Source organism: Myotis nattereri (assembly GCF_964212035.1).
Source record: "Myotis nattereri genome assembly, chromosome: 14".
NCBI lineage: Eukaryota > Metazoa > Chordata > Mammalia > Chiroptera > Vespertilionidae > Myotis > Myotis nattereri.
Genome location: NC_138089.1, coordinates 57,071,355 through 57,215,533, shown reverse-complemented (window position 1 = coordinate 57,215,533; position 144,179 = coordinate 57,071,355). Strand labels below are relative to the sequence as shown.

Below are 144,179 nucleotides of genomic sequence, written 5' to 3'. Positions count from 1 at the left end.
ACCAGGAAAGTGTCAGCACCAGTTCCCAGCTGCCATTGTCTTCCACTCTGAGCTCTGGGCTCGGGTGTTTTACTCTTTCTTTTCTCTTCTTACAGCAAGATATGGCTGGGCTTCCGGGGGCCAGGCACAGGGAGGGCAGGAAAGGTAAAGTAGCCACCATCACGGCTCAGCGTAACCAACACTCACTCCATCAGAGCGTGGCCCATGTGGCTTCCAGGGATCCGTGCCTCCCAGTCAGGAATGCGTTCCAAGCAGGTGGCGGGGAGCGGTGAGTGGGCCTCAAGTCTAACAGTCTGAACTGTGCAAAGCGGTGGCGACGTCTCATAAACATAAAGCTTCAGACCAAGTGTCACTTCATCATGCCATCATGAAAAATCAGTAGCCCTTGTGTTATTTAATAACAACAAGAAGGGCCGCAGGGAGCGTCTGAGCAGCCCCGGGCAGGAGTGTCGGGTCCTCTGACACCAGGAGGGCCCTGCCACCCTCCCCCGGCAGGGACGGTCTGTCCATGACTCCCCACCTCAGACACTGGCCATCCCATCACGCTGCCTGCAGCCTCAGCCCAGTGAGGAGCCGCAGGGCTCCTGGCCTCTGCTGTCCCCTCCCAGGCTGTGCCCCCAGGCTCCCCTTTCTCCGCACACTGGGGACGCCAACGGTTCACCATTCTCCTTCAGTTTTCCTGTTTTCCACGATTTAAAAATAGTTTCCTACAACCTCACTACCTCTGGCTTTAACCCCTTGTACGCCGTAAGTGTCCATAGACACAAGCGGGGCCCTTCCCCACATGCCACACGCCTCTATATTAAAAAAAAAAGAAAGGTTTTCCCTAAGTGGCAGCCCTGACCAACTTTAAAATCGTTTCCATGAGAAGTTTCCGCTGAAGATATTCAAGAACACCCGAACTGTGAGTAATATGTGTATTTTTATAACATTCACTGCAAATTGGTTTTTTAAACTGGAGTCAAAATATCGTGGGGAGCGGGGATGGTTTCCGTTTTGGACGCGTGGTCGTTACCGGGTTAAAAGAAGCCTCTGACATGTTAGGTTCCCACATTCTCACTCTGTCTTAAGAAAGAAAAACAGGGGGAGAGAAACCAAGATGGCAGCGTAGGTAAACGCCCGTACTCGCCGCCTCCCACAGCCACAGCAAAATTACACCCAAAACACAGAACTACCATCACCCAGAACCACCGCAATCTCCACACGGAAGCCCTCCAGCTGGAGAGGTAAAGAAGGATGGCACTGAGACCCGCAGGAGGCGCAGAACGGGCTGGCCCAGCACCCATGGGCTGGCCCAGCACCCACGTGGGCCGCTTTTTTAATCAGGAGGGAGATGGCCACTGCGGAGGCCGCCTGGAGGAGCAGGGGGTCCCAGCCCCCCCCCCCCCGCCCCCCCTCCAGGGTCCCAGAGCTGAGAAAAGAAGCCCCCATAACTACGGGCTGTAAAAACCAGTGCGATTGGGGCTCAGTGACAGAGGCTGCTGGAGACCCAGCTGTTCCTCCTAAAAGGTCGGCACCACGAACTGAACTTACAAGGTCCTGCTTCCTCTGGGCTCCAGCACCAGGGCGAGGCTGGGGGGACACATTTGTCCGGCATCAGGGCAGGAACGTGGGGGCAGCTTTCTCCCAGACGGAGGTGCTGGCAGGGCGCCTGGCTCCTGTGACTGGCAGCCATTTCTGTTCGCTCCACCCTGCCCTGGTGATTCCCTAAGGCCGGCCTCATCCAATTTACAACCCCACCCACCCATGCTGCCTGGGGCAGCTTTTGCATATGAATGGCCTGTCTTGAAAATCTCAAACAAGATGCAGCTGGGTCAAAACCTATCCACAAAGGGCCCAAGACCCAGCACCAGCCTGCCTTGCTTCATAGCTGGGCCCTCACCTGGGCACTTCCAAACCCTGTACCGGTGATGGCGAACCTTTTGAGCTCGGCGTGTCAGCATTTTGAAAAACCCTAACCTAACTCTGGTGCCATGTCATATATAGAAATTTTTTGATATTTGCAGCCATAGTAAAACAAAGACTTATATTTTTGATATTTATTTTATATATTTAAATGCCATTTAACAAAGAAAAATCAACCAAAAAAATGAGTTCGCGTGTCACCTCTGACACGCGTGTCATAGGTTCGCCATCACTGCCCAATACAGGCAGTCGCCTGGGCGGCCCCAGGCAGTGGCTGACTTTGCACCTCCTTGGAGACACAAGAGCCAGTGTACCCAGTGGTCAGTGTCAGACCACACCAGGTTACAACTCTACACATCCATAAGCGACACACTCAAGGGGCAGACTCAGTGAGCACCAAAGCCCCACTGAAGCAAGTCCTGCTCCATAGGGGTGTCTCCTGCACAGCAGCTGTGGACGAAAGGGGCCACACGCTGACCTGACAAGCTCAGGGGAGGCCTGCGTGGCGGCCTAGCAGACTCAGAGACCTAAAGTAACCACAAAGGATGGTCTGAAATTAAACTTCAACTAAAAGCAGTTATGGTGGGCAGTTATGTCCTAGGCCAGTATCTTCACTGACAAGATCAACTTTGATCCTTACTGAGCCCATTTGCCTTTTTGCCTCTAAGATAACATACCCTTGAAATGTCTGGGTAACTTGTAACTTCCCTTTTTCTGGAACCCCTGGGGCATAACCAAATGTTCTGGGCGCCAGGACAGATACTACAAATTCCTTCATTATCATGTTGATTGATCCTGCACCCACCTAAGTACGTGTCCATCATTTTACTTTTTATCCTATCACAGAGGTTTCCCTGCTTCGCTTAATCCCATTTCATGTATAAATACAAATGTAACCCTGCCATTCTCGGGAGCACTATCTCAATTCATTGAGGTTCTGCTTCCCGGCATATGTCGACAGTTTGGCTCAAATAAACTCACAAAAATTCTTTACAGGTTTCAGTGGTTTTCTACGTTAACACAGCCCTCTCACTGTAGTCCCAGCTGGTCCTCACAGCCAATCGGCCTGGAGGTCAATTCCTCCCAGTGACACCAACAGCAATCAAATCTCAACTACAACAAGACTATGCGCACAGCCCACAAGACAGGGGCAAGAAATATTCAAAGTGATGAATAGCAAGGACCTACAACCAAAATTACTCTACCCAGCAAAGCTATCATTTAGAATTGAAGGTCAGATAAAGAGTTTTACAGACAAGAAAAAGCTAAAGGAGTTTATCACCACCAAATCAGTATTATATGAAATGTTGAAGGGTATTTTTTAAGAAAAGGAAGAAGAAAGAGATAAAAATATAAACATCAAAATGTCAACAAATACATACCTATCAACAATTGAATCTAAAAATAAATGAATAAGAAATCTAATGAACAGAATAAACTGGTGAATAAAATAGAATCAGAGGCATGGAAATGGAACAGACTGTGATTCTCAGAGAGAAGGGGGGCTGTGGGGGGAGGGGGCGTGGAAGAGATTAACCAAAGATCTTATCCGCATATATGCATTACCTGTGGACACAGACAATAGGGTGGCTAAGGCCTGGGGCATGAACCCGGTGGAGGGAGGCAAGGGGGGCGGGGCGGGGGGGGGAGGGGAGAGGAACATCTGTAATAACCTCAACATTAAAGATTTTTAAAAAAATACACATATCCATATATATCTGTATAAAACTAATACCCAATTATTTTTTATCATCATCATCATCCTTAATGTAAATCAAACTAAACCCATCATGGCACATTTCTCAGGTCATAAATCATCCATTCTAAACACATCAAAAACTGAATGCGAAGCAATTAACATATTCATCACATTGAACGTTTTTTAAACAATGATTGTGATAAAGTGTTAAAACTCTCAGCTCTTTCCTTCAAAAATACTTTAGAAAAATCCTAGGAATTCTAAATAAAGTAAAAGTGCTTTTAAATAGAAAGGAAACCATTAAAAATTAGTTGATAGTGTGAAAGAAAGGAGCCACATGCTGACCTGACAAGCTCAGGAGAGGCCTGCACGGCAGTTCTGCAGACCTAAAGTCACCACACAGGATGGTCTGAAATTAAACCTTAACTAAAGCAGTGATGGTGGGCAGTTACGTCCTAGGCCGATATCTTCACTGACAAGGTCAACCTTTACCGTAACTGAGCCTATCTGTCTTTTTGCATCTGTGATAACATGTCCCTGGGATGTCTGGGTAACTTGTGACTTCCCTTTTTCTGGAGCCCCTGGGGCACAACCAGGTGTGCTGGGCCCAGGACAGATACCACAGATTCCTTCATTTTCATGTTAATTGTTCCTGCATCCACCTAAGTATGTGTCCATCATTTTACTTTTTATCCTATCACAGAGGTTTCCCCGCTTCGCTTAATCCCACCTCCTTAAATCTGTCACCAATGAATTTCATGCATAAATACGGATGTAGCCCTGCCATTCTCCGGAGCACTATCTCGATTCCTTGAGGTTCTGCTTCCCGGCAAATAAACTCACAAAAATTCTTTACAGGTTTCAATGGTTTTTACGTTAACAATAGAGTTAAAAATCCTCTTCCCTAGCCTCCTGGATTATTATTATTACTTTTACAAAGAAGAGGTGAGGGGTATGATGAGCAGCTGCCATTTTTGTTTGACGGTGAAATTACTGTTTATGTGCGTGTTCATTGAAAAGTGATTTTCAGGCCTAAACTAATGTTAATATGTGAACTTATTCAGAATGATTGTTGAGTGTTTATATCCGTTTCTGGTTCCCAGCACACCTTCCCCACATCAGCCCCTCCCCACCAACCCCCCCGCCACACACACACAACACACACACACACACACACCAGGGCAGCGGGGTGTCCTGGGACACAATGACCTGCTCTCTAATTAGAACAGCGGTTGCAGTCAAAATTTGAAAACAATTATGGTGACTCTCTAGATCTGAAAGACGGTCTAAATTGTGCGCTCCAACTCTCCCCTATGGTGTGCGGAAAAGAGAGAACAGAGAATAAATGAAACCCTTTGTCTCGCTATTTCTCTGTGGCTGTTGTCTTCCCCAGTGTCAGGAAGGGGCGCGGCCTCCATGACCCACAGGTCACCTTTCTCCTGAGGTGGCTGAACCGGGAAAAGACCCCCTGCTTCCAAATTCAGGCCCCACTCTGAGCCTGGTGCGGGCTGAGGACCCGCCTGCGTTGCCCGAAAGAGGTGGCTCTTCCTCGGGGCTCCTGCGAGGTCTGGGTGTGGTTGGTTTCTCTTCCATTTTGTACGGGCTGCTTCCTCTGGAAACCTGTTATTGAGGTTCCCCCTGATCATGAGGACACTGGGCTCCGGGAGAACTTAAAAGCAGGCGGGTCTAGGAGCGGAGTTTGGTGATAAAGGTACGTCGAGGGGGTCTGAGATTCCACACGTTGGAAGACACCTTGTTTAAAATGTCAGATGATGCACACATGCGGGGGAACAGATTTTGAAATATCAGGATTAAAGTTCATGTTCGAATACATTATCACCCTTAAAACAACAGTGTGAAGGCACCCAGAAATAAGGATGCGTCAAGTAATAAGAGGCCTCGTCTAGCCCATGGACAAAACCCTAATGCCAGGGGTTTTGTATGAAAACTCACTCTCTTGAAACTCGCACCCAAATCGCTTTTGCACCTGCTCTCCCGGACAGAGAGGTGGGAAGCCACCAGGGTTGCCATGGTGCCTGATTCCACATCAACATCTTGCACAAAACCCCGCCCATGGAGGCGTGGCCCAAAGTCTGCAGTCACCCCTCCCCCAGCATCTGCCAAAAGTCCTGTTTCCAAGGGCTCAGAGGTGCTCAGGCCTTTTGATCTAAGGGTCACCTTTCCCTCCAGGTAAATGGAAAATGTGTATTTTCACGGCCTGAGACGGACTCCCCCAGCCGAGCTGCCAGCTCCCTGTCACGGGTTCCTGACACCGAACCGGTATCCCGGGTCATTCATCATCGGACCCCGCACACCTGGGCGGGCTCCCAGGATCCGGTGAAGCTTCCTGTCTCTATGTCATCCTGGCCACACCACACGGGACGCATTGGGCGCACCGAGCTAAAGGAATGCTGTTCACCCAGCAAACCCTGGCCGTCTCAGGGGAGTGCGCATTCCCCCTGTAGCTGGAGGGGAGCTGTGAGGGTCCTTGGGGGCTGAGAGGGGGTGGGAGAGACAAATTAACCTAGGCTATTTTATTAGGAAGTCGGCTCATTTACAAGTTCCCAACCACGGTCTCCGTCTGTGGATACAAAGGCCACATCCGGGGGCACTGACTGTGGTCAGCCAGAGCTCTCCAGCCCCCGCTGGACTCTGGTTGCTGGCATTGTAGCCTCAGGCCACCCAGTCAGCCTCTGGATGCTACTCACTCACAGATGGGACCGGTATTTCTCAAACCAGGGTGCCAGGGGCCTCATTAACATTGCGGGTTGCCAACCCCACCTCAGATCTGCTGCATCCGACGATTTGCATTTTGTAACAAGCCTCCTGGTGACTGTTGGAGGCTCTGAAGAGTGAAGCCGGGTTTACCTCTGAGACTTTCTCAGTGTTTCCTGGGAGAGTTGATGAAAACATGGCGACAACAATAAAAACGCACATGAGGCTTGCAGGCCTCCCTCTAACCCAGGAGCCTGATGAGAGGGAATCATTGACCGGCTGCCTCCTGCACGCCCCCTACTGGGGATCAAGGAGCCCACAACCCGGGCATGTGCCCTGACCGTGAATCGAACCATGCCCTCCTGCTTCATAGGTCGACACTCAACCACTGAGCCACGCTGGCCGAGCCCACCTGATTTATTCTTTATGCTGCAGTCAGAGTGGGTTCCTGAATGCGCTCACCTCATTCATCTCATTTGGTTCCTCCATGACCAGGCCCCTGCAGCTGCTCTTCCTGCTCCTCCTACAGCAGTGGTTCTCAACCTGTGGGTCGCGACCCCTTTGGGGGTCAAACGACCCTTTCACAGGGGGCGCCTAAGACCATCGGGAAACACATATATAATTACATATTGTTTTTGTGATTAATCACTATGCTTTAATTATGTTCAATTTGTAACAATGAAATTGGGGGTCACCACACCATGAGGAACTGTATTAAAGGGTCGGGGCATTAGGAAGGTTGATAACCACTGTCCTATAGGATCCTGACCCGCCTGGTCCCACCGCCTTCTCTCGCCCGCTGGGTCATGTGCTACCTGGCTTTTCACACTCAGGGATCCGGATGCCTGAACTCCCCTCACTTCCTTCATGATTCAGTCCCTCCGTGGGCCTTAAAGCAGCAAATTCATACCAAACAAGGGGCATCTAGGTGACCTGGGCCAGGCCCAGCCTGTGCGGGTCAGTAGGACTGCGGCTGGTGCTTTGAAACCCGTTCTTTCCATGGGTCTTGTTCTCAGTTCATCACGATAAACGTAACCGGTGAAATCTCAGCGGCGCGTTTCCTGGGAGGGAAATGGCTGTCTTGCCTGCTGGGGAAGGAAACTAGGACCCTGCTGTTTTGTTATCAGGCTTAATTGTTTTTCTTTGTTTCTATTTTTCCTGGAAGCAAAATGGCTTCTTTCAAGATGCCACTATTTCCACCAGAAATAGAGCGCCTGCTCTGTGGCCCCTTTTCCCTGATTTCTGGGGAGAGTAACACAGCAGGAGCCAGCCATCTGCCCCACAGCGGTCACAAAACCAGGAGCGGCTGTGACCCCAGAATCTAAGTTGTTTGGTAAGAAATCGTGGGCAGGCAGACAGGGGTCAGGCAAGGCCCAGTGACCTCGGGGTGCTCCAGCGTGAGCGCGTATTTCCACTTTACGGGCCAGTTTCTCACGGTTGCAAACACGAGTGAGTCCTCAGCGCCTCGCCCCGGAGGGAGAGCGGGCAGGCCCGTCCCCGTGGGGTTTCCTCTCGGCGGTTAAAGCACCTCCCTGGGCACCTCGCGCCCATTCCACCCACCACAACTGTGTCGCGTGGCCAACCCCAGCTCCACGCGGGGAACCGTGGGTCCCGCCGAGGAAAGCAGAGCAGACACCTGGGCTGGAATCTGCGGCCCGTTTCTCCTGGGGGCTGGCACGTGGCCACCCCGAAGGCAGCCCCGCACCTGCGTGAGGAAGACTGGGGGGGGGGGGGCAGGGGGGGAGATGCTTGGGAGAGGGCGCCCTTCCCCACACGCCCGCCCCGCGTGCACCTGCTGGTGCTTGTCAAGGACTCGAGACGCCTCCATTGCCTTTGGGGTAATCTCCTCCCATCAGAACAACTTTCTGTCCATGAAAAGCAAACGTCTGTGCCCCACATTAAACTTCGTAATCTTTTAAATGATAAAATGCAGGTTATTAACTTTTAAAAAGACCAGTGGGTACAGGAAAGGAGGCTTAAATACTCCTCTTCAGGGACTGTTCATGAAAGCCGGGAAAGTAACCTCAGGCCGGCAGGTGGCTGCCATCAACGGGACAAGAGGTAACAAGTATCTGTGAGGCTGGGGGGCAGGAGTACCCTTAGGCATGGTAGGCAGGGATGTCAGCTCATTCAGTCGCAGTGGAAAACAGTATGGCCCGGCCGGGTTTGCTCAGTGGATAGAGCAGTGATGGCGAACCTTTTGAGCTCGGCGTGTCAGCATTTTGGAAAACCCTAACTTAACTCTGGTGCCGTGTCACATATAGAAATTTTTTGATATTTGCAACCATAGTGAAACAAAGATATATATTTTTGATATTTATTTTATACATTTAAATGCCATTTAACAAAGAAAAATTAACCAAAAAAAATGAGTTCACGTGTCACCTCTGACACGCATGTCATAGGTTCGCCATCACTGGGATAGAGCGTCGGCTCGCGGAGGGAAGGGTCCTGGGTTTGATTCTGGTCGAGGGCACGTACCTCCGTTGCAGGATCCCAGCCCTGGTTGCCTGTGTGCAGGAGGCAGCCACTTGGTGTCTCTCTCTCATTGATGTTTCTGTCTCTCCTCCTTTCCTTCTCTCTAAAAATCAATGGAAAAATATCCTTGGGTAAGGATTAACCAAAACCAAAACAACAAAACAAAAAGCAGTATGGATTTTTCTCAAAAGCATTAAAACTAGAACTACCACTTCTGGGTATCCAGTCAAGTGTCTCCCAACCACAGGGACATGTTGTGAGAGATGCAACTGGCTTGGTCATTCTGTGCACATCCCAGAGCCCTCAGGCACACCTGGTTGGTACAGCCTCCTGCACACCCAGGCACTGCACACCTGGGCACTGCATACCCGGGCACTGCACACCTGGGCACTGCACACCCAGGCACTGCATACCTAGGCACTGCATACCGGGACACTGCGCATATGGGCACTGCACACCCGGGCACTGCACACCCGGACACTGCACACCCGGGCACTGCACACCCGGGCACTGCACACCTGGGCTACATGGTACAGCAGTCGCTCTTGGGCTGCGGGCCTGTGCAGCACGTTACTGTACAAAACAACATGAGATTGAATCAAACACGAGAGAGAAGGAGGCGGCCAGGGGACCGGGAAGCAGGAGACGCACGAGGCTGCTGCCAGCAAGTTGGAAACTTCATTCCAGACCCGTGGGCAGCGGGAGCCAGCTCCATGCTGCTGCTGATGACAGAGTAGCAACGGCACGCGCAGCGCCCCAGCCTCTGCCTTCCATCAGCCCCACCTGCATGCGCTGTAGGCTCTGAAAGATGTTTTTCAACTGCATTCTAGAAAAATGACGCCTCAGCAACATGGAGAGGACGCCAGGAAGGACGCGAGGCCCGTGCTCCGCCGGCCTCCCGCAGTGTGCGGCTGCGAGCGTTGTCCAGAGTTGTGTGCAAGGTTAGAGATGACTCAGAATGTGAATTCCAGATGAGTGTGTTCACTGTAAAGGTTAGGAGATGAGATTAGAAAGATCTTAAATTAGCCTTTTTTTCTCCCAGCAGGTTACAGGTTGAAAGGACTGAATGTAACACATTTCCAGGTATAATGTAAGCCCTCTAAGGTTACGGAAAATAGATCCTATAAAACTACACCCAAGGGCACATTATTTCTTCCAGGACAATTGCACCAAGCCCTTCCTGTTTGCAGAAATCGAGCCACAGCGGGGGGGGGAGCTCAGCCGGTGGGCGGTGGGTGAGGTGCCGGGAAGCCACCGCCTCCGTCACCACAGGGCCTGCAGCTGGTGTCGGTTATTTGGGTGAGAGAAGAAACAGAGAGAAGAAACGGAAACCATCAGGGCACTGCCGGCGTCTTCCACATAGAGCAGGGGTTCCCAACCTTGGCTGCACATTAGAATCACCTGGGAACCTTTTTAAAATCCTGATTTCTGGGCCTCATCCTCAGGAAATTCTGTTTCTCTGTTACTCATGTTGTGGCCCCACCCCATCACAAAGAAACAGAATTTCCGGAGGAGGAGGCCCAGAAATCAGGATTTTAAAAAGATTCCCAGGTGATTCTAATGTGCAGACAAGGTTGAGAACCACTGACATAGATCATTGCATTTTCCCCAAGAAATGGGCCAGAGAGAGAAAATACCTTTTCACACGATCAGACAAGACGTGTGCACTGGTGGTTGGAACCCTAATCTACACAGCGCCGTGACGTCACACAGACAGACACCTGCTGAGCCTCGGAGTCCTCCATAACACAGGGCACATTCCTTGCTCAGGCTGGTGTGTGCTCAGTAGTTGACCATCAACCTATGAACCAGAAGGTCATGGTTCAATTCCAGGTCAGGGCACAGGCCCAGGTTTCGGGCTCGATCCCCAGTAGGGGGCGTGCTGAAGGCAGCCAATCCATGATTCTCTCTCATCACTGATGTTTCTCTCTCTCTCCCTGTCCCATCCTCTCTGAAATCCATAAAAACATATTTTAAAAAAACAAAAATCAGAGAGAATTGCTGTGCTGCTCTCGCCACATGAGTCGAGGTTGAGTGGAATGGTGCAGACCCGTCCGATCTGCACTCAGTGGACGCAAGCTACTGGGAGCGCTGGGCCTCGCCGGCCTGAGGTCTTGGCGCCAGTTCCCTCTCCTGGCCCATCACCATGTGACCAGCTCCCGTGACCAGCTCCATGTGACCAGCTCATGTGACCAGTTCCATGTGACCAGCTCCATGTGACCAGCTCCATGTGACCAGCTCCATGTGACCAGCTCATGTGACCAGCTCATGTGACCAGCTCCGTGTGACCAGCTCCATGTGACCAGCTCCATGTGCTCCAGGTGCTGGTGCATTGCAAGCCCAGAAAAACCCAAAGACCCCTGAACACACCTCAGAGGCACCTCCGGGGGTCCCCCCAGGGGCAGTGTGGTGACCACGGGGAGCGGGCTGGGCTCTTCCAGGACTCCCTGTGGGCAGGACTGCCTGCAGTCCGGAGTCTGGAACAGGCCTCCTCCCTGAGGTGCTTTCCCGCCTGGCTGGGCTTCCTCATGAGGCCCGTGTGCTTATGTCCGGAGCAGCTCTGTGGATGCGGAAACCCGCCCAGAAGGGGCGAGAACAGGACACCTGCGTCTTGTTAAGATAACAGGAGAGACTGCTTTCCCCCTCTCTCTCTCTCTCTCTCTCTCTCTCTCTCTCTCTCTCCTCTCCTCTCCTTGGTGAGAATTCAAGGAGATATTTACGAAAAAGCCCCTGGTGTGAAGTAGGGGTTTGGTGAATATTTTTGTTCAAAGTGAAGCTGTGGTTCCAAAGCCTCAGCATTTACCCCCAAACCCTTTCTTTTTTCAGTCAAATAGCCCTTTCCTGTATGTTGCCACCCACGGCTGGGGTCAGAGAACTGCTCTGGGGTCAGATCTCCCCCCCTCCGTCCCCCCATTCCCCCCCATGACAGGGCTCCAAGGTCACCTTGGGCTTTTTAAAGGGCTGCAGGTGACTCCCATCATGCACTGCACCACGTGGACTCACCTGGGAAGACGGGGAACCTGGCGAGACACAAAAATGCAGACGGGCCCCAAACCAGGCGGGAGACTGGGCAGCACGCCCTCCCTAGCGCCCCCCGGTGGAAACAATTTTTAATTTTCCCGCAGCCACATACAAAAGCGAGAACAGCTAGCGTTCATGCCGATGGGCTTCACTGACCTCAGTACATCCAACGTGTTATTTCAAAACAAACCTCAGGGAGGGATTGTACCCCCTTTCCCTGGGGCTGCGGCCCCCGGCCCCTGTGTGTGCTGTGCGCGGACAGCGCCTGGCAGCTCGCGGTCCCGGCGGCCGCTGGGCGCACAGCCCGGGTGCAGCCGGCTTGGCCGCGGCGCTGAGAAGGGTGATTTTAAATTGAAACCGTCGGCCTTTCGCCGAGGCCTGCGCGCTCCTCCTCTTCAGACGTTCGCTGTTTCGCTGGGAAAACGGCTGGAAGAGAAAAGCCAGCTAAGCGGGAATCGGCTGCTCGGCTCCGGCTTCTGGTGAAGCAGCGTGTGCGGCCGGCGCCCCCTGCCGGCCGTGTGCGGACTGACAGGGGGAAAGGCAGGTTCTGCCCACGTGGCCTTTTCCTTTATTTTCCAGGTGCTGGTCCACGCGGACGTGGGCATCCGTCCACCCGCCCTGGCCGGCAGCCCATGTCAGCGTCCACGGGAGCGTCCCCTCTCACCCGATGAAACAGTCTTTCATCTCGAGCCAGTGGCAGACAGACACGGAAAGAAAAGCAAATAAAGACACGACCGTTTCCCACTCAGCAAATCCCCACGGGCCTCCTCTCGTCCAGGTCACAGTATGAGGTTTAAACAGGACAAAGGGCTTTGTAAATCATTATTATTGATTTCAGAGAGGAAGGGAGAGGGAGAGAGAGATAGAAACATCAGCGATGAGCCGCACCGGCCGGGCAGGACAAGGGACTTCTAGACCAAGCACGACTGTGTCTGGGGAAGCTCGCAGGACCGCGGTCCATGAGTTGGGGTTTTCAGTGACCAGCTGCCCCTGCACCACTGAGTGGCGCTGTGCAATGTCTGCACCCCCAGGGTCCCCGTCTCCAAGATGAAATAGGGGGACACACAGTCAGTGTGCAAACAGGTCAGAACTTGGTTCCAGAAGCGGCCGGTGACCGCCCAGCGTCCTCATCAGGTTGCAGAAGGCGCCACGACGCCCACAGAAGCGCCCACGTGCCGGCAGACGAGAACTTCGCTCTCAAGGACAGCGAGCTCTTGTCCCTAGTGCTAGCCCCAGCCCCCCTGACACCCGTGATGAGAGCCTGTCTCGTGTGTCTGAGCTGTCACAGGCCTGGGGGGCCTTCTCACGCGTCAGGGCTGATGCAGGGACTCCCAGAAAAGCTGTGCCCTGGAGCCCAGGTGGGAACAGACTTCCAATGCCCACATCAGCCCTGGCTGGGTTAGCTCAGTGGACGGAGCATCAGCCTGTGGACTGAAGGGTCCCAGGTTCGATTCCAGTCAAGGGCACATGCCTGGGTTGAAGACTCGGTCCCCAGTAGGGGGACTTGCAGGAGGCAGCCAATCAATGATTCTCTCTCATCATTGATGTTTCTATCTCTCTCTCTCTTTTCCTTCCTCTCTGACATCAATAAAAATATTTTTTTAAAAAATTAAATACCCACATCAGTCTAATTACAGAAAGCAGAGAAGGCCGGCTGGGGTTGCTCAACGGTTGAACCAGGATGTCACCAGTTTGATTCCCGGTCAGGGCACATGCCCGGGTTGCAGGCTCGATCCCCACAACGGGGCCTGCAGGAGGCAGCTGATCAATGATTCTCTCAGCATTGATGTTTCTCTCTCTCTCCCTCTCCCCTCCTCTCTCTCTAAAATCAGTAAAAACATATATTTTTAGAGAGCAGGGAACTGCTCATGTCCTGGCATATGCTATAGCTTCAGTGATCTTTCCACTATATTATGAATCTCCAGGTTGCAAAGCATTGTTATTTTTAATCATAAGATCATGATTCATCTTGAGAAAGTATTTTTAAGTCTCTGAGGACTTCTCTCTCTCTCAAAACAGAAGGAGAGTCCTGGCCCTCCGCCCTGGGCCCACAGAGCGGGAACGGTGATTAGGCAGGAAATGGAAAACCTGAGCGCAGATTTGAAGGGATATTAAAATATGTGCACTTATTGCAATCGTGTGAGAGCCTATTTTTCTTAGTCAGACCTGGCCTTGGACGGAGTTTAATTTCCATCGCTTGCGGGAGGTCACATGGCTAATGAAATCGCTCAAGCCTGTGCAAAACAAGTAGGTTTTGTCTTCATTTACGTGACCCCGGAGCCAAAGGGCCCACCACACAGCGGGAGGGGAGGAGGGGGGAGGGGGGGCACAGCAGCCCTAGCAGCCACCGGCCAAGCACAGGGTTCGTCTGACCTCAAATCAGGTAACGGCCAGCTAACTGCCTTCAGTGCACGTGCACTCAGCCTGTAGAAATGTGGCCTGAATCAGGGAGGGAGACGTGGCTGCTGGGCACAACTTGCACACACTCTTCTTGGGCATAAACTCACGCTGTGGAAGCAGAGGGCTCACATTCCCGGTTATTGTCTCACGCAGGGTATTCGCCGTGATTGGCTGCTTTACGAAGCCAGGACCGGCCCTCAGGCAGAGCTAATGGGCACGGCCGGCCCCTGTTTGAAAACAGAACGGGCCCGCCAGGTGGCCATGGGTTTTCCTGTTAACCGGTGTTAACTACGTTAATAACTACAATGGAGTCTCTTTTGTTGTAGAGAGGGGCTTAAAAACATAGGGAGACTCCCACCCCCCTCCATGTGCCCCTGGGGAGAAGGCCACCCCCTCATCACCTAACCCCAGGGGCGGGTAAGTCAGAAAGGAAACAGCCGTTTAGGGAGCCCCTTCAGAGGGAGACCAGCTCTGTCGGAACCAGGGGCTGACCCGGCCTCTGACCTGCCTTAGGACCAAAGCCCTCCCTGCCTGGATTTGCAACACCAGGTTAAGTACAGAGAGCCTTCCTCAATATGTCATTTAAATAGATGCTTATTGATTTCAGGGAGGAAGGGAGAGAGAGAGAGAAACATCCATGATGAGAGAGAACCATCGATGGGCTGCCTCCTGCACGCCCCACACTGGGCATCAAGCCTGCAACCCAGGCCTGTGCCCTTGACCGGGAATAGAACTGTGACCTCCTGGTTCATAGGTTGACGCTCGACCACGGAGCCACCGTGGCTGGCAAGAGGCTTTTCTATTTCCCGTGTCCACGTGGAAAGTTGTCGGCTGGTGCGGTGCCAGCTGCCTTCAGAAGTGATGGCTGGGAGTTAGAATCGAGGCGAAGACAGGCGGCAGAGGGATGGTGATGGAAGGGCTCTGGGTCCGGAGCCCAGACAAGGCAGTGATCGGAGTAGGAAAACGAGGCCCCGCAGCCTCACCGGCGACGCCCGTGTCCGTGAAGCAGGACGACAACAGGAGCCGCTTCCAGGAACGGCGCTCCAGCTATTTAGCAGCCGGTGGGCACACGCCGAGAGGAATCAGAGCAAACACCCATTTGTTCCCACCGAATGCCAGTCAGCACGGGCGCCGCTGCGGACCAACGGGAGGAGCAGCTGCCCGCGCATCGACTGCGGGCACGGTGACCACGCCCCTGCCTCACCTGCGGCTCAGCTCCCCTCCGAGGCGACCGTGACCTCGCTCGGTAGCAGTTTGCTCGGTGTGACCAACAGAGACCCCGGCACAGGGAATGGAATTACATTATTGAGGCTCCTCAAGGAGTCAGGGCCGCTCCCAGGGTGGCCACTCTTTCTTCTCCTTAGTCACTCACCCTAAAAGTAACCCTAACCCTAACCTAACAGTAACCCCCCCCCAGCCTAACACTAAATCTAACGATAACCCCAGTCCCTAACCCTGACTCTAAGCCTCATCCTAACCCGAATGCGAATACTAACCCTAAACCTAACCATAAATCCCCTAACCCTAACTCTAATCCTAACCTAAACCTGAACACAAACTCTAGCCCTAATGCTACCCCAAACCTAACCCTAACCCTAACCCTAACCCCTAATCCTAACCCTAACCCTAACCCTAACCCCTAATCTAACCCTAACCCTAACTGAGAACCCATGGCCAGTGCCTGAACCCTGACAACAGCCTGTGACTGGGCTGAGCGGCTGTTCCCACCAACCTGGCTAAAACTTCCGATGACTCGCCCCTGACAGCTGATCCCCTTGTGAGCATCACCAAGCAGGACCCCGCTGAGCGGCCCGATCCTGACCCTCAGCCTCTGTGAGGGAGGCAGGTGCTCCTCATTTTAGGCGGCTACGTTTGGGGTGATTTTTATGCAGCAAAAGACCACTCTTTCACTATTTTTTTATTTTTTAAATCTTTATTGTTGAAAGTATTACATAGGTCCCCCCCCCTCCCCCCACTGACCTCTCTAGCCCTCCCCACCCCACCCCAGCCTTCACCACCCTGTGGTCTGTGTCCTGGGTGATGCATCTATGCACACACGTTCTTCGGTTGATTTCTTACACCCACCCCCCCTCTGAGGTTCCGCACTCTGTCCCATGCTCCCCTGTCTCCGTGAGGAGAAAAACAAACATTTAAGACAGAACGCGGGGCGGTTCTTAGTGGCTGAGCTCTGAACGAGGCGACATCCTAGGCCAGCCGTGGGCAAACTACGGCCCGCGGGCCGGATCTGGCCCGTTTGAAATGAATAAAACTAAAAAAAAAAAAAGACCGTACCCTTTTATGTAATGATGTTTACTTTGAATTTATATTAGTTCACACAAACACTCCATCCATGCTTTTGTTCCGGCCTCCGGTCCAGTTTAAGAACCCATTGTGGCCCTCGAGTCAAAAAGTTTGCCCACCCCTGTGACCTAGACAGAAGCTCTGTGGGCAGAGGGGCCTCGAGGGCGGTCACATCCGGCTGTGCGGGTCGTGCCCACGCACGGCGACCCCGCTGCCCCTGCGGACGGGAAGAGGCAAAAATGACGCTCGCGCCTGTTCCCCAAGCCGTGTGACCTGCTCGGAGTGGCTGCTGCTCAAATTCACACAAACGTTTCACTCTTTTGCCGACACCTGTGTCCGTGAGGCTTGTTCCCGGGGGGAGGCTCCTTCCTGAGAAGCACACAGATGCGGAGGGCTCCCTGCCCGGCGGGCACCCGGGGAGGCCAGCCTTGGGGGGGGGCAGCCTTTAAGGAGACCTCTAGCCTCGAACCCGGCCACCTCATTCAGCTCAGCTGCTGCGCCTCTCCTGCCGCCGTGGCCCTGCCTGAGCGCAGAGGAGGACCAGGCTGGTTACGGGAGACACGGGAAGCCCACGGAGCCAACATTCTCGTGATGCCGCCGTAACGGGAATCACCAGGGGCCCCCTACGGGGTGCGTCCTGAGCTGAATGTGTGTGAGCGTCCTGCTCCCAAACCCACCTGCGGACGCCTAATCCTGCTGCGAAGGCGCCTGCAGGTGAGGCTGTTGGGAGGCAACCAGGTCACGGGGTGGAGCCCCGGCGAATGGGATGAGTGCCCTGTTAGGAAGGGGCTGGGAGGTCCCTGGCTCTCCGGCTGCCAGGAGATGACTCAGTAAAAAGATGCTGCCTGCAACTTGGAATGGGGTCCTCCCTAAAGCCACCCCCCCCCCCCGCCCTGCCAGCACCCTCATCTCAGACTTTCAGGCTCCAGAGCAGGAGAGAGGAGTGTCTGCTGTGTATAAGCCACTGAGTCCGGGGTAATTTGGGGTAAACAGCAGCCCAAGCGGACTAAGAATGCTCCCGGAAGGCCCTGAGCGGCTCAGCTGACAGCATCGCGGAAGGGAGAGCTATAGACAGCTGGGCAGGTAGGTAGATCGATGACAGAACATGTGGAGAACACGCAAAGCCACATACATGAGTCAGAGACTGTGGCGTCCCTTCCCTGTAGTGGAATAATTGTGATACGTTTCCCGTAAGTAAGTGTAGGCAATTTCTCTCTCGGTGTCTAATTACTGGACCTGCTCTGCGAAAATGAATAGGGAAGAAACCGATTCACATGGCTTACCGTGGAATGAATGGTCTTCATTAACGGTTCCCGTAGCCATTTCTACACACACCGAGACTTCACATAGGAGCGGGCAGCATTCTCAGAGGAGAACAGTCTTCTTGCAACGGATCTGTCTGCACCAGCAACAACGAGTCTCCTATTTGGGGGAAAATGGGAATGGAAGACCGAAATCATGCTCTCGTGTTTCATTTGGCTTTTAAATATATATATATATATATATATATATATATATATATATATATATATATATTTTATTGCTTTCAGAGAGGAAGGGAGAGGGAGAGAGAGAGACATCAATGATGAGAGAGAATCATGGATCCATTCCCTCCTGCACGCCCCACATTGGGGATCGAGCCCAGAACCTGGACAAGTGGCCTGACTCAGAATCGAACCGTGGCCTCCTGGTTCCTAGGTCTGACGCTCAGCCACGGAGCCACGTGGCCACGCTTCGTGGTAAGCCATGTGAATCGGCATTTTTTAAGGAAAGCCGTGAGCACGGGGAGGACTGGCCCAGCAGAGTGGGGCTGTTCGCAGGTTTTCTCCAGGAGGGACTGGCCCAGCCGTGGCCGCCGACGCCACCAGAAGCAGAAGCCAGGGCGCACTGAGTGGAGGGGAGGACGGAGAGCGGGCGGGGCCTTGGCTGGCACAGCTGGCACTGCAGGGCGTGGCCTGCCACCGCTCCCTCTCGTCTCCTCACTCGCGATCAGACTCCTGCATCAGGGCTCTGTTCCACGTCGGACCAGCATTCCATGACCGGAGCCTTCGTGTTTTCAACTGCTTTTAGGCCAAATGGCTTCTATCTAAGAAAACTTCCTAAAAGGGACGGTAGAGTAACATTTGTGCATCGCCTGCTCTGAGCGGGGGTATGTTATCTCCCCACTTTAAAACCGTTTCCTAACACGAATGACACTGTTCTGTCATTTTACGGAAGCCGAGCGGCTGCAGGTTAAGTGAGAACGTGTATCCACCCCAAACACTCCCTACCGGTCCTGGGGACACCTGGCCAGCATCCCAAACTGCCGGACATCTCCGCGTGGAGGCGTTCGGTGGCCTCCCTGCCCTTCCCTTGAAAATACTATTGAGGACGGACGTTAAGGCAGAGTATGGAAGAGGGTTCGCGGTGCATTGGAAGTATCTCATGAATAAAACAGGAGTTCACATGTCAATGGGGAAAGGCTAACACGAGCCTGTTGGGAAGGAAACCCGATTCTTTCCCTGGTTTTTGTGGGGGACAGGAACGGGTTGGAACTGACGAACCTGCCAGGGCAGACACGTGAGAAGGTACCTGTGGCATGGCCCGCACACGGCCCCACATCATCTCCACCTTCACACCAGCCGTCCCCGTGTCCCTCGAATGGTCCCCGCCTTGTGTGACTCCATTTTTCTGATTTCCTCCAAATCAAGTTCTTCCCACCTTCCTTTTTTTAAAAAAAAAAATTAATTCTAACCCAAGAATATTTTTTTCCATCGAATTTCAGAGAGAGTTGAAGGGAGGGAGGGAGGGAGGGAGGGAAGGGAGAGGAGAGAGAGACACATCAATGTGAGAGACATATTGGCTGGTTGCCTTCTGCATACACTCTGACCAGGTCCTAGGGTCAAGCCTGCAACCCAGGTATGTGCCCTTGACTGGGACTTGAACCCGAGACCCTTTGGTGTTCAGGCTGACACGCTAACCACTAAGCCACGCTGGCCAGGGCTGTTCGGTGTTTTGTTCCCAATCATGGAAGTGGCTGCACCCATGTCCTGATCCAGTGGGAGGTGGGAATCGTCCACAAAGGGACACCCTGGAATCATGACGATGAAGGAAGAACCACAACAGGCGACCGATGTCAACACAAACCCATGGCATCTGGAAGGTGAGCCATATGCAGCCAGGTGGGTGCTGTCTGGGAGCCTCCTCTGTCTCCCGAGGGTCCCGGGCCGGCAGTCTGTGCCCTCCCTTCACCCTCCACCCCCCCGTGCACCTGCCTGGTGTCCCCAGCCAGCCCTGTGCTCATGGCTTTCCTATGAAGCCTCGGCCATGTAGTCCCCAAAATATCGATTCCAGTTCAACTTCAAGTTTTATTTCAATATTTTAAAATATATTTTTATTGATTTCAGAGAGGAAGGGAGAGGGAGAGAGAGAGAGAAACATCAATGATGAGAGAGAATCATTGATCAGCTGCCTCCTGCATGCCCCCTATTGGGGATCAAGCCCGAAACCCGGGCATGTGCCCTGACCAGGAATCAAACCCTGACCCCCTGGTTCATAGGTCGACACGGAGCCACACCGGCCTGGCTTATTTAAATATTTAGAAACTAAAGTAACATATATGTTCTGTGAAATGTCAGAAAGGGCATCTCGCCCCAAAATTATTGTAGAATTAGGCAATAATAGTTTCAAATGCTAGTAATGGGGGGAAACGTCGTAGACACATAGCCGACCTCACCGTGTGAGGAAACTGCAGCTGAGACCTGAGGCGGTGACCGGAGGGGGGCTTTAGCGACAGAAAGGGGTGGGGGTGTCGGTCTGTGACCTGTGCTCCACGCATGAGAAGCCTGCACTCTGCACCGGACGCTGGAAGAACAAACGCATTTATGTGTTACATTGAGATGCTTGTGTGTGCTCCTACCGCCCAACCACAGGTCACATGCCTGTTCACCACGGAGTGGATATCGCGGTGTCCACTTATGTCACCCCGGGCTTCTAAGATGTCCTCTTTTTACCAACCAGAGTCTAAAAAGACAGAAAAGCCACTCTTGGAATTGTGTTTAATTAAGGAAACAGTCGCACTGCTGCCTTTGGTCCATTTAACACCTGCAATCCCTGCCTTTCCAATTCTTCGCTTGGTGCCCCGGACCGCGGCTTGGTCAGCTGTGAAATAGACAGGATCACGCGTCCGAGCCCAGAAATGCGCGGCCGGGATTAAGTGAGTTGATTTCCTGAAGCACTTGGCGCCGTGTCTGGGCCGTGGAGCCCGTGTCTCCAGATCCATTTATTTCCTCCGCACTTCCCAGGACTCACCCACCAGCCCCCACATTCACAGCCCCCGGGTCACCCCTGGGAACAGTAGCACTTGGCCCAGAAAGGGGCGGAGAACGCGGGCAGCTGGGCCGGCCATCTGGCGGCGGGCCTGCCCGGACCTGCCTCTACCAGCTGGCGGGGCGCCGGGAGTCGGGGCTCAGCAGCGGCCGGCTCCGCGATCGGCCGTCCCGGGAGCCGATGGGGGCCGTGCACGGCGGGGCCGCTCTGGGCCAGCCGGCCCTCCTGGGCGAGGGAAGACGGCCGCGCTGCTGACCGCCTGGGCCACACTCGGCCTTGGTGTCCATTTACAGAAGCAAACGCTCCTCTTTGCACCTGGCCTCGCCTCCTGCAGGAAGGCTTGCTCTCCGTCTGACACGTGGGGAGTGTTCACGCTAACGGGTGGTCACGTGACCCCGCTACATCGACGGTCCAGAACCCTTTGGCGCAGAAAAGGAATTCTACCCACAAAAGTAGTTAATTCTCTGGCAGCTGCAGAACCTCAAAACCACGTGTCCCCGATGGAACGGAGTCGTAAGTAATGGGGACACAGTGATTAGAAGCATTGATGGGGTGTGCACTGTGCCAGGAAGCCAGACCGTGCCATGGACACGATGACCGACGATGGGCGCACCTACCGTTTTGTAATTTTAAGTTGTTATTCATTTGCCTTATTGTTCACGGCTGATGGGACACATGGAGACATTCAGAATGGCATGGCAATTTGGTTGTTGTTTTTATAAAAAAATATTTTTATTGATTTCAGAGAGGAAGGGAAAAGGAGAGATAGAAACATCAATGATGAGAGAGAATCATTGATTGGCTGCCTCCTGCACATCTCTACTGGGCATCCAGCCCACAACCTGAACGGAAATCAAACCGGGACCTGTTCGATACTCTACGGAGCCATGCTGGCCAGGCCAGCTTTGCACGTTTTAACTAGGGTGTCATGCTGCAGTGCACGCTGGGAATATAGTGGAGTCCCCAAACCTGAGGGCAGCTGGTGCTCACCGTATACGTGGGGACTACCCCGTGCGTGTCACTCCTCGTGGCCACCGCTTGCACGCCGGAGCGAACAGCCCCGGTGACCCCACAGAACCGTGTGGCCGCCATGCTCATCGCCACGGCACCTGTGACCACACTGTGCCCGTGAAGGCGGAGTGACCTGCCCAGCGGCAGGGTGAGGGCGGAGCCCACGTGTCCTGCCTTCCCTGTGGCGAGTCTCCCACAGATCCCTGTTCCCAGAGGAGAGGTCCTCACGGGTCTGAAAGTGCGCGGCCGTCAGCTCTTCAGCAGAAGTTCCAGGAAGGATGCTGGATCTGGGAACTGAGGGAGGGAGGTGTGGGAGTCAGCCATGGTGACCAGCATCTGGCGGTGCTGACAGTGCCCAGGGTGGGGTTGGGAGGATGTCTTAGAGCAGTGTCTGAGTTTTTGGTGGTTCCTGGCCGGAGGCTGCGCTCCCAGCATCTGTCGGGCAGCTGCCCGGGACGTGCACAAACATCCCCGTCTGCTCCTTAGGCATCGCCTGCCTGCTGACCACCCGAGTCAGGGATGCCCGTGTGGCCTGAGTCACTCCTTACAAGGCTGACTACGTGGCTTGTGCGCTCGGATCGTCCACCCACACCATGGCCACCGCCTGCCAAGCACGCCCCTCCCATCCGCTTCCTGTGAGCCTCGGACAGAACGCTCCACACAGACTCTCCGATGCCATCTGGGTTCTCACGGCAGTGGACACCTGTGTGCCCCTGACCTCCTGGCCCCTGGGATCCGGGCCTGGGACAGGGGTCGGTTCCGGCACCGGTCCCAGCCTGGCACAGGGGTCACGAGTTTCGACAGCCATGGACTCCGGTCTGAGAGGTGTTTCCACCAGAAAGAGAAAGGTTCAGCTGAGACACTGTTACTTTCATGCCCTGAGTATTATAACCGATGATTTTATCACACTGTCAGCGTTCGGAAACTACGGCTCCCTTCACGTTCAGAAAAGGCCTGTATCATTCACAAAACTGGAATCAGCGAACGCCAGGAAGGGCTATGAGGAGGCCACAACGAGAAGCCGCATTTGTGTAAAATGACTAACATGTGCAGGATGCCTGCTTCAGCCTTTAAACCGGCCGGGAGGGGCAAGGCCGGGGCCCTGGGCGCTGTCCCCACGGAGACTTTCTTTGAAACACTCCCACCTAGCGGATGAGCCTTTTAATTACACCTTTTAAGAAAATGGTACAACAATGCGATGCCTCCAAGGTTTAAGTCCATCAAGGAGGCGTGTTCTGGGTGCTTCTAAATCCATTTTAACACACAGTCGATTCTTACTCTCTACACAGGGACTTAATGTTACAATGTGAACGTGTCTCCCCCAGAACTACGCTTCCGCTCCCGAACCGTGGACTCTGAGACAGAGAAGAGAGGCCTGTAGGAAGTCAAATATAGAAGCCTCAGATCGGAGAGGGATCCGGGCTCAGATCTCTCGAGACGCCCTGAGTGCGAGTGACAATCGGGCCTCGGATGGGTGGGACAGCGAGGGAGACAGACGGTTACGACAGGACTTAGGCCGAGTCTGCAAGGAGCTGCAGGCCCAGCGAGACTGCCTACTGTGGGTGCCTCCGGGAGAAGTTTATTGCAATGCAACACGTTTGCCAGTTTATTGCAATGCAACATGTTTGCCAGTTTATTGCAATGCAACACGTTTGCCAGTTTATTGCAATGCAACACGTTTACCAGTTTATTGCAATGCAACACGTTTGCCAGTTTATTGCAATGCAACACGTTTACCAGTTTATTGCAATGCAGCACGTTTGCCAGTTTATTGCAATGCAGCACGTTTACCAGTTTATTGCAATGCAACACGTTTACCAGTTTATTGCAATGCAACACGTTTGCCAGTTTATTGCAATGCAACACGTTTACCAGTTTATTGCAATGCAGCACGTTTGCCAGTTTATTGCAATGCAGCACGTTTACCAGTTTATTGCAATGCAACACGTTTACCAGTTTATTGCAATGCAACACGTTTGCCAGTTTATTGCAATGCAACACGTTTGCCAGTTTATTGCAATGCAACACGTTTGCCAGTTTATTGCAATGATTGCTTTTCAGGTTGTCCCTTCCCACGGCTGAGATGCATATACCACACTGTTTCCCCTGTGTCTGTTTTGACCATGTATCTAAAAGCCAAGTTCTCCTAAACATGATCAGTTAGTCAGCTTTGACCCCAAGCTCACCTTCCTTCAGCATTTCTGAGAGAATGTGAGGGGGGTGGAGAGGAAATGTACCAGTGTGGCTCGAGCCCGGGTTCTGCTCGATTCTGCCTCCGACCACTGGCCACACTCATCAGGGAGCGTCTCTGGGCCTCCATTCTACAAAGAGAAGGCTGTCCCAGACGTCGACCGGTAACGTATGCAACGTGCTTAGTACACACACACCACTTTCAAAATTCACAGTTTCCAGTAGATTGCCTGCTGAGACCCACTGGGAGTCCCAGTTACCACCAGCCTTATCTGAAAGGACAGCCATTGGCCATTTTCTTCAAAAGTGACATTTCTGTGTTGTTTTATGAACAACCCGGTGAGCGTGCATTCGCTTCAGTTTTGCATTAACCTTCAGTATAGAACTTACGGCACAGGATATGTTGGAGATAGTGATGGTAAACCGTCTACTGTAAACAGGCATTCAAATAAAAACACTGCATTTATACCTCATTTATACCTTACAAATATACACTTCGCTGGTAATAGTCCAGGATCCGAGGCCACCGAAGGTAAGGTTGATATGCACATTCTGATTCTCGTCTGGACAGAAAAGAATACACACGTGTGTAGAGTTCATGAAGTCAAACTTTTATTTGGAAAGCTGAATCTCATGTATAATGAAAATAGTTTTAAACCGTACGTTTTCACAGGCATAGTACAAACACCACCTACAGCACAAACACATTTCAATAAAGTTCAGCTATGAATATCAATCTAAGTTTAAAAAAAAAGCAATCTGGTAAGCCAGTGTACATACCTTTCACCTCTACTGATGACATTATCACAGAGTGTACGACACACAGCGAGGTCAGCTTCGCCTCCACATGCCCGCTGCCCCGCGGGAGCCCTCGGCGTCTAGCTACCACAGAGTACACACCAGGCCCTTAGGACCCACTCCACCTTGTGCCAGGAGCCCTATCTCAGTGGCAGGTAAGCAGAGCTAGGGTTTCGACGGGCAGCCGTGTTTTCAATGCTTAGAAAAGCCGAACAACATTTCTCACGATCGGTCTCTCTCTTTAGCTCATCTCCTCCATGAGTATAAAATAGGAAAAAATATTATGTGAGGCTTCCCGCACAATTCCATTGTGCTTCTTCATTTTTACAAACATGGGGACATCCAAAATAGCAGACGCCTTTACACAAGTAGAACAAACCCACCCAATTCACATCGGCTCATGAACATACGTGCAGAGCTCATGAGTCACTCCTGCGTAGCAAAGACCCTGCTTCATTCTCGTCTGACCGGTCATTTTTTTGATGGCGTGTGCGCATCGCGCTGCTCATGGAACAGCGGATCTACTTTCTTTCCTGTAGGTTTGTTTTCCTATAAAAATATATTTATGTGCTCACAGGAAAGCGTTACGTGGGTGTGCGTGGGGTGACTTTTCGATACGTCATCAGAGTATGGGTTTGCTGATCAAGTTCAAAGGCATCTTAGCTTTTATTATTTTCAAATTTTTCTTCATAAAGAAGAACACCCTGTGACAAAGAGAAGGTAACTGAGATCATCGTTAGCACTTGAGAGTTGAGACTGTTTGAAGCAGAGGGGTCCAGCGTGTGCCTGTGTTGGGGTTTCTGTACAAAGTCGGTGCTGGGACCGGGAGACAACTGCGGTCTCCCCAAGCCTGGGTCATTCCACCAAGAGTCCTCGCAAGAACACACAGCCTGTGACATCGAAGGAACATCGACCGTGGGTGCGAGAAAGCCAGCCTCGGATCTGGTCCTTCTGTGCGGAGGTTCCCAGGAGAAGAGGCCAGATGCGCGGAGAAGAGGTCACGGGAGATCGAGAAAGGCCGCCGAGGGCAGTTGCATGGCCCATGCCCCTTGGTTTGGGCCACTCAGAAGGGACCCCCTTGTTCCCCAGCTAAGGGAGCGCTAAGATTTCGGACAAGGAAACATGTGGCCACTGTGTGGGCTTCTAACAGGAGGTTATTGAATTCATCATAAACGTGCTCCCGGTGCCTTCTGGAGGCCTGATGACAAAGAACAGGAGCTGAAGCCGCTGAGGAACGAAACCCCCGAGTCACCACCTTGGCCTCATCAGGAGCCGGGGACCAGAATCCCCCCGGAGAAGTCAGCACGTGAGGATCCCGCCTCCAGAAAGCGGGTCCTTAGAAACCAGATGCGGATGGAGTTCGGGGTGCCCCCCACGGGTGTGCGGGTCCCCACCCCCACACAGGGCAAGGACCAAGGCTCCCCACTGGAAACTTGTGCTGAGGGATGGGGGTGGGGGGGGGGCGCTCGGATCCTGACCCCTAAGTCGCTGTTTTAACTAAGACATTCTTTCCTGCCCATGCATTTTGGACTACACACGAGGTTTAAAACAACAGATAGATATAGGCAACAAACACCAAAGTCAAGGGATTCGCTAGAAGGGATGCCCACAGCCACAGCTCCGAAAAGGCAGAATCTGGGAGACAATTTGGCTTAAACACAATCAGGGGTTTTGTGGGGAGGGTAAGAGCTGTTTCCGCACATGGAGAGCTGAGCACTGGAGGTCGCTGACGCGCATGCACGAGCCTTCACACGCTTTCTTCACGTTTTCATGGACAATTTTGGGCGGATGGGCAGCCCACATGCCAGGCAATGAATTCCCTCACCTCACGCTGATGTCGCCAGGAGAACACGGAACACGCCCCCAAGCATGGTCAGCCCGTGATGGAGGGTCGTGTGTGAACGGCTTCCCTCGGGGCTGGGGTCGGAGCACACGCCCCCCCAACAAAACTTATGTTGAAAAATATGAAGACGTTCCCTCCGTGTCTACAGGACGTGTTACTGTAAGACCCTGGGTGGAAGCCATGAAGAACAGAATCCGGGGCCTTTGTACAGAGCCGTGCGTGGGAGCTGCACAGCCCGGCGTGGCCCTGGGATGGTGGGCACGGCGTCCTTCATGTCCTCCCTCTCCTTCCAACCCCGGCTCCTACGGTGTGGATATCAACACGGCACACACCACGCACTCGCGAGCAGATGCGGCGGGCCATCAGGGAAGCAGCAGAGGGGGGAGCCGTCGCGTGGGAGTGCGGATGTCACGGAGCCACGCCTCGCCATCTTTCCTAAGACGGCCTGGGACGCGGCCTCTCCTGCAGCCGAATTTAGTCCAAGAAAAAAACACCAACAGGACGTGTGCCGGGATCAGAGCCGATAGGAATGAGCAGTTCCCGCTGAGGCAGTTCGGCTGCTGTTGAAACAGGGCTGTCTCCGGGCAAATGGACAGCGCTCAGCGAGTGCTAGCGGACCGCGCACTAAGACTTCTCCTAAACTTAAATAATAAACTCTGACTGCATACAGACAACCAACGGTTTTAATAAGACATTCATTTTCCTCTTTACACTTAAATAACCTGTGTGCTCCCCCATCTACCTTCTAACCTGTAGGGGAGCATCACCCAGACTCCCCTGCGAGAGCACACTCATGCAAGCAGAGACCCCGTGGGGCCGCCACGTCTGTGCCAACGCGGCCGGGGGGGACGGAACACACTGACGGACACTTTGGATTCCTGGAGGTGGACCACACACGGCTGTTCCGTGTTCTGCATGTTCAGCACCTGTAAAGAAAACGAACCAACAACAAGAGGCCCGCGGCACTCAGGGCGTTGCTATTTTTCACGGCAGTGCTGTTTGTTCCGCGTGGTCGCAGGGCGTGGGAGTCTGGCTGGAGCCTCTGGCAGTGCTGGGTCCCAGGTGCACGCTCTGGACCCGCGAGCCGACGGACAGGAGGTCGGTGGGAACCGCTGATGCCCACACGAGGCAGCCACGCTTGCAGGGGGAACACGGCCCACACACTTGGAGGCGACACGGGCAGGGGGAACGTGGCTCCCATGTGTGCCTCCCACACGTGGCGGTCATGCGTACAGGGGGACCGTGGCTCCCACACGTGGTGGCCACACGGGCAGGGGGAAGACGGCTCCCACAGGCAGTGGACATGCTCGCAGGGGGAGCGTGGCTCCCACGGGAATGGTCAGGCTCGCAGGGGGACGTGGCTCCCACGTGTGGCGCCCACGCATGGCACTCACGCGCGCAGAGGGAAGGTGGCTGTGGAGCTGCCGTTGCTCTCCACTGAGCCCTTCTCCTTGGACCCTGCGTAGGCACCGATGAAGGACCCATCTTCGCTGAACAGGCCGTGGTCACCGTCCCCATAGGGGACCAGGCTGTCGGCGCTCTCCGTGGCCGCCAGGTCCCGCGTGAGGGATCGAAGGCTTCCCTTCAGGGGCTTCTCGTCGCTGTCGCTGGGGGAGAAGAGAGAGCAGGTCAGCAGCCTCGAACCGGATCTGCTCCCGCAGAGCAAGGGTGGAGCAGAGCTCTGTGCTCAGGGTATCGTCACCATGGGAGACGGACACACAAACCCTAAAGGACACTTTCACAGACACGTTTCAAAAGTCACCACCCATCTGTGCCGTTCTGAGCAACTGAGAAACTATTTTCCTTTTTAAAAAAATATATTTTTATTGATTTCAGAGAAGAAGGGAGAGGGAGAGAGAGATAGAAACATCAGTGATGAGAGAGAATCATTGACCGGCTGCCTCCTGCACACCCCACACTGGGGATCGAGCCCACACCCCGGGCCTGTGCCCTGACTGGGAATCGAATCATGACCTCCTGTTTATAGGTCGACACTCAACCACTGAGCCACACTGGCCAGGCCTATTTTCCATTTTCCACAGCAGCTCTGCTCCCCTTACAGCCGGGAGCTCCCTGGGAAGCCGGGTGCCCCTGCAGACACAGGACAGACGCTGCCTCCTTGGCTGTTCGAACATTGGAACTCAGGATCCCCAAGTCTCCACCTTCTATCTTACCTTTGATCTGATATGTTCCCCCAAATCCTCCCCAAAATCACTCTTTGTTTAGGTGACTCAATGAAATTCTGTTTCTTATAATCAAAGAAGTTAATTTAATAGAGTGTATAAACTCAGGTTTGTTAAATGTTTTTTAAATGGCTGGCATTTTTAGAACATTAGCATCCTATACTTATGGTTTGGATTCTTCAAAAAAAAAAAAAAAAAAAAAAGCAACTCTGGCCCTGGCCTTGGTTGAGCATCACCCTGTGCACCAAAAAATTGCCCTGCAATTCCTGGTCAGGACACATGCCTGGGCTGTGGGTTCCATCCCTGGTCAGGGTGGAAGGAAGGCAACCAGTCAATGTTTCTCTCTCTCTCTCTCCATCTCTCCAAGAATGTCCTTGGATAAGGATTAAAAAATAGTAATACTAATAAAAATATATCTTTAAAAGCAACTCTGAGTTAGTGAAATGTCTATAACGCAATACAGTCTTCTAAATTCCTGATCGGGGCTTACTTTAAGTACTAACGACGATCACACCGTAAAAAGTCGTCTACCACCCTACACAGCTTTATGAAAGTGGAAAAGGAGGAACTGGAGAGGTGTAGGTAGATGTGGGCGCACTTGGCAACGCGTGGCCGTCGGGCTGTGGGCCGGGGCACCGCCCTTCCCCACCTCATGGGACGCACAGTCGCCGAGGGAGCAGGAGTGATGTGTCGCGTGAGCCAGCGCTCAGGGCCCACGCTCGGCTCCTGGTCTGTGGGGACTTCGGGGGCCCCCTCCCGGCCAGGCACCTCCGTCACCCACACCCCAGAGCAGTGAGCTGGACACACAACTCGGCGGAAGCGCCGTCAGCTGCCCTGATGATGCGGCCACCGGCTCGGGGCTGGGATTCTGCAGTTACCACGACAGAAGCCCTCGGGGCGGCCCCTGCTTGGGGCACAGGTGAGTGCCAGTCTCCATGCCCGGGACACGGTCTCCTGGGAGAAGGTGGGGACAGAGGGGTCTCCTGAGGAGCACCGTTCGGGGGAGGGGATGAGAGTGTGGTACCTGCTCCGAGGGCGCAGGGGAGGCGTGGGGGTGACGCCGCTGGGCCTGCCCCTGCGACCTGAGGACCTGAGGAGCGCCTGCCCCTGGGCCGTGCGGGGCGGGCGTCATGCTCACCTGTAGTCACCAAAGGTCTCATCTTTCCCCGACTGAACGTCCGGGTCCGGGTGCAGGTCCTCCTTGTCCTTCACTGAAGAAAAGAGAGAGAAGCGAACAATGCAAACGTGTTTAGAGGCGCGTCAGCCGCGAGGCTGGGCGGGGGCGGCCCGTAACCTCCCCGGAGCTCACACCGCCCAAGGCGGCCGCGTGGGTGTGTCTGTGGTTGACTCTCCCACCGCCCGTGACCTCGTAAAGGAAAACAGGGGTTTTCGGGGTTCTCCCTCTTTGCCATCGAGCCCTGGCACGTTGCCGGGTTCCATGTATTCACTCTTCACTCTGTGGATCCGAGGCTCGGCCGTGGCCTCTGAGGAACCAGTGACGACGCCCACCCCGAGCTCTCCTAGCCTTCTGGAAGATGCCACAGGCTCACCTCAGGGCCCTGTCACTACGCTACAGAGAACAAACGTCAATTATTGACCCGGCTGCCGTGGCTGAGTGTCAGCCTATGACCGGGAGGTCATGGTTCGATTCCCGGTCAGGGCACATGCCCAGGTTGAGGGCTTGATCCCAGTGTGGGGTGTGCAGAAGGCAGCCGATCCATGATTCTCTCTCATCATGGATGTTTCTATCTTTCCCTCTCCCTTCCTCTCTGAAATCAATAAAAATATATATATTTTTTTAAGGAGAGAAGCTGGGAAGCACTGTAAGTCTCCTTAGGGCCCATGTTAAGTACTAGAAACTGGAAAGTGTGTAGCCACCTGGAGACAGCGCCCCCTTGGCCAGTTAACAGGAATGGTTTCTCCGCACAGCGCACTGTACCTCTAATGTACTCAGTGAATTTAACCTGTCTGTGCAATTAGAAGGATAAGAGACATCTCTGAAGCGTGCCCCCTAGAGAGGAATATTTAATCAATTGGAAGCTCTATTAAAAACAAACTTATTTGTTCGTTTGTTGCTTTTTAATTTATATTTCGCATAGGAGTGAAATCAGTCACATGGCTCTTGTCCTGTTCCGTCTGAACGATTCCACTTGGCATGACTCCCGAGACTCACCCATGTTGTCACAAATGGCGGCGGCCCACCTTTTTCAGGGCTGCGTAGTACTCCACTGTGTATAGGTACCATGTCTACGTCGGCCACTCGTCCCTCAAAGGAGGCTCGGGCTGTTTCTATGAGTGTATTCTTGCCCCAGTAAACATAAGAGAAAGAGGAACCTCCTACCTGAGTACTTCCCGCCTCGGTTCCTCTTCACGAAGCAGATGGTCAGCAGCACGAGGGTGAGGACGGCGATAGCGCCCATCAGCCCGATGAACCAGCCCTGCGTGGCGATGTCGTCGTACAAGCCCGCGTACTCTGCACACGGAAGTCACACACTGAGGGCCCGAGAGCCAGCGGCACTGCGCCCCTTTGGGGGAAGTGACCCCTCATTCACAAACACACAAAACAGCATCCGTTTTGTGTCTCCTTCCGGGGACCCTGGCGGGAAGGGGACCGGGAGGACACTTCCCGGGGAGAACACGGACACAGGGCGTGTTCTGACTGGGAACGGCCCCTCTGGCCGGGTCTGAGTGTGAGGACAGAAGGCGGGGGACAGGCAGGCGGGCAAGGTGAGCATGCAGCGGCAGAAGCGCAAGCAGAAGCCGCCTCGGGCACTGCAGGTTGCCATGGTGATGCTGGGGTCCGAGTTCCTCTTGTTTTCCTTTTTAGTTTTTGTTATTCACGCGTGTTAATAAGCAGGAGCTAGTTTAGGCAACTATTCCAGAAAGAGCAGCCAGGGCGAGGGCTCCGTGGGAAGCTTTCCACGGGGACAGTTTTAAACGCTACGCTGACGCCCTGGCCGGTCAGCTCGGTGGATAGAGCGTCGGCCTGCGGACTGAAGGGTCCCCAGTTCGATTCCAGTCCAGGGCACGTGCCTCGGTTGCAGGCTCCTCCCCAGCCCGGGCCCCGGTCAGGGCGCGTGCAGGAGGCAACCAATCCATGTGTTTCTCTCACATCGATGTTTCTCTCGGATTTTCCCTCTCTCTTCCACTCTCTCTCAAAACCAATGGAAAACTATCCTCGGGTGAGGGTTTAAAAATACCAAATAAGTAAATAAGTAAACAAAAATCTGCTATGCGAAACGAATGGAAACTGCCTTCTTACAGCCAACACCCTGCACACTTTTCCCTCCAATGTGGGGAGTGGGGGCACCTAACCATCTACAGGACGCAGATGGGCCGTCCGAGGCCACCCCAGCAATCCCACTCCTCACCTCTCCCTCTGGCCTCAATCACATCTTCAAAAATGCTATTGTTCCCAACCCAGTTCTTAGGCAGGAGGCGGACTGCGTGTTCGGCTCCGGGCTCAGGCACCTCGGGGGGGTGAACCTTTTCAGTGGCGTTCACTCCTTCTGGGAGCGTCCCGAGACCTCTGCCTGAGGGACGTACACGGGGAGAGCACAGGAACCGTGAGCGTGGCGAAGCGGGCGGAAAGGCGGAAACAGAGAGAGTGTTAATCGAGACAAAAAAGAGAGCCACTGGTAGCCCCGTTTCCCCTGAGACAGTCCTTGAATTACCAGGAGGATCAATACCATGGAGGTGTCCTATGCTCTTTTTAGTACGCTGAAGCTCGGCAAATGCCATGAGCTGGACGCGCGTCCTATTGGGATGCGTACAAGCTGATAAGTAGACGCTGTACATACTAGTAAGTCTACCTGGCCAGGAGAACGGTTCGAAACCAAACACGGACCTAAAAAAAAACTGTGCATTGTCACTTTGCGGAATTTGAACTTGACACGCCTAGCAGGAGACGGAGTGCGGCCTTGAAGGCTGATAACTGGAAGCACAGCCATCTTCACTCGATGCTACTTCTTTCCTCCTTGCTCTTCTCCATAAATATTGATGGAGCGGCATCCGAATATGGCCACACATGAAGTGCGGCACATTTGTAGGGACTCAAGCTACAGAAAGTGCAGGTTTCCAGGTACATTTAATCAAAAGGCACCGAGGCTGGGACGTGCTCTGAGAAATGGACACTTTGCAAAGAAAAACATGAATATGCCACAGAGTCATCGTAAAAACTCATCGTTGCAGGTAAAAATATGAGCCAAGTGTGATTAAAAGATACACTTAATTTCTGGCCTTGCAACAAACTATCCAAAATACCTATTTTTGCTAAGAATCAAATTAACAGACTAAATGGAAACCGGAAAATGTTAATAACTTATTTGGAAGTAAAATATATTCCCGATGTCGAGGGGTCAGGAAACGCTGTTTTCAATGGGATGCGATGTGACATGTTGAGCATTAGTTATAACGCTCCCACCGAGGAGGAAGCGATGCCGAGTTTCTGATGACAGAGGGCCTCCCTCGCTCCCGACGGCCCCTGACCAGTGGCGTTAGGGAGCAGAGAGGTTAAGACTGAGCACCACCGAAACAGAGGCAGTTAGTTTTGACTCTGAGAAACCATTAAGGAGCACAAGCTTTTGAAAAACAGAGAAGCAGGTGTTTTGTTCAAACCATTAAAGGCACACAGAAGCCCATTTCTGACGAATCCATCTTTTCCCTCTGAGATTATGGACCGTGGACGTCCGAGTGACAACCAGACAATAACCAGAAAGAAGGCAGACCCCGTGCTCTGAACGCGTGTGCTGCCGAGGCAGAGCAAGAAGAAGGAGACGCAGGAAGAGGTCCCACTTGGACAAAAGGCATCATTTTGGGAGGGTTCCGTGATATCGAGATACAGCTCCTCAGAGGAAATGCACGTGTGTGTTTTCCCAAAGACCGCGCCGGAACCCAGCGGGAGGGGTTCCCGCCATCCCCCTTTCCTGCTTCCCGTCCCCAGATATCCCTCCAGGTCCGATCGCGGGGACCTCACACAGGCCTCCATCCTCACTCTACTGTCTCATTTCTCTCCCGGGGCCCTGCTGGTGTCAGGGTAAGCTTAGCGAAACCACGGCTCAAATCGTGGTTGGAGAAGTAACTCGGGGAGACATGGTTCTGAGCTGGAAAAAGAAAAGTGCAATTAAATCAGAAAAACCGTGCAAATGAAACCAGACCGGTGGGCCATTTCCACGTCAGACAGGCGACACCAGCCACTGGACAGAAACATAAAACCGGTACGTGAGTCAGCATGAGCAGGGGTCTGACACGTGTGGGGAAGTGACATGTACTAGATCAGCATTGCACATCGTCTACCAGGGCAAGAGATAATTTTTTTTTTTAGTCTGGAAACATTTCCAAAAGGAAAATATCCTCCTACTAACCTTAGGAATGACTTCATGCCCTCTCGTCCCCTATTTGCATTAAGTCACACGGTAGCCCCTGACCTCATATACTAGTACACGGAGCTCCCGCGGGACGACTGTCGTGTAGAAACCCATACACTGAATCGATGTGAACTTTATGAACACGAGAGATACATTCTGGGCCTATGTGGGTGGAGAACAGGAGGGGACAGCCCGAGGCCATGGATCCCCGATTTGCACGACTAGCAGGCTAGCCCGGGCGCCCCTTCCTCGGCGTAAATATCACGAGTGCAGATGTGTCCTCCCAGCTCCTGTACTTACTGCCCTCGCCCAACGTGGCGGTTTCCTCCGTGACGGGCTTCCCGCAGCCCCTGGACGTGCAAGCCCTCACGTAGAATTTGTACTTGGTGGTGGCGTTGAGGTTCGACAGCCGCCAGCTGGGCTTGGACGGGGCGGTGATGCTGACGTCATTTAGCTCTCCGATCTCATCGGTGTCGTTTACTAGGAGACAAAGAACCATGCCTTAGCCCCGGCCGCGTGGCTCAGTGGTTGAGCGTCCACCTATGAACCAGGAGGTCACGGTTCGATTCCTGGTCAGGGCACATGTCCAGGTTGCAGGCTCGATCCCCAGCATGAGGCATGCAGGAGGCAGCCGATCAATGATTCTCTCTCATCACGAATGTTTCTCTCTTTCTATCCCTTTCTCTTCATTCTCTGACATTAAAAATAAATAAATTGTTTTTTAAAAAGAACCATGATCATACAAGTGACGCTGCCCTTAGCTTGGCTTCTCTGCATGCCTGGGGCCTGCCCAGCACTGAATTATTCATAGCTGCCACCTCACTTCATTCTCCGAGGCTGACGTAATCACCGTGCAAGGGCGAACTGGAGTCCTGCTGGATGGAGAGCTAGTCACGGCTAGAAGTATCTGATAGATAAACATGGCACACATGTTCCCTGCTACCCGCTGGCGTGTTGATTTTGCTAACCCCGGGTTCGGAAAACCTTTTGGAAAAGGACTAGACTGTAAATATGTCGGCCTTTGGGATCCCCACAATCTCTGTCGTAACTACTCAACGTGGACACTGTCATGAGAAACCGCTCTGGACAAATATAAACAAATGGACGTGGCTATGTTCCGATAAAGTTTCCTTCAGAAAACCTGGCGGTGGGCGGCCTGTGCCTCCGCGCCAGTCCTACAGGCCCCGCACACCATGGAGCTCGCCGCCTGCGGGACGGTCATGAGGCCTCGGCAGAGCGGGCCAAACGCTCCACACACCACGGACACACCGACTGGGGGGTGAATCCGGCTCCAATGTCTACCTACTTATCTGGTACTGCAGCAGGTAGCCAGTGAGGTTTCCGTTCAGCTTCCTGGGTGGCCCCCAGGCCAAGGTGGCCGTGTCCTTGTCCACTTTGATGACCTTGAGGAAGGTTGGCTGTTCGGGTACTGAAAACAGGAACAGACACTTGGAAAGTTAACAACGACAACCCGCAGCCCCACGCGTTGTCATTTTCCACTGAAATCGAGACGCGAACTTGTGGATCACAGATTCGCTACCGTCGGTTCAGCCCCGGGGCCACCCTGCGTGGGCACAGTCCCCAGGGCCACCCCTCACCTCCTTCCGGCGTCTGGAAGATGTAGGGCTCGCTCTCGGGACCAGCGCCCTTGGCGTTGAAGGCCAGGACGGTCAGGTGGAACTCGCTGAAGGCGTCCAGCGCGGGCAGCATGCCCGAGCTCCTCTGGCCCGGGAACCGCAGGACGCTCACCTCTTTGGGGAGCGATCGCCCGTCCGCCAGGCTTTTCGTCTTCCACCAGTTTATCTGCAATGGAAACGGGAGCCCGTCACCCTGCTGGCCGGCCAGCGTGGGCGTGGGCTCTGGGGTCCCTCCAGAAGCAGCTGGGGTGCAGGAAAGGCAGTTGGCACGAGAAGGAAGCGGGGAGGAACCTGGTATCCTTTCAGACGCCCGTGCACTCTGTCCTTCGGCACCGAGGACCAGGTCACCTTCGCCAGCGTGCTGTTCACCACGTCCACGCCGTGGATCACCGGGGCCGCGTCGGGGACTGCGGGCACGAGAGGGAGGTCAGGTCTCGATAGCCCCGAACGTGGCTACTGGGACACATTCAAAGCTGATTTTTCACCCGGACAGCATGGCTCAGAGGTTGACTGTCGATCTATGAACCAGGAGGTCATGGTTCAATGCCAAGTAGGGGCACATGCCCGGGTTGCAGGCTTGATCCCCAGCTGGGGACCGGCAGAAGGTGGCTGATCAATGGTTCTCTCTCATCACTGATGTTTCTATCTCTTTCTCTCTCTCCCTCTCCCTTCCTCTCTGATATCAATAAAAACGTATTTTTAAAAAAGCTGATTTTTCACGAGGTGGAATCTCAGAAAAGCTCTTCTGTGAAGCCGGTTCCCAGGGAACCAGGAGGTTCTCACCCCAAAGGGGTGTGTCAGTCCACAAGGTGGGCATGGAACAGGAGGCAGGGCAGAGGGCAAGGCATGGGGCAGGAGGCGGGGCACGGGGCAGGGGCTGGGCAGGGGGCTGGGAGCAAGGTCCTTGACATGTGAGGGCAAAGGCGACTGGAAACCGAGGACAGTTCTGCTGGGTAACCCACTGTGGGGATGACGGCAGGTCTTTGCTTTTCAATATAGAAATAGCTTTCTCGGGGATTACAGAGAATGAAAACCTCCCTCACACGTCCTTACACTCTGCACCGACCGATCACATGCCCCGCCTCAACCCTGAGGTGGAACCACAGTCCAGTTCCTGAGCCCCTCCCGCAGCCGGAGCCCTCCCCGCAGGCAGAAGCCGCTGGAACGTCATGCTCCCTGCGGAAATGAAAGGGGCTGAGTGCGAGGAGTCACTCACAGTCTTCCCCGGAGTAGAGGACCACGGACTGGGGCTGGGGGCCGGCGCCCAGGTGGTTGAGGGCTTGGACCTGGACCTCGTAGGGGGCGTAGACGGCCGGCGTCATCACCCGGAGGCTGTGCTCTCGGACCGTCTCCTCTTCCCACTCCCCCGAGGCCCCCAGGGGCTTCCAGGCCACTCTGTACTCCAGCCCCGGCCCGTTCTGCTCCGTGGACTTGAGAGGCTAAAGCAGAGGCGGGACACGTCAGTGACATGGACACGCACTCGGGATGGTGACAGTGTGGTGTGAGACAGGCTGCACAGCCGGTCCCCTCCGGGGAGAGCTCACCCCCTCTTCCGTTAGCAACTGGGGTGAGCACTGCTGCCACTCTGCGAAGTTGGCAAGTTAGTCCCTCGCCTCCTCTCATCTCAAGAGTCCCACAGTTTAGAGGCTTGGCTTCTATCCTTGGGGTTAAGTCTAACTTTTCATAAGAAAGAATCAACTAAGAAACTCTACCCAGCCTGCCAGTGCGGCTCAGTGGTTGAGCACTGACCTATGAACCAGGAGGTCATGGTTCCATTCCGGGTCAGGCCACATGCCCAGGTTTCTGGCTCGATCCCTAGTAAGGGGGCATGTAGGAGGCAGCCAACCAATGATTCTCTCTCATCAATGTTTCTATCTCTCATTCTCCCTTCTTCTCTCTAAAAAATCAAGAAATTCCACCAAGTTTTGAGTCTTGTTCCAGCCCGAATAACCTTCTTTAAATTATTTGCTGCCATAAAACTCTTTTTCACAACACTGAAATCCCAATGTTCTTTAACACAAACAAATAAAATGTACTCATAAAATATGATAGTATAATCTAAATAGCTTATCTCCCTTTTCTTAGAAAATACTGTCCTATCCTTGTTCTTAGCAAACTGAGCTGAGAGAGAAAAAGCATACAAAGAAACACGGTAAAGAATACACACCTCCCACTTGATCACCATTTCCTTGGGCTGAGAGGCTTGAACCCTCACGTTCTGTGGATTCTTGTCTGGAGCTGGAAAATGACAAGCATTAACATTTTTTTCCCATTGTATGGCCTATAGACAAATCATCATATTGTCCCCCTGTAAATAAATATATTAAATAACTGATATACTTATTGATTCCTATCAAGCTCAGTCCCTAAAAAGATTTAAGATAGCATTATTGAGATATAATTGACATATAACATTGTGTAAGTTTAAGGTGGGCAATGTAATGAGTTGACGATATAAGTCTATATTCAAATATGGACACACATTTTATGCGTATCTATACATATAAAAGCCTAAGCGACTGAACGGCCGAATGACCGGTCGCTATGACACACACCGACCACCAGGGGACAGACGCTCAACACACAAGATTGGGCTCCCTCCTGTCTGGATCAGGCCTGCGGGGATCGGGCCAAAACTGGCTATCCGACATCCCCCGGAGGGTCCCAGATTGCGAGAGGGTGCAGGCCAGGCCGAGGGACCCCACTGGTGTACGAATCCATGCACTGGGCCTCTAGGATGTATATACTGCAAGATGATTACCACAATGATTTTAGTTAGCTCATCCATTACCTCCCATGAGGCAGCTTGAAAACATGTATTTTATTTAAAGTAGCGAAGTCCTGTTCCTGAAGTCATACTTATTCCCTGGAGAGCAGCAGATGGTTTAGTTCCATGTGTCTTAATTTTAAAACTGCTTTTCCAATTTGGCTCAGTGGATGGAGCACCGGCGGGCGGATTGAAGGGTCCCAGGTTCGATTCTGGTGAAGGGCACATACTTCAGTTGCAGGCTTGATTCTTGGCCCTGGTTGGGGCACATGCGGGAGGCAACCAATGTGTCTCTCTCACTTCGATGTTTCTCTCTCTGTCTCTGCTCCTCCTTCCTTCCACTCTCTCTAAAAATCAACGGAAAAATACCCTCGGGTGAGGATTAACAAAAAACAAAGAAACAAACAAACGAAGTGGAGTCCCTGACTTGCTCTCCATACACTGAAATCCAGCTTGAGCTCCCTCGGCATGTGCTTGCACCATGATGTTCCGCTACCAGAAGTCACTCAGAGGAACGCTGGCTCACATCCCTGCCCGCCGGCTCCTGCTCTGGGGCCGACGTTTACATCCTTCTGAACGAGACAGTGTGATCGGAGCGTCTGGTGAGTGGTTAGTTTACAGAACTTCTCCAGCTCTGTCTTGGGAAAAATCTGAAGTCTAAAAGCCTGGACCACTCTAGCAGTTCTTTGTAGAGGCAGTCAAACGGGGCCCGACTGAAATGCTGGATGGAAACCCGGGCGCAGACCCACCTGCGGGAGGCGTTTCGTGGTGCTCGCTCGGCCTGCTGGGGCGGCTCCTGCCCACTTCGTTGGCGGCGATGACCCTGAACTGGTACCTCACGTAGGGCGCCAGAGTCAGCAGCACCGTGGTCTCCTCCCCCCTGACGTCCGCCAGCGTCTCCCACCGGCCCGGCTCCTCCCTGCTGCCCTCAAACTCCACGACATACCCTGGGGAAACAGCAAAGGAGCGTGTGTGGGTTAGGGGAGACTCAGACACAGCAGCAGAAGCAGCAAAGGTTTTACAGGAGAACCCGCCAGCCGTGTCAGGCGTGGCTTTGAGACGTGCTTTGTCGGGAGGGTAAGTAGCAGGGGTCCCCGGCCGCCCCTACCACTGATGTTGCTGTTATGGCTGTCCCCGGCGTCCCACGTCAGCCGCACGCTCCTGTTCTGTCGTTCCGACAAGCGAAGGTTCTCGGGGGGATCCGGAACATCTGGTTGAAAACAAAAGGTAAAGGTGAGGAGAGAGCAGGTGGCCTGGCTTGCCGACCCCCCACCAGGCACCTGGCCAGCCTCCCTCCTCCCTGGGCCGCGTCCCCTCCGGGTCCCTGTCACAGGCAGTGTCCTCATGCTGCCCCCTGTGGGAAGATCCTCCCGAGATCCCCCAGGGCTGAGGCCTGTGCCTGATCCCCCCACCAGCACCCCCTACAGCATCACCTGCCCCCCACTGCGCCTGGCAAGGGTATGCGCCAAGGGAAAGGAAAGAAGCATCAAGTCTTTAAGGGAAGATGAGGAGAAAGTATTTGAAACCAGGCTACTACTTAATTGAAAAACCCAAACTAACAACATAAGTGCAGGGGCCCAGGTAATCACTGGCTGAATGTCATCGTAACGGAGGGGTTCCCTCAGCGAGCCGCTCACCGAGCACGGTCAGGCGAGTCTCGCTGGCAGCGCTGTCGAGAGCTGTGTGAGCCGAGCAGGTGTAGACGCCTTGGTCCTCCAGGGTGAGGTTGGAGATGGTCAGGTGGGCTCCGTCAATCAGGATCCTGCAGGGGACAGGGAGCACAGGGTGAGGAAGAAAAGAGCAGGAATGATAAACACAATCCTTTCAAAAATATGTTTTCCTGCCCGGCCGGCGTGGCTCAGTGGTCGAGCGTCAACCCATGAACCAGGAGGTCACGGTCTGATTCCCTGTCAGGGCACATGCCTGGGTTGTGGGCTCGATCCCCAGTAGGAGGCGTGCAGGAGGCAGCTGATGGATGATTCTCTCTCAGCATTGGTGTTTCTATCTCTCTCTCCCTCCCTTCCTCTCTCTCTAAAATCAATAAAAACATATTTTTTTAAAAATGTATTCCTCAATGAACACCATTCGAGGAAGAGTAAAGAAAACCAAAGCCAACTTCACGCAATGCAAACGTGGTTAGAGAGCCGCGCCGTCGGAAACTGGATGTAAAAAGCATCGCTCAGGCACACGCAGATCCACCAGCACAAAGGGAGAAGTTTTGTTTTGTGTTGTGTTGTGTTGTGTTTAGTGACCAAGCCCAGCCACACAGGAGGGGTCCGTGTGGCCCTGTGCCGCTGGGTGCGCCTGAGAGTCCGTGTCTCACACCTGCCACGCGTCTGAGTAACTCTCACGGGGTGTATGTTAGGAACTCCACGCAGAATCAGCCGGCCGCTTCTTTCAAAGGAGCTGCTGTGGCTGCCCCGGACCACGCGCCCCACGTCCCCATGGGCTCAGGTAATCTCTGTTTCTGACCCATTTCAGTTTCCATTTCCCCCCCCTCCACCCCTGAGCAGGCTGCACCCTGGAGTCTGACAGCAGCTAAACTGTGGGATTCATCCGACCAGCAGGGGGCAGACCAGCCCTTCTTTTCCTACATCCTCTGCCCAGAGCTTTGATCATTCCTCCCACTTTTGCCACTTTGTAATCAGATCACTATACGAAAAACGGTTAAGATGAATTACAACTTTTACCACATCTATGTACTGTTAACATAAGCATCCAAATATTTTCTTAAAAAGTAAAGTCTCATTACATTTGAAATATGTTCACAGCAGTTTGCTCGTTAGTTGATATAAATGTCATCCTGTGGGGAGAGAAACTGCTCTAACTGAGGGGTTTTTATGTTCTTTGTTTTTCTTTCATATGTTTTTCTTATTTATTTATTTTTTTAGAGAGACAGAAGAAGGGAGATGGAGAGAGAGAGAAACATCAATGAGAGAGAAACATTGATGAGAGAGAAACCTCAATCGACTGCCTCCTGCATGCCCCGGGCATGTGCCCTGACCGGGAAATTGAACCGTGACCTCCTGGTTCATAGGTCGACGCTCAACCACTGAGCCACACCAGTTGGACTCGTCTGCATTTTTTCTGTCCCTCTGTACACAGGATGGAGGCACACACGTGCACTCCCCAAGCCTCCCTGGCAGGATTGGAATAAACACTCAAAAATTATTCAAGCCTGTCTCTGCTGAATTGGCTCAAGCGGTGACAGGCAGCTGGACCCACTGGCTGTCCGGTTACCGATCCAGTGTTGACCTTTCACACCTGCTCCTGCCACCCGCGCTCGCCCACCTGCCGTCCCCGGTGCCGTTGGTCTCGAAGGCGGCGCCCCCTTTGCTCCAGGTCAACCTCAGACTCGGCTTCAGGTGCGGGTCACACTCACTCTCGCAGTGCAGCTCCAGTGTGTGCGACCGGGGGACGCGGGGGTCCCTGGGGGAGACCTGGAGCTTCGTGGCATCTGTGGCACCGAACAAACACGGGGGTTAGGGCTGCAGGGCACACCCGCTCCCCGGGCTGCAGCTCCACCAGCCACAGCTGCCGGCGGGACGGTGGGTCCCCCCGCAGAGCCTGTCGCTGATACCCCAGCATCACACACAGCGCAGTGCTGGCTGCTTCCACCCGGCCTGGGCAACGGCGTGGTTCACGTGGGAGGGGTGATCAATAGCTTAGCGATTTCCCTGCGTCCTGGGCTCAGCGAGCAAGGAGTACGAGCAAACAAAGACCTCCATGTTTTTTGTTTTGTTTTAAAAAAAGACTCAGTTTCTTGCCCTGGCCCGTGCTGCTTACATCCCACCTCACTTGGGAAAATGGCGACCCATGGGACCCGCGTTAAGAGCTCACGCCAGGCGGAAACAGAACAGACTCACGGCGGATGTCCAGACTGGCCGTGACTGCGGTCTTCCCCTGCGCGTTCTCCACCCAGCAGGAGTAGGCGCCCGCGTCCTCCACGGTGGCCTCGCGGATCTGCAGAGTCCCGTTCGCGTGGACGTGGTACCGTGGGCCTTCGAGAGGCCTGGCTGCGTCCGCCTTCTGCCTGTGGACAGAGGGCGTGGGTCAGCGTGGCTGTGCGCCCCGGGCACTAGCAGAGGTTGTGCGAGCTTTTCCTTCCACGGGAGCCTCGCTGGCCTCACGCAGCGCTCCCTGGGGCTCACATTTCCCCCCATGGGTGACTGACTGTCGTGTCTGCCCCAACGACGGTGCCCGGGGGAGCTTGGGTCCGGGCCCCATGCTTCTGCTGTATTTTTTAAAATATGTTTTCACTGATTTTTAGAGAGAGAGTGAGGGATAAGGAGAGAGAAACGTCAATGATGAGAGAGAATCATTGATCAGCTGCCTCCTGCACGCCCCACAGTGAGGATCCAGCCTGCAGCCCGGCATGTGCCCTGACCAGCAATCAAACTGAGACCTCCCGGTTCATAGGTCAATGTCAACCACGGAAACACACCTGCAGGGGCCCCTTTATTCCTCCGCTGGTCATACCGCCCTGCAGCTGTCCTTGGTGCTGAATGAATGTTCTCTGAGGGTGAACCCACAGGGCCGGTCCATGCTCCAGGGGAGGGTGGCAATTAGGGCACTTCCCTGTCTCCCCGGGGGCCTGGATGGGAGGCTGGGAATGGAGGGACCATGACCTCCACAACCCCTGCTGTGCTGGGGCCACTGGTCAGTGGAGACGTCACAGGTCCGGGGTCCTTCCTGTCCGGTAGGCCTGGGTTCTGTCTGCCCTGCAAACCCGAGTCATTTCCCTCATTCACCATCGTCCATGCACACCCTGCCCCAGCCCGCACACTTCCCAGCCGCAGGCTGTGGGCTGAAATTTCCCAGGACACACCGCTGCCCCCACCGGACTGCAAGGGCCGGGGCCTGGGTCAGGCCAGGGAAGCAGGGCCTCCCAGGCAAAACGGAAGAGGTGCCCCAAATCTCAGTGTTAAAGATCAGTCATGTGTTAATGGAGTAGTTTAAAAGATCAGAAACAATACACTAAACATCCACAATGAACAACATCCCCGAATTTTAGGTAAAGACAGGCTCTGACCCAGACCGCTGGCCCTGCTCCGCCCAGTCTGGTCTCAGCCCCCAGCACGCCGGGAGTGACGTGGGAACCCCTGAAACACCGCGTGTGGCCAGTGAGGCAACACGCATGCTGGTCCATGTAACAACACGGCTGGACTCATGACACCGGCAACAGAGTGACGTTAAATGCACACCCACGTTGGAGAAGTTGTCAGCAGGGTTAGAATGAACGCAGGCTCGATCACTGTCTAGAAATGACCTCACTCAGCAGTAATTCAGGACACGGGACCTTAGAGGCACCCGGCGTGGGACACACTCTAAGTTCATTTTCATAATCACCCCGATTCTTTGCTGTCCCCCAATCTCCCCGAGTGAGCAAACCCACCAGGCTGGTCCATGCTCCCAGGGAGGGTGCGATTAGGGCGCTTCCCCACCTCCCCTGAGGCCTGGGTACAGGTGGCAATGCGGAAACAGGGCACCTGTCATGTGACAGAGGAGGAAAGGAAGACGGACCCACGGCTGACCTTCTCTCAGGGGTGCGGGACGCGGTCACCTACCAGGACACCATGGCCTGGGGCGAGGCGAAGAACTCGCAGCGCAGGAAGGCGCTGGACCCCGCCACGGCGGCGTAGCTCTCCTCATCCTCAGTTTCTATCAGCGGACGGACATCTATTCGAAAAACCACGTCAACAGTTTGAAACGTGCATGTAAGAAATGACATGTGCAGACCTGGCTAGTGCAAACTGTGCCGCTATGAGCATAGGGGTGCACACGTGCTTTTGAATCACTGTTTCAGGTTTCTTAGGATATATTCCCAACAGTGGGATCGCTGGGTCAAATGGCCGTTGATTTTTAATGCGTTGAGGAAACTCCACACTGCTTTCCACAGCGGCTGCACCAGCCTGCATTCCCACCAGCTGTGTGCTGGGGTTCCCCTTTCTCCACAGCCTCGCCAGCACTGGCTGTTTGTTGATTTATTGATGGTAGCCACTCTGGCAGGTGTGAGGTGGTACCTCATTGTCGTTCAGATTTGGGGGGACATAGGAGACACCTGTAATACTCTCAACAATAATGGTAAGTTTTAAAAATAAAGAAACAACATGTGCAAACTAAATGCTCTTTATGCAGCCAGAGAATATTATGAGAATGGAACAGAGCAGAATATTACTGTCCCTGTTCTTGAGTTAGAAGCTACTCAAAATCAACACACTTGTGCAGGTATAACTTTAGTAGAAAGTCTGACGCCCACATGTCAGATGGAAGGGCTCTGCCTGCCCATGTTTTATGTATGAAAGATTCAACGAGCTGGTGTGTGTGGCCCTGACCACCGTGCCCTGGACCACGGCCGGGGAAGGGCCTTCTTGTGGGCGGGGGGCGCTCACCGACCACGTCGACGTTGGCGTTGGCCAGGATGGTGCCGTGCGCGTTGGAGGCCTCGCACTGGTACACGGCCGTGTGGTTGGGCTGCAGGTCCGTGAAGCTGACCTCCCCGGGGGAGACAACGTCACCGGCAAATGGATTTTCTGCAGGAGATTAGCGTGTCAGTGTGAGAAACACGGGACCTAAAACATTCATGCACCGTCCATCACGCGTGTCACACAGCATTTATATTTTAAGAGCCGTTGAGGGTGAGTGATTGTCCACTGCGTCTGATTCTTTAGACTTTCCCAATGTCAGCTGTGAGTTTCGTTCCCAGACCCCTCTGCAGTTCGGTATTTATTGCCAAAACAGCGACTGCCTCAGGCTCCTCGCCTCTCCACAGCCACACCCGAGGATGGAATGCCCCCTTTCCCTTTAGCAGGCCCATCCGGCTATGACCTGGATGTCACTTCTCTTATAAATTCAGGTCTTGATCCTGCCCAACGTAATGCCCACGTTCACCCACCTGGCGCCAACCCTCCAACACTGGCCCTGTCCCCACACCTTCCCTCTGTCTCCCTTCCTGCCCTCTTTGCTTTTCTTTAAAATATGATTTTTATTGATTCCAGAGAGGAAGGAAGAGGGAGAGAGAGAGAAACATTAATGGTGTGAGAGAATCATTGATGGGCTGCCTCCTGCAGACCTCCTACTGGGGATCGAGCCCACACCCAGGCATGTACCCTGACCGGGAATCAAAAAGCAACCTCCTTGTTCATAGGTCAATGCTCAACCACTGAGCCACGCTGGTGGGCATGGCCCTCTGTGCATGGCCTTCCATGGCTTTTCATGGCCTTCCGCCCCCGTCACAGCTCGTTGGCACTTACCCTCTATGGGGATGCCGTTGACTCGCCACCGGATGACGGGCTCGGGCTCGCCCTCCGCCTCGCACAGCAGGATGCCGCTGCTCCCCGTGCTATACACGCCACTCTGGGGTTTCTTCGTCCAGCGAGGGGGCTCTGGGAACAAAGTCACGGGCTCCTCAGAGATTTATCCACACCAGAGGGTCCACCAACATCAAGGCCCTCTCTTCCAAGCACACCAGCAGGTGGCAGACACAGCAGGGGTTCAGGGATGTTTGCTGAGTGTTCTGTAAGGTCAGGATGCATGTGTGTGCCTGTGTGCACATGTGCTTGTGTATTCACATGTGGGCACGCTTGTGTATGCGTCCATGTGTATGTGTATGCATACGTGCTTGTGTTCAGGTGGGTGCACATGCGTGTATGTGCATGTGTGCAGGAATGTGTGGGTGCGCATGTGTGTTCTCATCTGGACTGTCAGCATGGATGAGAAATTCAACCTACTAAAACCAGGTATCTGTAATTGCTATTTCGGTATTTTGCTGCCCGCATCCATCTCAACAGCAGAGCGTGGAGGAAAGGCGGATGGCACTCTGTGGTGCTGGCTGCAGCTTAGCTTCCAGGAGCAGCAGCGAGCTGAACTTGGCCAACAGTAAGAAACAGAACATTCCGCCCTTCGTTTCAGTGTCTCTGAATGAATGGCTTTGCAGCACTTCCTATCCATACCTGTCCCTGCCCGCTCATCTAGGAAAGCCCTGGGCAGCATTCATTCCTAGGGAGCCTTTTGTAAGAGGGAGGGGAGCCTATCGGCAGCGTTTAGCTTTTGCCCTTGAAACGATGAGGAAAAGAAACACTTCGGTTATCTGCATCTCCCTGTGCCGAAGGCTCCGGGCGGTAATCCTAAGGGGAGGCTCAGGGCGGGAGCAGGCGTGTTTCTTTAGTGCAAACACGACTGTGGTGCTTGTCACCGTAAGCACATCACCATGTCAGGCGCAAATCAAAGATTTCGATGGAAGTGTGGATGGTTTGGGTAACCTGGTTTCGGAGAAAACTGCACCATCCCTGCCAGCGGTCATTCCCTTCGAGTGTCGCTGGGTTATCTCCCGCAAACGACTGGATTTTCCATTTTAGTCAAAAAGGGAAAGTCTTCAAAGTGCATGGCTACGTACAATGAAAAACGCGTAACCATCGTTTTAAAGCAAAGGAGGGAAAAGGTGATTAGATGGAAAGAAAATGCCTATAGATTTGCGAGGAAAACCAAAAACATACAAGTTAACCCTGGCAAGTTCAAGGAAGAGAAGGGCTTCGGTGTGTCGCCCCGGAGGTGGACGTAACTCTTACCCCCAAATTAAACATCCGTGTTCATGATCTACAACCTGTAAATATTTAGTTTAAAATGCAATCGTCACATTACACACTGCACATCCCTCACTGAGGAGCAGGGGCTTGTTCTTGTGTGTGTGTGTGTGTGTGTGTGTGTGTGTGCATGCTTTTGGTAACTTTATTTTTTGGTCTTCTCATAAACCACATTAAAATGAACTACTTGAGTTAAAGCTCCATGAACGTGAGAATCACCACATTTCCCACAGAAAGCTCTCAGGGCCCGTCACCGCGAAGGGGACTCGGGGGTGACGTACAGCGTGGTGACCGTGATGATCAGCATGGGGCGGTGTGTTTGAAAGCTGCTGAGAGAGAAGATCCCGAAGGTCCTCATCACAAGAAAGACCCTGTAACTGTGGATGGATCTGGAGGTCACTGGGGTGACCGGGGTGATTAGAGCACAATGCCCACAAACATCAGTCACGGCGTCATACACTTGCAATGGATTCATGTCAATCATCTCTCAAAACATGTCAATCATATCTCCATAAAAATAGCAACATTAAGGAGGTCTGGTCACGATGACATTTCCCTACATCTACACACGTAATCAAGTCAGGATTTCTGTTTCTCTTCTCATGGATTCTTTGGTGTCTGCCTGAATGTCGGTCCCCGTGGGAGCTGAAGGGGCTGAGGTGGCACCGTGTCCAACCCTCTCACCTGGGGACGGAGGCTGAGCTTTGAGAAGTCCCCTCCCTGAGCGCGTCCCCAGGAAACAAGCCCCACTTCCTGCCCTGCCCGTCCTGGGACCTGCGAACCCACCTCCCTGTGAGCGGCATTGAGGCCAAAGCAAACGCTGTGGGTTTTCTAATTCGTTCTGACTCTGCCCTTTGGACCGTGGAGGAGCCGCGCCTATCACTGCACCCACGTCCCCTCCTCTTCCAAACCCGAGGTCCCGCCTGTCAGCTGCCTCGGAGGTTCTGGTATTCCCTGGGAATCGTGGCTAACCCTGACCCTAGCCTTTCCGCACAGCTCTCTGTAGGAAACTGCTTGGACCTTCTTTTTACCTTCTCACCCCCGTCTCTCCTGGAGAAGTGAGCTGGGCCTGAGGCAGGCAGGCAGGCCTGGCCATGCTGTGAGAAAGACCTCGTCGGTCCGGCTCAGAATCCTCTCGGGCCACACTGTCCTGCCCGCAGCCCAGACCGAGACCCACCCACTGGGGTCCTGGGGGAGCCCCGAGACCGTGTCCCTAATGGGCCAGGTTACTCTTCCTGTGCCTCCCTGGCTGGGCACAGTGAGGAAAAAAACACAGGGCAAGCAAATCTGAGTTGAACTGAAATGATGGACCCCAAAGATTCCCATGAAAAAGGCATAATATGGGGGCAGTCATGGGGGGGGTGAGGTTCACTACTTCCTGTTGCCCACCATCTCCCTTTTACATGTGGTTCGCTAAGGAACCTACGGTGAGTCTGAGGGCGTCAGCGACAGGGCAGGTGGAGGTGAGGCCGGGGGCCCGCAGGGATGTTTTCCAAAATCAGACCCTGCAACTCTATTCTCGAAAGGCAAGATCTGGTTGAAAAGAGTTTTTTTAAAAAGGCTCAAGCGAGAGAAACGTTAAGATGGAAAATTCTGGGAGAAATCCATCATTGAATCCCATTCTTTCATCCTAAGATATAACATGGTAACTGGTGGGACGCGACGCATGTCAAAACGTTACTCACGTTGTCATAATCGCAAATTTAAAAATACGATGACAAATGGGCCTGATGCTGCTGGGAACTGAGGTGCAGATGTTGAGCACTGAGGCTCCAATAATGGAATAGAACGACGGTCCTGGATAGAACAGGCTGCAGACCTGCCTTCTCGGGAGCACGTGCTCCCTCCGCTGCGACTTCCCTTCCCGGCCGCTCGTCAGTTTGGCTCAAATAAACTCATAAAAATTCTCTACAGGTTTGGACGCTTCTTATGTTGACATAATGAACAGTATATATATATATATATATATATATATATATATATATATATATATATTAGAGACTATAACAATATGTGTGTATATATTCATACGTCTACATGTGTTCCCTTGCGTACGTGATCCGTCTCCTTTGCTACACGTGCAATATTTTCATGGTGGAACCTGGAAGGAATCGTTTTGCCGAGTCAGCTTCCCGGCTGCTTTCGCTTCTGCTGATCGCAGGGCGTGAAAATGCAGCTTGCCCCCTCTTCAGACTGTGGTGGTTCCGTCACAGAGTGTGCTGTGTCCCGGGGTGAAGGACTCTCACGTGGGGGTGGGGGAACCGCACACAAGGCCTGCTTTCACTGAGGCACAAGGGGGCTTTCAGATGGACTCGAATTTCAAAGTTCACGGCCGCCCTCCCCTCTCCATGTGGCCCATGTGGTTCTTTAATTTGAGTTTCTACGCCAAAGACAAAAGCAGGGAGAGCCGGAGGCAGGCGAAGGCAGAGGAAAGTTGAATGAAAGCGAAGCGCGCTGGCCCGCCTCTGAGCCCCATGAGGGTTGTATTTATGCGGCTTCCACACTGAAACAGGGGAAGGGCTCCTGGAGGCCCCTGCCTTCTCCCTGGTCCGTGAATTCGTGAAGGGCAGCCGCAGAAACACAGCGGAGGCAATGTGCGGTGTCTCATTAAGGGGAGAGGATTAAGTGTCCCCAATAAAAACATGATTTGCATCTCAATAGTGCTCCTGGCTGGTTTATGAATGGTGGGACAGTCTGTGCAGGAAACCTGTATTCCTTTGCAGTCCTCCAGGCCATAGGGCGAAGGGGATAATTTATTCTACATCCTTGACTTCCCTTTCTATTTTTTTTTGCATCCCTTGCAATTCTTTTGAAAGCTTGCCTTCCAGTCGGGAAACCACAGCCAGATTGCTAAGATGTGCAGCTCCCGCAGCCAAGCCCGCCATCTGGAGGGGTTTGCAGGAGTCAGCAGCTCCGGGTCCAGCAGCAGCTATGGGCCAGGCAGGGTCCCGGTGCTGGTGCGGGGGCCGAGGCGGGGGTCCCAGAAAATAGCCCTGCTGCCCGGCACAGCCAAGCCATATAGAAACACCCAGGAGGACTACGATCACAGGTAACAGACACCTCTCAAACGCCTCCTCTCTGGATGATCCAAGTCCCAGGCTGCAGCCTGTGTCCTGGTGTGTGCACAGCAATGGCTTCTCCTGTCTGGTTCTGCGGGAACAAGAACGTTATGTTCCCAGCCCTGAGTCCAGGTCCTCCTCACCCAGCCAGTCACCCTGTGGGAGAGGCCTGGGGAACACGGGTTCCCCCCAAACAGCAGCCTGGCTAAGCCGTGGGGCGAACACCTGTGTGTAGGGCAAACTTGTGTCTCCTTCTTCCTTTTCCGCAGTAACTGGAACAGGGTTTGGGGGTGGGGGGGCTGGACCTAGGGGCTCCTTGAGCAAACTGAAGCTTGAAAGGTAAACTTATTGGAACATAAGTGGAAGCCCTAGAAAGCCAGCCCCTGAATGCAGCCCTGAAGGGGACAGTTCCCCTCATCATGAGGCCCACACAGTGCGACACAGTGAAAACCCGGAATCATCCCACGGGCTCGGTCAGCACAGACCACCACCCATGAACAGGGGACCTCAGTGTGGTCCCGCCCAGGGAGAAAGCCTGCGCCAATCAATTCCCAGGTGACGAGGGAGCCTCCCCTCCCCCAGCAGGCAGGGCCCCGGTGTCTACATTTGGGGCGCCCTTTTTAAATGGTGGCCTCACTGCCCAATGACTTCTATCCCACCACACACAGCAGCCACCCCGCTGCTGACCAGAAGGCTTGGGTTTCCAGAGAGAGAATCTAATTATAACCAAGGTGTGTTTGCATCTTTGGGTAGAGAATTCATCTTTCCGCCTTGGAGTCTGTTATTCTTTCCCCATCACTAACATAGAGAATATCCGCTGGATACGGACAGAAAAAACGTGCCCGGGAAAGAGCTGGGACAACAGTATGTCTGCCTCGCTCATCTCAAGGGGGGAAAGCAGGTTCAGAAAGTGGAGGGAACTCGTGGCGGACACGGCGAGTTAATGACGGGGCGGGAAACGCGGCCGAGCTCTCCTGGAGTCCTCCTGACCTTCTCCCATCACAGAGCTCACTGCTCTGAGATCCGACCTTGGGCAGCGTCACGCATATATTAATATAAACGTGTTTTCTCACAGCCTGAGGCCAGGAGGCCGGATTGAAGGACTAAGTGAGGGAGGCCCGGTGGCCTCTGACTGACCGTCCCCTCCCTGTGGTTTGTGTGGTGACAGACCAGTGAGTGATGTGGCACCCAGAGCCCGCTCCGCAGCCCACTGGGGGTCAGTTACTGCCGTGACACACCTGCTGCACAGGGGTAGGTGCGCCACATTCCTGCTACACAGAAGAGAAGTGAATCGCGTGGGGCGGAGAACGTACCTTCTACCGTGACGTGGAAATCGTGTGTGGCCACTCCCAGGAAGTTGGTGGCCGTGCAGCGGTAATTCCCTTTGTCATCGTAGGAGACGTTCTCTATCTTCAACATCTTGCCGTAATTCTCTTTCGTTTCTCTTCCTTTTGGTAAATCACCACCCACTTTTTCCCAACCGACCTGTGGCGTTGGCCTGAAAAACAATCAGGAGGTGATACATGTCTCTAAATGGGCAAAATGAGAGGTAAAGAACCCCACGGACACACCCCTCATCGCGTGGCTTTCCTGCGTGTCCTCAGAGTCCCACCGAGGGATGTCCGTTCGCATTCCCGGGGCCCACACCCGCCCGCACCACCAGGGTGGACGCGGGGGCTGGCTCAGGCCGCCGCCCTCAGCACCTCCTCCCACAGCCTCCTCCTCACACCCTCCCTCCTGTGAACAGGGCCCACTGCAGGGACGGGCTGGGCCGTGGGGGTGGCTAGTGAAGGATGGACAACTGGACGCCTAGACATAGGGCAAGAGAGGTGTCAGGTGTGAAATCTCCTGTGGCGACTGGAAGTGGCCAGAAATACCAGCCCTGCCCTGGTATGAGTCTGAACACGAGATAAAGGAGGACCCAGCGGCCGGCCGAGGGGAGCCCTGAGATGCTGCAGACAATGTCTCAGGTGAGACAGCCACGGGGCTGGCTGCAGACCTGAGCCCCCGGCCGACACAGGCCAGGCTGAGAGCACGCGGCCCGCAGGGGCTGCACGAGTGCATTCACCAGGGGTCTTGGAGCTCACGGCCTAACAGGTGCTTCGCCCGCGTCTCCGAATGGCTGTGTCCCGCCCCATCTGTCAACATGGAGAGGCGCCAAGTCACAGGCTGCTGGGACCACAGTCCCCCCCAGCCCGGAGCCCTCACAAGCCCAGACTTCGGTAGTGCCAGCCCTCCCCTTCTGCCCGTCCTCGGAATTAGTCCCATCCTCTAAACCCCGTCCCTGGAAGGACAGAGGGAGAGGAGCGTGAGCGTCAGGCGATGATGGCGCAGCTCCTTTCTCAGGGGCGCAGCCTCACCTCCGCATCCCGGCAGCTGTATTCTCGCCAAACTGTTTTTTGCTCTTTTCTATTTAATTGAAGGAAGATCTACTGACAGCGTTTGAGCGAGGAAGACTTGAAGGAAAATACAAGGTGTGCCCCCCAAAACGTATACACATGTAACAGCTGATAGCTCAATTGCTGTTTCTTCCTTTTCAGATCTAACCCATTGGGGTATGTAACTCTTCAAAGTGTGTATACTTTTCAGGGGACACTGTATATTGTTTAACCTCTTTATTATGAGAGAAGGTGACAGTGTCAGGCTGGGCGCCAGCGTCCCTGCAGAATTTCCCGTTTCATGATGACTACCCACACGTGGACACTTCTCCTACATGCCCTCTGGTTCAGAGACGCTCCATCCCTTGACTGCTCGGAGCAGCTCCTTGGGTTGAAAAGTGCAGAAATAAGCTAAACATCGAGGTGGCTCAGATTCTGGAGACAGACAGGAGAGGGGACTCCAGGTCTCGAGGCTCCCCCCCCTCCCCTGCCCCGGGGCGTGGAGAAACCCAGCCGACATGTGGTGTGCGAGACACAGAGCCTGACACAGGAGACCAGGTGGGCGTCCAGGGATGACTGGTCTGTGACTGCAGAGGGCGTGGCTTAAAACTGAGCAGCTCTCTCAGATCCCACAGCGCGGCCCCTGCGTCTGAAGCAGGACACACCCCAGCACCGGCAGGCAGGGCCGTGCGTGTCAGGGGAAGTCCGTGCACCGGGCCCCGGGTCCCAGGACGACAGGTTTCTGTCCCTTCTGCAGATTCCTCCCTGGGCTGCATGTCTCCACAGCACGGGGCAGCGTCTCCATGGTTTCGAAAGCAGCCGTGCGCCACCATCCACCCCAGGAGGAAGACTGTGGCCTTTGTGGGAAATAGGGAGGGAGGGTGGCTGAAAGGTCGCCGGGCCCACAGGGCCAAGGGGCACGGTGACGAATCCTGAAAGAATGTGACTTCTCCCACCACAGGCTCACGGGCACCAAACCACAGGGCGGTGGTTCCCACGTGGTTCCCACCGGCCTGACGCGCCCACCTTCTCACACAATAGGGACCAGCTTCCGGAACAGGCCCTGACGTGTAATGTAAAACCACTCACTGGGAATGTACACTGAGCTATGGGTGACCACGACTTCTAAACTCCACGTCCTGGCCCACTGACCACTGCCCAGCGACGGGGGGCGGGGAGGGGGGGACATGCCCTCAGCTCGCAGATGAGGAAGGAACCGGGTGCTGGGGCCTGCTTCCCACGGAGGCTGGCGGGAGGCAGGCAGCACAGACAAGAGGCCGGAGGAAGAACAATTGCCTGGCCATGTGTTAGAGAAGATGGGCCTTGTTCGCGAGGACTTAGGAAGGTTACTCAATAAACGCAGCGATTCCAAAATGTGGGTGGTGGCGGAACCGGACTGGTCTTTGGGCAATGCCACATACAGATCACGTACCATGGAAACGTACACCGGAAACCTATATGATCCGATTAACCGAGATCATGCCCCAAAGCGAATTAAACAAAAGAGAGAGAAAAGATATGACCACGTGAAGGACCCCTCGCTTTCCTGGGGGATTTGGAAATGTGTGTTTTTGTCGTTTTTTTCAGATAAAGTCCAAGGAATTCTAGGCTCATGTGAAACTGTCTTAACTTATGTGGACGGGCCCCCTCGTGCCGCGGGAAGCAGGGGACAGGAGAGGCAGATGGGGTCCTGGGAACCTGACAGGGAACCTGAGGAGGAGCTGGAGGGACAGTGCCAGCCCGGGACCAAGCCCTGTCCCTGCCTCCACCGCTGCCGGCTCCAGCTGGGCCCTCAGGGTGGCACCCGCTGACTGAGCGAAGGGGGCTTCTGTCACCATCACCCGTCCTCACTCCCACACTGACGGAGTGAGCGGCTTATAGACCAGTCCCAGCGCCAGCCTGAAGTCTGGATGGTGGAGGGACAGTTACTCCCTCCAGACATGTGCTCACTCGTTCTTTGTAAAAAAAGGCAACAGTCGAAAACGGGGTGTGCAGGCGCGCCTCAATAGGCATCACATTCCTTACACAGCGCGCAGACGGTCGGGGCTGACGGACGGTCGGACGGGGCAGGTACTCACAGGCCTTCGGCGAAGCACTCCAGCACCAGGGTGTCCCCCCAGAGGACGGTGACCGCGGACTCGGGGCCCCTCGCCGCCGGGGGCAGCAGCAGGCCGGGCTTTCTCTGCTTGATGGAATTCGCTGGAGGGAAAAGAACAGTGTCCCGTTTTTCTCTGGCTCAGAGGATGACTGTCCTGTGGCTCTAAACCAGGGGTGGGCAGACTTTTCGACTCGAGGGCCACAACGGGTTCTTAAACTGGACCGGAGGCCAGAACAAAAGCATGGATGGAGTGTTTGTGTGAACTAATATAAATTCAAAGTAAACATCACTACATAAAAGGGTACGGTCTTTTTTTTTTTTAGTTTTATTCATTTCAAACGAGCCGGGGATCCGGCCCGTGGGCCGTAGTTTGCCCACGGCTGCTCTAAACTGTTCTCAGAACAGACGTAACCCGATGCCTCTATGGGAGCGAGGGGTGGACGGACACAGACACCCCTCCCGCATCTGGGTGTTCGCACCGAGATGCCTTCCTGCACCGGCCGGGCACCCCCCGGGGAGCGAGGGGAGTGAGGCTGGAGGAGGAAGTCTGTCCTGGCCAGGCCTTCGGGCCCAGGATTCAAACACGGCAGAGAGGAGAGCTCATTTCCTGACGGAAGCCCTCCAGTTCTCGGACGTCTGATTCTACGGTCTACACTGGAGTCGTGCCCGCCCCATCCAATAACTCTGTGTGTCTCTGTGCCTGTGTCTCTCATTTAAACCAGGGGCGGGGGGCCAAGGGCCTTTGGAGATTTATCACATCATTCGCGGGCCACACAAAAGTATCAGCTTAAAAATTAGCCTGCTCTATTCGGTCTAACATTTAATTAGCTCACCCCTAATATATTTAAGGCGGGGGGTTTTAATAGACACCTCTATGTTAAGGGATTTTCTTTAACATGAATATTAGTATTTTTATAAACTCACAAAGGTATCAGAGGAAAAACTCAAATTGTGAGATGGCAACGAGCTACAACGCTGAGAATCACTGCCAACACGCCACGCACGACCGACTTACCCTGGGAGCCGGTCTCTGTGGGTGAACCCGAGTCATTAGCATGCTTTACTGAAATGAGAAAATGGAAGAGAAAACTCACAAACACAATGGTGGGTGTGGATGCCAACAGAGAATGAGGAGTCACATTCCTTCCTGAGAAAAAGCACAGCGTGGGCAGCACACGCTTCACTAGAGCACCGTCTTTAGGGAGACAGTGGGAGGGACATTCACGCAGAGCTTAACCTTGAACTGTCACAGGTGGATCCAGGTGGGAGGACACAAGTGGCAGCTCAGGGAGGAGAGCGGAGGCTGCCAGGACGCTCGAGCGGAGCCCTGGCAACACGCACCACACGTAACGACGGAGAAAGTCACCAACCAAACTAGACAACAGACAGCCATGCCCACCCGGCGCCAGCAGAGCCGATGTTCTCCCCTGACGATGCTTTCCCATTTGGGCACCCAGACCCGAGTAGGGGAGGGAAGCAATTCAAACAACCTTGTCAATTTCGGAAAGACAGAAAAAATTATGTGAATAACATCGTAATAGTGCCCGGCCGGTGTGGCCCAGTGGTTGAGCTTCAAACCCTTGAACCAGGAGGTTGCAGGTTCGATTCCCAGGCAGGGCACCTCCCTGGGTTGCGGGCTCGATCCCCCATAGGGCCCAGGCAGGAGGCAGGCAACGAATGATTCTTTCTCACCACTGATGTTTCTCTCTCTCTCTCCCTTCCTCTCTGAAATCAATTAAAAAATTTTTTTTTAGAAATTTGTAATATTGCTCCTCTTTTATCTTTGACTGCTGGGCTCTGCCATCTTCCCAGCCTGCTGACTTGTCCTGGGAAGCAGAGCCCGACGGTGCTGGGAAACCCTGGAATGTCCTGACTGCTGCGCCCACTGGCTTGGGTTTCTGGCGGCAGAGACAGCGCCGGGCAGCTGCAGGGGCAGATGCCTCCTGTCGGGGGACCTCCCTGGAGCGGAACTGAACAACCCGGCTCTCGCTGGCATCGGCCGGAATGAAATGACAGACACGCTGGCGTTCAGCATGCGCGACGGAGGGTACGTTGTCTGGACTCACAACTGTTGACTGTCAGCTTCATCGGCATTTTCTGCACAATGGTCCTCAGCCTGGGGAAGGCCGCGAAGCAGCAATAGTCGTTCCGGCTGTCGTGCTCCTCCACGTTCGCAAAGTACAGGTCCCCCTCCTGGCTCATGTACACCCTCTCATCTTGCTGGATGTGCTCCAGTTCTGGAAAGGAATGCCTGTCGTTAAAGGGGCAACAGTCCTGCCCCGGCCGGTGTGGCTCTCAGTGGGTTGGGGCGTCGTCCCGTGCACCGAGAGGTTGCAGGTTCGACTGCAGGTTCGATTGCAGGTCAGGACATATGCCCAGGTGGCAAGTTTGATCCCTGATCGGGGCACATGCGGGAGGCAACCAATTGATATTTCACTCTCACATGGATGGTTCCCTCTCTCTTTCTCTCCCCTTCCTTCTTCCTCTCCTTTCCTTTCTCTCTCTAAAATCAATAAAATCCTACCTCAGGTGAGGATTATAAATAATCTCATCTCTCTTTTCCTTTTTCAGCTTCTTGGCTTTTCCATTATTTCACGGCATGTGGCAGGTGAAACGTTACTAAAACAGAAATATAACACTGTCCAGTGAGGCTCAGTCGTTGAGCAGTGACCTAGGAACCAGGAGGTCACTTTTCAATTCCAGGAAAGGGCACATGTCCTGGTTGTGGGCTCGATCCCCAGTAGGAAACATGCAGGAGGCAGCCGATCAATGATTCTCTCTCGTCATTGATGTTTCTCTCTCTCTCCCTTCTTCTTTGAAACCCATAAAAATATATTTTTTTAAAAAAAGAAAGAAATACAATGCTCACAGCAGATACTGGTTGTGCTGGGCCCTGAATGGGTGTTGTCCCAAAGGTGAGTGGGTGCTGTGAAAGGTGAGTGGGTGCTGTGAAAGGTGAGTGAGTGGGTGCTGTGAAAGGTGAGTGGGTGGGTGCTGTGAAAGGTGAGTGAGTGGGTGCTGTGAAAGGTGAGTGGGTGCTGTGAAAGGTGAGTGAGTGGGTGCTGTGAAAGGTGAGTGGGTGGGTGCTGTGAAAGGTGAGTGAGTGGGTGCTGTGAAAGGTGAGTGGGTGCTGTGAAAGGTGAGTGAGTGGGTGCTGTGAAAGGTGAGTGGGTGGGTGCTGTGAAAGGTGAGTGGGTGGGTGCTGTGAAAGGTGAGTGAGTGGGTGCTGTGAAAGGTGAGTGGGTGCTGTGAAAGGTGAGTGGGTGCTGTGAAAGGTGAGTGAGTGGGTGCTGTGAAAGGTGAGTGTGTGCTGTGAAAGGTGAGTGAGTGGGTGCTGTGAAAGGTGAGTGGGTGCTGTGAAAGGTGAGTGAGTGGGCGCCGTGAAAGGTGAGTGAGTGGGCGCCGTGAAAGGTGAGTGAGTGGGTGCTGTGAAAGGTGAGTGAGTGGGTGCTGTGAAAGGTGAGTGAGTGGGCGCTGTGAAAGGTGAGTGAGTGGGCGCTGTGAAAGGTGAGTGAGTGGGCGCTGTCCAAGGTAGGCAGGTTGTTGGACACAGGGTGGAACTCCTCCCAGACGCTCCTCGTCCTATCACTGGCCTGCACGCTCTTCAGGTGTGCCAAGCTTGAGGGATCTGTTTGGTGGTTGTCTAGTGTTTTCACGGACACCCTGAAGTGTGTATTTAAAACCTGGAGCAAACTCTAGGGGGGCGGTTTCTAACTGTGTTTGGCCCCACAGTGATAACCTGCTATCAGTTCTTCTCTCGGCTCCAGCGTGCCACCTGACATGCATGGGCGAAGCAGCCCCCACTCACCGATATTCATCCAGTAGATGTGCAGCGGGGGCAGCCCCGTGGGCGGGTTGCAGGGCAGGACCAGGGGGTCTCCCTCCTCCACTTCAAGGGGCTCGATCTTTTCTTTGGGGAATTTGGGAACATCTGGTACAAAAAAGTCATTTCAAGACACTGTTATAGTTAGCTTTCTGCAGCACAAGTAATACTTTGATGCATTCTTCTTTCACAAAATTGGAGCATTTTAAATAAACTCAGCACCCCCAACTTGGTTCTCCAATCTCCCCTGCAGAGAGAGATGCTGGTGGGAACCTGGGTGCGTCCTTACACAAGTTCCCAACTACCTGTGCAGTTGTAACTGCTGACCAGACGCTTTCGCTGGGACGTGGATCCGGCCACAGCACACCCCTGCGTGTGTCTGCACGGAGCGGGAGTGCTCAGCCACGGGCTCTGTGCATGTTAAGCTCTGAGAGACGTGGCACCTTCTGCAAACACTGCGATTTCTCTCCCGCAGACACACGCTCCCTCGCTCTACGGCGACGCCTTTGCATGTGACTGGCGAGCACTCCGTTCAGAGCGTGACCACACCGGAGGAGGGATTCCCAGCCCACGTGGGGGAAATGGCACATCCGCATGTGAGGCGAAACGTGACCACGTCACAGGGCAGAGAGCTTCTCGTGGGCGCCACTCCGAGTAAAAGGAACTTCGAATGAGGGGCGTGACGTGGGGAAGGGGCCCCTGTGATGGGCCGGCATGTGCTTCCTCCTGGGGGGATGCTCCCTGAGGGCGAGGCAGCTCCCACGAACGTGCAGCCACAGCCCTGCCGGACTCCACCCCAGCACCCATGCTGGGTGTTTCTGTGAAGGTATTTACACAACAGCCCTAAGGACACTCAGCTCGTGTTTGGCTGGACCTTCGCTGGCGCCTTTGAACCTGCGAGGGGACCTGCGTTAGGGACTCACCCAGCTCTCGTGGAGCAGAAGGGCCTTGGGAAGGACTCCTAACCCTCGCAGAGTGGGACGTGCTAGGATTTCCTGCCCTGTGCTCCCTTCCTCAGGGGAAGACAGCGGTCACTCTCGGAAGCGGGGGACACGCTCGCTTACTGTCAATTCTTTCCCGCTGGAGGTGCTCCCTGCGTTTCCCCCACGGCCCTCCCCTCCTGGCTGGGGGAATGTGCTGGCATTTCTCTGATCGCCGCAGCAGCTGCACGAACTGCTTCTGTCCCGCACCCAGGACCTTCCCCAGCTCAGCCTTGCAGGGGGCAGGGTGTTACTCCATGGCCTTGGCCTCTTGGGAAGGTGGGCTTCCTCATGTGACGGGCCCGCGGGCTCCCTCCCGGTCGCCTCCTTCCAGCACGTCTCCCTGCAGGCCTGGGCAGGCCCCTGGAATGGCAGCCACCAGGGATCCTACTTCTGCTCCGGGAAGCGGGTAGCGTTCCATCCCCATCAAAGGTCAGAGGCAGGAGTCAGCTGTCATCCCCAGGCTCTGAGCTGCAGGGAGTAACGGCGCCACCTAGCTGTGGCCGGCGGCTCTGACTGAGCAGGTGTGTGACAGTCACTGCAGGAAGTCCCCCGCTCCTGAGCCCAGCTTAGTGACTTCCAGACTCCAAATCCCCACCCTCGCTCAGCGTTCAGTGCCAAGCCCAGCATCCGAGGCACTGAAGGTCGCAGGGCCGCTGGGGGAGTTAGGGATCTGCTTATACTCAGGCACTAGGGGCAGCGGAGGGAGGGAAATCCGGTTCCAGAAATGCAAGGAGCATGCAGTCCCGACTGTAACAAGCAGACGCCACGGGCCCAACCTGAATGCTCACTTCCCAGGGGACACCCCCGGTAAGGCAGGATGAATAAGATGCAGCAAGCCCTAATTAAAGAATCGCCCCCTCAGAGCACTCAGAAACCGAACGATTCCCGCCGAGAGCACAGCCGGGGAGCCCTGCATTAATTAAACCTCGGTTATAAAGCGCCAGTTCTGAACATGTCAATAGTGTGACTCAACTGGCTTCCAAGGTACCAGTAAGACGACATAAAGCAAAATGAAATGCGTAAGTCCACCCAACCTTTTGTTCCATGGCAGAAGTCTCTGGAACAGCTTTTGGCCAAAGATGAAATTACTCTCCGCAGGCAGGGGAGAATATTTTATGTGTGGAATCATTTAAGGTCTGAGAACCGGTATGACAAAGGACATTAATTTGTTGGTTGTTTGGGATGACTTCTTAGGTCTTATTGTTGAACTCTGAAGCTGTTTCGTGAGCGTGATGCCGGCTGCAGGGCAAACATTGCCACCTGCGCAGAGGACGTGACACTTAATTGCCATAGCTCATCAGCGTCATTCCGATGAAGACGCGGCTCCTGTCTAAAAGTAACCCTCACCAGTGACTTTTGCTAATTGCGTTTCTCAGGCGACAAACCTCGGCAAGGCTGAGTTTGGACACGTGCAACACTGCCTGAGGTGAATGAATACACGCTCATTTTTCTGCTGGGCTCTCGCTTGCCGGCTCATTTCAGAGGAGCAGTCCATCAGCGCGCAGAGCAGCCTCCTTCCTGCAGCCTCGGGGAGCCCGGCCTTGACCGGGACGCTCCCTGTGCGGAGGCCTGGGAACCCCGACCCCAGAGCCGAGGTCCGCAGGACACCCAGCCCTTCCTGCACCTGCTCGCTCCTCTTCTCCAATGGCTTCCACATTGATTCTTCCGCTGACAGATGCACTTCAGGTAAGGGCTCCGAGGGCAGAGGGTCCTGAACCCCAGCCGGGATCTGCGTGGGGCACTTTCACAGGGACCAGTGAGCTGCGCCCCAGTCTTCTAATCAGAGCGACCAACACAGCAAACCTGCAAAGCAAACCTCCCGCTCTGAGGTGCGGGAGGGCTCCGCAACCCACCACCCACGCTCCACACCTCACGCGACAAAAGCTAACGGCTTTGCGCCTGGAACGCCGGAGACACCCGAGAAACACGCTAATCTGTAGGCTGCTCTAATGGATGAACCGAGCCCTCGTACTAACACTCATGGGCTACGCGGCTTCAGCCCTTTCTCCTTTTCTCCGGCACCCTAGGGTCCTACGAAGTCACCTCTATGGGATCCCCGGAAGGGTGACTAGAAGCTTCTTGGGGAAAGAAACTATGAAACCTAAGCTGTACAGTCCCCCCTGCCCGTCTGCCTCACAGTAGAGTCGCCATGCCCTGGCCGGTATGGCTGTTGGTTGGGTCTGTCCTGATTCCCTGTCGGGCAGGTGCCTGGGTCGTCGGCTCTATCCTTGGTGGGGATCGTGCAGGAGGAAGCTGGTCAATGTTCTGCTCTCACATCAATGTTTCTCTCTCTTTCTCTCCCTCCTTCCCTCTCTCTTCCGCCTTTCTCTCTAAAAATCAGTGAAAAAAGCAAGACACGGCATCAGGGAGGGTTAACGCCACTAGTCATGCTAACTAACCAGTCCAACAGACATGTCCTGGGGACTCAACCCCCAGGCACGGACTCTGCAGATGGGCCTTCCTGGGACTCGAGGATCAAGTCAGGTCCTGAGTCTGATCCCTGATGGCCAGGTGCCCTCTACCAAGCGGGTGGCGCCTTCAGCTGACGGAGAGGATGCTGCCGGCATGATGGGGCACAGGCGGCCCTGGGAGCATAGGACTGTGTGTGCACACTCTGGAGCCACTGCTGGGGCTGCACCCTGACTTCCCCCGCGCCAGGTGACCAGAGCCTGCTCCTTAATGTGCTCCTATGTCCTCCGAACAACCCTTTCACAGGGGTCGCCTAAGACCATCGGGAAACACACATATAATGAATTACATATTGTTTTTGTGATTAATCACTATGCTTTAATTATGTTCAATTTGTAACAATGAAAATACATCCTGCATATCAGATATTTACATGACGACTCATAACAATAGCAAAATTACAGTTATGAAGTAGCAACGAAAATAATTTTATGGTTGGGGAGTCACCACAATATGAGGAACTGTATTAAAGGGTCGAGGCATTAGGAAGGTTGAGAACCACTGCCCTAGAAGGTCTGGCTCAGTAGATAGAACGTCGGCCTGAGGATCCGAAGCGATTCTGGGTTTGATTCCGGTCAAGGGCAGGTACCTTGGTTGCAGGCTCCTCCCCGGCCTGGGCCCTGGTCGGGGTGCGTGCAGGAGGCAACCAATCAATGTTTCTCTCACATCAATGTTTCTGTCTTTCCCTCTCCCTTCCACTCTCTCTAAAAATTGTTCAATGGAAAAATATCCTTGGGTGAGGATTAACAACAACAAAAATATCACTACACTTGTGTGGGTCTTGCTCAGGTGTGTCCCCCCACCCCACCCCCGCAACGTTCACCCCAGCATGAGGGCAGACGGGGCGGGGGTCTCTCTTCTCCTGCATGAGCTTCTGTGAATGTTTGGGATTAACGTCTTCAGAGGCGGCAGAGAGGTGGCCAGAATCACTGTGTATAAAGGTTTCTGTTTGCAGGGACAACAATGGGATTCTCAGCTGATGTGCTCGCCTTGGAACTTAGGTGGCTAAAGCCTTTGAGGTTACAGATGAAAACTTTAAAACGTGAGAGAGATACCTGGTAACACTCGAATCACAAAGACCTATTAATATCAAAAGAGAATCCAATCTCTGCTGCTTTAGAAAAGACTCGAGTGATGAAGGCCGTGGAACGTTCCACCTGGTCTCTGATGTATGAATTCCCTGGGAACCGGGCTGGGGTCCTCTTCAAAATACAACCGATCACAGAACACGGCCAGGTGATGAAGTCATTTCAGGAGAGACTGAACACAATGCGTCAGAAACTAATTTATTTTTCTCTTTTCTGAGCAGCAGGAACAGGAAGCAATTACCCACCACTTAGCTCAACTCCGAGAGCCGCTCTTAACGACAATGCCAGCGGGTTCCGGCCAGAATCTCCTCCCATTGCTCAGGTCTTGGCTCCATCGGCTTCCAGAGTCAGAGGACATGTTTGTAAAATCCTCTAATGGAGAATCATAGATGAGAATGTGCCCTTTCTCTCTCTGCACCAGGTCTAGCTGCTGCTTTTGCCTTTGTGTTTCCATAGCAACCATCAGAATTCAGGGTAGGGACCAGCCAACGCCATGTCTTCTACAGGGATTTTTAATAACCTCCCTGCCTCTCTCTTTCTCATCTTATTTCAGCTAATTGATTTCAGATGGATGATAGGTAGGTAGGGAGACAGATAGAAGATAGATAGATAGATAGATAGATAGATAGATAGATAGATGATGGATTGATCGATCGATCTAGTTTTATCATCCTCAACCACAATTTCCATGGTGATAATTTCTGATCCAGAATTCATTAACACTTGCGACTGAATGTCACTTCAAACCCCAACTCCTGAGGTCATTTCCAAGTTTATGTGTCACTGCTCTCCCCGTGACTATGCTACAAAGTTTCACCTACCAGCTCAGTAAGGCTAATTCCAACAAATCGGCATCCTGCATACTTATTCACTTCACGTACACAAAAGGCCCTTTGTAAAGCAAACGCAAGTGATAAAGAGAAGGAAAGAGATACCAGGAACACTCTTTCAGCCACCGCCCCTTACACAAAAAACATAATCTTGCCACAACCTGTCTGTCCCCGCTCATTCCAGGAGAGATCATTCCTCTCCTGCATTTTATTTTTATCAATCGCTTGTTTTGCACTACAAGTTTGCCACACAAAATGACACCCCTACACAATATTTCATTTTGATCGATGTCTGAACTCCCATAAATGAGACCACAGTATATGTGTCCAACCTATTCCCAAGGCTCAGCAGTCTTCCCTGCTGGGCTGTACTTTTGTCTGATTACACGACAATGTATTCACTCTCCCGGCTGGGACAGGACTGCTGTGTTTCCCAGTGTGTGGAGCTTTAACACGTCTTGTTGAAGAAAGCCTCCCGACCCTGACGTCAGGAATATTGTTAAAATACTCCTCCACTGCACAGTGCCGTCTTGAATCCACCGGGAAGGAAGCATCTCCGTGAGGTGAGAGAGAGGGCTCCAGAGGAAGGCTGTCTGCGTGGATGGTCAGCGTTTCACACCTCCCGTCTCAAAACCAGAACGAAAGAGAAGCCAGCTGGCTCTTCGCACCTCGTGTCAGAGCTGCGTGGGTTTGTTTCCCGGTTCTCTGCGCAGTTCCACGGCCTGAACACTGCCACGCGGGCTAGTGACACAGTCTTTCCATGGGGCCACATCCCCGACTTGTCCTTAGTCAAGAGATTCCACCCAATGGCCCCTCTGTCCCTCATATCCTTGAGTCAGTAGGTCACACTCCACAGACGGACAAACCAAAGCAACCAACAGAGACTTCTGTTCAGTTGTCCTATAGATCAATTCATGGAGAAGCGACATTTCAGCTTCCCTAGTCTTTCAACCCGTAAAACGGATATTTTCCCCATTTGTGTAAATCTTTGAAAATGGTTTTCATACACGTGTACACCTTTTAGCTATGAAGTTCTCACGCCTCTCTGTTGGACTGGCTTTCGGCGTCTATATTATTCTCCCCTTCACTCTCCTTTCTGTGACTTCACTGTCACCTCAAGCTAGCACGTTCATTTTCATCTCAACACGATGAAACCTAAGAAGCTGGCATCACCAACCGCCACCCTCTCTTCTGAGACCAGTGAGGATGAGAAATATGTGTCCACGCACACGATGCTCTAGCCGCGTCCGGCAAGTATCCAGTGCAGAATCTCTACCACCGTCACTTCAGAACACATTCCAGGGCCTTGGCCGTCTCTCATTTCACTTAGAAAGCACTTAGAAATATGGCTATTAATTTGCAAAGATATAAGACTTTTCTAGTTTTCATTATTGATTTCTAACTTAATTGCATAGGGTCATCTTTCTTCCCAGCTAGTAAATCACCAACTATCGAGGAAATGTGCTCTTCCGGTTTAGCGACCGTGCTGTGCTATGGTCACTGGCTGGGTCTTTAAACCTTCTAAGTGCCTGGCATGGATGACTTTTCTGCTTGAGTTCCCAAATAATGAAAAGGTAAGGCGAAATGTTTTTCATTATTATGATAGATTTGTCTATTTCTCCACGTGGTTCTATATTTTTCTTCACATAGTTTATCGCCATGTGCGCTTAGAACTAACCCAGGAAGCCTTTTTAAAAGAAGGTCTGTGGTGCCTGGCGTTAATTCAACCACGCCTGCTCTCGTTGGCATAGCATTTAGCTGGGCTATCATTTCCACCTTGTGGTTTAACAGTTCTGTATCCTCGTGCTTTAGGTGTGTTATGCTGTAAATGGCTTATGGCTTTTTATTAACTGGAGCATTTAGTCCATTTGCTTTTATCTTTAATCAGTGATATCTACCTGAATTTATTTCTAGTTTTTAAAATGTCTGCTCATCTCACTTTGTATTTTCTCTCTTTTTCTTCCTCCTCCTCACACCACATGGTTTGATAATCATTTTTTCTATACTTTTAGAGTAATTACTCTATAAATATTAAGGTGCACACGTAATGTGCAGAGTCTACATTGATCTAGCTGTTCTCGGCAATCATTTCAATCCGGTCCCCACCCCGACGTGTGGGGTAAGGCCCCCGTGTTGTGCATGTGTGTTTTAGAAGCGCGTGCCTGTTCTTCCGCTGTATCCTGCGAGCGCTTTGATGTTCTTTGAGTTCTTCAAAGCTTAGAACTCCGTGAGGAGCAACTGCCACACGGCAGCTGGTGGCAGCGTTCTACGTAAGAATCCATTCTGTGAGCCTCTGGTTCGGATCACATGGCCTTGCCTCCTCTAAGATCAGGGAAGATAGCCAGTTGTGATGGTTGGTCATCCGAGGTCCCATGAGCACGGCAGTGATGCAGTCTTAGTTTTGGTGGTAGTTACTGACCAATGACCCCCTCCAGAGTAAGCAGCTTGCGGTTTCCATGACTACTGTTTACAGCAGGCATGACTGTAAGCATCCTTCTGAGGGACTCCCACGGTGACGTCAGCTACGCTTTAGGACAGCCGTGGGCAAACTACGGCCCGCGGGCCGGATCCGGCCCGTTTGAAATGAATAAAACTAAAACAAAAAAAGACCGTACCCTTTTATGTAATGATGTTTACTTTGAATTTATATTAGTTCACACAAACACTCCATCCATGCTTTTGTTCCGGCCCTCCAGTCCAGTTTAAGAACCCATTGTGGCCCTCGAGTCAAAAAGTTTGCCCACCCCTGCTTTAGGATTAGCTCTGAGCCACCTAACCTCTAGAAGTTACCTGCGTGACTTCTCGCTAGAAGCAAGCTTTCATGCTTTCTGCTCCAGACCCTAACCTGGTGGCCCAGGGTCACGTGCTGCAGCCACGGCATGAGGGTGAGTCGCCCAGGAGGCTCTGTGGGGAACAGAACAGCTGCTCCGACGGACGGCTGCCACACCCATAGCGAACTGCCTGATTTAGGAAGGACCTGTGTGAACCCTGCTTGGGGATGACTTGTTACTGCAGCATAACTCGCTGACTCTAACTTAGTTCTCATCACGAGGCAATAGAGATTACGTTTCCCCAAATTAGACACAAGGTTACTGGCTGGAGTGCAGCAACCTCCCATTGCTTTCAAGGTCATCCATCCACTTCTACATGTCAAGACCTGGAAGAGAATTCCCCTTATAAAAAAGATATAAGGCGCACACGCGCTGATTAAACAAATAATATGTTGTTCCATTAGAGCTCAGAACAACGCCTACCGCACACTTGACAAAAACGTCTGTAAGTTGAAATCTCCACCATAATACTCACTGGGAACTATAAATTCTATTTCTTCCGACATAGCCACTCCCAGCTTGTTCGAAGCGAGGCAGCGGTACTTCCCCTGGAAGTGAGCTATCTGCCCTTCATTTGGGATCCGGAAGGTTCCTGAGTTGTTGGAGGCAATGACCCGAGGGTCGGAGAGGTCAAAGGGCTTGCCATCTTTCGTCCACGTAAATCTGCAACGAGAGCTCAGCTTAAGGACGTGGAAAAATGATATCTTATATTCAAGTATTTATACACCAATGCACAGAAGTGACAAAACCAGGACATTTAATTTCTGGCAGAAAGTATGTTGAACGGACCATCAGAGAAGACATCTGACAAGCGGCTGTAGACTGATGTGTACATCCCTCCAAATCCCTGAACTGAAGCTCAGTCCCCAGTGTGATGGGGTCAGAGGTGGGGCCGTGGGAGAGGATGAGGTCACGAGGGTGGGGTTCTCGAGAGCGGGGTCCGTGTCCCTATGAAAGAGAGCATTCTTCCCTCCCCCTACCCCCCACCCGCCACTTGAGGCTACAGAGAGTGGACGGCTGCCTTGAACCAGGAAGTGGCAGGAAAGGGGATTTTACACCTGAAGGCCTCAGGCGGGAGGCCGCTCACCTTGGCTCCGGATTGCCTTTAGCTTCACATTCGATTTGAAAATATTCATCAAAGGGAAAGGCGACTTGCTCTTTTGACTGTTTTGTGATGGTTGGAACCTGTGGAACTAAATGGTGAAAACACTGAGTGAGGTTAACTAGTTACCACAGAGGCGCTGTCACCTGCTTTCCGTGGTGACAAGAGGAAGGTCTGAACAAGTGAAAACAACAGGATGAGCCTGGCTTCCGCTGTGTGCCATGGGTTTCATGGAAGGAATGCAATTCGGTGCCACTGCTTCATGTTGCCATATATTCCATTTTATTAGAAATTAAAACTAAAAATCCTTAAAATATTTATTAGTCCATTAAAAATAATCCCATCACAGGTTGAAATAAATAACTTGTTTTATAAAAAACACAAAGTAGAATAAGAGACCTGGCATTGTTTCATTTTGCTGCAAATCTCTTTATATCCTAGAAGATGTGGGCTCTCATATATGCCTGCAGCAAATCTGTTGCTAAAATTGTTTTGCTTAAAGATATCAAGAAAAAAAAGAGGAAAATAGCCTATCAGGTGTGGCTCAGTGGTTGAGTGTCAACCTATGAACCAAGAGGTCTTGGTTTGATTCCCGGTCAGGGCACATGCCCAGGTTGTGGGTTCAATTTCCCAGTGGGGTATGCAGGAGGCAGCTGATCGATGATTCTCTCTCATCATTGATGCTTCTCTCTCTCTCTCTCTCCCTTCCTTCTCCTCTGAAATCAGATAAGAAGAAAACCCAGCCTCACACAGGTCTGTCCATGGGCGGGTAGAATATTTTCCAGTCCCATGTGGTGACTGTGGACAGTCCCCCAGAGAGTGCACCAAAACCCACTAAGTGGCAATTTCTTTTTTTTTCTTTTTTTACATTTGATACAAATGTTTTTGTTTGTTAATCCTCACCCAAGGATATTTTTCCAATGATTTTTAGAGAAAGTGGAAGGGAGGGGGAGAGGCAGGCAGAGAAGCATCTATGTGAGAGAGACACATTGATTGGTTGCCTCCTACACACACCTTCACCAGGGCCGGGATTGAGCCTGTAACTGAGCGAGGTACATGCCCCTTGACCAGGATCGAACCCGGACCCCTCAGTCCATGGGCTGACGCTCTATCCACTGAGCCAAAAAGGCCAGGGAGAGTGGCAATTTCTTCATTGCAATGCGGGGTCTGAAACCATAGCCATAAACTATTCATACTCTGTTGTCGTAAAATGTCTGATCCGTGGATTCTTCTTAATCATACATAATCTGGTAACATCACACAATAACCGTCTGGAAAAAGTATTGGTTCCCTGAGTGACAGCCATCCGCCAATCCTGATATATTTCATTACACAGTATTCCAAATTCACTTTTGTCAATATCCTCACTCATCGGACCAGAAAAGCCGTCCCTGTCGGGGAGCTGTCAGGCTCCGAGTGGAGACTATTGGTTTGCTAATTGTATCAATGAAACACATATTGTCAGCTGTCCACCTTGACGTGACAGGGTCCACTGATCCACTGGGAGTAACATCTGCCACGTACCCGTTCCTGTAATCTCGGTCTGTTGTGTTCTTTGGAGTAAAAATGGTGCTCACGCCACGACTCGGTGAAGGAGTGGGACCATCTGGGCCTTTGGTCAGAGGCAGAACCACTTTATGTGGATGTCCTGGTTCAGCCACAGATTATGAAGAAGAATGTGCTCAAGAATGGACACTGAATAAGAGCAGCAATGTTTAAGTGCTTCACCAAGGACAATCTTTATTAAAATTTATTTTTTATTGATTTCCGAGAGGAAGGGAGAGAGAGGAGGGATAGAAACATCAATGATGAGAGAGAATCATTGACCGGCTGCCTCCTGGGCGTCCCCTCCTGGGGGATCCAGCCCACAGCCCAGGCATGTGGCCTGACCAGGAATTGAACCGTGACCTCCTGGTTCATAGGTCAATGCTCAGCCACTGAGCCACGCTGGCCTGGCTGCACAAGGACAATCTTAAGCAAAACATTTGTTTTGTTTTGTTTTACTGAGAGGAGATGGTTGTGCAGAACACCCTGCCTGCTGGCCCAGCTGGCTGCCAACACCTTGATCTCTGCCAGGGTGACACCAACTACCCCCGTTGCTTTGGTAACATAAAGCACCTGTTTGTGCAGCAAAAAGCAACAATGCCAGGCGGTGTTACTGCGAAAGGTCTGATCACAGACTGCCCGGATGTGCCCCTGGGACTGGAGAGGTACTAGGGTCACCTATCATGGACGCTCAGCCTAGGACAATAACTCCATGGCACTTCCAATTTTAAAATTCTGTTTTCTGTATCTGTGCCTAATGAATCTGATAATCATGTTTTACTAACTTAGGGGCATTAGCCTAGGTTCAGGCTTTATCCACTGGGTACTGGTAAGTATTTTAATAACATCCATATCTGCACGGACAGTTACCTTGCTTCTGGTTAATGCTCTGTCTAAGTCAAGCAGGTCTTGAGCTGAATGCATATTCGTGTTGCTCACATTTTACTACCGTTATAAATGGCGCACAATAGCCACGGTCCCTGAGATATCAGCTAATGGCTTGTGAACAACTTGTTTGTGAGAGCATTATTCTCTCCTAAATTTGCTAAGGTTGTAAAGTCTCAGCATAACTAATTATTCCAGGAATGGAGCTCACCACCTCTGGGTGTTTATAAGAATAGATATTCTACATTATAAATTCTTTCTCCATAATTAGGCCAATTACACAGACACCAGACGTGCTGACATTCAATTTGAATACCTGCCTCCGTTTCATTTGCTCCAGAGTCCTGAAATAAATGGGTAATATTCACTTGCTCTGAAAACAAGTCATTAATATTTTATAACAATTGTTGGCTCAGGACGGTGCGCCACGAAAACGCCTAAGTTGCTGAGACAACCGGAATGAAAATGAGCATTGCGGACGGAGACAAAAATCTCACACCTTCACCCCCAATGGACCCAAGGAGGGAAGATGGAGAGGACGCGAATGTTCTCAGAGAGGAGGGAGACTGTGAGTCGGGAACTGGCCTGGGGCAAGTGTGAAGTGAGCCCCTTTCCCTCGAGGATCACGGAGAACTCGATCCGAGTGCGGCACTGCTACTCAAAGCAAAAGAACCTCCCAAGGACGAATTCCTTCAGGCCCTTCCCCACATTCCTACAGCGAGGCTGGCGTACAGTGTGTGTGAGCCGGCAGATTCACCTCGACTTAGACGGCCTCTTCTGGTCCCAGTGGGACTGTCTGGGTTTTTGAAGGGCTAGCAGCTGCATATTCGACTCTCTGAGGCCCAGACTAATTCTCCAGAACTCGGACGGCCTGGAGGCCCTTACCAAGGCGGAGAGCCTCAGGAGCCCCAGCACACATTGCTTATAACTCTCAAAGTCACAGGCGGAAACCCAGGGGGATAAGCCTTGAACTTCATGGACAAAATATCTAAGTAACTTCTCAAGGGTCTCTTTATGTCCCATGAGCTTATCACACAAGGGAATGTCCCCAAATTCCTACACTGGAGTTAACATGCTCTACATACATTGCATTTGCAGATGTAGGGGCAGAAACAGAATGTTGGGGACCAGCTAGAATTGTAGGCAATATTAATCCTGTTCTGTTAACTATGATTGGTTTATTTTGATTAAAGAAGCCACATTCTAACCTGGCTGGCAGCTGCATGTGGGGCCTGGGAGCTCACCTGGAAATGCAGCCCGTCCTCCCCCTCAGGGAGCTGCCTATGCTCATGGAAAGATTAACAACCTGTTGCAGAAAGCAGAGCTGCCAGCTCTTTGAAGACCCCCAGCCCTTGCACATCACTAGTCCTTTGAGGATCCCCAGCCCCTATTCCCTGTAAAGTGCCCATTTGGCCTACCCTTTGCCTACTTCCCATGTAATCTTTGTCCTTCCACCCAATATTAACACCTGGCTGATAGTGAGGTGGGGGGCAGAGCAGATTTTTTTGAATGACCTCCTGCTCTCCCATGCTGCCAGCGGGACTGGAATCAACACTCATATATGATTCAACCCTGTCTCTGCTGAACTGGCTCAAGTAGTGACAGGCAGTCGGACCCCCTGATTGTCTGGTTACACAGACACATTGTTTTTTTTGAGTTTTTAATTATTCTCACTTAATTAAACAGATTTACGATTTTTTAGACCTGCATTCATCTTACCAACATATGCTAGGATGTAAACTTCCATAAAAACCACTGACGGAGCTCTTGCTGTAAATTCACAGGACAAGGTACCTACATCTGCAGCGGGTGCCGTCAGACGTGTGTGTTTGCACACTATAAAAACGGCTGCTTAACACTTTCCTATCTCATTTTTCATTCCTACACATATAGTCATTTTTTAAAAGAATACGAAGTTTATTCATTTCCTTTTTTTGTTATGATTGGTTGGGTACCAGTAATTTCTAAATCATACTTGTCCCTAAAATAAACTAACCTGAGTATATAAAAGGAGCAGCTGTTGGTTGTACTTGAGACTATCTTATACGGCAAAATACCTCCTAATCTCTAGCCTATGTTCCCATAGGCCAAGCCTGCAGGGCGGCAAAAGGCCTGGGCTGCAAGGAATGGCGTCGGGCAGCGCAGTGCAAGCCACGCGAACACCCAGGAAGACACAGGCAGATTCTGACGGAGTGCTGGGAAATACACAGAGATATGGTCGAAACGCCTCCTCGATCTAGACGTGTCCGACGTGAAATCAAAATGCACATGAGATCCCTGAGAGCCGGTACTGAGGCCGTCACCCTACCTGAGAGCGGGATCTCAGAGGCGCTGGCGAAATGCAAGAGGAGGGACAGGAGAGAGAAGATGGCTCCGCCGGCGCAGGGCAGCCGCTCCATTGCTCTTCCGGGAGGAGGACGCGCAGAGGACGGGGCTCTGTTCCCTCTGCCCTTCCGGTGAAAGCGGAGGGGAATGGGGTTGACCTGGAAATGCAGAAAAAAATACAGAGTAACACAGACTGGCAGCTATATACCCTAAAATGTCAACATCACAGAAATTAAATATATTTTTCTGTTTTGTTGTTGTTAATCCTCACCCGAGGATATTTTTCCATAGATTTTTTCGAGAGACTGGAAGGGAGGGGTGGAGACAGAGAGAGAGAAACATCGGTGTGAGAGAGACACACCCATTGGTGGCCTGGATAGGGCTTCCATTAGTAATAAAAAATATTTTCAAATGTGTCTTTACGGAAAGAAGTACTCCGATCCACAAAATAAAATGTGTTAAAAACAACTGCTTTCATTATGAAAAGCTGAGCGTTGCCAAACTGCAAACACTAGTTCTACCCACTGGGAAAAGCTTGGCGACACTCAACTGTGTGGCTGTTTCTAAGGGGGAAAGTATGAGGGAAAGTTTCTAAGGGGGAAAGTATGAGGGGAACACCGTAATGCCTTGTCCTTCAAAGTTTCCTGGTCCTTCTCGCTTCGAAACACATCGAGAACAGTGATCCGAGTTCACTGTTGAGAGCTATGTATCACTCGTCACCTGCAATCTATTATTTAATATTCTCTGCCATTAATATTCAATGCCGATTTCTTTAAGGCCATCGCATGTGCCTGTTTAATGAGCTGTCCTATTTGTGAAGGGAAAGGCTTCCAAAACCATGATGCTATTAGGAAACCACATTTCCAGATTAATACATCATCCTACCCTGAAATGGAGCATAGAAACAACCAGGGGCCTCGTAAGGGAGGGAGGGCAGGCTGTTTCAATTAATCTCCCGGTGCCTCTAACAGCCACAGTAAAATAGCCTTGGGTGCTAATTGCTCAATAGCAATGATCTGACTTTTGTAACGACATGGTCTTGATCCAAGAATGTCTCTTCCACAAAAAGAAAGGAACATTGAGCTCCTAGCTTAAAATGAGACTGTAAGGGCCCAGCTGGCGTGGCTCAGGGGTTGAGCATCGACCTATGAACCAGGAGGACACAGTTCCATTCCCAGTCAGGGCACATGCCCAGGTTGCGGGCTCCATGCCCAGTGTGGGGTGTGCAGGAGGCAGCTGATCAATGATTCTATCTCACCATTAATGTTTCTATCTCTCTCTCCCCCTCCCTTCCTCTCAGAAATCAATAAAAATGTATTTTTAAAAAACCATAGTCACCACCCACATCACTACACATCAATGAGGAGAGAGAATCATTGATCACCTGCCTCCTACATGCCCCACACTGGGGAATGAGCCAGCAACCCAGGCATGTGCCCTAACCGGGAACTGAACCATGACCTCCTGGTTCATAGGTCAACACTCAACCATTGAGCCACACCAGCTGGGCAGTAAGTACACTTTGAAACAGAAAGATCGCTACACAATTATATTCCCATCCATCTTTCTTCTAAGACTCTGAGTCTGAGGCCGCACACCCGATGAAAGCATTCATGGAATCTCAGGATGGAGCTGGAACCAAGACAAGAAAATACACTAAAACATGTCTGAGAGCCAGTGACCTCAAGCTGATGTCTGACTGGCCGGGTCCAATGCATCACCCCTGGTCAAGAAAAAGAACCAATGAGTTTTCGTGAATTGGACCGGGTGGTTTACATCACCCTCCTCTCCCCACTCATCCTGGGGAGGAAGAGGTCATCCTGACATGGAACTCAAAGGAAACAGATGTCTTAGTGGCCAAAGGGGACCCTTCTCGCCAGACTCTGGTGCCCTGGAGAGATTAGTGTGATCGGGATTGAGAACACGCTTGTTTCCAGAACGGAAACACGGGCCGACATGCATACTGCACAGGAGTGCCCCAACATGACGACACGGAAAATCAGCCCTTGTTTCTCCAGAATGACAGCCCCTAACACACATGCATCCTCCACGTTACAGGGGCCTCAGATTGCCCACATGTTCCTCAAACAGAACCACTCACTTACATTCATCTTCTGCTCTAAGAAGTGGGTGTGTGTGTGTGTGGTGGGGCCGGGGGGGGGACTTGGCCTCTGTCCATTCGCCCGGCCTCCCTCTACACGCAAAGGCACTCTGGCCTGCTGACCAGTGAACGGGAGCGTGACGTGTGTAAGGCACGGCCCTGAGTCAGCAGGTGACATCCACAGCCTTCCTGTGCGGCCCGGGGGCGCCCACCTTCCTGGCTCATCTGCACACGGGACAGAAGCATCGCTGCCCGTAGCATAGGGTGAGGTCAAGTGAGGTCACACGTTTGTCAGACGTAACAGAACAACGGATGGAATGTACACGGCACACTAACGTCAACCGTGTATTGCACTGTGTGTTCACCACCCACATCACGTCTCCTTCCACCACCATTGATCACACTCTACTCTCTTCCACCTCCCCCACCCCCTCCCTCTGAGAATCACCACACTGTTGTCTGTGTCCATGAGGTCTTTTTTTTTTTTTTTTTTTTTTTTTTTGCTTCCTCCCTCCACCAGCCATCTCTACAGGAGGCTCTGGGTGCAGAGCGGAAGGGGCTACACTGACCCCTCCACCGGAGAATCAAGTGCTGTTCCGGCCACACTGAATTCTAATGTCGGGATGAACTCGGAGCATCTCAATTTTAAACAAGACTTTTCGACTCAGGAAGCTTAAAACAGATCAGCAACTTTCATTACAGTCGCAGGAAGGGATACATTATCACCATGGCGTCCAAAGCGAAGATTTAAGAATGACGGAGTGGGTTTGTGTTAGTATAACAGTCAGGGACAGCGCTCTCACTTAGAATGGTTTACATTTCATTTTCCTTCCGCACACAGGGCTCAGCAATCCCTGAGCTGCAGAAGCGAGCACTGATGGCCGGAACTGGACCTGCTCACGATGGCAATGGGGCGGACCTGTCCCCTCATGAAACGCCTCTTGGTGACTGTCAGGCCGGGTAAACGACTCCCCAGTTCCGCAGTCAGGGCTGCCAGGGAGGAAGCCCACACATCACCCAACACCGTGAAACTGGGGAAGGATAAACATAAAGAAAATTAAGAGGCTTTTGTTCCGCCTCCTGCTTGGGGAAGACCATGCATCAATTTACAAGTGTCATAAACACAGGAATGCTGAGATAACTGTTAATGGCTTTCTGCTCTGAAAACAAAGGGAATATTGTACATCTGGCCATATCCATTCACACTGTTTCATGTCACTGACGTGACAAAGGAGTGGCTCCCAGCGATAATCCATCCTCCGCAGAAGAGCAAAGAAATGCAGACTTTTCTCTAAGCAACCTGATCGCATTGGGAAAATGTCAGCTTTCACTGATAATTATGTTGGATAGACCAGTATCATTAATAACACCATTGATTTAATTAAATGGCAAGAGACTGCGGTTGAGCTCCAGCAGGAACAGAATTGCACATACGTAACCAATATTTTTGGTTTCCCCTTTTATTTACTCATACACACAAATTCTTACTGAGGAGAATCTGTACTGACATTTAATTCAGATTCTTTCCTAATGGAGGGAAAGAAAGGAAGCCACCCAAATCCAGACCGTGTGCTGCAGGAAAGGAGACCTGGCCTTCCATCCTGGCTCAGCACCGTTCCCGGTGCCTTGTACACCGTCCTGCCCAGGGGGGCAGTTTTTGTTAATTGAGGAAGAGCACAGATGTGATGGGGGCAGAAACAGAATATTGGGGATCAGCTATAATTGTAAGAAATATCAATCCTGCTCTGTTTACCATGGTTTTGTTCTGGTTAAAGAAGGCACATTCTAACCTGGCTGGAGTTGTATGGGACCTGGGAGCTCACCTGGAAATGCAGCCCATCCTCCCCATCAGGGAGCTGCCTATTGTCATGGAAAGATTAACAACCTTGTTGCAGAAAGCAGAGCCGCCAGCCCTTTGAAGACCCCGTTTGCCTACTTCCCCATGTAACCTTTGTCCTTCCACCCAATACAAGCAGTGGCTTATGGTGGGGTAGAGAGAAGATTTCTGTGGATGACCCGCTGCTTTCCCATGCTGCTGGCAGGATTGGAATAAGCACTCATATATGATTCAACCCTGTCTCTGCTGAATTGGCTCCAGTAGTGACGGGCAGCACAGACCCATTGATAGTCCAGTTACAGATGCACTAAAACATACACGATTCAGGTGTACAGCTCAGTGAATTTTTACATAAGTTTAAATTCGTGTAACCACTTCACCTTTTACAGGTTCTCGTCCCAGGAGCAGTCCACTGCCTTCATTCCCAGCAGATTTCCAGTTCCTGAGAGAGATCTGTGTGTATGCCTCTAACTACTGGATCCAACCAGGTGGCATCTCCCCCGGGTGGCGTGTGGGTTAGGTGGGGGACAGGTGGGTGGTCGCCGTCACTGGGGAGTGTTACTGGCTTTCATGGGCAGGAACCATGGACCCTGAATGGCCTGCAGAGCTCAGCAAAGTCCCGCCCAGGGAAGAGCTGCCCCTCCTGGCATGCCTGCACCCCCGCCCCAGCCCCACTGCGCGCCACCCTGGGGTCAGGGTCCTGCTCACGAGAAGGTGAAGTGGTCCACGCACTGGGGATATGCTATGCGCTGAAAAGTTTCACTGCACATCAGCCTATAAAAGCTGGGAACTTTATTTCGCTTTATTCGGGTTTCCACAAACGTATTTGACTATGAAAGTGTGTGTGTGTGTGTGTGTGTGTGTGTGTGTGACTTTTATCAAAATCCACATGTGGAAAAAAACTGCTTATGAAGCACCATCAGCAAATAATAACTGTTAACTGTAACATATCAATAATAATAGCTAAATGACTTTGTTTAGTTCTTATGTGTCATAATTGCTTTTATATATGAACAACCCATTTAATTCTCACATCTCCCTGATGTAGACATAATCTATAATAATAAAAGTGTAATATGCTAATTAGACCAGATGACCTTCTGGATGAAGCCGGGGCTGCGAGGGAAGCCCGGGTCCCGGGTACCAGAGGGAAGACGGTACCAGCAGCTGGGGGAAGGAAGGCCTACTCTTGCATGAATTTCGTGCATCAGGCCTCTAGTATTATAATAATTATGTCCACTTTCTATATAATGAAACTGAAATTCAGAATGCCCAAAGTCATACAACTAAGTTAAAACCAAAAGAATCTCGCTCAGCTGGTGTAGCTCAGTGGTTGAGCATTGACCTATGAACCAGGAGGTCACAGTTCGATTCCCAGTCAGGGCCCATGCCCGGGTTATGGGCTGTATCTCCCAGTAGGGGACATGTAGGAGGCAGTCAATCAATGAATCTCTCATCATTGATGTTTCTCTCTCTCTCTCCCTCTCCCTTCCTCCACGAAATCAATAATAATACATTTAAAAAACAACAATGGAGTCTCTTTCTAGCACAATGGTGTTTATTATACATACAACCATTTGGATATAATAATCTTCAAGTTTAAAGATATTTATTTACCATCAGTTACAATAAAACTAGAATAAAGCCTATCAAATTAAGTAAGAAATATATGGAACAACTATAGAAATTTTCCTACTGATTTATTCCATCAGTTATTGACTATTACCTCCTTAAAAAATTGACTACAATCCCAGCAACAACACAGCGCTGGTAACTAACTATTACGCAGCCAGCTCTGGGCAGTAAACTTCCACTGGACAGAGAGGCCCTATAGCCTCAGAGGCCAACCCCAAAACACTGCCACCCAGAGGCTGACCCACAAACTGACTCTTTGCTAAACACAAAATAAGGCAGTCTGGGAAACAAAAGCGGTCTGCTTTAAAATAAGGACTGTGGTTTACAACACAGAGGAACAGTGTATCGCAGGGAAACTCAACACTCTCCTGAATACCTGGCAGGTCTAAGGCGAGCCACACTGAAGAATAGAAGAACCAAGGGACCTTCACTACTGCAATTTTTTTTTTCCACCTTTTAACTAAGAAACCAATTTTTTTTCTTTTTTTTTTTTTCTTCTTTTTTTTTTTCTTTTCTTTCTTTTTTTTTTTTTTCTTCTTTTTCCATCACCTGATTTTACCCTTTTAATTACTACCTTCTTATTTTTAACCAGTATTACTACTGCTACCATTTTACCATTTTTTAAAGTGCCATTTTATTTTCTCTTTATTTTATTTTGGGATTAGTGTTCTCCATTCTATTTTCATCGTTATATTATTGGTTGTTTCTAGTTTGCATTCATCTCCAGGGAGCTGTTGCTGCAATTTGTTGGGATTAATGGCTGTTCTATAGGAGTATTCTCCTCATATAAAAAGTCTCTTCCCCTCTTCCACTTCATTCTCTCTTTTCGCTCTTTTTTTTTTTTTCTTTTCTTTTCTCGCGTTTATTTTCCCCCCTTCTTTTTCCAAATTTCATTTTTGCACTCCTTTTTTTTTTGGTCCCTACTGTTCTTTTCTTTCTCTCTTTTATCTTTTTCTCTTTCTTCTTCCTTGTTCCCTAATTCTCTTAATTCGGGTGATCACCTTTATTTGGGGTTATTAATATCGTGAATATATTTGTGTATAGTGCCAGGTACGTGGTGCCTTGTTGTGTTGTATTTTGTGCCTTTAAATCAACGCAGCAGGTCCAAGCAACAGCAATCTCCTGAGCAACACACCCTCTGCCGAGGAACAGCAGCTGTACGTGAAACCTCGCCCCACCAGCCAGAAGAGCCACCACAGCTGTGAACAGAACCCACCAGAGGAGCTGCTGCCAACTGAAGAGCAGCTGCTACCGCAACCGCCCGAAGAGCAACCACAGATCAAGGAGTCACTGCCACCAAGGGAGCAACCACTGAACGACTCAACATCTAGATATGTCAGTGAGATCAAACATGGGTAGACAAAGAAACCCCCAAAGGAAAGAGAAGGAGGACTCTCCAGAAAAGCAGCTAAGTAATACAGAGGCATGCAACATGACAGAAAAAGAATTCAGAATAAGGGTCCTAGAGTGCATAAACCGGATGGAGGAAAAAATCGACAACCTCTGCAAGAAGCAAGATGAAACAGATGAAAAAATCGATAACATATGGAAGAAGCTAGAAGAAACAGATGAAAAAATCAACAACTTAAGTAAGACCCAAGAAGAAATGAAGAGTGATATAGCTGCAATGAAAAACTCCATTGAAAGTATCAACAGTAGACTAGGAGAAGCGGAGGACCGAATTAGTGAATTAGAAGACAAGGAAGCAAAACACACCCAAAATGTACTGCAATTGGAGAAAAAAATTAAAAGACAGGAGGAGAGCCTAAGGGAGCTTTGGGACAACATGAAACGAAACAACATACGAATAATAGGAGTACCAGAACAACAAAAGGATGAACAAGGATTAGAAAACCTATTAGAAGAAATAATATCAGAAAACTTCCCTGAGGTGGGGAAGAAAAAAGTCACACATGCCCAGAGAGTACCAAACAAGGTGAACCCGAAAAGACCCACACCAAGACACATCATAATTACCATGGCAAATGTTCAGGACAAAGAGAGAATCTTACAGGCTTCAAGAGAGAGACGGAAAGTTACATACAAGGGCTCTCCCATTAGATTGTCAAATGATTTCTCAACAGAAACACATCAGGCCAGAAAAGAATGGACTGAAATTTACAAAGTGATGCAAAGCAAAGGACTGAATCCAAGAATACTCTATCCAGCAAGGCTATCATTCAAACTTGAAGGGGAAATAAGAAGCTTCACAGACAAAAAAAGGCTAAGGGAGTTTATCACCACCAAGCCAGCAATGCAAGGAATGCTAAAGGGACTGGTATAAAAATAAGAAATAAAAAGCTCAGAAAGAAAACAGCCACACAAAAACAGAAATGGCTACAAACAAGTACCTTTCAATAATAACTTTAAACGTAAACGGACTAAATGCTCCAAACAAAAGACATCGAGTGGCTGAATGGATAAAAAAACATGACCCATACATCTGCTGTCTACAAGAAACCCACCTCATTAGAAGGGACTCACACAGACTGAAAGTGAAAGGATGGAAAAATATCTTTCAGGCAAATGGAAAGGAAAAGAAAGCTGGGGTAGCAATACTTATATCGGACAAAATAGACCTCAAAGTGAAGGCCATAACAAGAGATAAGGAAGGCCACTTCATAATACTAAAGGGATCAATACAACAAGAAGATATAACTCTGGTAAACATATATGCACCCAATGCAGGAGCACCCAAATTCATAAAAAAACTCCTGGAAGATATCAAAGGAGAGATCGACAACAATACAATCATAGTAGGGGACTTTAATACACCACTGACAGCACCGGATAAGCCCTCTAAACAAACAATCAGCAAAGATACAGCAATCCTAAATGACTCACTAGATCAGATGGACTTAATAGACATCTTCAGAACACTCCACCCCAAAGCCAGGGAATATACATTCTACTCAAATGCTCATAAGACATATTCAAAAATAGACCATATATTGGGTCACAAGCAAAGTATCCCCAAATTCAAGAAGATTGAAATCATAAAAAGCATCTTCACAGACCACGATGGCATAATATTAGAAATAAACTACAATAAAAACAACCAAAAATACTCAAACACCTGGAAGCTGAATAGCATGCTATTAAATATTGATTGGGTTACCAATGAGATCAAAGAAGAAATTAAAAACATCCTGGAAACTAATGACAATGAAAACACAACAATCCAAAACCTATGGGACACAATGAAAGCAGTCTTGAGAGGGAAGTTTATAGCTCTACAGGCCTATCTCAAAAAACAAGAAAACATGGTAGTAAATCATCTAACTCTACAACTCAAAGAATTAGAAAGAGAGCAACAAGAAAACCCCAGAGTGAGCAGAAGGAAGGAAATAATAAAGATTAGAGCAGAAATAAATGACATAGAGACCAAAAGAACAATACAGAAAATCAATGAAACCAAGAGCTGGTTCTTTGAAAGGATAAACAAGATTGACAAACCTCTAGCCAGACTCACCAAGAAGCAAAGAGAGAGGACCCAAATAAACAAAATCAGAAACGATAGAGGCGAAATAACAACAGACCCCACAGAAATACAAATGATCATTAAAAAATACTATGGACAGCTCTACTCCAACAAACTAGACAACCTGGAGGAAATGGACAAATTCCTAGAAAAATACAACATTCCAAAACTCAATCAGGAAGAATCTAAAAATCTCAACAGGCCAATAACTATGGAAGAAATTGAAGCAGTCATCAAAAAGCTTCCATCAAACAAAAGCCCAGGACCAGACGGCTTCACAGGGGAGTTTTACCAAACATTCAAGGAAGAACTAAAACCTATCCTCCTCAGACTACTACAAAAAATTCAAGAGGAAGGAACACTTCCAAGCTCATTCTATGAAGCCAGCATCACCCTAATACCAAAACCAGGTAAAGACAACACAATGAAAGAGAACTACAGGCCAATATCCCTCATGAACATAGATGCCAAAATCCTCAACAAAATCTTAGCAAATCGGATCCAGCAGTACATCAGAAAGATCATACACCATGACCAAGTAGGATTTATCCCAGGGATGCAAGGATGGTACAATATCCGCAAATCAATAAACGTGATACATCACATAAACAAACAGAAAGAAAAAAACCACATGGTCATATCAATTGATGCAGAAAAAGCATTTGACAAAATTCAACACCCATTTTTGATAAAAACTCTCAGCAAGGTGGGAGTAGAAGGATCATACCTCAACATAATAAAAGCCATATATGACAGGCCTACAGCCAACATCATACTCAATGGGCAAAAACTAACACCATTTCCCCTAAGAACAGGAACAAGACAGGGATGCCCCCTCTCACCACTCCTGTTCAACATAGTACTGGAAGTGTTAGCCATTGCAATTCGGCAAGAAGAAGAAATAAAAGGCATCCAAATTGGAAAAGAGGAAGTAAAACTGTCCTTATTTGCAGACGACATGATATTATACATACAAAACCCCAGAGACTCCATCCAAAAGCTACTAGACTTAATACATGAATTTGGCAATGTAGCAGGATACAAAATTAACCCCAAGAAATCTGAGGCATTTCTATACACCAGTAGTGAACTTTCTGAAAGAGAGATTATAAAAGCAATCCCGTTTACCATTGCACCAAAAAAATTAAGCTACCTAGGAATCAACTTAACTAAAGAGGTAAAAGACCTCTACTCAGAAAACTACAGGACGTTGAAAAAAGATATAGAGGAAGACATAAACAGATGGAAGAACATACCGTGTTCCTGGATTGGTAGAATCAATATCATTAAAATGTCCATACTACCCAAAGCAATCTATAAATTCAACGCACTTCCCATTAAAATACCAACAGCATACTTCAGAGATCTAGAACGAACTCTCCAAAAATTCATCTGGAATAAAAAAAGACCCCGAATAGCTGCAGCAATCCTGAAAAAGAACAAAGTAGGTGGGATCTCAATACCAGATATCAAGTTGTATTACAAAGCCACTGTTCTCAAAACTGCCTGGTACTGGCACAAGAATAGGCATATAGATCAATGGAATAGAATAGAGAGCCCAGAAATCGGCCCGAACCAATATGCTCAATTAATATTTGACAAAGGAGGCAAGAATATACAATGGAGCCAAGATAGTCTCTTCAATAAATGGTGTTGGGAAAATTGGACAGATATATGCAAGAAAATGAAACTAGACCACCAACTTACACCATACACAAAAATAAACTCAAAATGGATAAAGGACTTAAATGTACGACAGGAAACCATAAAAATTCTAGAAGAATCCAAAGGCAACAAAATCTCAGACATATGCCGAAGCAATTTCTTCACTGACACAGCTCCTAGGGCACTTGAAACTAAAGAGAAAATAAACAAATGGGACTTCATCAAAATAAAAAGCTTCTGCACAGCAAAAGAAACCATCAACAAAACAACAAGAAAACCCACTGTGTGGGAAAACATATTTGCCAATGTCATATCTGATAAGGGCCTAATCTCCAAAATTTATAGGGAACTCATACAACTCAACAAAAGGAAGATAAACAATCCAATCAAAAAGTGGGCAAAGGACCTAAATAGACACCTTTCAAAAGAGGACATTCAGAAAGCCAAGAGACATATGAAAACATGCTCAAAGTCACTAATCATCCGAGAGATGCAAATCAAAACAACAATGAGGTATCATCTCACACCTGTCAGACTGGCTATCATCAACAAATCAACAAACGACAAGTGCTGGAGAGGATGTGGAGAAAAAGGATCACTTGTGCACTGCTGGTGGGAATGCAGACTGGTGCAGCCACTATGGAAGACAGTATGGAGTTTCCTTAAAAAACTGAAAATGGAACTCCCATTTGACCCTGTGATCCCACTTCTAGGAATATATCCCAAGAAACCAGAAACACCAGTCAGAAAGGATATATGCACCCCTATGTTCATAGCAGCACAATTCACCATAGCTAAGATCTGGAAACAGCCTAAGTGCCCATCAGTAGATGAATGGATTAGAAAACTGTGGTACATCTACACGATGGAATACTATGCTGCTGTAAAAAGGAAGGAACTCTTACCATTTGCAACGTCATGGATGGAACTGGAGAGCATTATGCTAAGTGAAATAAGCCAGTCAATGAAGGAAAAATACCACATGATCTCACTCATTCATGGATAATAGAGACCATTATAAACTTTTGAACAGTAATAGATACAGAGGCAGAGCTGCCTCAAACAGATTGTCAAACTGCAGCGGGAAGGCCGGGGAGGGTTGGGGGGCAGGAGGTAGGGGGGTAAGAGATCAACTAAAGGACTTGTATGCATGCATATAAGCATAACCAATGGACATAAGACACTGGGGGATAGGGGAGGCTAGGGGACTGTCTAGGGCGGGGTGATAAAATGGACACATATGTAATACCCTTTGGAAAAAAAAAAAAATTGACTAAAATACAGTAAGAATATTTTCTCCAAAGGAAAAAAAAAATATCTGCAAGTACAGAGTCTAAAACTTTACATCCTACCTGTCAAAATCTCAACCAAGAAGTTTCCATCTCTTCTAATTTCAGTCAAAACGTTTTGGATTATATTCTCATCTGAAATAAATGATACATTTTCTAAAATTTGAAAACTACAAAATATGGAAGCGAGAAAACCTGAGTGAGTTCTGATGACTATAACCAAAGGTCAACTTTGGGAAGCAAGTTCTTGCATATAAAAAAGCCCCTCATAACTGCTGTCATTTCTCTCCACCCGCCCCCGCTTCACAAAACCCCAAACCAGAGGCCCCAGCAGCGCCTAACAACTACCCCATTGATGGGCAGCTGGCATTAGATCAAACCTCAGCTCTCAGAACCACTTTCTCCTTTCCACTTTCCTCAGGTCTTCCAACACCTTCCCTCCATTCACTCTCTCTTCATTTATTCCTTATGTATTTCAACTTTGTTCGACGCCAAGAAAAAAAATGTCCAAAAGAAGAAAGGGGGTGCTTCCAGGTGGAAGTACTTCCAGGTGGGACGCTCTTGTCTGAACCCCCAACAATAGACCAATGACATAAAGAATGAGTGCAAAGGGCGCCCACTGAGTCTGGAAATCTTTGATAAAAAAACAATCAGAAGCACGGAATTTGGAATTGTTTTAAAGAAATGAACAAATTACACGGCAAGTGTTTTATGATAGCTATTAATTATGTTTTTATTCATAAAGAACTGATTTTAAAATATGCCTACGTTTTGGGTGGTTTTCACCTGTTTCCCACTTTTCTGTATGAATCAAATGTTTCGAATGAGGACTGTGACTTATGAAATGAAAACAGGGCTCACAAGATGTCACGCACTTGCCTCGCCCACAGCTATGAGAGACTGTAGCTTCCCGCCCTCCCTGGGCCCGCCCACAGTGCAGGAGACAATCGGTGAGTCTGAGTGAGCGAGCGAGTGAATTTCATCCACACGTCTACAAAAATACACTCGGTGTCAACGTAAGAGGTCAGCGAAATTCCAGATAGCCTTCTTTCTCATTCATCGAAAGACAATGGAGAAATTAATTTTCTGAGTTACTTATTAAAGTGAATACGGATTTGATAGGTACAACATGGATCTAAACCTTGCTAGGTGTGCTGCAATAGCACAGGCTAACAGGACTAGCACTCCCAATGAATCTCATTAATGTTATCAGTGCCTGCTGGAGGCCAGCTATAGCCACAGCTCCGAGTGGCCCTGACAAGTGACAAGCAGCCACGCGTGACGCTGTCTCAGATTCGCTTTAGATTTCTTCCGCGTCGACTGTGCGAGGGTTCTGTGGACGTGACTGGATTTTAATCGATCCCTTGCTGTACTTAGGTAACATTTGAAAGGTTTTCATCGAAACTCTTCTACATGTCTAATCAAATGTGGCAAAACTGGCTACTACAGCTATCTTTATTTTTTAAATATCAGAAGGCCTATTCATCCGCCTACTAGATGTTAGGAGAATGTCCCATTGTAAAACATGGGGTGTTCAAGCTACAGGCGGGTTCGCTAGAAAAGTCTGTCAGACGCCCGACATGGGGTGACTGGGGTGTGAACTTCGCGCCAGCCCTCTGGGTGGGGAGCGCACTCCTGTGGCCAGAACCTCACAGCATCTGCCCTGGGGCCGCTTCCTTGCTGAGTTCTATCAGCAATGCCCCAAATAACCCCAAAAGGACTCACAGGCACGGAGAACAAACATACCAGCGGCTGCTAGAGGGGTGGGGGGTGGGGGAGCTGGGGAACGAAGTGAAGGTGGTTACAGAATAGTCACAGGACACAGAGCACAGCAGAGCCAATACAGTCAGTAATATTGCAATAGCTATGCGTGGTGCTGGGGGGACGAGACTTGGGAGAGGGATCGCTCAGAAGCTGTATAAACATCCAAACACTATGCTGTACACCTGAAACTAATATAATACTGAATGTCAACCGTAATTAAATTTTTTTAATTTTAAAATTAAACAAACCAAAAAAAAAAAAAAAAGCAATGCCTCAAAGGTTACCAGCTGGGACTCTGCCGAGCTGGAGCTGACAGTGGGGTGGGGTGGGGGCATAACCACACACGTGTGGAGTGTGCACATGCGTGTGAGCAGACGTGAGTGAGCAGGGGAGTCCAGCTGATGAGTATTTGTTCACCTGGGAATCCTCAGCCGAACACGGGTTACTGGAGAGAAGGACAACGCACCTCATCTTCCTCTACGCCTCGGAAACTACCAGTATCTGCACACAGAGCCCAAAGATACAAACACGAACAGGGCGGACTGAGCCAGGCTGCAGACATCAGAAATGATTATGTGCCGTAAACGTTCCGGGTGGAGGTTTTATCCAATTAGATGCGCGTATAAATCTGAAGACACACCATTAACCTTAACCTGAGACCGGGCGAGGGCGTTACTGAATGAACGGCAACGACAGGCACTCGGTCGTCAACAGGGACTTTTGGCTCTGACAGCGAGCAGCAGGTCATCCTCATTATCAGCTGCATGAACATGAAGCCCGTGACCAGACGCTGATAACCTTCCGGGGACAAGGCCGTGTGAGGAAGGGGGGCCCACAGTGCGGGGGGGTGGGGGGGTGCCCACTCTGATTTCTGTCACTATTTCCCAGCCCTCTGCCATTTTTTCATCTCTTTTGTTTCGTGCCTACATTTCTTTGCTCATTCCCTGAAGCAAAGGCATCCGGGGCAATTTATTGCTTAAAAATGGTGATGGCTGGATAGTGATACTAAAACTTTAGACTTATTTTCTCTTCAAATTTGTAATTCATAGAAACATACCTCTTGTGAAGCCAGAACTTTCAGGGGGACCATGATGAAGCAAACCCACAGCAAGCGAGAGGTTGGGGCACAGGAAAGAGATAAACTTACCCATAATCCCAGGCCAGAGGTTGTCCAAGTGGCATTTCTTTATTTAAATCCAAAACCGACGTATAGGTATTTTGTGGCAAGTAGTCTAATAGATGCATGAATGCCTAGGTGTGTTAGCAACATTAAGCTTATTGCTCTATGAATCCTAAGACTCCATCTTGTTCTACTCAAGTCATGAAATACCAAGTTCGATTTCTTGGTACTTAAGAGAAATTTATAAACAGCTTACAATTTGCTTTGGCTCATGGTCACTATGGCGATGGATTTAGAGCTGACAGAGCTGACCTATGACCTCTGTACTTGGTGAGAGTTTGTGTAGATTCCTGGGCTGCTGACCTAGGTCTGTGGACCCTTCACATCCTGTAGTCACTTCCCATGAGTAAGAAATAGGGACACACAGGCAGTATCAGCCCAAGTGTCCTTCTGAACTGATGACAGTCAGACATGATGTTGTGGGCCAGAGCTACATGGCTCACTCCACGATGTATGTCAGCAAGAGAAATTAATGCCATGCCTTTTGCTTCCAATACTAAATTTTTAAAAAAATTATACTGTTTTCATTACCACATACCATTTTAAATTAGCTTTTATGTATTTTACAATAAAAGTGAATCCCTGTAAAATCCCAAAAGAAAATATTAAATATATTAATATAGAGATTATTTTTAAAAATTAGATCAAGAATGAGCATTAAAGATCACATCTCCCCTCTCCCTCTCTAGACAACAAGGTGTGAACACTTCCTGACAGTTTTCTAGAGAAATATATGTACCCTACAATACAGTGCATGATTTGTCCACTGTTACATACATGCCATCATATATCGATGATATTCAGTTACATGAAGATGGCGAGTTACTGAGTGATCTGCACAGAACTCAGGTAAGGATGATCTGTAAGAACTCAGGTAAGGCTCTTCCTGGGGCAGTCATGACTTACTGGGTATTCTGACCTCATTTTAGGAGAGACGGAGAGATCTCCAGCTTCTCTGGCCATCAATTTATCTTGGCAACAGAGGTCACGGCCAACATTATGAATGTTCTTGCGTTTGTCAACTTCCCTGACATTAATTCATTCATTGACGAGTTCTCAGTCCAAAGAACACTCGTCTACTCTATGGCAACTTTCTCTTACATTATATTTGGTGACTATTTGTTAAAAATCACCTGAGTTGCTAGCAAGCGGCAGTGACAAGGCATTATGTAAATATTTTGATGAAACCTGAGGTGAACGGTGAGCCATGTTAATTTCTTCCTTGTAGGGGATCCATCCCTTGAATGAGACCTCACACTAATTTGCTGGAGAGTAACTGATAAATAAAAGCTCCCGACTTGCTGTCTTTTAGGGGGAGGGGCCCCAGACAGGGAGCAGTTTCCATAGTTACTGCACGACAACAACGCTAACTACCACGGGCAATGGGGCACGGCGCGTCTTTAGAAGCCGTGGTTTCCCAGCAAGAATCCCACAACTTTCTCCTTACACTTCACCTAGGCCCGTGGTCGGCAAACTGCAGCCCCTTGAGTGTGGCTCTTCCACAAAATACCACGTGCGGGCGCGCACGTACAGTGTGATTGAAACTTCGTGGCCACACTCAAGGGGCCAAAGAGCCGCATGTGGCTCGCGAGCCGCAGCTTGCCGACCACTGAACTAGGCAATACCGAGCCTTGGCAATAAGCAACATGATTCCCAAAGCGTGCTTCTCGGAGCCACTGGAAACCACCGCGGTCACGGGGTGCCACTCAGGGGAGGGGACGGCTCCCACACGTCGTCCCTGCCGCTTGCTTCTTGGCTGAGAACTGCCCGTACGAGGCACGACCCAGCACCCTCCGGCTACCACGCAGCTGCTCTTCCTCTGTCCTGGGAATGGCCTCCTCCCCCCGGGAGGTCCCCCAGCTCCTTAGCTCAGGACACCCCTCAGCCTCCACTGCCCCACTTGCCCAGTCCCATGTCTTGGGGTTCCGCACACAGGAAGTTAACTTTGCTTTTCTCCTGTTCACCTGTCTCACGTCAATGTACTTATTAGAGCGGCGGAAGAAACTAGAAACAAGAAGGGAAAGTGTTCGGGCCCACAGGCCCTGGTGGGTGACCTGGAGCCCAGCAACGGCTTCTGAAGGGGAGAAGGGTTATGTTAGATCATTTCCAGGAAACAGCAGGCACAGGCGAAGCTCTAAAAGCAGAGAGCTGCCCGGCCGGTGTGGCTCAGTGGTTGAGCATTGACCTATGAACCAGGAGGTCTCACCTTTCGGTTCCCAGTCAGGGCACATGCCCGGATTGTGGGCTTGATCCCCAGTGGGGACGTGCAGGAGGCAGGTGATCCATGATTCTCTCTCATCATTGATGTTTCTTTCTCCCTTTCCCTTCCTCTCTGGAATCAATTTTTAAAAATGGATAACGTGCCCTTCTGTGGGAGACATTATCTCATTGGAAAGGGGTCTCAGACGCTCACTGGACCAGGGGGAGGAGGAGGAAGAGGAGCTGAAATCACAGCAAACTCTCAGCTAGCAGCGGTCCTCTGCGTACTGTCTTCCTGGCTGCCCACAGCCGCCTTCCTCTCCCCACCCAACACTGCCTTCAGCTGAAGGAGGTGGCTCAGGAGATGGGTTGGACCATCTTTGGAAGTTACTCGGTTCCCCCGGGCATCTCCCATGTTATTAAAAGTATCTGGTTTTTCTCCGGTCAATCTATCTTTATTATAGGGGCCTCAGCAGAAAACCAAAAAGGGTGGAAATAAAATTACTTTCCCTCCCCCACACTTCCAAAGCCCACAGTGTTGGTAATTCCTAGTCCGGGGCCCCTTCCCATGACGTCGCCCGACCTGTGGGATTGCTTTTGTTTACGTCTTCCACATAAATCCCTTTCTCTCCCTCGTCAAAGGGCACGCGTGTTTAAGCAGCTGCTCTTCTGCGGCTTTGGGGGTCAGAAACCCTCCTGGTTAAACCCCATGTGCGCTTCAGCGTCTGCCCTGGCACTTTGGTGTGGCGGCCGGTCCTGCAAGGGGGGTGTGGACCCCCAGCTCCTCCTCAGTCCCTCAGGCCTCCCCCCAAACGCAAAGCCCAGCCCTTTCTCTAAACCTGTTAGATGAGCGAGGGGATTGGGTGGGGGGGAGGGGAGGCAGAGTGTGCCTTACACACAGAATGACACGTGGAGATTCACTTACGGCTGAAACACCCAAGAAAGAAAGCAAAGGGGGGAGAAAGGAAGAAAGAAAAGCCAGTTCCATCTGTCTATACTACCGCTTTCACATGTGCAATTAGATAATAAGTGCCCTAAAGTAGCTCAGGATGGCATTACGGTGCCTGCACACAGCAGGTGTGGCATACATGTTCACTGGGTCAGTGAGGAGGAATGAGCTACTGACAGTGATGGTGAGGATCCGGCATGGACCGTGATGACCTCACGCTGGGCGGATCAGAGCTAAACTCTGAAGGCGTTGCATTCCGGATGGGGGGAGTCACACACATGAATCACGCTGATTATGCTAGCTTCCATAGTGGTGCGTTGTTTATGATGTAATATTTTATATAATAAAACTAGAGCCTGGTGCATGAAATTCATGCACTGGAGGGCGGTTGTCCCTCAGTCCAGCCTGCACCCTCTCCAATCTGGGATCCCTCTCACAATCTGGGACTGCTGGCTCCCAACCACTTGCCTGCCTGCCTGCCTGATTGCCCCTAACCAATCCCCTGCCAGTCTGATTGACGCCTAACTGCTCCCCTGCCAGCCTGGTTGCCCCGAACTGCCCTCCCCTGCCGGCATCTTGTGACCACATGAGGGTGGCCATCTTGTGCGAGGGCATGACAGTCAATTTGCATATTACCTCTTATCCAGGAAAGCAAGAATTATTTTAGAAGGAGTAACCTTTCAAAATCCAGGAACACACGCACACCTGGAAAACGGTGTGAAAAGGCTTCTCTTTGGGACCACATACACTCTGAGGAGCCTCAGTACCATTGTTTTTACACCATCAGGCAAACATGTCATCCAGCGGGTGGGCTTTTCTGAGCACACCAGTTAAGTGATACCACGTGGGTAACAGGGGTTCTGATTCATTTCTTTCTCCAGTTAAGTCAGAAGACTGAAAACTACCTGGGTTCTAGCTGTCATTCTAGAATCTTCCGTAGCCTCCCCAGCCCGGCAGCAGGAAGCACACAGCACACACGTGGTGTGCTCAGTGATGTCTGCGTGTCCCTGTGGCTCGGACCCTCACGGAATCTTTGACGGGAGCACAGAGGGGACGTGGGGATTAGCCGGTGTCTCACCAAACACCTGGACGCGCCCTGCCTGGCCGGAATTTCTGCGTACGTAGCCCATAGGTGTTGTCTTTGTTTCACACTTGATTCTTTTTTCAGGAAAGCGGGGGAACGATCCTGCTGGCGCAGAATTCGGCATTTCTCTTCCAGCTGAGAAAGATTTCTGGAACAGTTTCTACCTCAGCATCTCTAAGCCTTCACCAAGGTCCCGAGACTACTATTGGAGAGGGCAAGGTTTATTTAGTAAATTAGCCTAAAGCACTGTGCTGTGTCTATGTATTTAGATCCACAACCAATCAATAAACATTTACTGGGCCTATGATAAGGCCATAAGTCAGTTTGATAAAAACCATTTAAAAAGCATTGGCACTTTGTTTAGGTAAGAATATCAATTCCCCCCCAACAAGATTCACCTCCTGGGCGTGGCGACTCACAGTGAGCCATTACACTGGCTGCTAATTTCCACGGTGGAGCTACGGACAGCGTGTCTAATATAATAGTTTATGTGGAAAAGAATTACCTTTATGCTCAGTGAAATGAGCCAGTCTGAGAAAGACAAGTATCGCATGATCTCACTCAGATGTGGAGTCTAATGAACAAAATAAACTGAGAAACAAAATAGATCCAGAGAGAAGCATGGAACAGACCAAAGAATCTCAAGAGGGAAGGCAGGGGAGGGTGGGAAGAGATTAACCAAAGACCTTGTATTCTTATATGCATAACCCATGGACACAGACAATAGTGTGGTGAAGGCCTGGGGGGTGAGGAGTGGAGAGGAGGGGGCCGATGGGGGGGAAGGGGGACATATGTAATACTTTCAACAATAAAGAGAAATTTTTTTAAAGGATTTACTGAGAGTATAAAAGCGGACCCTTGATTCCCGTAAGTAAACTGGCAATAAGTAAGTAAATGTTAGAGGGAGCAGAGCCGTGCAGTCCAATGTAACTGTGTCGCCGCTCCGGGCCTGAACGACGGTCCCATGCAGGCAGCGGCGGCCCTGCAGGTTCCTGACCTGAGCATCTTTAAGGAGAGTGATGAGTCTGCCACTCAGATGCTCACAGGATTTAAACCCCAGTCAGCGTTTCTGGGGAGAGAAATTGCTAGAAACAGCTTTATCATCCCAAGAGCTTGTTCACAGCAGAAGATGCAGTGAGGAGTGAGATAAGAAGTAACAGAGTTTTAATATTATGACAAGTGCGGGATGAATCCCGTCAGCTTCTCTTTCTTTTGTCTCACGCTGATACAGAGCAAGCACTTGGGCTCCTGGAGTAAAAGTCCTGCCGGGGAAGGAGTATTGCAATACGCAAAGGTGACATTCATAAGGTGAGCTGTGGGAGCCAGATTTCCTGTTGTGAGCTCAAGGGCCCAGCTGTGGGCTCAAGGGCACAGCTGCGAGCTCAAGGGCAAAGCTGTGAGCTCAAGAGCCCAGTTGGGGGCTCAAGGGCCCAGCTGTGGGCTCAAGGGCCCAGCTGTGAGCTCAAGTGCCCAGCTGTGGGCTCAATGGCCCAGCTGTGGGCTCAAGGGCCCAGTTGTGAGAGCCTGTGAACCAGGATTGTGAAAATGGGGGTAATGGGCTTCATGAATCAGGTCCATTATGAATTTGTTCATTTATTGTTCATCATTGTAATCTTGATCCATTATAAAAGTGGGATTATAAAAGTGGGACACATAACAGGGGAACCTGAACAGAGTCATCAGAAGGCAGGCACACTGGCCCCTCCCCGGCCTTTCCCACCAAGCACCAGGCAGGTCCCCCTCAGCAGTGACTCTGGGGCAAGGGAAACCCTGGCTCCCGTCCTGGTTATGTCATTTCTGGAGGAATAACGCTGCTGATGATGGAGCTGACCCTTGTCAGGCACGGGCTATGGAGGATGCATGTTACCCCCAGAAGGCAGCAATTGTCAATACCCCCATTCTACAGCTGAGTAAACTGAGGCAGAGTCTAAATAACCTGAGAGCAGCGCTGGGAGGAGCCAGGGTGGAGCTCCAGGCACAGCGGGGCCCGGCCGCTTCATGTCTAACTCCCCTGCTGGGGAGGGAATTTAAGGGGAGAACTGAGATGGTTCTCTTTCCCGGCCCCTTTATCCGTCTGATCACGTTCTCACGACTACTGCATTTTGTCCTCAATCACTTAATTGCAGCATAAAAATATACTTTGCCTTCTCGAGTGGCACTAAAAGCCCATGATTTTTGTAGAGAAAATGGTGGGAGGGACTTCATCAGCTTTCACTAAAATGCCCGCATCTCCAGCTGCACTATCTTCCAATGAGAAGTATCACATTGAATTCTTCCCTTTGTAGGATTCTGCTTCCCATGCTGGACTGACTGTGAGCTGATCCACATCTGGCATAAGCTGATGATGTGCTCATGAAGCCCGGATCCTGACTAATAGTTCAGTCACCCTTGCAACCAGCCTTTCCCTTCCAGCACACACACCTGCTTTTATTTAAAATATATACATATATGTGTATATATACATATATATGTGTGTGTGTGTGTGTGTGTGTATATCTCTCTCCATTCCTCTCTAAAAATCAATAAAAATCTATTTTTAAAAATGATATTTAAAAATCTGCAACCCAGATACGTGCCCTTGACCAGGAATCGAACCTGTGACCTTGTGGTGCACAGGTCAATGCTCTAGCCACAGAGCGGGACTTTTCAATGAGTTTGGAACGGTCCCTGGTGACTTGCACACAAACCCCTGGTGTGGTTCCCAGGTGCAGACAGGTAAGTCCAGCAGCGATCGCCCCTTACACTCCAAACACAGGCCTGGGGGCCGCAGAGAGGAGTCAGCATGAACGACTTCCTCACTCCCAGCTTTGCTCGGGGCCCCCCTTCCCACGCAGGTCCCCCCTGAAATGTCACCTTGGAGTCCCTCCTGGTCCACTGATCTAAGGTAACCCCAATCGCTCCCTCACAACTCCGAGCTTCATTGTCAACACAGCACTTGTCTTGCTGAGTTATTTATTTCCCTTTTATTCTGCTTCTAACCACAGGGGTGAGCCCATACGGGAGGGAACTTATACTCCACTCATGTGTCCCCAAGACCTCGCACAGGAGGCGCAGGTAACCGCACACGGCAGATGGTTGTTGGGTGACACCTGAGTGCGGGGACCGGTGAGTGAGAGGCGAGTGGTGGCTCAGGGGGCTGAGCGTCCTCCTGTGCACCAGAAGGTGGCGGGTCTGGCTCCTGGTCAGGGCACACTCCTAGGCTGTGGGTTCAATCCCCGGCGGGTGCCTACGGGAGGCAACGGATCCATGTTTCTCACGTCTGTATCTCCCGCTCCCTCCCCCGCATCCTCTCTCTCTAAAATGAATAAACATATCGTCGGGCGAGGATTACAATCAGGCTGGACAACATGGGTACAGATCTCTCCTTCACGTGAAGGTTTTATGCTCTGAAAGGAGAAAACAAATGCTTGCCAAGTGGAGGCACTAACACATCCTCAAGGGCCCGGTGGAGTGCCACCTCCTCCCCAGGCCAGCATTTCATTTTTACGGCATCGATTAATCGCGTCTCAGCAGCCCGGGAATCCCGGTCCAGGTGATTCCACCACAGCCGCCTCCCGTCTTTGGGTGGCATCCTCCTGGGTCCCCCCTGCTCTGGACGCAGATCTTCACCCCTCTCCCTCCATCATCCCCGCACCTCCCTCCTCTGACAGCCTCGCCATCAATTTCCCGGAGCAGACAACAGGACTAATGTATACACTTTACAAGGGAACCTGCGGAATGATGAGGACCATTTTATGAGACGCCAGGAGAAAGGGATGCTCCGGAGTTCACAGCACCCAGTCCAGACCGAGAGCAGCTGCTCTGGGCTCCCAGAATTCCTCAGAGAATAAAGGGAGGGATGACCACATGGTTGTCCTTCATGGTCCTTGACTAGGAAAACCCCTCAGAATGTGAGACTCTCAACCGATCGCAAGGGAAAGGGGCCCCTGGAGAAGACAGCTTCCTGGGAATTAAAATGAGCGTCTCAGCCCGGCCGGTGTGGCTCGGTGGTTGTGTCCACCTATGAACCAAGAGGTCATGGTTCGATTCCCGGTCAGGGCACATGCCCAAGTTGCAGGCTCGATCCCCCGTGTGGGGCGTGCAGGAGGCAGCCGATCAATGATTCTCTCTCATCACTGATGTTCCTCTCTCTCTGTCTCCCTCTCTCTTCCTCTCTGAAATCAATAAAAATATATTTTTAAAAAATGAAAAGAAATAAATAAAATGAGCATTTCAGAATCTAAAGGCGTAACAGGATGTGTAGGGTCGTCACTCACGTGGGGAGCGAAAACCCATACACCTTCTTTACTGAGAAATCATTGGAGCCAAAGAGTTTCACGATTTCACTTCAGTGGAAAGTGACACGTGCTGTGCATGTCTGTCCTCGTCCTTAAAGTAACTGATCAACTGCCCAGGATACGACGGCTGCACATCGTTGATGGGTTTTCTCAGACATCCCTCAGCATTCTGAGTGCTGTGAACTGGTCCATTCTGTACTTGTCCCTGTGAGAATGGTAAGGTCCGGGCAGGAGAAGGGAGAGAGATGGAGGAGGAAGCTGGAGGTGGCTGGAAGCCATTGGAGAGCCTACGGCTCAGGTCCGGAACCCAGGCCCCTGGCGTTTTCTCCCACAGTGACACTTGCAATGACGCCATCTCTTGCTTCCTTTCTGTTCCTGATGGAGCTCTGACATGCAGGCTCACTCCTGGCCGAGCTTGGCAGACGGCCACTCGGAGCCTGACCAAATGCCCCGTTTGCAGAGTGGCTGTGTGTCTGTAAGGCGTGGTCTGTCCGAGAGATGCCATCGCACGCCCCCCCCTCCCCATTGTGCTTCCAAATACAACGTCGTCTTCTCCTTTCTGTGGAGGTTATACAGAAAAGCAGCCAATCCAAGAGGACAACAGGTGAGCTGTGTGCCCATCACGAACCCTGTGACAGGTGTCGCCATATGTTGCGACAAGGTCTCCTGGCCGTGGGTCACTGCTCTGAGAGGAACTCGTGCGTGGCGAGCTGAGAAGTGACACCGAGGGCCCCTGGGGATCCCTGCAAAGAGCGAATGACAGGACGGAATTTCGTCATGGCGTCACTGTTCTCCCAACGTGACAGCGCCCAGACATGCCGCCACCGAGCACAGCGGGGGCTGCGGGGGGAGCGGCAACATCTCGTAAGTGACCCGTGGGACGTCCATCTCGTAAGTGACCCGTGGGACGTCCATCTCGTAAGTGACCCGTGGGACGTCCTCGGGGCCGTCGGGAGAACCAGGCCCGAGAGGAGGGCTGGAAAGGTTGCCCTATGGAAGGCAGTGTCCAATACAAAAGGAGGCAAAACCATCTGTCAGACAGTCTTGTGGTTCTGATGTGCCTCCTGGACTGTTTCCACGGGGAGATGAGTGAAGCTCAGTCTTACAGTTGTGAAGACTGAGAATCTCTTCCTTGAATTAGAACAAGAGCTTCAGTCATGAGCTGAGGAAGCTCTGTAGCAACCATGCCTCCTCCCTAGATACACACACAAACACGCCTGCACACACTCACACACATCATACGCCCTCACATGCATAACTATGTACACACATGCACACACACACACACATGCCTGTACACACTCACACACATCATACGCCCTCACATGCATAACTATGTACACACATGCACTCACACACATACACATACACACTAGAACTCACATGAACACACAAATACACACTAACCTTCAAATGCACATCCACTCACATGTGTACACATACATGCACAAATACTCACATGCATATACACCCACACATATCTGTACACACACATGTGTAAGCACTCACATGCCCCACACACATACACACATGCACACCCAAGCACTCACATACACACACACACAGGCACACGTGCACAGACCACATCTCTGTCCCCTAGATCAAACACAAATGCCTACACTGTCACTACACTTTATAATCCTCCTACAAGCGCAAGTGTGAAATCTGTAACCACAACTGTAACACTGCCCATTAGGGAAAAGAAAGATGTTAAAAGAGCAAAGCCATCCAAAGGTAAATAAAATAGAAATACCAAGGAATCTTTCTCAAAATATACAAGCCCATTAGTCCTTCTGCTCAGCCCGTAAGATTTGTAACATACACTCATGTGAACACACACACACACACACACACAACTGCCTCACTCCCACCCCGCCCCTTGGTTGAGAGCTGCAGTTTGTAGAAATCTACCCCTTAATGCACAGAGCCATAAGGAAAACGTGCTATTCTGCGTTGCCTCGGGGAGACCCAGGCAAAGAAAGAGCCATCTTTGCCAAATTAATTTTGCAGGTGACAAAGCCTTGTACACAGCGAATGCAGCTGCCCCAGCAGCGCAAGAAATTCTCTGCTTTTCTCACTGCTTCTCTCCAGAAGCCTTCCTTTCAAAAAAAAAAAAAAAAAGAGCAAAGCAAAACATTTGCATCATATAATAAAAAACGTGTCCTAGGCTTACTCTACCGACCTCTGAGTTAATTCTCTTTCCTACATCAAGTCCAAATGTCATGTCAAAGATAACACGCAGAAACAGGCAAATGGGAAAAAGAAGAACAAGCTAATTTAGCATTCAGAAATAAAGTCACACAAGGTATTTATTTTCTTTGAATTCCTAACACAAAAACATTCAGGTTTTGAATGCCACTTTTTTTGCACAATTTTCAGTGTACGATAAGAGAAATAAATTAAAAATACAGTGATTATGGTTTGCAGTGCAAGCAATTTTTGGCCCTTTTTAAAAAAGATCAAAGGTAACATGTGAATATGAATGTGGTAGAGAAAGAGGAAATTACATGGCATTCAGTGCTACATTCTCCGGCCAACAGGCAAGCTGGGAGCATTAACGTCGTGTGTGTGTGCAGATACGGACCATTCAACCCCCATTTCACAGTCTGGACACTACATCTTAACTCCTGGTTCTGTATCTTGCTTTTATAAATATAATTTTTTCCAGAATTCATTTATGATCCTAGCTGTGAACATTATAATTTAATTCTAGGACTGGGAGTACATTAATTATTAAGTAACATCCTTAATGTCCATGCAGATGTTCAATACATTTACTTATTTATTTTTACTACTGGAGGCCCGATACATGACATTCATGCAAGAGTAGGCCTTCCTTCCCCCGCTGCCGGCACCGGCTTCCCTCTGGCACCTGGGACCCAGGCTTCCCTTGCAGCCCTGGCTTCGTCCGGAAGGTCGTCCGGAAGGATGCCCGGTCTAATTAGCATATTATGCTTTTATTATCATAGGTATCTTTATTGTGTTCAATACATTTTTTAAGATCAGCGCACATTGGGCATATATTCGAATGATTTTGGAACACACATTACATAGCAATACTATGTGCTAGGCACTGAGCTAAGAACTTAACAAGTAATTCATTTCATTTCCATCATAACACTCCTATGAGATAGGTACTACTGTTATCTCTGACTTTCCGATGAGATAACCCAGGTGCAGAAAGAAGTCCTTTAGCAAGTCTACAGCTAATCTGTGGAACATTCTGGAACTGAACCAGCGCCCACACTCTTAGCCTCCACGCTGTGATGCAGGGAAGTCCACACAGGTCAGGGTACCCAACCCTTCTGGTCATGAGGTTTTTCTGGGACTTATTTAAACCTCATGGACAAGGAGCGTGGAGTCCATGATTTCATTAGTTATAACTGCATCTCCAGCTTCACAAAACACCAGCTGTCTTCCAAGCAGGCTAAGCATTGCTCTTCCCCACCCCCAAGCTCCCAAAAAACGTTTCTGAAGGAAGATGCTAACAACTTTACTTCTTTAATTGTTTTTGATAATCCTCCCCCAAGGGTATTTTTTCCATTGATTTTTTTTTTCAGAGTAGAAGGGATGGAGGGAGGGGAGGAGGGAGGGGGGAAGAAGGGAGGGGAGAGAGAGAGAGAGAGAGAGAGAGAGAGAGAGAGAGAGAGAGAGAGAGAGATTGCCTCTAGCAGGCTGAAATAGGAATCAAACCCAAGACCCTTCAGTGCCCGGCCTATGCTCTAACCCAGCCGTGGGCAAACTACGGCCCGCAGGCCGGATCCGACCCGTTTGAAATGAATAAAACTAAAAAAAAAAAAGACCGTACCCTTTTATGTAATGATGTTTACTTTGAATTTATATTAGTTCACACAAACACTCCATCCATGCTTTTGTTCCGGCCCTCCGGTCCAGTTTAAGAACCCACTGTGGCCCTCGAGTCAAAAAGTTTGCCCACCCCTGCTCTAACCAGTGAGCGCACTGGCCAGGGCACAAGCTTAATGTGTCAACAAGGCTGGCCTTCAGAACCCAGGGGATTCATTCAGTGAGTTTTACTGAGCAGCTATGATGGACATGCCTCCTGCAGCTTATGGACATTAAATAGAGTGGTTAGTGAAACAGACTTAGTCTTTACCTTCACAACATTGGTGATTGATGGGGAAAATACAAAAGTAACCTTGGCAATAAATTTATAATAATTTATTTAAAAATATTTTTAAAAGATGGTATAAATAGATGATTTAGACTTTGGAGGTCAGCAGGTCCTCAACCCCAATGACTCTGATTACTGGTTTTTGGAACATGAATTACTTCCTTAGGCTTTTAAATTCCCAAGTTTTTCATAAATGAGATGAACCGTAAAAACTTTAGGAAGTTGCTTGGCACAGGGAGTATACTGAATTAACGTAACTTTATCTTCTGGCTAGAACGCATAGTTGCGCACAAGTTTCCTTCTACGTAAGCTTTCTTCACACAAGTGTCATTTTCAGACTAGGAGCCTTCCTTTTGAATGGTAATAGTGCCCGTTTTCACTGCAGCACAAAAATACTTCTCGTTACAGAACAATAGCAAGTTTATTAACTCCCCATTCAACATTCGTAGGAACGCATAAACGAATTAGACTGCTGGAACGCGGCAAGACACCTGCTCCCTACACGTCCCTGCCCATGATGCCCTGCAAACCATCTGCTGCCTCTCTCCACCCAAACACGTCCCCACAGCTGACAAAACTGGCATTCCACAGGGCGACTAAACCGACTCCCAGGGAGGTGCTTTCTTCATAGAGACGAGGCAAAACGGCCACCAATGCCATGGACAGCAGTAACGAAATGAAGCCACGGACCTTAAAAGCACCCACAGGTGCCTGCAAAGCCAGATACCTGCTTCTGTGCTGCAAGTGACTGAGAATTCTCCGCGAGCCCCGTCCGCTTTATTTCATTAGCTTCTCCAAGAGCTGTACCATCGTCACACGTCAGTACCGCCCTGGGGAAGAGACCGAATTAGCCCCTTGAGAGGCGGGGAGTTTGCCTGGCAAATCGCCAGGGGCCCGGGCGCTGGGGGACAGAGGCGGGCAATGCAGAGGCCCCTCCAGCTCCTGCGGGCTCCGGCGGCAGCAGCACAAACACCTGTGGTCGGATTCCGCCACCGCACAGTTTGGGCTCACGATTCAGGCCACTGGGAAGTCTGCGGGAAGGACCCTCCTGGGAAGCTGCCACTCAGGACTGCGGGGGGCCGTGGCTCACCTGGGAGCCCAGTGGGAGGAAGGGGACTCCAGAAACCCCGGGATCCAAGGGACAAGCCACTCAAGGGTACGTTCCGTGTCGCTTGTGCTGGGACTTTTTTGAACTCCTGAATTAGCATCCGTTTCTTAAACACCAGGAGTTTTAACGTTAACATGCTGATTTCTGTCCTTTCTGCCCTGGACGGTGGCATCATGGTTAGCGCATTGGCCCATGCACCTAAGGGTTGCAGGTTCAGGGTTCAATTCCCAGTCAAGAGCAAGTACCTGGGTTACAGGTTCGATCCCCTGCCTCGGTCCAGGGTGTGTTCAGGAGGCAACCAATCGATATGTCTCTCTCAACATTGACGTTTCTTCTTCTCTCTCCTTCCCTCTCTCCCCCCCCCCTTCCTTCCACTCGCTCTAAAAATCAATGGAAAGGATATCCTAGGGTGAGAACAAAACAAACAAAACGCACCAAGTCTAATGAGTCCGGCCTCGGCACGTGGCAGGACCTTCCTGAGCTGAGCAGAGCCTCCGGGTTTAGAGGAGGTGTGGTCCCCAGTGCACTCAGCCCCCTACTCCCTGCTGTCCTGCCTCCGGGGCGTCGCCCTGAGCATCTGAATGTGTGACCCCTGCCCTGTAACTGCTGTTGAACTTGGCTGTGAACAGACTCACCTATTAAAACCCTCCAACTCAACAACTGGCCTGGAGAAGTTACTGAGAATATATATTGTGCAATTTCTTTCCGTTACAATATGAAAGGCTGAAGTATAGCCCAGTGATCATTGTCCTCCAAGATGATTGTCAATTAATCAACATTTATGTCCCCTCGTAATACTCAGCTGCCTCGCTCAGAGCTGACCCTCAACTGTGGGGCTCACACCTTTAAATAGTTATTCTGGCCCAGCCGGCGTGGCTCCGTGGTTGAGCATCGACCTATGAACCAGGAGGTCACAGTTTGATTCCCGGTCAGGGCACAGGCCCGGGTTGCAGGTTTGATCCCCAGTGTGGGGTGTGCAGGAGGCAGCTGATCAATGATTCTCTCATCATTGATGTCTCTCTCTCTCCCTCTCCGTTCCTCTCTGAAATCAATAAAAATATATTTAAAAATAAAAATATTTATTCCACGCTTTGGGTTTCTGATCGACAGACAGAGTCTGAGCCACAGAGAGGCGCAGGTGCCGAGGCTGGGATGGTTCCAGTGTCACTGACCTCCAATCCACGCAGTTTTACAAGAAATCTTAATCCACCAGTGACCTTCGAGGGCCCACAGGGAGTCGCTGTGAGATTCCAGGAGGGATATGACTTCTCGACCTGAGTTCCTGCTTCATGTGAATAGCAGGCCGCCTGAGCTGCGCCGGAAGGTTCAGGAGGGAAAACTACCATTTTCTGAATCTGAAAGCTCCTTATTCTCTAATCTCTCCCCGCCTCCCTCCTCCCTTCTCCCTCCTCCTCCTTCTTCCCTTTCTTCAGGCCAATCATTTACTTGGAGGTAAAAATAAGCGAAATGCCAAGTCAGACAGATGCCCCTCCAGCTCCGAGCCCCCGTGTCCGTGGCAGCGACTCCAGACTTCGCTTTAGTGCAGTGGTTCTCAACCTTCTGGCCCTTTACATACAGTTCCTCATGTTGTGACCCAACCATAAAATTATTTTCGTTGCTACTTCGTAACTGTGATGTTGCTACTGTTATGAATGGTAATGTAAATATGTGATATGCAGGATGGTCTTAGGCGACCCCTGTGAAAGGGTCGTTCGACTGCCAAAGGGGTCGCGGCCCACAGGTTGAGAACCGCTGCTTTAGTGCAATGAGCGGAGGTGGAGCTTGGGCCATGCCCAGCCACTCCCCAGAGCAGGTGCGACTGCTCAGCTCACCCTCACGTGGCTGCCCCTGACTTCTGAACAATCGTGTCCTATCATGTGACGAGCGGCCAAGGGCAGACAGAAGCCTCTGGACCCGCCAGGGCGGGCTGACTCCGAGGGCTGCTGGTCTCGCCGCGGCGCCACGAGGGGAAGTCTGAGAAGATGATTTCATTTAGAACCATTAGCTGTCCTAATGCTTTTGTCTCCCGCTGCCCTGCCCCCGTTTTATCAGCCAGGAGGGTGGCCGGGCCCGCTGTCTGAGCAGAGGTTCCTGGGAGCCCTCCGTGAGCCGAGATGGAGGCATCGGAGAAGCAGTCACTGTTAATTCAGATGGAGAAGTGAGGGGTTTCCCAGACCCAAAACCTGACCTGCCAAACCTGCCAAAGGCAGTGATGCCGTCCACACGGACGCTGATGTCAGCCCTAGGAGCGCTAGGCTTCTCGGTACCTGAGCACACACCTTGCTGAGGAGGCACACACACCCTCAGACTCCAGTTACCCCCACACCCAGTTCCACACACATACATACACCAGTTACACACACACACCAGTTATCACACACACATACATACACCAGTTACACACACACACCAGTTATCACACACACATACATACACCAGTTACACACACACACCAGTTATCACACACATACATACACCAGTTACACACACACAACAGTTTTATCACATACACAATTACCACACACACATGCACATATAGCAGTTACCACCCACACACCAGTTACACACACCAGTTACACACACACATACATACACCAGTTATCATACACATATACGTACCCAGTTATCACACACATACACCAGTTAGATACACAGACATACACCAGTTACCCACACCCACACCAGTTACATATTCACACACCAGTTATTACACACACCCAGAGTTATCATACACACGTTATCACACACACAGACACGTTACCACACACAGTGATTACATACACATTAGTTATCACACACACACACACACACACACCAGTTACCACACACACAGTGATTACATACACATTAGTTATCACACACACACGTTATCATACACCAGTTACCACACACACAGTGATTACATACACATTAGTTATCACACACACACACACACACACACACACACACACACCAGTTACCACACACACAGTGATTACATACACATTAGTTATCACACACACACACGTTATCATACACCAGTTACCACACACACAGTGATTACATACACATTAGTTATCACACACACACACACACACACACACACACACACACCAGTTACCACACACACAGTGATTACATACACATTAGTTATCACACACACACACGTTATCACACACCAGTTACCACACACAGTGATTACATACATATTAGTTATCACACACACACACGTTATCACACACCAGTTACCACACACAGTGATTACATACATATTAGTTATCACACACACACGTTATCACACACACACACACCAGTTACCACACACACAGTGATTACATACACATTAGTTATCACACACACACACACACACACACACACCAGTTACCACACACACAGTGATTACATACACATTAGTTATCACACACACACACTTTATCATACACCAGTTACCACACACAGTGATTACATACATATTAGTTATCACACACACACGTTATCACACACACACACACACCAGTTACCACACACTCAGTGATTACATACACATTAGTTATCACACACACACGTTATCACACACACACACCAGTTACCACACACAGTGATTACATACACATTAGTTATCACACACACACACGTTATCACACACCAGTTACCACACGCAGTGATTACATACACATTAGTTATCACACACACACACGTTATCACACACCAGTTACCACACGCAGTGATTACATACACATTAGTTATCACACACACACACGTTATCACACACCAGTTACCACACACACAGTGATTACATACATATTAGTTATCACACACACACACGTTATCACACACCAGTTACCACACACACAGTGATTACATACACATTAGTTATCACACACACACACACACACACACACACACACACACCAGGTACCACACACAGTGCTTACATACACAGTAGCTATCATGCACACACATAGGATGGCACAGCTCCCTGCTGCGTCTCAGTGACCAGAGCCCCTGACCGCTAAGGGTCACAGGATGACCCCGACGGAGAGGCCATGTGGCACAATGGTCACTTCAGTGTCTGAAAGGCCCGGGATGACAGGACTTTCTCGGAATCTCCCGCTGCCTCTGATTCACAGCCACTGGAACACTGGCCTCTGACAAAGAGATTGTTTGACACACAATCGACCAAGTCACAACTCACAGCTCAGAACATCCTTTTCCCGAAAACAAGGGCTTTCTGCGGCTCCCTCCCAGCTGGAAGCCAGCGAGGAGGTTGGGAGTGAAAGGGCCTGTGAACAGCATGGGAAGAAACGAAACTCCAGCGCCACTCACGGGCCCTCGCTCACCCGCAGTGACTGGGTGCCCACGGGGCGGTGGGGTTTCCCAGGAGCTGAGGAAGGGGCGCCGCCAGTCCCCGTCCCAGTGGAGCGTCCGTTTCAGGACCTGGATGGTGTCTGTAAGCAGCCAATGTGGGAGGAGTCGGAGTGGCTGAAGGGGGGGCACTCCTGGACTCTGTTCATTGGTCTCAGGAACCCAAATAAACCTGACACCATCGAGGGGAACTCACTGGCCCACAAACAAAGCTGGCACCCAAACTTCGGCCAGGCCGCCCTGGCCCCGCCTGGCTCGTTTGCTGGCCACAGTGCCTGAGCTGTCACCACATATCGAATATAACACAGGGTGTCATTGTCCCTGTTAAAAATAAACTCTGTACCACCCCCTCCGCTTTACTGAGGACAAGACTAGGGCGCAAAGACCTACGTGTTTATTAAACTACATTTCATTTTCAAAATGGAGCTATCGGCTATTCAAGTGTGCATACATTTCTTTGGGACATCTTGTATATGAAACGTATGTCTTCTTTCTCCTATCTGTGGCACTAAAAAGAGATTAAATTGTTTCATGTACTCTAGTCAAAAGCAGACTTTGTAAAGCTGAAACAATAGTAATTTCAGTGAAGTATAAACAGAGTAAAGATGAGGCAATCAAACAAAATATTAAACTATTAAAACAAATAACAAGGTGTAGGTCGGTTTCCCTTGACTAGGTTTAGAAATGTTATGCAATTTTATTTTGACCAAAAGAATCTCGGAGGTGTTCTTACGGATTTTATAAGAAAAAAAAGGAAACATTTTTGTAGTGATCTTTCTAGAGGTTGTGGTGGTTGCAAACTTCGCCCGAAGCCACATTCTTATCATTTGATTTTACAGTGCTTGGATTTCAATTTCCAACTCAGCTTGACATCTTTAGTTGGAAAAATAAATTCATTTTAAACAGGACTGTAAAAATGTGACAATTACAAAAGGAAGAATCTGAGAAACTAACCATAATGGGAAATTAACCGTCCCACGGCAGCACTTTAAAGGCTTCTTAGCAGAAGAAATACGTGCTATAAACTGTAATCTAAGATAACAGAAACTTCTAAAATGTAATTTTAAAAATAGAAGAAAAGCCGCTAAAAAGCAGAACTGTGCTTGTTTTCAAAGCATTTCCCCAAAAGCAACACTTCCCCTAGCCTGCATCAGACAGGCTTCCCATCTGAGCTAAAGTGTCCAGGGTTAGATTTGCATGGGAAACTATGGAACGTTACAGCAGAAAGGAATCTTGAAATCACTTAATCCAACACCTCCATTTTATAAAAGTACGAAGTTGAAACTCAAAGTAAGGAAATGATAAGCCTAAAATCAGTGCTGGATCCCAAGGTGATGGTGATCATGGTGATGGTGGTGATGATGATGATGGTCGTGATAATGATGGTTATGATGATGATGATGATGTAGTGATGGTGATGTTAATGAAGATTATGGTGATGGTGATGGTGATAATGGTGATGATGATGGCGGTGATGGTGGTGGTGATAATGACGATGGTGATAATGAAGATAATGGTGGCAATGGTGATGATATGATGATGGTGATGATGGTTGTGATAATAACAGTGATGGTAATAATGGTGATATTGTGATGATGATGGTGGTGATGATGATAAACGATGGTGATGATGGCTGTGATGATAATAATGGTGATGGTGACAGTGGTGGTAATGATGATGATAGTGATGACATAGCTAACATTTATCAGGGAAATTCTATGATAAGGATTACTGTCAACAGCTTGAGGTTCAAAGAGGTTGTCCAATTTGTCCAGCATTCTCAAATGAGAAGTTGCCAGATTTCTAATTTTCCTGGTGCTAAAATCCATTCTCTGAATCAGTACACTACCTACGGCCCTGTCCTCTGCCTGTAGCTGGACTGATCTTCCACCACCACCCACTCACTCCTGAGAAAAATGTCTAATCAGATGCCTCCTTCCTGTCCAGTTACTTCCTATCTCTGACCAGGCAGCAGTTCCTCTGAGAAGCATTCGGTGACCTCCACAAGTCCAATCTCTGTGTAACTCCCCACTCTGGCACTTAGAGAAGCAATGTGACATTGTTTGAGTGACAATCCGACCAATAGGTCTCGGCCCTATGAGACTGTAAGCTTTAGGAGGGTAAAAACTGGGTCTCTTTTTTGTTTGTTGTTATACTCTCAGCTGAGGCGCTCACAACAGTTAAACAAAAACAATTTTTGAATGAATGAACATTTTTTTTAAAGGTTTAATTTTTACAAAGGAAGGAAACATCCTGTACTAGACAACTGGACCGTTATTGCTAAGATTTATTTTCCTTTCACTGCCATTTTATCCACGGCGCGGGTTGAAAATGTCACCAATAACATACGTGTGAATGACAGAAGAGTACAGAGGACGGGGTCGCTGTGCACAGCTCGGGGACCGGCCACGCTCACAAAGGGAACGGAAGCAGCAAACCTCCCACGAGGGCTGATGCACTGAGTAAGGAGACGTTAACAACATGCCCATGAACTCGGACGGAAGCCTCTGACCCAGCTACATGCGAGACACCATCTTTTCTCCATGTGAACCCCTATCCCTGCTCTTTGCAGATGTGAAGAGAACCTCACTATCGACGTGGAAGGGCTGACCACCGGGAGGCAGCCTCGTGTGTGTCTGCAATAAGCGACCGAGCCCAGGGGGCCACCCTCCCTGCTTGAAGGTAGAACTCGAGCTCTCCGTCAAAGCGCCAACACGATTCCTTCGGTTTCTCTGATGGAGCACGCTGCCCTTGAGAAAGGGAGATGGTGCTGTGTGCGGCTCCGAGTAGCTCTGATGTGTTTCCTCCGCGTTCTCCCTGCTCCTGGTTTTCCGAGCAGGGAATCCGGGGTGCTTGGCGAGGCGCTCAGCTTTGATCTCTGTGCACGAGGCCTCCTTCCACGGCGGGAGCGTTTATGACCGAGGACGGGAGCTTTGATGGGATCCTTTGATTTATCTCTTAATTCCCCGCTCATCTCATCACAGCGGCTCCAAGAGGCGCCTGCCCCCCCTCCTGGGTCGGGCCGGTGAGCGCAGAGATGTATTTCATGTTTTACTTCCTCTCCGAGGCCTCAATCAATTCTGCTGTTGGGGGAGCAGCCTGTGGTTTGTGTCCATGTCACATGTGGTGTTTTTCCCAATGTGGATGTCTTAGGGCACAAATGGCACTTGGTTGAGGAAACAAAATCTTCTCCCTTCACTGGATCTTACTCTGAGTCATTTCTTTGGTCGTGTTACGTAATTTTACGGGCATTTTATTTTTGCCAGCTGTCAAGTTGTTACTTGAAAAGCCCTTTTTAAATATCAGATCCAAAGGGTGAGTTTATTAAAAAGACCACCCAAGGTTTGCTGGGTTTCAGTGTCTCTCTGTAATATTTTAATGGTCGTTTTGTTAGTGTGGGTAGCTCAATATTAATAAAGGGAGGGAGCAAAGGGAATCAGGTATTATTAAGCGTAATCAACCAGGGAGCATAAGCCTGCTTCACCGGGAAGGTCAGGTTCACACACTCCCCAGAGAACCACGAGGAAGGGATAGAACGAGAAAGGGGGGGTGGTGATCACTTGTCTCTCTCTGGGTATCACACACTCACCCCTTTTGCTCGCCTGTTCTCTCTGCAGCAGCCATGTGGACCTACTCGCAGTGGCCGCCGGGGCCCACGGCAGACGGGCGGGCTCTGAGTGTGGTCCTGGGCACAGAGCCGGCCCCAGCACGGCCAGGAACACAGGCTCAGCTGGCCGGATGGGGAGAAAAGCTGCGCCGGCCTGGCCTTGGCAGGGCACAGAATCTCTGGGCCTGATGAAGGCAAGATTGGGCTTTTTCCACGGTGGGACAGACGGAGAGGACATGTTGGGTACCCAGGGGCACTCCTTTGATAGTGCATCTGACGTCACAAATAAATCTTCCCAAGTCATGGCCTCCCGGGCACAGGTCCCGGATGCCCTCCTTCGACATGAACCCACTCCCACTGGCAACAATGTAACGTCCGTCTCTTCTCTGGAACCTGATGGCAACTGTTTTCCTACTGATAAAGGACTCTACCTTCTGAAATCGCAAAGGAAGAAAAAGTACATAAAAATGTAGAGAGTGGCTGTGAGGACTGAACCCAATCCTACCCGAGTCTTAACAACCAGGAGGCTGCTTGTGACCACAGAGAGCTTCACAGCAACCCCAGACCGAGGCTGAAATCAGAACTGCCCGAATCGCGCTCCTTCGGAGATCTCTCCAGTCCAGATGCTGCTTCCCTGGGGACCTGCAACCCACCTGCAGCTTTTTGACGCCCTCTCTGTGTATCTCAGCTTCCCCGGGGGGGCCTCGCTGAGTTTCCAGGCCTCAGAAATCCAAGTTATTTGGGTATGAGATTCGAGTGAAAGCGACTTCAACAAGACTCCAGTTGAAAATGACTATATTTTTGGCACCTCAATCCCCAAATTATGTATGCAAACTGGAGGCAATCCAAAGACCAGGCAGGAGAATGAGGAAGGGAAGGGAGTGCTGGCTGCGGAAGGAGAGCAAGGCGTCCCAGCGCCCGGAGCGGGTAAACAACAATAAAGGACACAGCAGCTCATAAATATTTAAAGGTGTAAACACCCAAAATGGACAGGCATGATTAATGCTGGGACAAGGGGATAAAGCTGGTCTGGTGTATTTGTGCAATGGCCAAGAGGAAGGAAGAAAGGATATCCGCGCTTTTAGCTCCAGTAGCCACCTCCCACCCAGGTGTCTCCCCACTAAGCGCCCATCTTTTCAAAAGCAACTTGTGAAATGAAGAAAGTGTTTCCACCAACACACAGACACACACGATCCTTTTACTGCCAACCGCAGGCGATTGGAGGATTGGCTCTCATCTCCAAAGCCTGTTTCAGAGGCCACCCCAGGAATGCACTTCTGTCCACCTGAGATTTTTTCTATGGAGACGCCGACGGTAGAAATAAAGCAAAGACTTCCCATGTGCCAGTTCTCCTGATTTAATGAGTATCAGCCAAACCACTCAATTCCACCCAGCAATTCTAACTCATTCTGGTAGAAATGATGATGTAAAAGGATGCAGAAAGCTACAGTCTCTTTGGCCCCAAGAAAAGAAGACCGGCTAACACAGCGAGCTGCTCACTTCCTTTCCGTGCAGTTGGACAATCCCTTTGGCCTTATTCCAAAAGCTCCTGCCAAAAAGTTGCAGACAGATTGGGAGGCCTCTGGGGAGAGCCTCACGCCAACTCACCGAAACACAAAACTCCCGCCCCCCCCAACCCCCCCCCACCTCAGAACGGCCCCCACTGCTTTCCAACCGACCGAGTGGCACTCCCCTCACTGCACCCATCCACTTTGCTTAGCGACCGCCTTCCAGGCCCATTTCAGCTACTCTGACTCTGGTATTATTTGCAGTATTAATACAAACGGAATTGTTTATGGATGACTGGCAATGCCCGGTCAGCATTTAACATGGCCCCTGACCCTCCCGGTGGCGATGCGTGGGTCGGACTGTGTTTCCTGAGTTGTTCTCTTGAGCAGAGGACCCGGAGATGGCCAGCGTCTGTGGCATCCAGCACCCGCCACGTGGGACAGCTGTCACTCAGCAAGAACAGAAAACATGAAATGTGTGCACGTGGTGGTTGCAAATGAGATTGGCCGACCCTGCAGCCCAGCTCCTGGGGCTCAAGTGAGATGACGTGAGAGGGGACAGCCTTCTAACTCCCAGGGACAACCACACCCTTTAGAGTTTCATTTTGCCTCAAACGTCTACGGTGACAAGAAGAATGTCTCTGATGATGGCTGTGAAGGAGGAACAGAGAAGGCAATTAAAACACGCAAGATGCTGGGTCACCAGACTCACGCAGGGAAGACTAGAATCTTTAATGTGGAAGATGAATACAAAGAACAGATCAAAACAAAGAAAACCTTGAAGGCTACACGCCAGGTGATAGAACTGCATTTTCTACAATCTTAGGCTGTGGTTGGGAGAGGGGAGAACCCTCAGACATAAACGGAGGCAAATCTCACACAACAGAATTCGATTGCTAAGATCAGTCATACGTGTTAAAGAAGTAAGTAACTTCAGGAAGGGCGAGACAGTTTCGGGGAGTGCGCTCAGAGCGTGTAACAGGAGGAGGGTCGAGATTTCACTACCTGCGAACATCAAGGAGAAACAGCACACCCCTCAGGAGCCCCTCCCTGTCTACAGATGGCGGCCTGGGAGGACCTGGACTGACCAACCACAGCTGGCCCCTCAGGCTCCCAGCGTCTGGGCTTTGAGCTCCGCAGGTGGCACGGCAGGTCATCAATACACACCTGCCTGAATGAATGGGCACGCACCAAGGGTGTTACCTTGGGAAAATGGCCTAATTTCTACGTTCTCTACCATCCAGCGAGGATACATTGCATCCTGATGATCATCTCTGAAGTCAGAGCCAACATGGCTCATCTCCTGCAGGACAGGGTCTCAGAAGTTTGCTGGCCAGTGTGCTGGGCAACCAGGTACCAGGAGCCAGGAGTGTAAGGGGGTTGGTGGGAGCAGAGTCCTCAGGGGAAGGAGGGCCCCGGGCTACAGAATCAGGACAACCCTGGAAGCCAAGCTTCTGCCACAATAGTGGCCAAGTTCACAGCTTGGCCTCCAGCCCCTGTGACACCCAAGGGGGCTGGCGCTCTCCCAAATTATACCACTGACAGCCCCACCTCCCGGAAGCCACAGGCTCCCTCTGGAGCCGAGACTCCTGTTTGTCCCTGCGGAGTGTGACAGGGAGGTGTGCCCGGGCCGGGTGGCTCAGCCGGTTGGAGCATCCTCCTGTACACCAACAGGTTGCAGGTTGGATCCCCTTTTAGGGCGCATACTAACGGGAAGCAACCAATCAATGCTTCTCTCTCATATCCATGTTTCTCTCTCTCTCTCTAAAATAAAAAAAAAAAATCCCTGGGGGAGGATTAAAAATACAACTGGAAAAAAAGAAAACAATGTTTTGATTTTAAAAAGCAGAGATAATGTCTAAAATAATTGTTATTTTGTAAGTGCTCACGAGCAAATGGAAACTTTGTTCTGTAAAAAAATTCCAAGTGCAAACACCTCGCTTGTAAAACTGTGAAAACAAATAGCTAATCGGAAGAGCACGCGTTCCTCTAATCACTGAAAAAAACCGGAAACTGCTAAAGAGACGTCATGAGATGTGCAAAAATCCAAGTGGGCCACAGCTCCTGACACTCTAAATTTTCACTGCTTAACTCTGACTTTAATTTAATAAAATGCGATGCTTATAGGTGACAATGTATAAGGAAATATGCAAATGATGATACCTCTCACACAGCTTAATAGGGACCCAGTAAAAGTAATTGTGTGAAGCGCTCTAGGAACTGGATGACACAGAAACATAACTGTGTCCCTCAGAGACCAGATTGATACTTTGTAACAGCCTCCAACGAGCAGCCCGGAACCATGACTCAGCAGAGCCTCCCCATGAGCTCAGCACAGGGCAGGTGCCCAGCCGCTCACAGGGAGAGAGAGAACACGGGAACTCAGCACACAACCTTCTGGTCGACCAGCAGTGGTGTCCTGACCGCCCCTCCTGCCAAAAATGGGTCAGCTAATCAATCAGAAAGAGATTTCTGACGTGAAGGGAGTAAAAAATCATTAGTGATGCTCTGAAAAATATTCATCAAAGCAACATTTGTATTAAGCTAAATAAGTAAGCTGAAAGTATAGCTGAGGATCACACCCACATATTTAGGGCGATAGAGAATAGGAAATAGTTTACCGATACACTCCCAGCCTGGCCAGCGTGACTCAGTGGTTCAGCATCAACCCGTGAACCAAGAGGTCATGGTTCAATTTCCAGTTCAAGGCACATGCCTGGGTTACAGGCTCGATCCCGTCGGGGGCCTGCAGGAGGCAGCCGATCAATGATTCTCTCTCATTATTGATGTTTCTATCTCTCTCTCCCTCTCCCTTCCACTCTGAAATCAATAAAAATATATTTAAAAAATAAAATGACACAAAACGAACTCAGCCCTCCCCTGGGAAAGCGAAACCGTTTCTCCCATGGGCACAGGTGGCTACCCAGGGCCCGGGGAGGCTGCACACAGCTGTCCGGGGACGTATCCATGTGCAGCCTCTGGTCTCCTCTGTGGAATGCGGGGCACAGCCGGAGAGCAGCACCTCCCTGTCTCTCCACAGGGTCCGCTCACCCGGAGCACAGACATGCTCTCCTCCCTCCGTGGGTGCTGAATGCTCTGAATTGATTCTGCAAGAGACCCTTTGATCCTCCACAAACAAGGCCCCTTTGAAGCTGGGGTAACAAAGTGCTCAGGGAGGTTTTCCCACAGCAGCCAGCCGGTCACATCACCGGGCTCACTGTGTGGGTCTGTCCTGACTTCCTGCAGCTCCTCACTGGGCCTCCTCACACTGCCGAAACCCAGGGTGCAGGGCAGGCACGGGGACCCACGCACAGCAAAACTGAACCACAGCAGCGAAACCTGAGCCGGGCCCAGGTCCCACCCTGGACAGACCACAGAGCAGTGGGGAGGGGAAAATTCTACCCCATCACATCTGGATGCGGGAGGGGCACAGACAGGTCATGGATTTGCAAGCTCAAGGCAAAAGCTTAAAGATTAAAGTCTAAATTGCAGTCAACATTATTTTTTTTAGTTTTATATATATATTTATATATATACTAGAGGCCCGGTGCACAAAAATTTGTGCACTGGCGGTGGGGAGGTGTCCCTCAGCTCCACTTGTGCCCTCTCACAGTCTGGGACCCCTTGGGAGATAACGACCTACTGGCTTAGGCCCACTCCCGGGTGGCAGAGGGCAGGCCCAATCTCTAGGTGCAGCCCCTGGTCGGGCTCAAAGAAGGGTGGATCAAGAGGTTGTGATGCCACCCTCAGTCACGCTCAGGGTAGGGCCGATTGGGGGGTTGGGGCACCGCCCCCTGTCACACTCAAGGCAGGGTTGATGGGGAGGTTGCGGCGCCATCCCGTCACATACAGAGCAGGGCCCATCAGGGGGGTTAGGGCTCCGCCCCCTGTCACACACAGAGCCGCAGGGCGATCAGGGGGTTTGGGCACTGCCCCCTGTCATGCTGCTCCAGGGGCCAGGAGGCCTTGTGGCTCCACTGATCCCGGTGCTGGGAGGCATATTACCCTTTTACTATATAGGATAGAGGCCTGGTGCATTGGTGGGGGCTGGCTGGTTTGCCCTGAAGGGTATCCTGGATCAGGGTGGGGGTCCCGCTTGGGTGCCTGGCCAGCCTGGATGAGGCGATGATGGCTGTTTGCATCTAGTCACACGCCCTTCAGGGTGGGGGTCCCCACTGGGGTGCCTGGCCAGTCTGGGTGAGGGGCTGAGGGCCGTTTTCCGGCTGGCAGGTGACTGAAGCTCCCAACCGCTCCTTTTTTCCTTTTTTTTTTTTTTATTCTTGGATTTATGGCTGTCACTGGAGCTGAGAGACGGCTTTAGCTGTGAGACCTCGCTGCTGAAAGCAGGTTTCTGGCTTTGTTTACTTTCTGTATTTGAAACTGTTGCGAATCCAGCTCTGAGATCCCAGCTGACTGAAAACAGGTTTCTGGGGTTTTGTTTAGCTTCTATATTTGTAACAATGTTTCTTAGCAGCTCAGAGCCCAGCAGTGGCAGGCGGGGAACGTTGGAGTCCTCCGTCACTGAAGCAAGCAAGCCTCCTGTTCGTGTCAGTAGCCTGGCTGCCGGCTGCCATCTTGGCTGGCAGTTAATTTGCATATCGCCCTGATTAGCCAATGGGAAGGGTAGCGGACGTACGGCTAATTACCATGTTTCTCTTTTATTAGATAGGATATTATTGATTTCAGAGAGAGGAAGGGAGAGTGGGATAGAAACATCAATAACGAGAGAGAATCATTGATAGGCTGCCTCCTGCATGCCCCACTCTGGGGATCGAGCCCACAACCCAGGCATGTGTCCTGACTGGGTATCAAACAGTGATCTCCTGGTTCATAGGTCAACACTCAACCACTGAGCCATGCCGGCCAGACCAATCAACATTATCTTCTGTTTTCTGGAAACTTCTTAGAAGGTTACAGAGTATAGTCTGAACTCAGCTATAAGGATCCCCCTGAAATCTCAGTAGGTGTTTTATAATCCCACTAGAAGTGGATAAACTGTACCTTAGAGCTGAACTAATTATCTGAAAATTTCAAGCAAAAAATCCCTTCCTCTCACCTGCCCATGTCCACAACTATTTCAGGAACACGAAGCTCTCCAGAGTCTAGGAAAAGGGCTCAGCTCTGACCGGCCCCCTCTCTTCGGACACGCCCATCCTTCTGCCTTGCAGAAGGCAGACCCTCGTGTGACTCCTGCATCACCTATTCAGGAAGCACCTAAGGGAGTGCCCGGATGTGCTCTGGGTCCTGGGGAGAGGCGAGTGGCACCTGACAATGGACGCAGGGAGAATGGCTGGTCAGACAGCTTTGTGAGTGGCGTTCCCTCCTGCCATTTTCACACACCAGTGCTCAAAATTAATGAAGTTTCTGAAGGACATAACAATTAGGGAAAAAAAGATTAGGAAAGCATTTCAATGAATGGAATCAGGCATAAACCATGTGGGCAGAGATGATAATTAATAAAAAGTGAAATGTATCATCACCTGAAAACACAAAGCAGCGTCTCCTTAGGAAACGCACACGGGGCTGATGGGGAAATCGATGCTCACTGCACGGCCCCAGAACCGCACCATTAATCCCGCGTCCACGCACCGGCCTTCGGCGTCCACGCACTGGCCTGCAGCGTGTGAGTGGTGGGATTCTGGGTAACATCAGCTGCACAGAGTCCTGGAGGAGGACTCTAACGAGGTCCCATGAGACACAGAGATTTAAGTCACTTTTTTCTCCGTAAAAGAGCATTTTGAGTCCACTTAGTGGACATTACCTTCCATATCTGGCACACACACTGTCAGATCCGCTATTTCCTCTCCCATCAGGAATGGGAGGCGGCCTACCTCTCGTCTAAAATATGCCCGGAGCTGATTGCAAAGTAATAGGGGATTTAGAAATCCACTCAGAAAAGATGCCACTTGATCTCGGATTGATAGCAATCCCTCTCGGCCCTCGGTCACCGGCTCCCCTGGGCTAATGAGCCATTCACAATCCTATCACCACCCTGCACGCCAGCAGACACGCAGTCCCCTGTGCACTCGATTTATGCAAATTATAATCAATAGAAATAAAGTATCCACTTAGGCATAATCCACTTAGGTATAATCATCTTAAAATATTGCCCGTTAGACACACACACGTACATTTACACAACCGAGTTCATGGAAAAATGTCAATAGTCACACGTGTGGGTCTGGCTGAATATTTAACCTCTAAACCAGTGATGGCGAACCTTTTGAGCTCGGCGTGTCAGCATTTTGAAAAACCCTAACTTAACTCTGGTGCCGTGTCACATATAGAAATTTTTTGATCTTTGCAACCATAGTAAAACAAAGACTTCTATTTTTGATATTTATTTTATATATTTAAATGCCATTTAACAAAGAAAAATCAACCGAAAACATGAGTTCGCGTGTCACCTCTGACACGTGTGTCATAGGTTCGCCATCACTGCAGTCTAAGCAGACCATTGTGCACCATAAAGTAGAAAAACAGTCCAATGTCTTCCTGGGGGTGGAAGCCTTTCTCTCTTAGACTGAATGGCCTCCCAGCGCAGGCTGGCTGCCTGGGTGGGGGCTGGAGGGTCTCCCCACGCAGCCCTGAAATCCCCACGAAGAAGCAAAGACCGTACTGTTAAAACCACGCATTCCCAGAACATCATTAAATTGGGTCTCAACCCCTTCTGAGTCCCGATTCGTTAATCCCAACAACAACCTTGTTGCAGATCAAATCCACTCGGGCGCTGTCGCCTCCGCTGCAGAGCTGCGTGCCAAGGAAACGCAGCGGGTGGATCGATCCCTCGCTCCACCCACAGGCTGACGGACATCAGCTATGAACTGCAATGAGCCTGGGAGGGATGCGCTGTCACTCATCTTCCCGGGTGGTGTGGCCCGAGGGTGGGACGGCAGGTGAGGACGGCTGGTGAGGACGGATGGCGGGTGCGCACAGGGGATCCGCCTGCGCTCACCACCCCCTGACAAGCACAGACCGGGTCCTGCCCTTTGGCGAATACCGTGAGTCACTCCTGCGAAGCCGAAGTGCCGGAATCTCGAGGTAGGAAATGGGGCAACGTGGGGACAGACGAAAACACAGGAGGAAGCACGCCCAGGCCCTAAGGACAGGGAGCCGGGAAGGCTGGGAGGCCTGGCAGCGAGGCAGCCGGCAGGTCTGTGCCCGTCGGACGGAACCTACCCAAGCCACGCAGAATCCTGCCCGCCGAGCTAGGGCTGCTGCCCATCACCTGCGGCCTCGCCCAGGTGCATCTCCTGTCCTGGCTCCGCACACATCACACACTGTCTTCCAAAGTGATGTGTGCCCACCCTTCCATCCTTCTTTTCACGTAACAGCGACTGAGGGTGGCAGAGAAAGGACAGGCTCCCCCCCCACCCCCCCCCACCCCCGCTCAATCAGCCCCAGGACCCAGCAGACATCCCTGGAGCGTGTCTAAACGCTGCCCACACAGGGGCTGTTCTCAACCCGCCTCCCATCTATCTACCTTCCGGGTAACACAGCCTCCCTGTCCCCCTGCTTCTTCTCAGATTGCTTTTTTAAAAAATATATTTTTACTGATTTCAGAGAGAAAGGGAGAGGGAGAGAGAGAGATAAACGTCAATGATGAGAATCATGGATGGGCTGCCTCCTGCAGGCCCCCTACTGGGGATTGAGCCGGCAACCCGGGCAGGTGCCCTGAGTGGGAATCAACCATGACCTCCTGGTTCATAGGTCGATGCTCAACCACTGAGCCACACTGACCAGGCTCAGATAGCTTTTCTATGAAAGCCGTTAAGCAGAAAAATATGAAAACTGGATTCCAGGACGACTGCCCACTTAGCAGTGACAGAGGCGCACCTGGGGGTGTTATTAGGTGAGCGGGTCCCCCTGGGTGCTGGTGAGGGGCACTCACGCCCCTTTGCACCCCTGGCCTCTTCTCCTCCTGCTCCTTCCGTGCGCGACGCAAACATGAATGTACCGACGCGGGCTCCTGGTGAAATTATTCGCCTGAAATAATAAGCATGAATTAACCTGACGTGCATCTCAGCTTTTGCCCCAAATTGCCCGGTTTAAACAGGAAAATATTTTGACAGGGACTAACACGCCCTTCTTGTTATGTTTGCAAAACTCCTCCACGTGACATCGACTCAGAAAGCCTCTCTCCCGACTGAAGAGTCTCCGAGGCACTGGGGCGAGGAGGAAGCATTTGGAAAATGAGGGGGAAGATAAAAACACACGCACCACAGGGTAAACGATGTTCCCTAAGAAGTCACAGAAATGGCTCCGCTTTTAAAGAAGGCGGATGGGGGAGTCGCCCCCTCGTTACTATTCCAGCTATTCCTCCCTGAATTTCAGGTGACCTAGGGAGCACAATCGTTTGGCTCCTACATAATACTGGGGTGTGTGTGTGTGTGTGTGTGTGTGTGTGTGTGTGTGTATGACCACTCATGTGTGTGCATGGGCATAAGAAAATGTGTTAGTGTCTGCACCGGCTTTCACCTTTGCTTTATTACTATTATTTTTTATCCTCATCTAAGGATATTTCTCCATTGTTTTTTAGGGAGAGTGCAAGGGAGAGGGAAAGACAGAGAAACATCGATGTGAGAGAAATACATCGATTGCTTGCCTCCTGCATGCACCCCGACCAGGGCCCAGGCCGGGGAGGAGCCTGTACCCAAGGCACGTGCCCTTGACGGAAATCGAACCTGGGACCCTTTGGTCCACAGGCCGACACTCTATCCACTGAGCCAAACCAGCTAAGGCCATGTTTGCTTCATGACCTGTCCTTATAAAGAAAATAAAAGCTATGCTAAGAATTAATTCCGGCTGCACCTTTCTGGGCGGCTCTCTAATGCATATTCCTTTTCAGACTTCAGAGATGTTACCCGTGGTTTGACTCGAAGGGTCAAATGAAGGGCAGTCTGATGCCCTGCACCACGCCCATCGCAACCGGCCTGCTGTTCACCTGGAACGTCCACCTGTGAGCTGCTGGGGGCCCAGCGAGCCGCTCTCCCAGGCAGCCCACTGCACTGCGTCCTCTCTGCAGGCCCGTCCTGGGGTCCCCCCTCCCTCTGGCCTGCTGGCCCCCCATTCCCTCTGCCCCGCTGTGGGAACACCCTCCTTACAGAGCCTTCCTGTGGCTCCTTACGCCCAAAGCACCGCATCACCTCCTGGAAGGATACACTGCCTCACTGACAAAATCCCCTCTCAGCCCAGTCCAGGCCCAGGCGGTCCGCACCTCCCACGGGAAGCCTGCACCTGCTCACCACAATCCGCCCTCCCCCAGTGGCAAAGGGCATTTTTATAAACCGGAACCCGTGTTTTCACCCCGCACCAGGAGGCCCTGCACAATCTGCCCCAACATCCCCTGTAGGACTCACCCATGAGGACCGTGGAGGCCAGGCCTTCTGTGTGTCCCAGAGACCCCAAACCTCTTCCCCTGCAGCCCGTCCGCCCTGCTCCCGCTGCCCAGACCTGTTCCTCTGGCCGGACCCCTCCTGCCTTCTTCCCCTTCAGGCTAAGCCCCTCCGAGAACCTTCCGAAAGCCACTTCCTACTCTCAGGTTCTTCTCCCGCAGACCTCCGTTTATTTCCCGTGAGGACTTGTTTATTTGCTTATTTGCTGGCTGGCATTCAGTCAGGGTGCTCTGGGGGAGGGCGGGGAGCTCGTCTCCACCCTAAAGCTTAGCACAGCCCTGGGATTTATGAGCAGCTCAATAATATTGGGTGAGTGAATGAATGACTCCTTGGAATTGAGCCATACACACACACAATGCACATGCACACACAATACATAGGTGCATCATATGCATACATGCGCACTGCATGTGCACGCACAGAGGTGTCATGTTCACACATGCATGCGCACACGCATGCACACACAATGCGCAAACACACAGATGCATCAAAGATGCACATACTCACATGCACACACACACAAACATGCACATGCACACATGTGCACACAATTCATTGGGAGGCACGGGCTTGTCTTCTGTCTTGTTTCTGGGGCACAGGGACCCCCAAAAGGTCTTGTTTCCTGACACTGCTCTTCCCCAGCAGGAATCCGGTGGAACCAAATTACTCAGCAGGTGCACAGAAGGCAGCTGCCTCCCCGATGCACACAGGACTGAAGGGGGAAAGCCAAGCTTCTAAACATCCCTCCCTCTGCGGCTCCCAGCTTCTGCTCGGCACAGCAGCTGGAGCACAGAGGTGCTGAGATGGCACCGGCCAACTGCAGGCGAGCCAGCAGCCCACCGGGCCTCCTGGAAACACGGACAAAGAAGATGATGACTTGCAGTTTCTCTGCGCCGCGGAACTGGTGTGAGCTTCCGTGCCTCTATCAGGGTATTTCTGTAAACCAACGCCCCTAAGCAAGCAAGCTGGGTGTGGCATCTGGGGCCAAGTGCCAGGCTGGGGAACGGAACTGGGAGAATGCTCCTGTTCTGGGTGAGAATGGCCTGGTTAGCAGCCCTTGCCCAGAGGCAGGGTCCCAATGTGTTGTCTGAGGAACCCCCAGCAGCCATCCTTGGGGCTGATGGGCTCTAGGGAGGACGGAGGCTGCACGCCTCCTAAATGCATGGCCAACACCGGGAGGAGGAGTGCTGAGAGCTAATGAGCCCCCATCCTCCGCAGGAGCCACAGCTGACTCAGGGCATCTGCACCCACAAACACTTCGGGCTTTTTGTTGATCCTCACCTGAGGACACTGTTCCATTGATTTTTAGAGAGAGTGGAAGGAGGGGGAGAGACAGAGACACATCATTTGGTTGCCTCCCTCACGCACCCTGACCAGGGCCGGCAACCCAGGTTCCTGCCCTTGTTCGCAATCGAATCCTCCTCGCTGATGTCCACTCCCTGCCACTTGGGGGAGACGGGAGTGTCCCACGGGCAGCGGCTGTCTGCCCACCTCCTCTCCGTTCCCACGTTGTGGTCAGTGATGTGGGGCACGTGGTGTGGCAGTGGGTTTAATATCTCCATGCACTGGCAACTCTTTCCTCGATGCCCCCTCCCTTGTCCACTAGAGCATGCCATTGGGGTTGGATGACAGCACCCGGCTGCCCTCTGACCACTGGACAGTGGATGACAGGGCACGGTCAGTGCGCCTCCGGCCCCAGCTTTCGGAGCTGCAGTCTTGCTTGGGCTCCCAGGGCCCTGAGACATCCTGTAAGAGGCCCACTGACCAGTGGAGAGACCCGGGCACACACAGCCACCTGAATCAGCTCGCTTCCTTCATGGAACTAAATAACCAAAAGGATCCCAGGTGCATCTTCAAGGGCAGGAAATGAGGTGTAAATCCAGTGAAATAAAACCCATCTGGCCTGGCTGGCGTGGCTTTAGTGGTTGAGCATCGACATATGAACCAGGAGGTCACAGTTCTATTCCTGGTCAGGGCACATGCCAGGGTTGTGGGGTGTGGAGGAGGCAGCTGATCAATGATCCTCTCTCATCATTGATGTTTCTCTCTCTCTCCCTGATATCAAAAAAAAATAAAAAAAAATAAAATAAATAAAAAAACTAGACTGGGCACTGCCTCCTCTTCCAGGTCACAGAACCAGACTGCAGCCCCATGGGCCTCCCTGAGGGCGATCGCAGGACCCCAGCCTGGGACGCGAGGACACACCCCGCAGTCCCTGCCATCAGCTCTGAGGCTGCGGGGCGCAGGGAGTGGAAGGGATGAGGCCTGAATCCTGGGCGGAACTAGACGGCTTCATTGCTAAGGACAATAATGGGTTTTTAATGGCTGCTGTCCAACAGCACGGGAGAAAAATGCTTTATTAGTAATAATAATAGCTGGCACTTTCCTCTTCAAAGCACTTATTAGCTCATTAATCCTCCGACGACCACCGGGAGGCCCCAGTGCACGGTTCTCTCCCCAGTTTCCAGCTGGGGACACAGGCAAACAGGGGGCAGTGACCAGTCCTCCACGGGAGGGTGTGTGCGTGGAGGTCAGCGTCCAGTAATCGGACGGCCTTCACTGGGCTGACGCGGCGCTTCGGGAAGGGATGGCGGTTAAGGTCAATTCCAGTTTACGTGAGCTTGACTAGCAGAGGCTCCCGTGTTGCACCTGAACTGCTCTTTGTTGGTCCTTTATTTCGAGTGCATCAATGGCGTTCAAAACCTATTCAGCCCAAATCAATTACAAGCGGAAGCTTGCGTGCCTGGCCAGCGCGGTCTGTGAGACCTTTGAAATCGAGCTCCGCCGAGAGGGGCTGGAGGTTACAGAGCGGAGCGGGATCGAGGTCGGGCCTAAACACCTTCCTTTCTTTGCGCTTTGTTTTCATCCATTCGCTTAGATCTCAAATCGGTGCGCAATAGCAAACCGCCCCGAGCAGCCTGCTATCTGTTCTGACGTATCTACGGATGTGAACACGGAGATTATTTTTGTATGCTCACCATTGCCGGCAATTTTTTTTAAATTTCTTGCCATTGCAAGTAATTCCTTAAATATTTTAATCCAGCCCTAGCTGATGGCTCAGTGGGTTGAGCATCATCCTGTGCACTGAAAGGTCATGGGTTCGATTCCCAGTCGGGGCACATACTGAGGTTGTGGGTTTGATCCTGGTCGGGGCTCATATGGGAGGCAACCAATGGATATTTCTCTTCTCTCTCTCTCTCTCTCTCTCTCTCTCTCTCTCTCAACATATCCTCGGGTGAGGATTAAAAAAGTACATTTTAACGGATGAATTATTCTTCATTGTGCACCAGATGCCTTTTACAGAAGTTCAGAAAGTCTCTGAATTTACAACAGAAAAATAAAACGTATTGATTGGGAACCCGGGCACCATGCTCTGGAGAAACAGGCAGGGGTCAGACAAAAGCTCAGAGCACACCGATCCCCTAGGGTCCAAGGACACAAGAACGGGTCTGGCCGGAGTGGGAGCAAGCGCATTTTCCCTGCCCCCTCCTCCCCCGCTTCTACAACACAACAGCGTCATTGCAGTCTCTGAGACCTGAGAATGGTATTTCCATTTCACACATAAAAGAGAATCAACATTAGCTTCTAAATACCTCAAACCAAAACATCGAACACCTTTCTAAAACCCCAAGTATATCGGCCATGCCTAGAATCCAGTTGGATGGCTTTTCCCTCGGAAGCAGCATCTTAATTGACAGCTGATAATGAAGACTTGTCCTCAGAGAACAGGTGTCATTTCCAGAGCAGGACGCCTGCCCCACCCCCCCTCCATCGGAGCCTCCATCACAGCACAGGCTCTGTTAGAGAAGAACCTCAGCTAAAACCACAAGCCTGTTAGCCCGGCTGGTGTGGCTCAGCGGTTGAGCATCAGCCTATGAACCAGGAGGTCCCAGTTTGATTCCCCGTCAGGGCACATGCCCAGGTTATGGGCTCGATCCCCAGTAGGGGTGTGTGCAGGAGGCAGCCCATCAATGACTCTGTCTCATCACTGCTGTTTCTCTCTCTCTTCCTCTCCCTTCCTCTCTGAAAACAATAAAAACATATTTTTAAACATACAAGCCCGTTGCCATAGAAGTGGAATCATGCCCTGTGCATGTCCCCTCTGCTGTACCCCCTCATCTCCGAAAGGAAAGCAGAGGTAACAGGGAATGGACAGGTGTGTTCTGCCGTTTGGAGGCTGCAGCTGACCCCGCTCTGGGCAGGAAGGATGACCAAGGGAAGTGGGCAGAGGCCCCTGAAGCCGACGTCAGGATCCTCCACTCTGCTCTGCCCTTGGCAGCTGGAGCTTCGTGCCCATCACCGCGGTCCACAGGCCTGAGGCTTTCGAGGTGCGGGGGCCCTTCAGCAGGAATTACCAGGACCCCAGCAGGCTCAGGTGCGCTCTCCCGCTCCCTCCATCCACAGCATGGAATGGAAGGATAACTACTATATCAATAAAGGCCAGCATTTAACTGAGTGCTTAGTACATTCACCAAGCTGTCCACCTAGAGGGGCCCACTTCACACTCACAGTAATGCCCGCGCACCGGGTCTGAATAGTATCCCTCACTTCCTAGGAGAACTCAGTCTTAGAGGCCACCTGACCCAGCCAAGGCCACCCACACAGGACTTAGGGGACTCGGGTGCCGCCCCGCAGCCCCATGGGCAGCCAGTGCACCTCCCGCACACCTGTGTCTCCCGCTGTGCGGACAGCACAGGGTTTATGGGATGCGTAGAATGTGCCCGAAGGGTTTTACGACCTGAGGAGGGAATTGCGACGCGGGCAGTAAAATTCATAGGCCGAGTCGGGAAAGTGTAGATGGAGCGCAGTCCCTGGAGGCGGGAGGGGAGGCTGAGAAGACAGGCAGCCACGGCTTTGCTGAGCTCCTGCCCGGAGCCTCCCCGGGGCGGCGAGAGGAACCCGGGCCCAAGAACAGCGGGCATCCCTCCATCTGCCAGGCTCAGTGCATTAGCGTCCCTGTCATCGTCCTCCGGCGACCTGCGGACGGAGGCCCATGCCTCCCTGAGCACCCCATGGTCACTCCAACCCGCAAACCATGATTCTTGAAGACTTCCTCTCAGTTAAAATTCTCTTTCTGGCTCTTACTGAAAAAATTGTGAATATATACACACACACACACACACACACACTCCTAATAATTTGACTTCCCAAGAGATAAACAAGTTGTAATATCTTGGTAGAGACAAATTCATATGAAAATGAAATAAACCTTTTTTTTTTTTTTTTTTTTACAGAAAGTAAATGCTAAAAAACTGAAAACAGAATATGCTTGGCATTTGTGTCATCTCAGCACAATGGGAAGGTAAGCAGGACCATTTTTTAGGCACAATACATAAAATCTCAATTAGTTATGGTCTATTTGTGCACTGACTAAAAAACATTCGTTAACAAAACAGAATTTTCTAGTTTACTGGATAAATATCCCAGAAGAAACTGCAGAATAATGCTAGGTTGCCAAGCAACCGCAGCCCGACTCCCCGTCTGTGCTCAGCCACCTCATTCATCAGGGCTCCTATCCCAGAGCCAGAGGATTCCAACCAATTTGCTTCTTGGGAAAATTATAGTGACTTTCGGTAACACAATAACACTTTTATTCTCAGAAGATAAACTTAGATGTTTTTTTGATCCGAGGGATGTGTTAATTCATTATTCTCCGCACGGTGCTAATGAGAAGGCTATAATTAACTAACTACTCTACTGCGACACACAAAAAATAAACTGCAGTAATTAGTAACGTTTAAGGCGTTAACCAGCCCCCAAAATTAGAAAATACAGATGCTTTCCTCCAATAGGATGCAGAGAAAGGAGAGAGCACCACATCTGATGAAATGGAGACCTGTTTCCATCCTTGCCCCCACCCCACCCCCAAAAGAGCGGTGAGAGGCATGTGATGGCCAATGTGAGAGATTCCACCTTAATAGCCGAGAAAATGGCTCCGTGCCAGTTCTCCTTGCAGGTAGACATAAAGTGCTGGCGAATAATGGGATCTTTTCTTTGAAAGAATGCTTAGCACAGTGTTTTTCTAGGAATGCATAGGACTGGCGGGCTTTCCCTCATTAGCTGTGTTAACTTAGCATATTGTATGTAAATCACCATAACAATTGCATTCTCTTCGGACTGAATTAGTTAGGATGAAGCTGTAATCGAAATGTCCATAATTGAAAATGCAGTATTCTCGGTCTGAGTGTGAAAATAAAAACACAGGGAACACGGATGGGATCAGATAAGAGGGGGCATCGTTAAGGACAGCTCCCCTCCCCCCACACACACACCCAGTGCAGAGATGGAGGGCTCCGAGCACACCTTGGCAGGCCAATCAGTCCCGCGTTCAGAACTGACACCTCCAGAACTGTCACAGCTTTCCCCTGTCCCCTTTGTCTGTAGCCTAACTCAAGCTTTCCATGCGCATGGCTGCTCGGACATTTAGGGAAACACAAAGCAGTGTGAGGCTAAATTTTTGTCTCTAAGCTATAGTAGGCTCTATGGCACGGTGGCCATCATAAATCAAAGGCCAAAATAATTTCCAACAAGTGAAACAGCAAATGCCAACGCTCCCAGGAAACGCTATGTAAATGGCCGTGTGAATGTCAGGCCGGCTGTCACGCTAATTCCTCAAGGCACCTTTAATGATGACACAGGCACTGGCGGGAGGGGTGTTGTCACAGGCCGTCACCCTCGAAGGCAAACTCTACACTCTGAGCTGATGCTCACAGGGCCCCCTGACACCCGTCCTTCAAATCTGAGCCGTCAGCCCCCCGTCTATGACTTAAGTTTCCTTCAGGAGATAAACACCAGTTAGGGTCTAAAATCAGCCTTGATCACTCCTCTGACTCAATTCTTCATCAGAATGAATGGGCCTCATTATTTCCACAAAGCAATTTTGGGCCCAACAACCTCCCACCTTCCTGGGTGGGGTCTGTTTTATAGTCTGTGGGGCTCTGCTAGCTTCAGATCGGAGACATGCCTATCTTTTCACAAGTGGTTTTTAAAAGAAAGGATGTAACACCAGTTCACCGGATGCGTGAACACAGGGAAAGGGAACGTCAACTGCAACGCCAGCCCTGTCCGCCCGGCAGTCCGTCCTTGGGTGTATAACGAGCACCTACAGACCCAGGAGGAAGCAGGCAACCTCCACAGCCTTCTAATTTCTTTTCCTTATTTTTAAAAAGGAAGGGAGAGAGATAGAAACAGCAATGATAAAAGGGAATCATAGGTTGGCTGCCTCCTGCACGCCTCCTACTGGGGATCGAACCCACAACCCGGGCACGTGCCCTGGTGGGGAATCGAACCCTGACCTCCTGGTTCATAGGTCCACACTCAACCACTGAGCCACACCGGCCGGGTTAGCCTTTTTCTGAAAGGAAAAAATCCATCAATACAGGTGGAGCAGAGAACAGTCCAGAAAACACATCCATCACCACAGCCTGGCCCTTCCGCCGTGAAGTGGGCACAAACAGGCGGGGAAAGAGATTTCTAAGGGCTGCCATCGCCAGTCCTCACACCGGCCAGACATGCCCAGACCCACTGGGTCACCGTATTCAGGAGCTTGTGAGGCGTGACCACACACGTGATCTGCTATTACCGCAGCACGGAAGGCAAGCACACGGAGAGCTGGCTCACACACCAGACCCCAGATCCACGCTGCCACGGAGGCCACAGGTACAGGCCACAGGGGAGGCCACAGGTACAGGCCACAGGGGAGGTATCACAGAGAACGGAATTCAGACACACCCACTGCAACCTCCGCAGGTGGCCAAGGAAACACCAAGTCTCACATCCACAGCCTCGAGTCCACTTGGTTTCCTTGTCCCTGCGTTTCCCCAAATCGCCGTCTAGCATCTCTCTCCATCCATGGACGGACAACCAACCTGGCCAGCAGTGGTCCGTGTATAGCTTCCCAGCGGCGGCAATCCAGAGCTTTGGGGGCTGGGCCCGCCTGGTAACAGTCATATCCCTGATACCCAAGGAGACTGGAACCAGAGGCGTTTGGCATGATAGGCAAGCGGGGAAGGAGAAGGCACCACAGCTAAGTAAACCGAGGAACAGCCAACAGGAGCAGGAACAGGACCCGCCTCCGCAGCCAACGCTCACTTTGGAGCGTCTATTATGCTCCACTGTCTACTTGGATGCCCTCATTCCAGTCCTGCAGCAGCCCGAAGGCAGGTGTGGACATGACCCCGGGGCTGGGAAGAGGAACCAGAGGCGCGGGGTCCTGAAGTCGCTCAGGCCACACCGCACCTGCCAGGTGGGGGCGCAGGAAGTGGGACCACGTGGGCGCGGAGGGACTCTGCCCGGCTCACCCAGGGGCTCCCCGGTGCCCACCTCCAAGCACCGCCAGCACCACTGCCTCCACCCCGCGTCCTGGAGCCCGGACCGCGCAGCTCCTGCCCCGCGGCCCAGGCAGGTTCTGTGGGCCCCTCGGGGGCTCAGCAGGCAGAGCAGGTGGGGCTGAACCCGCCGGTCCCCGCCCGCCGGCCTGAGGAGCCACCGCACCCCTGCTCCACGCCCGGCCTTCCCGCACGCCTTCCCCGCCTCCAGCGCGACCCCCGCGGTTACCTGGACCGCGTGCGTGGCCTCCGCGGCGTTCGCGGGCGTCCCGGCCCCGGACCGAGCGTGCACAGCCGCAGGCGAGCGGGGCTGCGGGGCTGCGGGCGGCGGGCGGCGGGGCGCAGTCTGCGGGGTGGCGGGCAGGCGGGCAGGCGAGCCGGCCTCCCGCTCCCAGCCCCGCTCTCCGAATCAATCACTGCGCCCGCACCCGCCCCAGCTGCCCGCACTCAGGAAAAGGGTGGGGGGAGGAAAAGAGCGAGAAGAGAGAGAAAGGACAGGGGGAGGGGCACCCAGCGCAGGGGCGGCTCAACCCGCATCTCCAGCGCCCCAAGTCGGTCCCGGGAGCCATGGCAACCACCAGGCCTGCCCTCCGCCCCGCACCTCCAGCCCCTCCCCCTCCAGTTTCTCCCCCCCACCACCTGCCCACAGGTCTCCCGCCTCAAGCTGGCAGGGCCTACGGAACCCCCAGGGGCCCTGGAAGGCGGACAGGGCGGTGGGGTACCGCGCCCCACTTCCCCAGAGGGTCGGCCCTGGAGGGGGCAGGCGAGGCCGGGACTGACTGCAAACCCAGCTGGACCTGCCCCCTCCCGCCCCCCGCCTCCCGCAAGGGCTGTCCTGTCCTGGGGGGTCCGGAATCCTCCCGGAGGGCAGGGGGCGACGCGGGGGGGAAGCTGGAGGCACCCACGGGTCCTCCTGGTGGCCCCGCGGAGAAAGTGGGCGCCTAGGGATCAGGGACCCGCCGCCTCCCCGCTCCCCGGGGACCCAGCTGTCTGAAGGCGGCCTCCACGCCCCCTCTCCCCCAGGGGCTCGGCTGGGAAGTGGGGGGTCCCTCCCGGGGAATGGCTGCGGGGCCAGGACGGAACCTGGTCTCGCACCTCCGAGGCCACCATGGGACGCCCCCTCCCAGGAGTGACCCCGAGCCTCCGCGCATCCGCCCCCCGAGTTGGCTTTTGGGCGACCCCGGGCGAGCCAGACACCTGCCCACCTTCCCGCCCGCCGAGGACACACCTGCGTCGCCGGTGGCCCCTGGTCCGCCGAGCACGTCCCCGGGTCCAGCGGGGAGCGGGAGAGGACGCCCCCGAGTCCCAGCAGCGCTGCTGTGGCCGCGGGCGCGGGACCGGGACCGGCTTGGCTGCTCCGCTCCGCGCCTCCCGCGCCTGCCGCTCGCGCCTCCGCTCCGCCCGCGTCTGCGCCGCCTCCCTGCGCTCCCTCCCGTGGGACGGGGTGGTCACGGCTCGGGATGCTCGGGACTCTCCGCAGCGCAAACGTGGGCCCGGCCGTCTGCGGCCAGAGGAGGCGGGGTCCCCGCCGCTGCTCGGGAAAAGGGGGTGTCCGAGGCCGCCTTCTGCGCGGCTTCCAGAGGCGCTGGCCAGGCCGGGTCCCTTCCCCGCGGGCAGGAGGGCGTGGTGGCCGCCCGGGAAGGGCGCTGAGCTCAGTCTCCCTCCCACTCCAGGCCGGCTCCATAGGCTGCCTAATTGTGACATATGCAAATTAACCGACCCCTGTTACCACTTTAAAAACTGTTTGTCCTGGTACTTGCTGGTCTGTGATTTCACCATAGCGCTCCCTGATGTTTTTCTCACTTAATCTGCGTTAATTCGGGAATGTGGGGTAGAAGACAGCCCCTGGCACTCACCCCAGTAACAGAGGCCATTTCCGGGACTCCCCATGGCCACCAGAAAATGTAAAGGTTACTTTCGGATTCCAAAATGATTTGGAGAAAGTGACAGTCTTTAGCAGAATACGGGATTTGCATATCTCTTTCATCTTTTTCTCACCATAATCAGATTTTCCAATTGTTCACACAATACCACTTAACAAAAATGCTGTTGCATTGAAGTCTGCTTTGATGGGAAGAGAATCACTAATCTGCCAGGGGAGTGAGGTGGGCTCCGCTCTGGCCTTGTTCTCACCGGCATCAAACAATAAGGACATTCAGAGCCGTGGGCCACCCTCGGGGTGATGCCACCATCCCCAGTGGCACAGGGTGGACTCAGAACTCCCCTTCAGAAGCCGCCAAATAAGACATTTTGAAAATGAGTGAATGGACTGGTGAATCTTACTAACCGCTGGCCCTGGATCCGGATTCTGCCGGTTTATGTGTGGGCACTGGTCCCGCTGCCTGCCTGCCTTGGCACTGCCAATGCAAGTGAGGGCAGGACTGGCCCTGAGTTTCAATTGCTACAGGAATCTCTCCGCCGGAGGCATCGTTATTCACGCGGCATGTTTTCTAAAGTAGAAACCAAGGTAGAATACTGAATAAAATCTCCAACAGGGGAAATACTGTGCCTGTAGGAAAGCATGTCCAAGGTCAAGGAGACGCAAAGCCAAGTTGGCTTTCCGGAGTTGGCCACCCTCTGGGTGTGCACCCACTCAGCAGAAGGCTCAGAGCCCCACCCGGGCCGGGCCAACAGGCCACTCCCGAACATACAGCTCTTCTTTTCTCTGCGATTTGTTTGCTTCCCATTCGAATCATTTAAAAGTCAAGTATTTGCCCAATCGGCGTGGCTCAGGAGCTGGGCTTTGACCTATGAATCAGCAAGTCACAGTTTGATTCCTGGTCAGGGCACATGCGAGGGTTGCAGGAGGCAGCTAGTCAATGATTCTCTCTCATCATTAATGTTTCTATCTCTCTCCCTCTTCCCTTCCTCTCTGAAATCAATAAAAACATATTTATAAATACATAAATATAAAAGACAAGTATTTATTGAGCACCTGCTACTTACCAGTCATTGTTCAGGTGCTTAGTCCAGTGGAAAATTCAGTAGATAAGACCAGTTGCTTTTCTTTAAATCAAATATCCAAAATGTATTAGAGAATAGCAAGGCATGATACCTACTGCGAGAAGATGAAGGGTCGGTTCTCAAATATGGGTTTTTTCTTTGAAGGGGAACCACATAAGTCTGAGCATCTGACACTGCGTATAAATGAGGAACTAAGAGCCCAGGGCTTACCAGGGGCAGTCCTGAGGTCAGCATACACACAGCGCTCTCTGCCCCAGGCTGCAGGCCTTAACACAGGAGGGAGGGAGAGGGGGGAAAGGTAAGTGAGGGAAAAAGGAGGGAGGGGGAGGAGGAAGGGAGGGAGACAAATCATTAGCCAAGGAAGGAAAACAGTATTTGAGAGAAAGATGGAAAGTACTTTAGCCAATGAAAGGATGTCATTTAAAGTAGGCATGGCCGACTTGGCTCAGTGGATAGAGCGTCAGCCTGTGGACTGAGGGGTCCCGGGTTCGATTCTGGCCAAGGGCACATGCCTGGGGTGCTGGCTCGGTCCCCAGTGGGGCGGGTGCAGGAGGCAGCCGATCAATGATTCTCATCATTGGTGTTTCTACCTCTCTATCCCTCTCCCTTCCTCTCTGAAATCAATAAAGAAATATATATATTTTTTTAAAAAAATAAAGGCATGCCAAATGGAGGCAGGTGACATCCATTTCCACCTCCAAGAAACACCTCCCAGCGTTATCTCCAAGGATAGGTTCAAATCTGTAATCAGCAGGGGCAGCCAGCCAGAGGGGACGTGTGTGGACAGAGCCTTAGGCTGCTGAGCTGGAACCCTCCCTGGGCTCCCATCCTGTCTGACACTTTGTTCAGACCCACCTGCTCTCCAGGGTGATCCTGGTCTATCAGGCACCATGTGCACGGGGGTGCTGGGGAGAGGCTGGGCTCTCGGGCCTCACGTGGAATTGCGATTGCATTCGCTTTGAAAGGTGTGGATTTATCGCTCCCAACTGAGGACGGCTGTGTGCAATAAAACGACGCTATCCAACCACAAACGAGGGGGCGAGGGGGGCTGGTTCAGGAGCAGAAGCAGAAGGTGAGAGAGATAGGCCGGTCATCTGGAAAGAGAGAAGGTACTGGGGGCGGGGGCACGTTCAGCCCTTCCTGCTGATCTACGGCCCACGCTGCCTGAACCAGGGCCTCGTGTCATTCCCAGAGCGAGGCCGAGGGAGGAGAGGAGCCTTTGGCAAAGCCCGGAGCTGGTGATATGGCATCTTTCCTAGAAAAACTGCTCAGCAGAAGAGCTGCAGCTTGGAAATGCCAGTCCTGTCTGGCAGGTCTGACACTCACAGCCCAGCTGGCTGCTGCACGAAGGAGGAGGGCAGGCTGCTCCATCCGGGGAACCCTGCCCACAGCCTCCAGGTACAAAGCCGCACCTTCAGCTCCCCTGTTAACAAAGCAAAACAAGAACCTGCGCAGTGCAGAAAGGAACTCGCAGTAGATACTCTTTGAACACGTCCTTTAACACAAGAACAGAAGGACACCGACTGCAATCAAAGGGCAGCGCCTCCGAAACAAATAAGAAGGGAGACCTTGTCTTTTGTGCCGCGGATCGTTAATATGTGTGATCCAGCTTTGGGGCCATGGAACCAGACAACTTCGCCGGGTTTTAAATCTAGGCAATGTAAGGGCCCCTGTCAACATTATCCTCCCGGAGCCAGGTCATGCTGTGGTCTCAGATCCCATGCTTTCAGCATTTGTGGATTCCTTCTGAGCACAAGCCCACCTGTCTCAAGTGTATGCTTCCCAGGCTCCCTGGTAACCAGGTGTGGCCCCAAGGCTACAGGGATAGAGGAGAACTGCTGTGGGAGAAACTTCCAGGTCACCTCCTTAAAGGCATCGTAGATTTTTTCCCATCTAGCAGCCCCACCCACAGTGAAGAAAGCCTCATGTTGAGGGGAGCAGAAGGCCCCCCTTGTCTGAGTCCCCGGGTGACTGCACCAGAGCCCGCATTTCACCATGAATGTCTCTGGATGGAATCTCTTCATTACAGCTGCTTCGTCATCCCCCTAATTAATTGTAATCACTGTCATCAGGACAATCTTCGAACAGTCAATGAAAATTAAAATGGAGGCCACAGTGGTGGTCTATTGTCTTTTCCTTGGCCCGGCACTGATCTGCATTCCTGCAGCTCAGCCCTAGAGAATAACACCTCTGGCGTGTGGCTCAGTAGGGGCACTTCCCGATGCTCCCATCAACCTCTGGTCCAGGTGAATGGCACAGGTAAGCACAACCAGTATTTCCATCCCTGTCTGGGGTGATGGAGCTTTGAAAGGCATCAGACTCACAGGGAGGAGGGAGATGGGATCAGGCAGATTAGGGTAAGGGCCTTGGGGAGGGAAGATGGTAGAGAAGGAGGGAATGAGCCAGGTGGTCAGGATGTGAGCAAGACAGGCACAATGTACCAGTCAACCTAGAGCTGCCCTTCCCCCTGAACCCAAGAGCAGGAAATAAAAGTGGGGAGAGGAGGGCAAAAGGAGACTGGCTGGTGCTTGTGTGAGAGACCACAGAGGGCAAGAGCAGGAAATATAAACCCCTAGACTAGTGAGCTTCTGCGGCTACTCATTTTGGGACCCCTCTTGCGTGCAGAGAGCTTTGTTACTTTCAATGTAATAAACTTCGCTTCCCTTTGCTTACCCCTCCCTTGCCCCTGAATTCATTCATCAACTTCTGGAGACAGTGAACCCAACAGCGCACGCCCCTGTCTCAAAAGGAGCCAATGGGAGACCTGCTTTGGGACTTCCACTCGAGCTATCGGAAAAAGTGAGGACACAGCAGGTGTGACGTGAGCAGGAGAAGCTGGCTGCGTCCAACACCCCTTAGGAAGAGTGTCCCTGAGAATAAAGCCACACGAGGGACAAGAAAAGGAGAGAGCAGACACTTACACTCTCATTTCTCATCAGCTGAGCGCCTATTGTTTATGAAAAGCTGAAACTGGAATACTTCTTGACCCTGGAAGAGGTGAGCAAAAATTGTTTTAACCTAAAACGGCTTGACTTGGTCATCTGTTTCCTGTGATCAAAATCGTTGTTATTCACTACAGATTCCGTAGTAAGGTTATTCTCTTGTTATAGGTTGGTTAGTAAAGGGAGGAGCAAGGCGAAAAGTCTTCCTTTTCATGAAATAACCCATCTAATTGTTAGTGACTCCCTGAGATACTGTGTCCGGAGGGTCCCAACCCTGTGTGTGAGTCGGCAGAAGGTACAAAGGAGTCTTTTAATGACCCTAGTCACTGATATTATACAAGGAATAGTTCTCATGTGGTAGGTATTCACCACCCTTGTTTTAAGACATTCCTCGTTTAACGATGGCATAAATCTAGACAGGTGGGGGGGGGGGGAGTTGTAAAATTATGGTATATTGGTAAATTCTTTGTGGGCACATTTTTATCAGTTTTAAAGAGAGCCATGGACCAATTAATCCTCTCCACGCAGTATTTAGGGGCCATAATTCATGCTTTCAATTGACTTTTTTCCCCCAGAAAAATAAACAAACTAATTAGCAGACAAGTATTTAAATCACAAATTGCTCGCATGTGATACACTGTGTTAACACCACCCATGACTCAGTTACCGGCACTGCACTGGGTTTGTCTTCTTTCAGAGAAACAATATTTCTTTCCACTTATTTAAAGTATATAAAGCTGTTCAAACAAACAAACAAAAAAAGAGCCTAGCTCTTGCTTTCAATAAAACTGACAAGTCCCCTAACTTAAGAGAAAATGCACATTATCACAGGTACATAAAAATATTTTATATACGAAGATATGTTTCAATGCTCTGTATTTCCTGAACCAAAAATATAGCATTTTCATAATGTGGATTTCACCCAATGTGTTTATTATTAGCACAACTAAGAAGCCCACAGAGGTTTTGCAGAAAGATGGTCCCAATTAGATAAACATGAGAATCCTCTTTCCAGATCCAAATCTGACATCATTATCTCCCGGGAAGAGATCATTAAATTATGATTTAGTCACAGGCCCTTCCCGGATTAGAATGCAGAGCACTTAACTATTTGCATCTGAAAACAAAGTGGAATAAAGATAGCCAATTTAAAACAAAACAAAAGAACTTAAAATGTGCCTACATCTGACTGACTGGCTCAGGAGGAAGAATAAAGCCGCCCTCTGTATGAAGTGTCCTTTCCGCTACGCGTGCCCAAAGGAACACGGCCTGTGGTGGGAACAGCGAGGACGGACTCATTGATCAATATCTTCCACACAAGGTAACGAACAACCATTCCTGTTCATCAAACATGTTTTCTTTGCTTTATCCCAACAAATAATACATTTTTTTTTTTTGGGGGGGGGGAGGTAGACAGGCTCGTTTTTGATTCTCAAAATGGCACTGATGGTTCCTGGAGGACCAGACACAATGGTTATGAACCAAGAGGAGGTTTCTCTGTGGTATCTCATCCGCTCTCATGTCACACCGACTCTCTCACGCAGCAGCTGGGTATCGTGAACAACAGAAAGATGATATTTCTAACGTTTCATAATATCCCAGTAACCAGAGATGGTGAAAGCATAACGCATTTCTGTGAGTTCTCAAGACCGTGACAAGTGCTAGCCGTCCAGTTAAAAGGGGGACAAGATGGGATAAATAGCATCTTTTATGTTCCAGAACCCTCTCCTTTACGAAGCCGAGGACACTATACTTTTGAACATTCATAAAATGCCACACTGCCAAAACCGGTTTGGCTCAGTGGATAGAGCGTCGGCCTGCGGACTAAAAGGTCCCAGGTTCAATTCCGGTCAAGGGCATGTACCTGGGTTGCGGGCACATCCCCGGTGGGAGATGTGCAGGAGGCAGCTGATCGATGTTTCTCTCTCATCGATGTTTCTAACTCTCTATCTCTCTCCCTTCCTCTCTGTAAAAAATCAATAAAAATATATTAAAAAAATAAATAAAAAAAATAATAATAAAATGCCACAAATATAATGTACATACAGGAGACACAATTTTCCGTTATTGCTACTCAGGTAAATGCAAATGGAGTTTGTATAAACTGATACTATCTGGCAGCCTGGAACCCGCCCCGTTTAACTGGCCCACCCATTACAAACATGAGCTATAGCGCACATCTAAAATGCTCACCAAGACATCGAGCGAAGCACCATGGTAAGCCTGTGAAGAATGTAAAATGCTACTGAAGTATGTGCATTTGGATAGTAAGTGAGTGTAGTTATGGGGATGGATTACACACCTCACTGACCGATTCTCACGGAAATGACCTAAATTCTAAGTGCTGGCGCCAGGCTTGGAAGGTGTCCCTGGCAGTAAACTTCCCGGAAAGTTGGTGAGCACAGCCAGGCATATGCTCACACTGACGAATCACACACATCCATCCCCAGGGCCAGGAGAAAGGCACTGCCATGCCAACCTTCACGCCCTCCGCAAGAATCCGCTCAGGCCATAACTCGACTCCGAGGACCGAGGAAACCACAGCGACGGGGACGCTCCCAAAGGCCGTGTTTACCGAAGGGCCAGAGAGGGTTCCCGTAAACCGCTGTCCGGGCCCCGCTCTTTTGTCCTGTTTTATACTTTTACCGCAATAAACTCCTGTCCGGTAAGTTATGGGGTTTTCTCACCACCGCGTGACCTCCGATGTCAGGTGAAACTGCCCCTTGTCAGGGGAAATGGATGTGGCCCCGATGGGACTGGGGTTTTGTTCCGATCCTTTGGCAAATGGATCTGTTTCCTCGGGAACTGGTCCTGGGGCCTTCTTGCCAAGAGCATCCCTGTCGTCCTGTCCACTCTGGGCAGTAGGTCTGATGCTGTCTGTCTGAGGAAGACAGGCGACTGGTTTCCCATCAGGAAAAGGACACAGGAAGTGTTGTTAAACGGGACGGGGACAGGCATATTCAAGTCAGAAATGTGCCCAGTCGCCCGGCCAGCATGGCTCAGTGGTTGAGCATCAACCTATAAACCAGGAGGTCATGATTCAATTCCTAGTCAGGGCACATGCCCGGGTTGTGGGCTTAATCCCCAGTGTGGGGTGTGCAGGAGGAAGTCGATCAATGATTCCTCTCATCATTGATTTTTTTTTCTCTCTCCCTCTCCCTTCCTCTCTGAATTCAACAAAAATCTATATATATAAAAGCCTAAGAGACCGTCTGACCGACCGACTGTCTGACCGGTAGCCATCACGCGCAATGACCACCAGGGGGCAGACACTCAACGCAGGAGCTGCAGAGCTGTGGTGAACCGCCCTCTTGCAATCTGGGACCCCACTCACTCCTCAGATACTCTTCGAGCCACAGCACTGCCCCAGGTGCAGCCAGCCAGGAGGGACCACGGAATATTGGCTCCAGGGCATGTCCTGCCCATCTTGCCCAGTCCCACCAGCCACCTTCTAATTAATTTCCTTTCAGTGTGCACGAATCTGTGCACCAGGTCACTAGTATATTAATAAAAAAAACAAAAGAAAGAAATGTGCACAGCAAGGTCAGAGACATAACAAGCCAAAAACCTGAGCAAACACTTCCCTGAATAAACAGAGGTAATGGGGAGGGAAAAAGAAAAAAAAAGACACAAATTCCATAATGCAAACTAAAAATGCTTCGCCCACAAAATGGATATTTATACCCTTCACATTTCTTGAGAAATGAATATTCCTATCAGTAAAACACGTGGTATGTCAGGCGCAGCACGGTAACGTGGGCTTAACACTAAGACCATGAAGACTTTGAAAGGGAAGTAGAAAAAGACGCCACGTACGCAGCTGACGACGGGAGGCATGTTGTGGCCCTCACACTGTGCACGTATTTCTCAGCCGCAAGAGAAGGCTCAGGCTCGGGAAATGGCATTGATACCGTTTTCCCTGTGAACTGTCTTCAGATACGGAATAGCCTGGGGTGCGCCTGGATCACCATCCAATCCACACACATACACACTGTACAGGCACGTCTCGTAGATCGGGAATAACCCACTTTCTCACATGTGGAATAAATGGAACTTGGGTCTGTTTTTCAGTGTCCCCTGTGGTTAAAGCACCGGGGGACGCAGCGAAGACCACCCTGGACACCTAAGGAAGCACCGGCTCCTCCCACACCTCCACCTGGAGAGACCCCTCCAGGGCCTCCCCAAGTCAGAGCCCTGCCCAGGGAGCCCTGCACAGTCTCAGGATGGCATCCGGGGCCTGTTCAACCCTGTGAGGCTCTGACCACACAGTCACCTGCAGGCCCCTCTGGAGGAAGAAGATGAAGATCCTGCTGTGAGCTGGAGAGCAGGAGGGGATCCCCACCCTCCACAGCCCACACCAAGGCTCCAAAGACCCAGGGGCTTCCTGTGGCAGGTACAGCCCTGCCAGGTCAACTGCACCTGCTGCAGCCGACGTGCCTCCCCAGCCATATGGTCCCATTCTTTCAAACAGCCTTCTCATTGAGGCCCCCGGTGACTACCGCCAGGTTACCCAGAGATGTGAACTATTTTCAGTAGCTCCTCAGGCCTTTATACAGACAGTCCTCGGTTACGTCGGACTCGATGTACATTGTTTCGTGGTTACATTGCCATCTCCCATTTATTTATTAAAAAAAAAAGTTCCACCATTTCGACGTATGTACACATGTGCTTTATGTTTTTTATTATTTACTTCCCACAGGTAAAGGCCAGGAATTGTTACCTTTATTTTAAATTTTTTTTGCTGTTTCACTTTGTTACTGCTGTGTATGTGCTCCAGGTGAGTGACGTAGTGCTTATGTGGGTGGGTCCGGCTTACGGAGAAAATCGCGTTACGCTGTGCCGTAGGAACGGATCTCCGACGTAACTCGAGGACCTACTGTAATCAAAACAATAAACCACCAAACGAGAGCCAAACAAGCTTCTCTGATGAAGAAGGAAATGTCATAAAGGCAAGAGATAAACAGAAAAGTGCGATTCCATGAACATCACAGCAGAAAAGTGTCAAGGAAATGGAATTTGGCAATATTATATAAACAAAAGACTTTGGATTAAAAAATTGCTGACTTTGGTGATATTTTGGTAGAATTCTGTTTCTATAAATTGTATTGCATTAAGAATGGGATTATTAAGATATTAATAAACTATTACCAAGCTTTTACCAGGTGCCAGGCACTGATCTGTATCTAGATCAACTCAATAAGTGCACACAAAACAAACCACCCTCATCTGATGCCATGATACATCAACATAAAGGATGAAGAAATGGCCTGGGGGAGGCAAAGTGGGGGCCTGAGTCCCAGGCAGCGAGTGAGAGTCCAGGGACCACCGCTGGGTCTGACTGACTCACACATGCTTTTTTGCACAATCTGGCAGATCTGACAAATGTACAGAAAAGCCAGCAGATTCCCAAGAAGGCACTGCTGGTACAAAGGAGACAGGTGAGTGTGGAAGGACCACGAGGAGACGACAGATGAAAATACGGTGAATACAAGACGCCTTGGGATTTAAGGAGCAGGATTTCTGTTTTTATGGGCAAGAAGGAACCACCCTTCCTCGAAGACAAGTCAAGGTCAGAGGGGCTGACCATAGCATCCTCTCGCCGTATGCCACCTCTGTCTACGCTTTCTGCTTCCTCTTTTCTTCCCTCACCAGCTCCAGCAGGTGCCTGTGGTTCCAAGGCCGGTTTTCCCAAAGTACTTTGTTCTTACTGAGTGACAGGGGATAGTCCACGGGGCTACCCAGGTTAGTCAGAGCACAGCACCGCCATATTTAAAAATACATATATCTTTATTGATTTCAAAGAGGAAGGGAGAGAGAGGGGGATAGAAACATCAATGACGAGAGAGAATCACTAAATATCTGCTTCTTGCACGCCCCACACTGGGGATGGAGCCCACAACCCAGGCATGTGCCCTGACTGGGAATTGAACCGTGACCTCCTAGTTCATAGGTTGACACTCAACCATTGAACCACACTGGCCAGGCAGCACTGCAATATTTTGATGGTCCTCCTGGCGGTCATGCAGGCTCATTGCCCATGCATGAGTATCTGAGCACAAGACTGACATTCTTGCAAAATGACAAATTCCCTAATAGGCCGGAGGAAGAGCTGCCAAACCAGGGCCTGTAGGCTGAGACTGGCCTGCCAGCAGTTTTATAAATAAAGATTTATTGGAACGTTGTCATGTTCATTTGTTTCCGTATTTTCGATGCGTGCTTTTGTGGACCACTTCGTAGCTGAGTAGTTTCCACAGAGACCATCTGAACCCCCCAACACCTAAACTATTTACTACCTGGCCCTTTACAGAAAAAGTTTCTCAACCCCTGTCTTGCTTGACCTTTGGGATTGCCAGCAAATATTTACATTGTGAAGAGCAAACTCTCCAAATCCAGATGGTCTTCTGAAGATGCTTGATAGGAACATGTCCCGTAACAAATTAGCTACTCGTGCCTCCCTCTCCATTGTATGTAACTCTGCCAACTAAACGCCTGGGGGATCACGAGGCAGAGGCTACAGCAGTGATGGCGAACCTTTTGAGCTCGGCGTGTCAGCATTTTGAAAAACCCTAACTTAACTCTGGTGCCGTGTCACATGTAGACATTTTTTGATATTTGCAACCATAGTAAAACAAAGACTTATATTTTTGATATTTATTTTATATATTTAAATGCCATTTAACAAAGAAAAATCAACCAAGAAAATGGGTTTGCGTGTCACCTCTGACACGCGTGTCACCTCTGACACGCGTGTCATAGGTTCGCCATCGCTGGGCTACAGTGTGGGTTCCCAGGCACACCGCTGAGCGAGATGTCCCAGGATGCCTTGCACCTGGGTGGAATTGGGCGACTGAATTCCGGCCATTGGAAGGTTGGAAGAAGAAACACCTGCCCCTTCTAGGGAGAGCCATTCTGTTCTCTCTCTCCGTCCCTGTGGCTTGGAGCCCAAGTGTGGAGGGCAGGGCTCCGAGAGGAAAGAGTCCGCTCTCTGGATTAGCCCTCAGAGAGGAGATACCCAGCCTGGACGACTGACCGTGGGCGATTCTTGGGGCCTTTATGGGCTGACTTGTGTCCCTTCTGGAAGCATATGTGGAAGGCGTAACCCCAGGCCTTGGAATGTGACTGCACTTGGAGACAGAACACCAGTCAGGAGTCAGTAAGTTTAAGTGAGGCCGCGTGTGTGGGCCCCATCCAGTCTGACCGGTGTCCTCAGGGGAGGAGGAGACTCGGACACGCAGACACCAAGGAAGGGCACAGAAGAGAGACCACACTGGCCAGGGTGCTCCTCGCCATTTTCCTCCTCTTGTTTCCGAGGTCAGACCTTCATGGTTTCAAAAAAATGTCGTGTGGTTTTTTTTTAGAGTGGATAGATGAAATACAGTACTTACTAGTATAGCCACCCATTATATTTTATACACACACACACACACACACACACATTATATAACTCAAACATGTCTACTTGATAATGTATATCAACAAATTAGAACTTTAACATTGCTGAAACACAACCAATGAATTACTTAAAAATTATGACGATTCATTTTAATGCCACGACTTCAACCACATCTGCACCAAGTAAACTGAATAACTGAAGTAGTCATCACAATAATCCAGAGCAAAACAATTTTAGGACAAACTATGGAAGCAATTTTTCCTTCTGAATCATCCTGTTCATTGTTTTACCCTGAACTTCACTGCACCGTGTGGAAACAGCATTATTTCCAAATCAATATGACTATTAAGTCTGGGTCATTAATTAACAGTCTATTTTCTGAGTTCAGAGGAAATTACACAGGAGGCTATGGCCATAAGGGGTTGGCTCTGTCCAAAGACTAATTTTATGATCAATACAGTAACAATCAAAATTCAAAATGGTTTTCCAAATAGGTTTAGTCAAAACAATGGAACCGTATCTGTATAAAATTACAGTTTAACTCTCGCTTTTTCCAGGGTGTTCTCAAAAGCTAGCAAGAGGAGCCCAGTGGTTGAGCGCCAACTTATGAACCGGGTTATGGTTTGATTCCCGGTCAGGGCACATGCCCAGGTTGCCGGCTTGATCCCCAGTGGGGGGCATGCAGGAGACAGCCGTTCCACGATTCTCTCCCATCATTGATGTTTCTATCTCTCTCTCCCTCTCCCTTCCTCTCTGGGATCAATAGCAATATATTAAAGGAGAAAGAAAGCAAGCTAGCAAAAGGTGAAGACTCATCCATGGACCTTCTCTCCCCGGAGGACCCTGGGCAGTCCATAGAGGGGACATTCATCTTGGGGACCATGGAGGGGGTCTTATGTTTCCAGGGAGCTCTCCTAGTGTGTTTGGTGGGAGGCAAAGGGATGAACTTCAGCTTGAACTGTGGGGGAGACGATGGAGAGTGATTAGGGCTGTGTGTGTGGATGAGGTTAGCAGCCTGGACTGTGACCTCCTGAGAAAATGAGACGGAGCGTGCCATGGATTTCTCATAATCTAATGAAGAGATGACGGTGAGTGATGGCTCTCAATCAGCGTCCTCCTCCTCTCCTGCCCTGGCTGTGACTGCCACAGTGCCCCTGGGTTCCCACCAATGCAGAGCTGAGCCCCAAGGGCCGGTCCTTCTCTGCCGGGGGCACATGAAAAGGACAGATTTAAACCTGCCCAGGGCAAACAAAGAAAGACGTCGCCTCCAACTGCCCATGTGTACTTCAGTTTGTATTGCAAGGTCATCTGAAGGCTGGACAATGGACGCACGGAACACACCTACTTGCCTCACAAAATTAAACTATTTACTCTGGACCCATGACTCATCAGCTACAGAACCACAAACACAGGAGGAAGAGGCTGGTGTGGTGGGGACCCCGTCACGGCTTTGCCGTGAGCACCGAGTCCTCGCACGCTAGTTCCTCCTACGCTGAATAATGGAAGGAAAGGGGCAGGTTTCTTTTCTCCTTGTTCCTTAAAGAACAACAACAGCCTGTTGTCCTGTATTCTCCTCTGTGAAACAAGGAAAAAGTCAAGGTAAAAAAGAATAAATACCTGAAACCCTTCTCAGGAACCTGTGGCGGTTTCCGGACCTGTGGCTAACACCGCCCCTTGTCCACAGGCTCACTTGTCTTGTGAGATTTCTCTGGAAGAAGTCTGGTGAGGACCTCAGACAGATGTAGCATGTTTGCAGGTGGAAGTTGGGGCGGGGGCTTGCTGTTCTCACCCATGTTGTAAGATAACCTCACATCAGGAAGTGAATTCAACTTTCAGCATCATCCCAAGGCCTCATCTGCAGAACCCTCACAGCTGGCTACATGCCCTGGAGGTCATATGAGAGCACTGGAGGTCATACGAGAGCACTGGAGGTCATATGCAAGCACTGGAGGTTATATGCAAGCACCGGAGGTCATATGAGAGCACTGGAGGTCATATGCAAGCACCGGAGGTCATATGAGAGCACCGGAGGTCATATGAGAGCACCGGAGGTCATATGAGAGCACTGGAGGTCATATGAGAGCACTGAAGGTCATATGCAAGCACTAAAGGTCTTCTGAGAGCACTGAAGGTCATATGAGAGCACTGGAGGTCATATGCAAGCACTGGAGGTTATATGCAAGCACCGGAGGTCATATGAGAGCACTGGAAGTCATATGCAAGCACTGAAGGTCTTCTGAAAGCACTGGAGGTTTTTGGTATAATAGGGTGGTCATTTCAGGGTTGAGCTGACATTCGTGGGCTCCATCAGACACCTGTGCAGAGATGACCTCTGCCTGCAGTTCGACGCCTCCTGGCCCGACACATGGTAAATTCTA

At 51.0% G+C, this 144,179-nt stretch overlaps 1 protein-coding gene and 1 long non-coding RNA gene across 2 annotated transcripts; one reads left to right on the top strand and one right to left on the bottom strand.

Annotated features, from left to right (window-relative positions):
* Positions 1-27,338: 27,338 nt before the first annotated feature.
* CHL1 (cell adhesion molecule L1 like) lies at positions 27,339-129,907 on the bottom strand. The gene is made up of 29 exons (XM_081106268.1): positions 129,731-129,907; positions 72,604-72,778; positions 67,851-67,956; positions 67,239-67,426; positions 58,548-58,670; positions 56,806-56,976; positions 55,755-55,802; positions 54,720-54,840; positions 51,577-51,761; positions 50,265-50,354; positions 45,876-46,007; positions 45,015-45,155; positions 44,190-44,301; positions 42,489-42,655; positions 41,914-42,079; positions 40,260-40,384; positions 39,731-39,832; positions 39,372-39,569; positions 38,023-38,093; positions 37,072-37,294; positions 36,147-36,262; positions 35,817-36,021; positions 35,525-35,647; positions 34,519-34,698; positions 32,224-32,385; positions 31,194-31,325; positions 29,991-30,063; positions 28,064-28,276; positions 27,339-27,595 (listed from the first exon to the last, which is right to left on the bottom strand). Exons 2-29 carry the CDS (start codon positions 72,692-72,694, stop codon positions 27,589-27,591), a joined length of 3,771 nt encoding a protein of 1,256 aa, XP_080962394.1. The 5' UTR covers positions 72,695-72,778; positions 129,731-129,907; the 3' UTR covers positions 27,339-27,588.
* A 4,179-nt stretch (positions 129,908-134,086) lies between these two features.
* On the top strand, positions 134,087-139,560 carry LOC308529897. The gene is made up of 3 exons (XR_013996803.1): positions 134,087-134,463; positions 135,611-135,729; positions 136,859-139,560. It is a non-coding gene; the product is annotated as an uncharacterized lncRNA (long non-coding RNA).
* The last annotated feature ends 4,619 nt before the right edge of the window (positions 139,561-144,179 follow it).

What these genes read in the sequence shown, in the direction of transcription:
- CHL1 (XM_081106268.1), bottom strand. Translation starts at nt 72,694, where the DNA reads ATGGAGCGGCTGCCCTGCGCCGGCGGAGCCATCTTCTCTCTCCTGTCC. An exon ending in CAACGGCATCCCCATAGAGG is followed by an intron (nt 45,156 to 45,875) that starts GTAAGTGCCAAC and finishes AATCTCCTGCAG; the next exon opens with AAAATCCATTTGCCGGTGAC. An exon ending in GACTCGCCTGACCGTGCTCG is followed by an intron (nt 39,833 to 40,259) that starts GTGAGCGGCTCG and finishes GTTTTCAACCAG; the next exon opens with ATGTTCCGGATCCCCCCGAG.